Source organism: Coregonus lavaretus (assembly GCF_964263955.1).
Source record: "Coregonus lavaretus genome assembly, chromosome: 14".
Lineage (NCBI taxonomy): Eukaryota > Metazoa > Chordata > Actinopteri > Salmoniformes > Salmonidae > Coregonus > Coregonus lavaretus.
Genome location: NC_140001.1, coordinates 985,358 through 1,117,789, shown reverse-complemented (window position 1 = coordinate 1,117,789; position 132,432 = coordinate 985,358). Strand labels below are relative to the sequence as shown.

At 47.6% G+C, this 132,432-nt stretch overlaps 2 protein-coding genes across 6 annotated transcripts in view; one reads left to right on the top strand and one right to left on the bottom strand.

Annotated features, from left to right (window-relative positions):
* LOC311141312 (mitogen-activated protein kinase 1) overlaps positions 1–5,266 on the bottom strand; it is a 41,320-nt gene extending 36,054 nt beyond the window's left edge. The window contains exon 1 of the mRNA XM_084176606.1: positions 4,919–5,266. Within this exon, the coding sequence (XP_084032732.1) occupies positions 4,919–5,055 (137 nt within the window). The 5' untranslated portion in view covers positions 5,056–5,266. The remainder of the gene's footprint in view (positions 1–4,918) is intronic.
* A 19,466-nt stretch (positions 5,267–24,732) lies between these two features.
* LOC311141337 (protein RUFY3-like) lies at positions 24,733–109,013 on the top strand. Of its 5 annotated transcripts, XR_014614213.1 has the most exons (17): positions 24,733–25,282; positions 69,829–70,002; positions 71,412–71,529; positions 77,957–78,182; positions 79,045–79,106; positions 86,482–86,617; positions 88,541–88,633; positions 97,734–97,859; positions 99,237–99,404; positions 100,255–100,352; positions 105,708–105,827; positions 105,928–106,063; positions 106,250–106,326; positions 106,459–106,486; positions 106,604–106,681; positions 107,461–108,329; positions 108,403–109,013. XR_014614213.1 is itself a non-coding variant. In XM_084176631.1 (16 exons), exons 1-16 carry the CDS (start codon positions 24,949–24,951, stop codon positions 107,602–107,604), a joined length of 2,118 nt encoding a protein of 705 aa, XP_084032757.1. In that variant the 5' UTR covers positions 24,733–24,948; the 3' UTR covers positions 107,605–109,013. The 5 variants fall into 5 exon arrangements, 2 of the variants coding, with proteins under 2 accessions (XP_084032757.1, XP_084032758.1); XM_084176631.1 differs by having other exon boundaries at positions 107,461–109,013; XM_084176632.1 differs by lacking the exons at positions 105,708–105,827; positions 105,928–106,063; positions 106,250–106,326; ... (2 more) ...; positions 107,461–108,329; positions 108,403–109,013 and adding an exon at positions 102,030–104,014.
* Positions 109,014–132,432: the final 23,419 nt, after the last annotated feature.

The following is a 132,432-nucleotide window of genomic DNA, read 5'->3' as shown; positions in this document are numbered from 1 at the left end:
CCAACCCCTCTCCCTCCATCCTTCTGTTTCTACCTCTCTCTACCCTCCCCACTCTCCATTCCAACCCCTCTCCCTCCATCCTTCTGTTTCTACCTCTCTCTCTACCCTCTCCATTCCAACCCCTCTCCCTCCATCCTTCTGTTTCTACCTCTCTCTACCCTCCCCACTCTCCATTCCAACCCCTCTCCCTCCATCCTTCTGTTTCTACCTCTCTCTCTACCCTCCCCACTCTCCATTCCAACCCCTCTCCCTCCATCCTTCTGTTTCTACCTCTCTCTCTACCCTCCCCACTCTCCATTCCAACCCCTCTCCCTCATCCTTCTGTTTCTACCTCTCTCTCTACCCTCCCCACTCTCCATTCCAACCCCTCTCCCTCCATCCTTCTGTTTCTACCTCTCTCTACCCTCCCCACTCTCCATTCCAACCCCTCTCCCTCCATCCTTCTGTTTCTACCTCTCTCTCTACCCTCTCCATTCCAACCCCTCTCCCTCCATCCTTCTGTTTCTACCTCTCTCTCTACCCTCCCCACTCTCCATTCCAACCCCTCTCCCTCATCCTTCTGTTTCTACCTCTCTCTCTACCCTCCCCACTCTCCATTCCAACCCCTCTCCCTCCATCCTTCTGTTTCTACCTCTCTCTACCCTCCCCACTCTCCATTCCAACCCCTCTCCCTCCATCCTTCTGTTTCTACCTCTCTCTACCCTCCCCACTCTCCATTCCAACCCCTCTCCCTCATCCTTCTGTTTCTACCTCTCTCTCTACCCTCTCCATTCCAACCCCTCTCCCTCCATCCTGTTTATCTCTCGTGACAGAGACTAAAGGAACAGATGGGACTCCATTTGCTGACACCTCCCACTATTTCTCAATGTGCTAAAACGTACACAACCACGAAGTGTGTATATCTGTGTGTGTGTGACAGACTACAAGTGACTACATTCAACTTTGTGGGACTTGGAGTGTACGATGTGTGTACTGTTGTGAGAATCTTAATTCCATGGGACCATGTAGATTGCTATTGAGTGTGAGAGATTCTATTTACAGTAGATGACAGATGATGTGATGTTATGACGCATGTACTATATTAGCGTAACTACTGCCTTTAAAAAGTTAATGAATAACAACTTTATGACCATCTCTCTGCAGACTGGAAGCCCAGGAAGCAGATGCTCAATATGATGTATTCCTGGACTATTGGCAGTCGGATGGCAATCCTAAATGAATTGAAATTGGGGATTTGGGAAATTAGTATTGGACAGAAAAAGCTGCATTAAGACAATGGTCTGTTATCAGTTAGCACTAGCGCTACTGAAGTTTAAAACTGGAGCCTAGTGGGAGAGAGAGAGGAGGATGACAGGAAGAAAGAATTGGCCATGTCACGTGGTTTAACCTAACTATACATTTCTGTAGTTTGATTATTTATTGTGCATTCATTGCCTCAGAGCCAATTTATGCTTGATCCGATAATGTGGTGTGGAGGCACCGTATGGATGGCGTGATGCCATTGCTGAGCCTCCGGAGGAACGCAGAGGCCAACTTGAGCTCCGTATCTCATCGCCGTGCGCATCTCAAATGATGTAACAATGCGGAGGGCTCTGTATAGCTCCGCGTTGACATGATTGGTTGGCGGTAGGTGATGGCAGGAGGTCCTGCAGCAACACAAACCGCCTTCCTTGACAACAGCTCTGTGATGCTCCACGAAGCAAAATAAATAATAATGATTTCTGCAGAGTCAGTATCACCGTGAACGCTGCACGCCAACGTCGGATTGACCATGTAGAGCTTTTTAATCAGCGAGCAACAGTTTGCGTTGCACTGTTATCCGACGTCTGCATTGGCCGTGCAGCATTTAATAATAATAATAATTAGTCATTTAGCAGACGCTCTTATCCAGAGCGACTTACAGGAGCAATTAGGGTTAAGTGCCTTGCTCAAGGGCACATCGACAGATTTTTCACCTAGTCGGCTCGGGGATTAGAACCAGCGACCTTTCGGTTACTGGCACAACGCTCTTAACCACTAAGCTACCTGCCGCCCGGATATACGGCCTCAGCAGAAGTCAGGGCATTCTTACTTCTTGCGCTTCGCCGAACAGCGCAGAGCTGTTGTTAAGGAAGTGAGTTTGTGTTTATACAGGACATCCCGCCCCCCCCCCACCTACCATCAACCAATCATGTCAATGCAGAGCTATACGGAGCCCAAAAGGGGGCACACAGCGATGAGGCATGAACCAGGCAGGAAGATCGGACCGTGGAGAAGATGGAGGAAACTGAGGTTTTGTTTCAAACTGCTAGCGAGTCGGATGAAGCTAACAGTGCAGAAGGTGAGAATGAGTCTGTTACCATGGCGAAGGGAAAGAGAAACAAGAGCAGTAAAGCTGTGGTGGAAAACAGGAAACCACTAGACTCGCTTTTAGTCGGAGGCAGGGTTTTGGATCAATGCTACTTGGGAAATCCGTTTAAAGTCTCGAGGAAAATCTGGAATGTGTTGGAGGAAAGTGTGGAGTCGGTGAGAGTCACAGGAAGTGGTCTTATTTTGATTTTTTTTTTGAAAAAGCGTGTTTTATGATTCAAAAAGATATCGGAGTGGAATGTTTCCGGTATGAATTTCCGTAGCCGGGCGCCTATCAAGGGGGTTATTTCTGGGGTGGTAGAAAATAAATTAACGTCATCAATGCTACTGTTCTTTGATGAAGAGTCTCTCCCTTCTCATATAAAGGTAGGATTAATGAGATACCCTGTAAGAGCTTTTGTGCACAAGCCCCTTCAGTGTCATCAATGTAAAAGATTTGGTCGTGTGTCAAGAAGGGAAGAGTATGATATGCCAGATGAAGCACAGTGGAGGTGAACATGCGCCTGAATTCCTGGAGTGCCCTGTTAGGGTGAAGGAGAATGAGGTGGCAAGGGTAAGGAGTGCCCTGTTAGGGTGAAGGAGAATGAGGTGGCAAGGGTAAGGAGTGCCCTGTTAGGGTGAAGGAGAATGAGGTGGCAAGGGTAAGGAGTGCCCTGTTAGGGTGAAGGAGAATGAGGTGGCAAGGGTAAGGAGTGCCCTGTTAGGGTGAAGGAGAATGAGGTGGCAAGGGTAAGGAGTGCCCTGTTAGGGTGAAGGAGAATGAGGTGGCAAGGGTAAGGAGTGCCCTGTTAGGGTGAAGGAGAATGAGGTGGCAAGGGTAAGGAGTGCCCTGTTAGGGTGAAGGAGAATGAGGTGGCAAGGGTAAGGAGTGCCCTGTTAGGGTGAAGGAGAATGAGGTGGCAAGGGTAAGGAGTGCCCTGTTAGGGTGAAGGAGAATGAGGTGGCAAGGGTAAGGAGTGCCCTGTTAGGGTGAAGGAGAATGAGGTGGCAAGGGTAAGGAGTGCCCTGTTAGGGTGAAGGAGAATGAGGTGGCAAGGGTAAGGAGTGCCCTGTTAGGGTGAAGGAGAATGAGGTGGCAAGGGTAAGGAGTGCCCTGTTAGGGTGAAGGAGAATGAGGTGGCAAGGGTAAGGAGTGCCCTGTTAGGGTGAAGGAGAATGAGGTGGCAAGGGTAAGGAGTGCCCTGTTAGGGTGAAGGAGAATGAGGTGGCAAGGGTAAGGAGTGCCCTGTTAGGGTGAAGGAGAATGAGGTGGCAAGGGTAAGGAGTGTCCAGCCTGTCTCCTATCTGGAGGCGGTGAGAAGATTGGAAGGAACGAGGGGTGCGGAAGACAACGGTAGTGGAGCCACCAGGACCACTGGAGGTTTCTCATCGACCCAGGGATCGTGAAATGCGACATGTTAAAAAGCTGGACTTTGTATTATTTATTGTAATGGTCATAAACTGTACAGCACAAGCGGAGAAGAAGTCTAAGAAAATTGGAATCATTGTGAATGCCGCTGAAAGTTTTTGGGGTCTTTGTGATTTCACAGCTGAGGCTGTGCAAGAAATCCTGTCGGTGAATGTACCGCCATCGTAGGGATGTATTTTGGAGTGGACTGTGATTGGGATGGGTTTTCTTAGTTAACGTGTTTTATTTTTGTATGATTTCGTTTTCCCCCGTTCCCGCAATGGTTTTTTAGTTTATTTTTCAATACCCCGTCCAGCTGGTGGCGGTAATGGCCCATTAACATTGGATGCCAACTACCATTAAACCCCATCGAAGAAGATGAAGGTACTGAGCTCAATTTGGCTCCGCAATTGCGTCACACATTCATATGGAGCCTCCTCCACATTTTCGGATCAAGCAATACATTGGCTTTTAGACTGCCCCTACACAAACGCTCTCTCGTTTCTGCACCCTGATCTCTCCATACAGTCGATGTCAAGACAACATGCACTACAGTGAAGTCTGCAGTTGAACGTGTTACCGAAACCAGCCTACCAGTAACTCTGAAACAATGTTTAGACTTTTCTTAAGACCTAGTTTAAATTAGGCCTACTGACAGATTAGGACATTTGAATTGAGGTTTTAAAAGAAGCATGCAGCCGTTGAGTATTTTATTTTCGAAAGAGGCAGTTGGCTAGTTTCAGTTTAATCTGTGGTTATTTAGATAAATCCCTCACTGATGGATATCCCAGACATGTTGGCTTAATTAAAAGCTAAATCAAATTAAAGATGGACTATATTTATATAAATTGGATGACATAACTTAGCAAACACTGAGTTATGGGTGTTTCTGTAATATGAAATGTATCGGCGTTCGAGTTGGCAAATCCTACAGTTGACCCGAGATCAACAAGTAGCCACTATGTAGTAGGCGCCTGCTCTCACTGACCTAGAAGGCGCTATCAACACAGCAACAATGTATCAAAAACGGACATTACATGTTACAATGTAGCAGTAAAGATATGAGGGCGGCGGGTAATTCTAGGCATGAAGTCTACAAAGTAACCAAATCTGGTTTATTAACGAAAGTAGCCATGAGTGGCAAAATTCTGCCGTCATGGCACCTATGGAAATATTTCTTACCACACCATTCCATAGGCGCCCTCGCCGATATAGGAGAGATTGTGGTAGCGAGGCCCGACATCGAAGGCCTGTCCTCGGACCAACTCAGCGCCGGATCCGGGGTTGGGGCCACTGGCAGATACCGCAGCTGTCGCCATTGTGAAAACTAGCTGTCTTTTTACACGTTCTCCACAGCCAGAAAGAAAGGGAAAATCCGAAAAGTCACCGCTGTAATAACGTTGTGCAACACAGTGAGACTTTCTGAAGTCCTCAGTAACTGCGAAAGCGAGTAAGAAAAGTGATTTGTCCGCTCCTCGGCGATAGAATGTGTACAAAGGCTGGTTCCACTGACTGCGGTATGCTAGCTACAGTAAGTCCATAGGTGTATTCATTACGCCAATTCTGTTGCTAAATGTTTCGTCTGTTGCTAAACGTTTTGCAACAGAAAGCGTTTACTCCCAACGTAAAACGTTTTGCAACGAAAACGAGAGTTTCTATTGGACAAATTCAGGTAGGTCCCGCCCCGTTTCGTTCTGTTTGCTTCTTAAACGGTAAACTGTTTCCGTTGCAAGACATAATGAATACACCTCAGAGCTGAGCGGAGCCAGAGCAAGGCTACTGCAGGAAATAACGGAGTGCGTCATGTGATCAAGGAGGCAAGACAAGATTGACTGCCTAGTTGTGAGAAGATCTCAACATCACATGGATAAATCAAACTCATTATAACACAAATTACCTTTGTCTACAGATTAGGCCCATGAAGATGAAGGCTACTAGGTATAACCCTTTAGGATAATATCAGATAATCTTACACGAAGGTCCATATTTATTGCATGACTGCAAATTATAGACTGACATGATTTAACTACAACCCACTGTTCTCCATAATGAGTATGTATTATTGTGGATTATCATGATGATAATCTGAGATTATTGCATCATTATGAGTGGTTAATCTCCAATCTTCAGGTTGATTGGACATTGATCTTTTTTCTTACAGATCTCAGAGGAAAAACTATTTCCACTTTAACCCATTTTTAGTTTTTTATTTAACCTTTATTTAACCAGGGAAGCCAGTTGAGAACAAGTTCTCATTTACAACTGCGACCTGGCCAAGATAAAGCAAAGCAATGCGATAAAAACAACAACACAGAGTTACATATGGGGTAAAACAAAACATAAAGTAAAAAATACAACAGTAAATATATATACAGTGTGTGCAAATGTAGCAAGTTATGGAGGTAAGGCAATAAATAGGCCATAGTGCAAAATAATTAAAATTTAGTATTAACACGGGAATGATAGATGTGCATAAGATGATGTGCAAATAGAGATACTGGGGTGCAAATTAGCAAAATAAATAACAATATGGGGATGAGATAGTTGGGTGGGCTAATTTCAGATGGGCTGTGTACAGGTGCAGTGATCGGTAAGCTGCTCTGACAACTGATGCTTAAAGTTAGTGAGGGAGATAAGAGTCTCCAGCTTCAGAGATTTTTGCAATTCGTTCCAGTCATTGGCAGCAGAGAACTGGAAGGAATGGCGGCCAAAGGAGGTGTTGGCTTTGGGGATGACCAGTGAGATATACCTGCTGGAGCGCAGACTACGGGTGGGTGTTGCTATTGTGACCAGTGAGCTAAGATAAGATGGGGATTTGCCTAGCAGTGATTTATATATGACCTGGAGCCAGTGGGTTTGGCGACGAATATGTAGTGAGGGCCAGCCAACAAGAGCGTACAGGTCACAAAGGTGGGTAGTATATGGGGCTTTGGTGACAAAACGGATGGCACTGTGATAGACTACATCCAATTTGCTGAGTAGAGTGTTGGAGGCTATTTTGTAAATGACATCGCCAAAGTCAAGGATCGGTAGGATAGTCAGTTTTACGAGGGCATGTTTGGCAGCATGAGTGAAGGAGGCTTTGTTGTGAAATAGGAAGCCGATTCTAGATCTAACTTTTAATTGGAGAAGCTTAATGTGAGTCTGGAAGGAGAGTTTACGTTCTAACCAGAGACCTAGGTATTTGTAGTTGTCCACATACTCTAGGTCAGACCCGCTGAGAGTAGTGATTCTAGTGGGGTGGGTGGGTGCAAGCAGCGTTCGATTGAAGAGCATGCATTTAGTTTTACTAGCATTTAAGAGCAGTTGGAGGCTACGGAAGGAGTGTTGTATGGCATTGAAGCTCGTTTGGAGGTTTGTTAACACAGTGTCCAATGAAGGGCCAGATGTATACAAAATGGTGTCATCTGCGTAGAGGTGGATCTGAGAGTCACCAGCAGCAAGAGCGACATCATTGATATACATAGAGAATAGAGTCGGCCCGAGAATTGAACCCTGTGGCACCCCCATAGAGACTGCCAGAGGTCCAGACAACAGGCCCTCCGATTTGACACATTGAACTCTATCTGAGAAGTAGTTGGTGAACCAGGCGAGGCAGTCATTTGAGAAACCAAGGCTATTTAGTCTGCCAATAAGAATGCGGTGGTTGACAGAGTCGAAAGCCTTGGCCAGGTCAATGAAAACGGCTGCACAGTACTGTCTATTATCGACTGTCTATTATCGATGTGGTCCTCTGTAGCTCAGCTGGTAGAGCACGGCGCTTGTAACGCCAAGGTAGTGGGTTCGATCCCCGGGACCACCCATACACAAAAAAATGTATGCAAGCATGACTGTAAGTCGCTTTGGATAAAAGCGTCTGCTAAATGGCATATTATATTATTATTATATATTATATATTATATATTATTATATTATATATTATATCGATCGCGGTTATAATATCGTTTAGGACCTTGAGCGTGGCTGAGGTGCACCCATGACCAGCTCGGAAACCGGACTACATAGAAGAGAAGGTACGGTGGGATTCGAAATGGTCGGTGATCTGTTTGTTAACTTGGCTTTCAAATACTTTCGAAAGGCAGGGCAGGATGGATATAGGTCTGTAGCAGTTTGGATCTAGAGTGTCACCCCCTTTGAAGAGGGGGATGACCGCGGCAGCTTTCCAATCTCTGGGGATCTCAGACGTTACGAAAGAGAGGTTGAACAGGCTAGTAATAGGGTTTGCGACAATTTCGGCGGCTAATTTTAGAAATTCATCAACAGATGAATGACCCTGTCCAGAAACAGCCCCTAGGGAGGCCTACTTGTGTAGATCTGATTGGACAGGTATAAGCAACAGGGATGTAGCCCCGCCCTCAAAAATACAAGATGGAAGTTCTGCTTATTATACTCTCTGATCTACCAGCACCCAGGACCCAGGACCCAGGACCCAGGACCCAGCACCCAGGACCCAGGACCCAGCACCCAGGACCCAGGACCCAGGACCCAGGACCCAGGACCCAGGACCCAGCACCCAGGACCCAGGACCCAGTACCCAGGACCCAGGACCCAGGACCCAGGACCCAGCACCCAGGACCCAGGACCCAGGACCCAGCACCCAGGACCCAGGACCCAGGACCCAGGACCCAGGACCCAGCACCCAGGACCCAGGACCCAGGACCCAGCACCCAGGACCCAGCACCCAGGACCCAGGACCCAGGACCCAGGACCCAGGACCCAGGACCCAGCACCCAGGACCCAGGACCCAGCACCCAGGACCCAGGACCCAGCACCCAGGACCCAGCACCCAGCACCCAGCACCCAGGACCCAGGACCCAGCACCCAGGACCCAGCACCCAGGACCCAGCACCCAGGACCCAGGACCCAGCACCCAGGACCCAGGACCCAGGACCCAGCACCCAGCACCCAGGCAGGGTCTATGGTTGTCTGAACAGAATAGTGGTCACAGAGAAAATGTGGCAGTTTGTGCAGCATGCATTTTGTGCTGTGTGCGTCTATATTGGAAAACAAACATACAGGTAGAAGAATGAATGTGGTCAAAGTCACAGGTAGTGGTTGGTTTTGCTGTGTACTGAACCATACATCTCTGCACCATTAGGCCTATGGCTCTGGCTGTACCTCGAGTTGGGGTAGCAGTTTATTTACCATGTTTAAACACACACACAGTGAGACAACAGAATGATGACCCTGTGTGTCTTATAAGGCTCTCTGCTCCATCGGCAGGAAGCATGAGTCAGAGGTTGAAGGAGCATCGGCAGGAAGCATGAGTCAGAGGTTGAAGGAGCATCGGCAGGAAGCATGAGTCAGAGGTTGAAGGAGCATCGGCAGGAAGCATGAGTCAGAGGTTGAAGGAGCATCGGCAGGAAGCATGAGTCAGAGGTTGAAGGAGCATCGGCAGGAAGCATGAGTCAGAGGTTGAAGGAGCATCGGCAGGAAGCATGAGTCAGAGGTTGAAGGAGCATCGGCAGGAAGCATGAGTCAGAGGTTGAAGGAGCATCGGCAGGAAGCATGAGTCAGAGGTTGAAGGAGCATCGGCAGGAAGCATGAGTCAGAGGTTGAAGGAGCATCGGCAGGAAGCATGAGTCAGAGGTTGAAGGAGCATCGGCAGGAAGCATGAGTCAGAGGTTGAAGGAGCATCGGCAGGAAGCATGAGTCAGAGGTTAAAGGTTGACTAACACTATCTCACAGCACAGCAGCATCCTTGGTCCCCCCTACGGGAGGGCAGCTCCCGCTCAGCCCAGTCCAAGCTCTTCTCTGTCCTGGCACCCCAATGGTGGAACCAGCTTCCCCCTGAAGCTAGGACAGCAGAGTCCCTGCCCATCTTCAGAAAACATCTGAAACCCTTCCTCTTCAAACAGTATCTTAAATAATCCTACTCCTCACCTCGACCCCCCCCCCCCCCCCACCAAAAAAATATAATAATGAAAATAAATAAATAATTAAATACACTTAACCCCCCCCCACTTGCCCTTGGGGTTATGGTATGGGCAGGCATAAACTACGGACAACAAACACAATTGCATTTTATCGATGGCAATTTGAAAGCACAGAGATACCGTGATGAGATCCTGAGGCCCATTGTCGTGCCATTCATCCGCCGCCATCACCTCATGTTTCAGCATGATAATGCACGGCCCCATGTCGCTGTTTATTATTTACATTAAACATTTTAGACATTTAGCAGACGCTCTTATCCAGAGCGACTTACAGGAGCAATTAGGGTTAAGTGCCTTGCTCAAGGGCACATCGAAAGATTTTTCACCTAGTCGGCTCTGGGATTAGAACCAGCGACCTTTCAGTTACTGGCACAACGCTCTTAACCACTAAGCTACCTGCCGCCCCATTATCTATGCATAGTCACTTTACCCCTACCTACACGTACAAATTACCTTGACTAACCTGTACCCCCGCACATTGACTCGGTACCAGTACCCCCTGTATATAGCCTCGTTATTGTTATTTTATTGTGTTACTATTTAATTTATTTTTTACTTTAGTTTATTTGGTAAATATTTTCTTAACTCTATTTCTTGAACTGCATTGTTAGTTAAGGACTCGCAAGTAAGCATTTTACGGTAAGGTCTACACCTGTTGTATTCGGCGCATGTGACAAATACAATTTGATTTAATTTGATTTTTTATTTGATTTTAACTCAGAAAAATCGTTGAAATTGTTGCATGTTGCGTTTAGATTTTTGTTCAGTATATACAGTCATGGTCAAAAGTTTTGAGAATGACACAAGTATTGGTCTTCACAAAGTTCACTGCTTCAGTGTTATGAGATATTTTTGTCAGATGTTACTATGGTATACTGAAGTATAATTACAAGCATTCCATAAGTGTCAAAGGCTTTTATTGACAATTACATTACGTTTTTGCAAAGAGTCAATATTTGCAGTGTTGACCCTTCTTTTTCAAGACCTCTGCAATCCGCCCTGGCATGCTGTCAATTAACTTCTGGGCCACATCCTGACTGATGGCAGCCCATTCTTGCATAATCAATGCTTGGAGTTTGTCAGAATTTGTGTTTTTTTTTTTTGTCCACCCGCCTCTTGAGGATCGACCACAAGTTCTCAATGGGATTAAGGTCTGGGGAGTTTCCTGGCCATGGACCCAAAATGTCGATGTTTTGTTCCCCGAGCCACTTAGTTATCTCTTTTGCCTTATGGCAAGGTGCTCCATCATGCTGTAAAAGGCATTGGTCGTCACCAAACTGTTCTTGGATGGTTGGGAGAAGTTGCTCTCGGGGGATGTGTTGGTACCATTCTTTATTCATGGCTGTGTTCTTAGGCAAAATTGTGAGTGAGCCCACTCCCATTGCTGAGAAGCAACCCCACACATGAATGGTCTCAGGATACTTTACTGTTGGCATGACACAGGACTGATGGTAGCGCTCACCTTGTCTTCTCCGGACAAGCTTTTTTCCGGATGCCCCAAACATCGGAAAGGGGATTCATCAGAGAAAATGACTTTACCCCAGTCCTCAGCAGTCCAATCCCTGTACCTTTTGCAGAATATCAGTCTGTCCCTGATGTTTTTCCTGGAGAGAAGTGGCTTCTTTGCTGCCCTTCTTGACACCAGGCCATCCTCCAAAAGTCTTCGCCTCACTGTGCGTGCAGATGCACTCACATCTGCCTGCTGCCATTCCTGAGCAAGCTCTGCACTGGTGGTGCCCCGATCCCGCAGCTGAATCAACGTTAGGAGACGGTCCTGACGCTTGCTCGACTTTCTTGGGCGCCCTGGCGCTTTCTTCACAATAATTGAACCTCTCTCCTTGAAGTTCTTGATGATCCGATAAATGGTTGATTTAGGTACAATCTTACTAGCAGCAATATCCTTGCCTGTGAAGCCCTTTTTGTGCAAAGCAATGATGACGGCACGTGTTTCCTTGCAGGTAACCATGGTTAACAGAGGAAGAACAATGATTTCAAGCACCACCCTCCTTTTAAAGCTTCCAGTCTGTTATTCTAACTCAATCAGCATGACAGAGTGATCTCCAGCCTTGTCCTCGTCAACACTCTATCCTGTGTTAACGAGAGAATCACTGACATGATGGCAGCTGGTCCTTTTGTGGCAGGGCTGAAATGCAGTAGAAATGTTTTTTTGGGGGATTAAGTTCATTTTCATGGCAAAGAGGGACTTTGCAATTAATTGCAATTCATCTGATCACTCTTCATGACATTCAGGAGTATATGCAAATTGCCATCATCAAAACTGAGGCAGAAGACTTTGTGAAAATTAGTATTTGTGTCATTCTCAAAACGTTTGACCACGACTGTACAGTATGTATATAGTGGTGTGTATAGACATTATGGACAGTATATGAATAGAAAGGTGTGTTCAGCAGTAGTTATATAGGATGAGCCTCGACTAGAATACAGTATAAATATGAAGTGGGTAAAACAGTATGCAAACATTATTAAAGTATGTATGAAAAAAATAATACGAAAAAAAAAACATGTATGCACTCATTAAATGTAAATCGCTCTGGATAAGAGCGTCTGCTAAATGACTAAAATGTAAATTTATATAGGGCAGCAGTCTCTAAGGTGCAGGGTAGAGTACAGGGTGGTGACTCTATATACTGTACATAGGGCAGCAGTCTCTAAGGTGCAGGGTAGAGTACCGGGTGGTGACTCTATATACTGTACATAGGGCAGCAGTCTCTAAGGGGCAGGGTAGAGTACCGGGTGGTGACTCTATATACTGTACATAGGGCAGCAGTCTCTAAGGTGCAGGGTAGAGTACCGGGTGGTGACTCTATATACTGTACATAGGGCAGCAGTCTCTAAGGGGCAGGGTAGAGTACCGGGTGGTGACTTTATATACTGTACATAGGGCAGCAGTCTCTAAGGTGCAGGGTAGAGTACCGGGTGGTGACTCTATATACTGTACATAGGGCAGCAGTCTCTAAGGGGCAGGGTAGAGTACCGGGTGGTGACTCTATATACTGTACATAGGGCAGCAGTCTCTAAGGTGCAGGGTAGAGTACAGGGTGGTGACTCTATATACTGTACATAGGGCAGCAGTCTCTAAGGGGCAGGGTAGAGTACCGGGTGGTGACTCTATATACTGTACATAGGGCAGCAGTCTCTAAGGTGCAGGGTAGAGTACCGGGTGGTGACTCTATATACTGTACATAGGGCAGCAGTCTCTAAGGTGCAGGGTAGAGTACCGGGTGGTGACGCTATATACTGTACATAGGGCAGCAGTCTCTAAGGTGCAGGGTAGAGTACAGGGTGGTGACTCTATATACTGTACATAGGGCAGCAGTCTCTAAGGTGCAGGGTAGAGTACCGGGTGGTGACTCTATATACTGTACATAGGGCAGCGGTCTCTAAGGTGCAGGGTAGAGTACCGGGTGGTGACTCTATATACTGTACATAGGGCAGCAGTCTCTAAGGTGCAGGGTAGAGTACAGGGTGGTGACTCTATATACTGTACATAGGGCAGCAGTCTCTAAGGTGCAGGGTAGAGTACCGGGTGGTGACTCTATATACTGTACATAGGGCAGCAGCCTCTAAGGTGCAGGGTAGAGTACCGGGTGGTGACTCTATATACTGTACATAGGGCAGCAGTCTCTAAGGTGCAGGGTAGAGTACCGGGTGGTGACTCTATATACTGTACATAGGGCAGCAGTCTCTAAGGTGCAGGGTAGAGTACCGGGTGGTGACTCTATATACTGTACATAGGGCAGCAGTCTCTAAGGTGCAGGGTAGAGTACCGGGTGGTGACTCTATATACTGTACATAGGGCAGCAGTCTCTAAGGTGCAGGGTAGAGTACCGGGTGGTGACTCTATATACTGTACATAGGGCAGCAGTCTCTAAGGTGCAGGGTAGAGTACCGGGTGGTGACTCTATATACTGTACATAGGGCAGCAGTCTCTAAGGTGCAGGGTAGAGTACCGGGTGGTGACTCTATATACTGTACATAGGGCAGCAGTCTCTAAGGTGCAGGGTAGAGTACCGGGTGGTGACTCTATATACTGTACATAGGGCAGCAGTCTCTAAGGGGCAGGGTAGAGTACCGGGTGATGACTCTATATACTGTACATAGGGCAGCAGTCTCTAAGGTGCAGGGTAGAGTACCGGGTGGTGACTCTATATACTGTACATAGGGCAGCAGTCTCTAAGGTGCAGGGTAGAGTACAGGGTGGTGACTCTATATACTGTACATAGGGCAGCAGTCTCTAAGGTGCAGGGTAGAGTACCGGGTGGTGACTCTATATACTGTACATAGGGCAGCAGTCTCTAAGGTGCAGGGTAGAGTACAGGGTGGTGACTCTATATACTGTACATAGGGCAGCAGTCTCTAAGGTGCAGGGTAGAGTACAGGGTGGTGACTCTATATACTGTACATAGGGCAGCAGTCTCTAAGGTGCAGGGTAGAGTACCGGGTGGTGACTCTATATACTGTACATAGGGCAGCAGTCTCTAAGGTGCAGGGTAGAGTACCGGGTGGTGACTCTATATACTGTACATAGGGCAGCAGTCTCTAAGGTGCAGGGTAGAGTACCGGGTGGTGACTCTATATACTGTACATAGGGCAGCAGTCTCTAAGGTGCAGGGTAGAGTACCGGGTGGTGACTCTATATACTGTACATAGGGCAGCAGTCTCTAAGGGGAAGGGTAGAGTACCGGGTGGTGACTCTATATACTGTACATAGGGCAGCAGTCTCTAAGGTGCAGGGTAGAGTACCGGGTGGTGACTCTATATACTGTACATAGGGCAGCAGTCTCTAAGGTGCAGGGTAGAGTACCGGGTGGTGACTCTATATACTGTACATAGGGCAGCAGTCTCTAAGGGGCAGGGTAGAGTACAGGGTGGTGACTCTATATACTGTACATAGGGCAGCAGTCTCTAAGGTGCAGGGTAGAGTACCGGGTGGTGACTCTATATACTGTACATAGGGCAGCAGTCTCTAAGGTGCAGGGTAGAGTACCGGGTGGTGACTCTATATACTGTCCATAGGGCAGCAGTCTCTAAGGGGCAGGGTAGAGTACAGGGTGGTGACTCTATATACTGTACATAGGGCAGCAGTCTCTAAGGTGCAGGGTAGAGTACAGGGTGGTGACTCTATATACTGTACATAGGGCAGCAGTCTCTAAGGTGCAGGGTAGAGTACCGGGTGGTGACTCTATATACTGTACATAGGGCAGCAGTCTCTAAGGTGCAGCGTAGAGTACCGGGTGGTGACTCTATATACTGTACATAGGGCAGCAGTCTCTAAGGTGCAGGGTAGAGTACCGGGTGGTGACTCTATATACTGTACATAGGGCAGCAGTCTCTAAGGTGCAGGGTAGAGTACCGGGTGGTGACTCTATATACTGTACATAGGGCAGCAGTCTCTAAGGTGCAGGGTAGAGTACCGGGTGGTGACTCTATATACTGTACATAGGGCAGCAGTCTCTAAGGTGCAGGGTAGAGTATCGGGTGGTGACTCTATATACTGTACATAGGGCAGCAGTCTCTAAGGTGCAGGGTAGAGTACCGGGTGGTGACTCTATATACTGTACATAGGGCAGCAGTCTCTAAGGGGCAGGGTAGAGTACCGGGTGGTGACTCTATATACTGTACATAGGGCAGCAGTCTCTAAGGTGCAGGGTAGAGTACCGGGTGGTGACTTTATATACTGTACATAGGGCAGCAGTCTCTAAGGTGCAGGATAGAGTACCGGGTGGTGACTCTATATACTGTACATAGGGCAGCAGTCTCTAAGGTGCAGGGTAGAGTACAGGGTGGTGACTCTACATACTGTACATAGGGCAGCAGTCTCTAAGGTGCAGGGTAGAGTACCGGGTGGTGACTCTATATACTGTACATAGGGCAGCAGTCTCTAAGGTGCAGGGTAGAGTACCGGGTGGTGACTCTATATACTGTACATAGGGCAGCAGTCTCTAAGGTGCAGGGTAGAGTAGCGGGTGGTGACTCTATATACTGTACATAGGGCAGCAGTCTCTAAGGTGCAGGGTAGAGTACCGGGTGATGACTCTATGTACAGCATAGGGCAGCAGTCTCTAAGGTGCAGGGTAGAGTACCGGGTGGTGACTCTATATACTGTACATAGGGCAGCAGTCTCTAAGGTGCAGGGTAGAGTACCGGGTGGTGACTCTATATACTGTACATAGGGCAGCAGTCTCTAAGGTGCAGGGTAGAGTACCGGGTGGTGACTCTATATACTGTACATAGGGCAGCAGTCTCTAAGGTGCAGGGTAGAGTACCGGGTGGTGACTCTATATACTGTACATAGGGCAGCAGTCTCTAAGGTGCAGGGTAGAGTACAGGGTGGTGACTCTATATACTGTACATAGGGCAGCAGTCTCTAAGGTGCAGGGTAGAGTACCGGGTGGTGACTTTATATACTGTACATAGGGCAGCAGTCTCTAAGGTGCAGGGTAGAGTACCGGGTGGTGACTCTATATACTGTACATAGGGCAGCAGTCTCTAAGGTGCAGGGTAGAGTACCGGGTGGTGACTCTATATACTGTACATAGGGCAGCAGGCTCTAAGGTGCAGGGTAGAGTACCGGGTGGTGACTCTATATACTGTACATAGGGCAGCAGTCTCTAAGGGGCAGGGTAGAGTACAGGGTGGTGACTCTATATACTGTATATAGGGCAGCAGTCTCTAAGGTGCAGGGTAGAGTACCGGGTGGTGACTCTATATACTGTACATAGGGCAGCAGTCTCTAAGGGGCAGGGTAGAGTACCGGGTGGTGACTCTATATACTGTACATAGGGCAGCAGTCTCTAAGGGGCAGGGTAGAGTACAGGGTGGTGACTCTATATACTGTACATAGGGCAGCAGTCTCTAAGGGGCAGGGTAGAGTACAGGGTGGTGACTCTATATACTGTACATAGGGCAGCAGTCTCTAAGGTGCAGGGTAGAGTACCGGGTGGTGACTCTATATACTGTACATAGGGCAGCAGTCTCTAAGGGGCAGGGTAGAGTACCGGGTGGTGACTCTATATACTGTACATAGGGCAGCAGTCTCTAAGGTGCAGGGTAGAGTACCGGGTGGTGACTCTATATACTGTACATAGGGCAGCAGTCTCTAAGGTGCAGGGTAGAGTACCGGGTGGTGACTCTATATACTGTACATAGGGCAGCAGTCTCTAAGGTGCAGGGTAGAGTACCGGGTGGTGACTCTATGTACAGCATAGGGCAGCAGTCTCTAAGGTGCAGGGTAGAGTACAGGGTGGTGACTCTATATACTGTACATAGGGCAGCAGTCTCTAAGGTGCAGGGTAGAGTACCGGGTGGTGACTCTATATACTGTACATAGGGCAGCAGTCTCTAAGGTGCAGGGTAGAGTACCGGGTGGTGACTCTATATACTGTACATAGGGCAGCAGTCTCTAAGGGGCAGGGTAGAGTACCGGGTGGTGACTCTATATACTGTACATAGGGCAGCAGTCTCTAAGGTGCAGGGTAGAGTACCGGGTGGTGACTCTATATACTGTACATAGGGCAGCAGTCTCTAAGGTGCAGGGTAGAGTACCGGGTGGTGACTCTATATACTGTACATAGGGCAGCAGTCTCTAAGGTGCAGGGTAGAGTACCGGGTGGTGACTCTATATACTGTACATAGGGCAGCAGTCTCTAAGGTGCAGGGTAGAGTACAGGGTGGTGACTCTATATACTGTACATAGGGCAGCAGTCTCTAAGGGGCAGGGTAGAGTACCCTGTGGTGACTCTATATACTGTACATAGGGCAGCAGTCTCTAAGGTGCAGGGTAGAGTACCGGGTGGTGACTCTATATACTGTACATAGGGCAGCAGTCTCTAAGGGGCAGGGTAGAGTACCGGGTGGTGACTCTATATACTGTACATAGGGCAGCAGGCTCTAAGGTGCAGGGTAGAGTACAGGGTGGTGACTCTATATACTGTACATAGGGCAGCAGTCTCTAAGGTGCAGGGTAGAGTACCGGGTGGTGACTCTATATACTGTACATAGGGCAGCAGTCTCTAAGGTGCAGGGTAGAGTACCGGGTGGTGACTCTATATACTGTACATAGGGCAGCAGTCTCTAAGGGGCAGGGTAGAGTACCGGGTGGTGACTCTATATACTGTACATAGGGCAGCAGTCTCTAAGGTGCAGGGTAGAGTACCGGGTGGTGACTCTATATACTGTACATAGGGCAGCAGTCTCTAAGGTGCAGGGTAGAGTACAGGGTGGTGACTCTATATACTGTACATAGGGCAGCAGTCTCTAAGGTGCAGGGTAGAGTACCGGGTGGTGACTCTATATACTGTACATAGGGCAGCAGTCTCTAAGGTGCAGGGTAGAGTACAGGGTGGTGACTCTATATACTGTACATAGGGCAGCAGTCTCTAAGGTGCAGGGTAGAGTACAGGGTGGTGACTCTATATACTGTACATAGGGCAGCAGTCTCTAAGGTGCAGGGTAGAGTACCGGGTGGTGACTCTATATACTGTACATAGGGCAGCAGTCTCTAAGGTGCAGGGTAGAGTACCGGGTGGTGACTCTATATACTGTACATAGGGCAGCAGTCTCTAAGGTGCAGGGTAGAGTACCGGATGGTGACTCTATATACTGTACATAGGGCAGCAGTCTCTAAGGTGCAGGGTAGAGTACAGGGTGGTGACTCTATATACTGTACATAGGGCAGCAGTCTCTAAGGTGCAGGGTAGAGTACCGGGTGGTGACTTTATATACTGTACATAGGGCAGCAGTCTCTAAGGTGCAGGGTAGAGTACCGGGTGGTGACTCTATATACTGTACATAGGGCAGCAGTCTCTAAGGTGCAGGGTAGAGTACCGGGTGGTGACTCTATATACTGTACATAGGGCAGCAGGCTCTAAGGTGCAGGGTAGAGTACCGGGTGGTGACTCTATATACTGTACATAGGGCAGCAGTCTCTAAGGGGCAGGGTAGAGTACAGGGTGGTGACTCTATATACTGTATATAGGGCAGCAGTCTCTAAGGTGCAGGGTAGAGTACCGGGTGGTGACTCTATATACTGTACATAGGGCAGCAGTCTCTAAGGGGCAGGGTAGAGTACCGGGTGGTGACTCTATATACTGTACATAGGGCAGCAGTCTCTAAGGGGCAGGGTAGAGTACAGGGTGGTGACTCTATATACTGTACATAGGGCAGCAGTCTCTAAGGGGCAGGGTAGAGTACAGGGTGGTGACTCTATATACTGTACATAGGGAAGCAGTCTCTAAGGTGCAGGGTAGAGTACCGGGTGGTGACTCTATATACTGTACATAGGGCAGCAGTCTCTAAGGGGCAGGGTAGAGTACCGGGTGGTGACTCTATATACTGTACATAGGGCAGCAGTCTCTAAGGTGCAGGGTAGAGTTCTGGGTGGTGACTCTATATACTGTACATAGGGCAGCAGTCTCTAAGGTGCAGGGTAGAGTACCGGGTGGTGACTCTATATACTGTACATAGGGCAGCAGTCTCTAAGGTGCAGGGTAGAGTACCGGGTGGTGACTCTATGTACAGCATAGGGCAGCAGTCTCTAAGGTGCAGGGTAGAGTACAGGGTGGTGACTCTATATACTGTACATAGGGCAGCAGTCTCTAAGGTGCAGGGTAGAGTACCGGGTGGTGACTCTATATACTGTACATAGGGCAGCAGTCTCTAAGGTGCAGGGTAGAGTACCGGGTGGTGACTCTATATACTGTACATAGGGCAGCAGTCTCTAAGGGGCAGGGTAGAGTACCGGGTGGTGACTCTATATACTGTACATAGGGCAGCAGTCTCTAAGGTGCAGGGTAGAGTACCGGGTGGTGACTCTATATACTGTACATAGGGCAGCAGTCTCTAAGGTGCAGGGTAGAGTACCGGGTGGTGACTCTATATACTGTACATAGGGCAGCAGTCTCTAAGGTGCAGGGTAGAGTACCGGGTGGTGACTCTATATACTGTACATAGGGCAGCAGTCTCTAAGGTGCAGGGTAGAGTACAGGGTGGTGACTCTATATACTGTACATAGGGCAGCAGTCTCTAAGGGGCAGGGTAGAGTACCGGGTGGTGACTCTATATACTGTACATAGGGCAGCAGTCTCTAAGGTGCAGGGTAGAGTACCGGGTGGTGACTCTATATACTGTACATAGGGCAGCAGTCTCTAAGGGGCAGGGTAGAGTACCGGGTGGTGACTCTATATACTGTACATAGGGCAGCAGGCTCTAAGGTGCAGGGTAGAGTACAGGGTGGTGACTCTATATACTGTACATAGGGCAGCAGTCTCTAAGGTGCAGGGTAGAGTACCGGGTGGTGACTCTATATACTGTACATAGGGCAGCAGTCTCTAAGGTGCAGGGTAGAGTACCGGGTGGTGACTCTATATACTGTACATAGGGCAGCAGTCTCTAAGGGGCAGGGTAGAGTACCGGGTGGTGACTCTATATACTGTACATAGGGCAGCAGTCTCTAAGGTGCAGGGTAGAGTACCGGGTGGTGACTCTATATACTGTACATAGGGCAGCAGTCTCTAAGGTGCAGGGTAGAGTACAGGGTGGTGACTCTATATACTGTACATAGGGCAGCAGTCTCTAAGGTGCAGGGTAGAGTACCGGGTGGTGACTCTATATACTGTACATAGGGCAGCAGTCTCTAAGGTGCAGGGTAGAGTACAGGGTGGTGACTCTATATACTGTACATAGGGCAGCAGTCTCTAAGGTGCAGGGTAGAGTACAGGGTGGTGACTCTATATACTGTACATAGGGCAGCAGTCTCTAAGGTGCAGGGTAGAGTACCGGGTGGTGACTCTATATACTGTACATAGGGCAGCAGGCTCTAAGGTGCAGGGTAGAGTACAGGGTGGTGACTCTATATACTGTACATAGGGCAGCAGTCTCTAAGGTGCAGGGTAGAGTACCGGGTGGTGACTCTATATACTGTACATAGGGCAGCAGTCTCTAAGGGGCAGGGTAGAGTACCGGGTGGTGACTCTATATACTGTACATAGGGCAGCAGTCTCTAAGGTGCAGGGTAGAGTACCGCGTGGTGACTCTATATACTGTACATAGGGCAGCAGTCTCTAAGGTGCAGGGTAGAGTACCGGGTGGTGACTCTATATACTGTACATAGGGCAGCAGTCTCTAAGGTGCAGGGTAGAGTACCGGGTGGTGACTCTATATACTGTACATAGGGCAGCAGTCTCTAAGGTGCAGGGTAGAGTACCGGGTGGTGACTCTATATACTGTACATAGGGCAGCAGTCTCTAAGGTGCAGGGTAGAGTACAGGGTGGTGACTCTATATACTGTACATAGGGCAGCAGTCTCTAAGGGGCAGGGTAGAGTACCGGGTGGTGACTCTATATACTGTACATAGGGCAGCAGTCTCTAAGGTGCAGGGTAGAGTACCGGGTGGTGACTCTATATACTGTACATAGGGCAGCAGGCTCTAAGGTGCAGGGTAGAGTACAGGGTGGTGACTCTATATACTGTACATAGGGCAGCAGTCTCTAAGGTGCAGGGTAGAGTACCGGGTGGTGACTCTATATACTGTCCATAGGGCAGCAGTCTCTAAGGTGCAGGGTAGAGTACCGGGTGGTGACTCTATATACTGTACATAGGGCAGCAGTCTCTAAGGTGCAGGGTAGAGTACCGGGTGGTGACTCTATATACTGTACATAGGGCAGCAGTCTCTAAGGTGCAGGGTAGAGTACCGGGTGGTGACTCTATATACTGTACATAGGGCAGCAGTCTCTAAGGTGCAGGGTAGAGTACCGGGTGGTGACTCTATATACTGTACATAGGGCAGCAGTCTCTAAGGTGCAGGGTAGAGTACCGGGTGGTGACTCTATATACTGTACATAGGGCAGCAGTCTCTAAGGGGCAGGGTAGAGTACCGGGTGGTGACTCTATATACTGTACATAGGGCAGCAGTCTCTAAGGTGCAGGGTAGAGTACCGGGTGGTGACTCTATATACTGTACATAGGGCAGCAGTCTCTAAGGTGCAGGGTAGAGTACCGGGTGGTGACTCTATATACTGTACATAGGGCAGCAGTCTCTAAGGTGCAGGGTAGAGTACCGGGTGGTGACTCTATATACTGTACATAGGGCAGCAGTCTCTAAGGTGCAGGGTAGAGTACAGGGTGGTGACTCTATATACTGTACATAGGGCAGCAGTCTCTAAGGGGCAGGGTAGAGTACCGGGTGGTGACTCTATATACTGTACATAGGGCAGCAGTCTCTAAGGTGCAGGGTAGAGTACCGGGTGGTGACTCTATATACTGTACATAGGGCAGCAGTCTCTAAGGGGCAGGGTAGAGTACCGGGTGGTGACTCTATATACTGTACATAGGGCAGCAGGCTCTAAGGTGCAGGGTAGAGTACAGGGTGGTGACTCTATATACTGTACATAGGGCAGCAGTCTCTAAGGTGCAGGGTAGAGTACCGGGTGGTGACTCTATATACTGTACATAGGGCAGCAGTCTCTAAGGTGCAGGGTAGAGTACCGGGTGGTGACTCTATATACTGTACATAGGGCAGCAGTCTCTAAGGGGCAGGGTAGAGTACCGGGTGGTTACTCTATATACTGTACATAGGGCAGCAGTCTCTAAGGTGCAGGGTAGAGTACCGGGTGGTGACTCTATATACTGTACATAGGGCAGCAGTCTCTAAGGTGCAGGGTAGAGTACAGGGTGGTGACTCTATATACTGTACATAGGGCAGCAGTCTCTAAGGTGCAGGGTAGAGTACCGGGTGGTGACTCTATATACTGTACATAGGGCAGCAGTCTCTAAGGTGCAGGGTAGAGTACAGGGTGGTGACTCTATATACTGTACATAGGGCAGCAGTCTCTAAGGTGCAGGGTAGAGTACAGGGTGGTGACTCTATATACTGTACATAGGGCAGCAGTCTCTAAGGTGCAGGGTAGAGTACCGGGTGGTGACTCTATATACTGTACATAGGGCAGCAGGCTCTAAGGTGCAGGGTAGAGTACAGGGTGGTGACTCTATATACTGTACATAGGGCAGCAGTCTCTAAGGTGCAGGGTAGAGTACCGGGTGGTGACTCTATATACTGTACATAGGGCAGCAGTCTCTAAGGGGCAGGGTAGAGTACCGGGTGGTGACTCTATATACTGTACATAGGGCAGCAGTCTCTAAGGTGCAGGGTAGAGTACCGGGTGGTGACTCTATATACTGTACATAGGGCAGCAGTCTCTAAGGTGCAGGGTAGAGTACCGGGTGGTGACTCTATATACTGTACATAGGGCAGCAGTCTCTAAGGTGCAGGGTAGAGTACCGGGTGGTGACTCTATATACTGTACATAGGGCAGCAGTCTCTAAGGTGCAGGGTAGAGTACCGGGTGGTGACTCTATATACTGTACATAGGGCAGCAGTCTCTAAGGTGCAGGGTAGAGTACAGGGTGGTGACTCTATATACTGTACATAGGGCAGCAGTCTCTAAGGGGCAGGGTAGAGTACCGGGTGGTGACTCTATATACTGTACATAGGGCAGCAGTCTCTAAGGTGCAGGGTAGAGTACCGGGTGGTGACTCTATATACTGTACATAGGGCAGCAGGCTCTAAGGTGCAGGGTAGAATACAGGGTGGTGACTCTATATACTGTACATAGGGCAGCAGTCTCTAAGGTGCAGGGTAGAGTACCGGGTGGTGACTCTATATACTGTCCATAGGGCAGCAGTCTCTAAGGTGCAGGGTAGAGTACCGGGTGGTGACTCTATATACTGTACATAGGGCAGCAGTCTCTAAGGTGCAGGGTAGAGTACCGGGTGGTGACTCTATATACTGTACATAGGGCAGCAGTCTCTAAGGTGCAGGGTAGAGTACCGGGTGGTGACTCTATATACTGTACATAGGGCAGCAGTCTCTAAGGTGCAGGGTAGAGTACCGGGTGGTGACTCTATATACTGTACATAGGGCAGCAGTCTCTAAGGTGCAGGGTAGAGTACCGGGTGGTGACTCTATATACTGTCCATAGGGCAGCAGTCTCTAAGGTGCAGGGTAGAGTACCGGGTGGTGACTCTATATACTGTACATAGGGCAGCAGTCTCTAAGGTGCAGGGTAGAGTACCGGGTGGTAGCGGGCTAGTAACAGTGACTAAGGTTCAGCCAGGGCAGGGTACTGGATGGAGGCCGGCTAGTGGTGACTATTTAACAGTCTGATGGCCTGGATATGGAAACTATTTTTCAGTCTCTCGGTCCCAGCTTCGATGCACCTGTACTGTCTCTGCCTTCTAGATGGTAGCGGGCAGAACAGTCCGTGGCTCGGGTGGCTGAGGTCCTTGAGTCTCTTCTTGGCCTCCTGTGAGTGATGTCTTGAGTGTGTGTCTGTGTGTAGATTGTCTTATGTTAGCCCCACAAATCAGTAAAGTGGGCAAGGAGTGTCAATTCGTTAGTAGGCGAATTCCACCCGTGTAAACGTCGTTTACCTAATGAGAGAGTCTCATTTCATTCAAGCGCATTTGTTTCCACAACGGAGGAGAGGACGTGAGGAGTAGAGCATAACTGATTGAGATTCTCCCCTAGAGACTTGACCTAGGGACTCATGGCTGCATTTACACAGGCAGCCCAATTCTGATTTTTTTTCTACTAATTGGTCTTTTCACACCAGCGCTTTTTTCAAAGCTGATCTGATTGTTCAAAAGACCAATTAGTGAAACAAATATCAGAATTGGGCTGCCTGTGTAAAAGCAGCCATGCAGGCCTATAGCGTGCTTGTCAGCAGAGGGCACTAACATATCAAACTATGAAAAACAATCTCAGCTGCATCAAATGTTTTGGGATTAAAATGTTAAAATGAATAACGCCAGTTTTTAATTGAATTATATAGTATAAGTCACAATTTGACATAAATAAGTATCCTACCTACTGTGTACTCTGATCGGCTCCTATATGTAAAATATGTATGTATATATATATATATTCTCTGCACATACAATCCCTGAATAAAGTTGTGTTTTAATGCATTTCATTTGTGTAAAATGTTTCGTCAATCAGACGGTTTCTGTATGACAGTTCTGCGTCACGGTTTGCCTACGTCATAGCCTGCACTGCGATTCTCTGAAGTTCGCCGGATACGGACTTTGTGGAGAGCAGACTACAGAATTATAATAAAGAAAAACAGGACATTGCAGAAAATAGGTTTTTATCTATAAAAGAAAGAAGTGAACGAACGAAGTGCGCTTTAGTAGTTCGCTACAATGTTTCTCTCGCATTCTGCTTTTTTGGAAACGAGTCACATGAATTGGAAGTGAAGATGGCGGAGCGGAGGCTGTTTCAGGATCCACAACTTTCACCAAGTTTGGACGCCTCGGGGGACTCTGACAGAGTACATATTGAAGACAGAGCTCATATTGGAGACAGAGTACATATTGAAGACAGAGCTCATATTGGAGACAGAGTACATATTGAAGACAGAGCTCATAGTGAAGATGAAAACGGACGTGTTGCCTGCGCCCCGGAGGAGTCTTTCTCTCCGACATCTGTCATCTATTTTAAAGAGGACATCCGGTTCGCCAAGACTGGACTGTCATCTCCCACTGCTGTTCAATATGACTTCAATATCGAAAGAACGTCCAACAAAACGAAAAGTGAGTGTTTTTAAATACGTTATTTAATAATTTGGCTAACTAGTTAGCTAGTTGACAACCAACGCAAGACCATAGCAAGCTAGCTAATGTTAACTGTGTGGTCTAACTACGCTATAAGGTAACCTAACTAATCAAACGATTTGCTGCGATTTTGTCACAACTAGCTAGTCAGATATAGTCAGATTGATGAACATCAATAGCCAGCTAGCTAGTTAATTCTGTGTCACCATGTCAGTAGTTGGTGTTTTGATGTAGCTGGTTAGCTAGGCAGTCATGTTGTTAACAATTAAAACAAGCTTGTTATCTATGCTGGTTGTTTGCTTGCATACCTTATGTGTATAATGTAAAGGACAATGCATGTTTTATGGATAATATTTACATTTACAGAGTAGGTGAGTTCCATTCCTGACAGGCTGATCAGATTAAATGTCAGCCTCAGAGGCTGATAAATCAGGACGCTGCCTTGTAGGTGGTTTCATAGGTAAAGCTCCCTGCAGGCAGATTAGATCTTTTGGTCACTGTCCTCCCGATCTCTCCATAACCCATCGAAGTGTAATTATCGTAGGCCTGCATTGACAGGCAGGAGCAGTCTTCCAATCATGCAGTAGCAAGATGCGTTTTTGAGATCAAAGCGAACAACGTTTGCACGTTTGTTGCTAATAATTGCTAGTGAGTTATTTGCCCAGTTATTGCACATTTTTGGTCAGCAATGAAAGTCCTGGAAAAGTCATGGTGTGTACATCAGTGGCGTGTGTGCCAGTGGGCCGTTGCCAGAGGAGAGAGTGAGACATTTGCGCAGCAGGTAAAATAATGTATTGCAACAGATTAACTAGATAATCAGCCAAACTACACAATGTTTTGAGTTGTTAACTATTTAGCTATTAGCATGCATTAATGTCATTGTCATGTCCGATGTCCTAAAAAATAAATTCTAGCATGCTGATGTAACAGTGTTGCTTCCGTCCCTCTCCTTGCCCCAACCTGGGCTTGAACCAGGGACCCTCTGCACACATCGACAACAGTCACCCTCGAAGCACCGTTACCCGTCGCTCCACAAAAGCCGCGGCTCTTGCAGAGCAAGGGAAACAACTACTTCAACGTCTCAGAGCGAATGACGTCACCGATTGAAATGCTACTAGCGCGAACCGCTAACTAGCTAGCCATTTCACACTGGTTACACTGACTAGACCGGGCGCGCGTGCACCAACGCACATGTTGATTTTGTCGATCCACACCAGACGCGATCAGGACACGTATGTTGATTTTGTCGATCCACACCAGACGCGATCAGGACACGTATGTTGATTTTGTCGATCCACACCAGACGCGATCAGGACACGTATGTTGATTTTGTCGATCCACACCAGACGCGATCAGGACACGTATGTTGATTTTGTCGATCCACACCAGACGCGATCAGGGCACGTATGTTGATTTTGTCCATCCACACCAGACGTGATCAGGACACGCATGTTGATTTTGTCCATCCAAACCAGACGCGATCAGGACACGCATGTTGATTTTGTCCATCCAAACCAGACGTGATCAGGACACGCATGTTGATTTAGTCCATCCACACCAGACGTGATCAGGACACGCATGTTGAAATATCAAAACGAACTCTGAACCAACTATATTAATTTGGGGACAGGTCGAAACACATGAAACATTCATGGACATTTAGCTAGCTAGCTTGCTGTTGCTAGCTAATTTGTCCTGGGATATAAACTTTGGGTTGTTAATTTACCTGAAATGCACAAGGTCCTCTACTCCGACAATTAATCCACAGATAAAAGGGTAAACCTAGTTAGTTTCTAGTAATCGCTCCTCCTGTCTTCTTATTCTTTGTCTTTGGACTTTAAATGGCTCTTGGCAACCAACTTTAAGGTGCATTACCACCACCAACTGGACTGGAGTGTGGACCTCAGTTCATCTTTCAATCACCACGTGGGTATATTCTCCTAAAAACGAATGAGGAGGCGGGACTTGCAGCGCGTCAAGAATAGAACCAAGTTCTATTTTAGCGCCTGGCTACGCAGACGCTCACGAGCATTGTGGATGCAATGATTGAACAACATGTACGTGTACATTTATTTTGCAACGCGAGCGGTGTGGTCAGCATGTTAGAATAGCCTAATTGACAAGTAACTCCTATGATCTCCCCTTGAACACTGAATATTTTAAATTTACAAACAGATAACCTATACGGGATTGGCGTCCCTATACCGGGATGGTTGCTGCTCAATATGCGATATGTGACTAGAATGGCGGCGTAAACAACCGCCAACTTTCTGGGACATAGACAAGTCTTATATGGGCAGAAAGCTTAAATTCTTGTTAATTTAACTGCAGTGTCCAATTTACTGAAGCAATTGCAGCTAAAAAAAAATACCATGCTATTCCTAGATAACGATCTGGCCTTTCTCTTGCATTTCAAAGATGATAAAAAAAAAAAACAGAAAACGGATGTTTTTTTTGTTTGTATTATATTTTACCAGATCTAATGTGTTATATGCTCCTACGTTAATTTCACATTTTCACAAACTTCAAAGTGTTTCCTTTCAAATGATATCAAGAATATGCATATCCTTGCTTCAGGTCCTGAGCTACAGGCAGTTAGATTTGGGTATTTGGTCATTTTAGGCAAAATTTGAAAAAAAGGGTCCGATCCTTAAGAGGTTTTAACATCTTAGTTAGCTACCTCGCTCACCTTAGCCATTTGATGAAAACGTAATGGCGCCGGAGGAGATGGCTGCCGTTTTATGGACTCTTAACCAACTGTGCTATTTTGTGTGTTTTTTTGCATTGTTTGTAACTTATTTTGTACATAATGTTGCTGCTACCGTCTCTTATGACCAAAAATAGCTTCTGGACATCAGAACAGCGATTACTCACCTTGAACTGGATAAATAATTTCTCTTTAATGAGTCTGACGAGAGGGATTTGCTCCAGACACCCGACAGGGCCGTCATTCGCAGTAGAAAGAAAATGAGATATCGCGGAAGGAGATCGGGGTGCCTGGTAAGGAGCCGGCGACGAGTGGCTAATTTGCCTTTGCCATCGATACTATTGGCCAATGTACAATCACTTGATAATAAAGTGGACGAACTACAAGCACGTATATCCTACCAACGGGACATTAAAAACTGTAAAATCTTATGTTTCACCGAGTCATGGCTAAAAGAAGATATGAATAACATACAGCTGGCGGGTTATACACTGTATCGCCTGAGGTAGAGTACCTCATGATAAGCTGTAGACCACACTATCCACCAAGAGAGTTTTCATCTATATTCTTCATAGCCATCTATTTACCACCACAAACCAATGCTGGCACTAAGACTGCACTCAATGAGCTGTATAAGGCCATAAGCAAACAGGAAAACGCTCATCCAGAGGCGGCGCTCCTAGTGGCCGGGGACTTTAATGCAGGGAAACTTACATCTGTTTTACCTCATTTCTACCAGCATGTTAAATGTGCAACCAGAGGGAAAAAATCTCTAGACCACCTTTACTCCACACACAGAGACGCATACAAAGCTCTCCCTCGCCCTCCATTTGGCAAATCTGACCATAACTCTATCCTCCTGATTCCTGCTTATAAGCAAAAACTAAAGCAGGAAGCACCAGTGACTCGGTTAATAAGGAAGTGGTCAGGTGAAGCAGATGCTAACCTACAGGACTGTTTTGCTAGCACAGACTGGAACATGTTCCCGGGATTCTTCAGATAGCATTGAGGAGTACACCACATCAGTCACTGGCTTCATCAATAAGTGCATCGATGTCGTCATCCCCACAGTGACCGTACGTACATACCCCAACCAGAAGCCATGGATTACAGGAAACATCCGCACTGAGCTAAAGGATAGAGCTGCCGCTTTCAAGGAGCGGGACTCTAACCCGGACACTTATAAGAAATCCCACTATGCCCTCAGACAAACCATCAAACAGGCAAAGCGTCAATACAGGACTAAGATCGAATCGTACTACACCGGCTCCGACGCTCGTCGGATGTGGCAGGGCTTGCAAACTATTACAGACTACAAAGGGAAGCCCAGCCGCGGGCTGCCCAGTGACACAAGCCTTAGAGACGAGCTAAATTACTTCTACACTACCGGTCAAAAGTTTTATAACACCTACTCATTCAAGGGTTTTTCTTTATTTTTACTATATTCTACAATAGTTAAGACATCAAAACAATGAAATAACACATGGAATCATGCAGTAACCAAAAAATATATTTTATATTTGAGATTCTTCAAATAGCCACCCTTTGCCTTGATGACAGCTTTGCACACTCTTGGCATTCTCTCAACCAGCTTCACCTGGAATGCTTTTCCTACAGTCTTGAAGGAGTTCCCACATTTGCTGAGCACTTGTTGGCTGCTTTTCCTTCACTCTGCGGTCCAACTCATCCCAAACCATCTCAATTTGGTTGAGGTCGGGTGATTGTGGAGGCCAGGTCATCTGATGCAGCACTCCATCACTCTCCTTCTTGGTAAAATAGCCCTTACACAACCTGGTGGTTTGTTGGGTCATTATCCTGTTGAAAAACAAATGATAGTCCCACTAAGCCCAAAGCAGATGGGATGGCGTATCGCTGCAGAATGCTGTGGTAGCCATGCTGGTTAAGTGCCTTGAATCCTAAATAAATCACTGACAGTGTCACCTGCAAAGCACCCCCACACCATCACACCTCCTCCTCCATGCTTTACGGTGGGAACTACACATGCGGAGATCATCCGTTCACCCACACTGCGTTTCACAAAGACACAGAGGTTGGAACCAAAAATCTCAAATTTGGACATTTCCACCGGTCTAATGTCCATTGTTCGTGTTTCTTGGCCCAAGCAAGTCTCTTCTTATTATTGGCGTCCTTTAGTAGTGGTTTCTTTGCAGAAATTCGACCATGAAGGCCTGATTCACACAGTCTCCTCTGAGCAGTTGATGTTGAGATGTGTCTGTTACTTGAATTCTGTGAAGCATTTATTTGGGCTGCAATTTCTGAGGCTGGTAACTCTAATGAACTTATCCGCTGCAGCAGAGGTAACTCTGGGTCTTCCATTCCTATGGCGGTCCTCATGAGAGCCAGTTTCATCATAGCGCTTGATGGTTTTTGCGAGTGCACTGGAAGAAACTTTCAAAGTTCTTGAAATATTCCAGATTGACTGACCTTTATGTCTTATGATGGATTGTCGTTTCTCTTTACTTATTTGAGCTGTTCTTGCCATAATATTGACTTGCTCTTTTACCAAATAGGGCTATCTTCTGTATACCCCCCCGCCCCACCTTGTCACAACACAACTGATTGGCTCAAATGCATTAAGAAGCTGGTTGAAAGAATCTGGTTGAAAGAATGCCAAGAGTGTGCAAAGCTGTCATCAAGGCAAAGGGTGGCTATTTGAAGAATCTCAAATATAAAATATATTTTGATTTGTTTAACACTTTTCTTTGGTTACTGCATGATTCCATATGTGTTATTTCATAGTTTTGATGTCTTCACTATTATTCTACAATGTAAAAATAAAGAAAAACCCTTGAAGTAGTAGGTGTTCTAAAACTTTTGACCAGTAGTGTATGCTTGCTTCGAGGCAAGAAACACAGAAACATGCATGAGAGCACCAGCTGTTCCGGATGACTATGTGATCACGCTCTCCGTAGCTGATGTGAGTAAGACCTTTAAACAGGTCAACATTCACAAGGCCACAGGGCCAGACGGATTACCAGGACGTGTACTCCGAGCATGCGCCCACCAACTGGCAAGTGTCTTCACTGACATTTTCAACCTGTCCCTGACCGAGTCTGTAATACCTACATGTTTCAAGCATAGTCCCTGTACCCAAGAACACCAAGGTAACCTGCCTAAATGACTACCGACCCGTAGCACTCACGTCTGTAGCCATGAAGTGCTTTGAAAGGCTGGTCATGGCTCACATCAACACCATTAACCCAGAAACTCTAGACTCACTCCAATTTGCATACTGCCCCAACAGATCCACAGATGATGCAATCTCTATTGCGCTCCACACTGCCCTTTCACACCTGGACAAAAGGAACACCTATGTGAGAATGCTATTCATTGACTACAGCTCAGGGTTCAACACCATAGTGCCCTCAAAGCTCATCACTAAGCTAAGGACCCTGGGACTAAACACCTCCCTCTGCAACTGGATCCTGGACTTCCTGACGGGCCGCCCCCAGGTGGTAAGGGTAGGTAACAACACATCTGCCACGCTGATCCTCAACACAGGGGCCCCTCAGGGGTGCGTGCTCAGTCCCCTCCTGTACTCCCTGTTCACTCATGACTGCATGGCCAGGCACGACTCCAACACCATCATTAAGTTTGCCGATGACACAACAGTGGTAGGCCTGATCACCGACAACGACGAGACAGCCTATAGGGAGGAGGTCAGAGACCTGGCCGTATGGTGCCAGGATAACAACCTCTCCCTCAACGTGATCAAGACAAAGGAGATGATTTGTGGACTTCAGGAAAAACAAGATAACCGAGCACGCCCCCATTCACATCGACAGGGCTGTAGTGGAGCAGGTTGAGAGCTTCAAGTTCCTTGGTGTCCACATCACCAACAAACGAACATGGTCCAAACACACCAAGACAGTCCAAGCACACGACAAAACCTATTCCCCCTAAGGAGACTGAAAAGATTTGGCATGGGTCCTCAAATCCTCAAACGGTTCTACAGCTTCACCATCGAGAGCATCCTAACTGGTTGCATCACTGCCTGGTATGGCAACTGCTCGGCCTCCGACCGCAAGGCACTACAGAGGGTAGCGCGTATGGCCCAGTACATCACTGGGGCCAAGCTTTCCTACCAGGCGGTGTCAGAGGAAGGCCTTTAAAAATGGTCAGACTCCAGCCACCCTAGTCATAGACTGTTCTCTCTGCTACCGCACGGCAAGCGGTATCTTTTTGTGTTTTTTTTGTTTGTTGGGGTATTCTTTATTAAAATTGCATTGTTGGTTAAGGGCTTGTAAGTAAGCATTTCACTGTAAGGTCTACACCTGTTGTATTCGGCGCATGTGACATAAAATTTGAGTTGATCCCTGGTTCATTGAATGAGAGAATTGTTTAGGGCTGATTTAGTTGACTGGTCGGTTGTTTGGTCGATAGGCTGTTGTTCGACTGAGAATTTTATAGTCAAACAGTTGTAAAAAAAAAAAATACACATGTCTTGATTGATGCCTGTCTCAGTGGACTAATCCATTGTGGAGGAATACCAGTAGCACCAGTAGTACATTTACTGTCAATTTCCATTTATTTATCATCTATATTGTTTGTTTGTTACTGTAATTTTTGTTAATGCATTCAGTATATTATTATTTGTCTTTTACAGTTCTCATGATCGGAGTGGACACGTTGGCTACACTTGTGAGAAACAAGTTTTTGTTTATTTCATTCCATTTATGAGTTGTCAATTTATTCATTGTTTTGTTTTGAGCGCTCCTGTCAATGTTGAGTAAGGACACGTACCTGATTAAGCATAGAAGTAAGCCTATAGGCTACCTGGCCTGTATGCAAATGTAGGCTTATAAATGTGCCCATTTGGGGATCTGATAGTATTTATGATTGGCTTAACGCACCACCACTAATGACCAGTGGAGCTTCTCAAAGTCATTTTTATTAACCTCAAACAGCAAATTAAGTCTGTTTTTTCGTTCCAATAGAACGATAGAAGACTGGAATAATAATATAAATGAATGCATTAACAGAAATTACTGTATATGCTGTAAGTTACCTATATGCAGCCAAAACAGAAAGATAAATGCGGTCAGAGACCTACTAGAGCAGCACCGCCCCTCAAGATTCTGAGCCTGCCTGGCTGGGTTGGTCCTACAAAGCCAGAGCCCCCTGATGGGAGAGCATAATATACAAGGAAATTCTCAAAGCTGCTAATGAGAACCTTGACAACCTTGTACCTAGCCGGTGGGGATTCCGGTGGGGTACCCCCACCCAGGTAGTGGCAGTGCTGGCAACACTGGCTGCAGTAACCCATGGGGAGGGGGTCACACTCAGAGAGGGGGCATATTATTGTGGCCCAGGTGGCACAAAATAATCGAAGGTCTGACTGCTCGGAGATGCTTGGGAAAAATGGTTACAACGGGGGACCAGAGTGTTTGTGTCTCAGGTGAAGAGGGTGGATCTGATCTCCATCACCTAGGACTTGACATAGATTAAATAGATTAATCAAATCTCACATTGTTGTCAATTTTTGCTCAATCTTGCATGCTTTCTCAAACAGCTGTAACTGTATATGCATTCGTAAATCAGGTCCTTTCTTGAGTTGGGCTATGGGATGTAACAACCGTTGAGCATCTGAACTTATGGTTGATTGTGGAGGAAAGGGGTTGAGTGTGTGTGCGTGTATCCCATATCTGTTGCAAGCGGGTAAGGATGTTAGGGAGAATATAGGATGAACCACTAATTGTTTGCTAAAATAAGAATTGCTTGACAAAAATGTAATTTAATACAATGGCAATCCATGTTATACAGTGGGGAGAACAAGTATTTGATACACTGCCGATTTTGCAGGTTTTCCTACTTACAAAGCACGTAGAGGTCTGTAATTTTTATCATAGGTACACTTCAACTGTGAGAGACGGAATCTAAAACAAGAATCCAGAAAATCACATTGTATGATTTTTAAGTAATTAATTTGCAGTTTATTGCATGACATAAGTATTTGATACATCAGAAAAGCAGAACTTAATATTTGGTACAGAAACCTTTGTTTGCAATTACAGAGATCATACGTTTCCTGTAGGTCTTGACCAGGTTTGCACACACTGCAGCAGGGATTTTGGCCCACTCCTCCATACAGACCTTCTCCAGATCCTTCAGGTTTCGGGGCTGTCGCTGGGCATTCTAGAGAGAGACGTGCATTTTAGCTCCACTCCCCTTCTTGGACTGTGCCATCCCCACGGCCTCTGCAACAGATTAGTCTCGGCCTCTGCAATGGATTAGTTCACTGAGATGGGGTCAAATCAGACAGGTTATTTATTTGCTCAAAAAAATCTCTGTCGACCAACTTCCTGTCGACCGAACAATCGACCAGTCGGCTAATTGGGGTCAGCCCTAGTATGCAGGACATAGAAGAACTGGAACATTTTCAGCTTCCAGGAATTGTGTACAGATCCTTGTGACATGGGGCCGTGCATTATAATGCTGAAACATGAGGTGATGGGGGGCAGATTAATGGCATGACAATGGGCCTCAGGATCTCATCACGGTATCTCTGTGCATTCAAATTGCCATCGATAAAATGCAATGGTGTTTGTTGTCCATATCTTATTCCTGCCCATACCATAACCCCACCGGCACCATGGGAGATTCTGTTCCCAACGTTGACATCAGCAAACCGCTCGCCCACACGATGCCATACACGCTGTCTGCCATCTGCCCGGTACAGTTGAAACCGGGATTCATCCGTGAAGAGCACACTTCGCCAGTGTGCCAGTCGCCATTGGAGGTGAGCATTTGCCCACTGAAGTCGGTTACGACGCCGAACTGCAGTCGGGTCAAGACCCTGGTGAGGACGACGAGCATGCAGATGAGCTTCCCTGAGACAGTTTCTGACAGTGTGCAGAAATGATTTGGTTGTGCAAACCCACAGTTTCATCAGCTGTCTGGTTGGCTGTTCTCAGACTAACCCGCTGGTGAAGAAGCTGGATGTGGAGGTCCTGGGCTGGCATGGTTACACGTGGTCTGTGGTTGTGAGGCTGTTGGATGTACTGCCAAATTCTCTAAAATGACTTTGGAGGCGGCTTATGGTAGAGAAATGAACATTAAATTATCTGGCAACAGCTCTGGTGGACATTCTTGCAGTCAGCATGCCAATTGCACGCTGCCTCAAAACTTGAGACATCTGTGGCATTGTGTTGTGTGACAAAACTGCACATTTTAGAGTGGCCTTTTATTGTCCCCAGCACAAGGTGCACCTATTTAATCAGCTTCTTGATATGCCACACCTGTCAGGTAGATGGATTATCTTGGCAAAGGAGAAATGCTCACTAACAGAGATGTAACCAAATTTGTGCACAACATTTGAGAGAAATAAGCTTTTTGTGCATATGGACAATTTCTGGGATATTTTATTTCAGCTCATGAAACATTTACATTTGAGTCATTTAGCAGACACTCTTATCCAGAGCGACTTACAGTTAGTGCATTCATCTTAAGATAGCTAGGTGGGACAACCACACATCACAGGCATAGAAAGTACTTTTTCCTCAATAACGGAGCTGTCAGTAGAGACAGAGCTAGAAGGGGGGGGGTTGGGGGGGGGGTCAAGGGCAAGTGCTGGTTAAGTGTATTTAATTGTTTTATTTGGGGGGGGGGGGTCGAGGTGAGGAGGAGGATTATTTAAGATACTGTTTGAAGAGGAAGGGTTTCAGATGTTTTGGGAAGATGGGCAGGGACTCTGCTGTCCTAGCTTCAGGGAGAAGCTGGTTCCACTATTGGGGTGCCAGGACAGAGAAGAGCTTGGACTGAGCTTACATTTACATTTACATTTTAGTCATTTAGCAGACGCTCTTATCCAGAGCGACTTACAGGAGACTGAGCTGAGCGGGAGCTGCCCTCCCATTGGGGGGACCAAGGATGCTGCTGTGCTGTGAGATAGTGTTAGTCAACCTTTAACCTCTGACTCATGCTTCCTGCCGATGCTCCTTCAACCTCTGACTCATGCTTCCTGCCGATGCTCCTTCAACCTCTGACTCATGCTTCCTGCCGATGGAGCAGAGAGCCTTATAAGACACACAGGGTCATCATTCTGTTGTCTCACTGTGTGTGTGTTTAAACATGGTAAATAAACTGCTACCCCAACTCGAGGTACAGCCAGAGCCATAGGCCTGTATGGTTCAGTACACAGCAAAACCAACCACTACCTGTGACTTTGACCACATTCATTCTTCTACAGTGGGGAGAACAAGTATTTGATACACTGCCGATTTTGCAGGTATTCCTACTTACAAAAATCCAGAAAATCACATTGTATGATTTTTAAGTAATTAATTTGCATTTTATTGCATGACATAAGTATTTGATCACCTACCAACCAGTAAGAATTCCGGCTCTCACAGACCTGTTAGTTTTTCTTTAAGAAGCCCTCCTGTTCTCCACTCATTACCTGTATTAACTGCACCTGTTTGAACTCGTTACCTGTATAAAAGACACCTGTCCACACACTCAATCAAACAGACTCCAACCTCTCCACAATGGCCAAGACCAGAGAGATGTGTAAGGACATCAGGGATAAAATTGTAGACCTGCACAAGTCTGGGATGGGCTACAGGACAATAGGCAAGCAGCTTGGTGAGAAGGCAACAACTGTTGGCGCAATTATTAGAAAATGGAAGAAGTTCAAGATGACAGTCAATCACCCTCGGTCTGGGGCTCCATGCAAGATCTCACCTCGTGGGGCATCAATGATCATGAGGAAGGTGAGGGATCAGCCCAGAACTACACAGCAGGACCTGGTCAATGACCTGAAGAGAGCTGGGACCACAGTCTCAAAGAAAACCATTAGTAACACACTACGCTGTCATGGAAAAAAAATCCTGCAGCGCACGCAAGGTCCCCCTGCTCAAGCCAGCGCATGTCCAGGCCCGTCTGAAGTTTGCCAATGACCATCTGGATGATCCAGAGGAGGAATGGGAGAAGGTTATGTGGTCTGATGAGACAAAAATAGTGCTTTTTGGTCTAAACTCCACTCACCGTGTTTGGAGGAAGAAGAAGGATGAGTACAACCCCAAGAACACCATCCCAACCGTGAAGCATGGAGGTGGAAACATCATTCTTTGGGGATGCTTTTCTGCAAAGGGGACAGGACGACTGCACCGTATTGAGGGGAGGATGGATGGGGCCATGTATCGCGAGATCTTGGCCAACAACCTCCTTCCCTCAGTAAGAGCATTGAAGATGGGTCGTGGCTGGGTCTTCCAGCATGACAACGACCCGAAACACACAGCCAGGGCAACTAAGGAGTGGCTCCGTAAGAGGCATCTCAAGGTCCTGGAGTGGCCTAGCCAGTCTCCAGACCTGAACCCAATAGAAAATCTTTGGAGGGAGCTGAAAGTCCGTATTGCCCAGCGACAGCCCCGAAACCTGAAGGATCTGGAGAAGGTCTGTATGGAGGAGTGGGCCAAAATCCCTGCTGCAGTGTGTGCAAACCTGGTCAAGACCTACAGGAAACGTATGATCTCTGTAATTGCAAACAAAGGTTTCTGTACCAAATATTAAGTTCTGCTTTTCTGATGTATCAAATACTTATGTCATGCAATAAAATGCAAATTAATTACTTAAAAATCATACAATGTGATTTTCTGGGTTTTTGTTTTAGATTCTGTCTCTCACAGTTGAAGTGTACATATGATAAAAATTACAGACCTCTACATGCTTTGTAAGTAGGAAAACCTGCAAAATCTAATGCTTGTACCTGTATGTTTGTTTTCCAATATAGTCGCACACAGCACAAAATGCATGCCGCACAAACTGCCACATTTTCTCTGTGACCACTATTCTGTTCAGACAACCATAGACCCGGTCCTGGGTCCTGGGTCCTGGGTCCTGGGTGCTGGGTCCTGGGTCCTGGGTCCTGGGTCCTGGGTCCTGGGTCCTGGGTCCTGGGTGCTGGGTCCTGGGTCCTGGGTCCTGGGTCCTGGGTCCTGGGTGCTGGGTGCTGGGTCCTGGGTCCTGGGTCCTGAGACATCTGTGGCAAAGCTGCACATTTTAAAGTGGCATATTATTGTCCCCAGCACAAGGTGCACCTGTGTAATGATCATGCTGTTTTAATCAGGTGTGGCATATCAAGAAGCTATCAGGTGGATGGATTATCTTGGCAAAGGAGAAATTCGCACTAACATGTAAACAAATTTGGGCAAATAATGAGAGAAACTTGTTGTGGAACAATTCTGGGATCTTTTATTTCAGCTCATGAAACATGGGACCATGAACTTTACATGTTGCGTTTATATTTTTGTTCAGTATAGATAGAAATAGATCTCGATAGATATTTACAGTGCATTCGGAAAGTATTCAGACCCCTTTTTCCACATTTTGTTATGTTACAGCCTTATTCTAAAATGGATTAAATTGTTTTTTTCCCCTCATCATGCCCCGTATACCCCGTAATGACAAAGCGAAAACAGATTTAGAAATGTTTGCAAATTTATTACAAATAAAAAACAGATCCTATTTACATACTGTAAGTGTTCAGACCGTTTGCTATGAGACTTGAAATTGAGCTCAGGTGCATCCTGTTTCCATTGATCATCCTTGAGATGTTTCTACAACTTGATTGGAGTCCACCTGTGGTAAATTCAATTGATTGGACATGATTTGGAAAGGCGCACCCACCTGTCTGTATCAGGTCCCACAGTTGAAAGTGCATGTCAGAGCAAAAACCAAGCCATGAGGTCGAAGGAATTGTCCGTAGAGCTCCGAGACAGGATTGTATCGAGGCACAGATCTGGGGAAGGGTACCAAAACATTTCTGCAGCATTGAAGGTCCCCAAGAACACAGTGGCCTCCATCATTCTTAAATGGAAGAAGTTTGGAACCACCAAGACTCTTCCTAGAGCAGGCCGCCCGGCCAAACTGAGCAATTGGGGGAGAAGGGCCTTGGTCAGGGAGGTGACCAAGAACCCGATGGTCACTCTGACAGAGCTCCAGAGTTCCTCTGTGGAGATGGGAGAACCTTCCAGAAGTACAACCATCTCTGCAGCACTCCACCAATCAGGCCTTTATGGTAGAGTGGCCAGACGGAAGCCACTCCTCAGTAAAAGGCAAATGACAGTCCGCTTGGAGTTTGCCAAAAGGCACCTAAAGGACTTTCAGACCATGAGAAACAAGATTCTCTGGTCTGATGAAACTAAGATTGAACTATTTGGACTGAATGCCAAGTGTCACATCTGGAGGAAACCTGGCACCATCCCTACGGTGAAGCATGGGGGTGGCAGCATCATGCTGTGGGGAGGTTTTTCAGCGGCAGGGACTGGGAGACTAGTCAGGATCGAGGGAAAGCTGAACGGAGCAAAGTACTGAGAGATCCTTGATGAAAACCTGCTCAGGACCTCAGACTGGGGCGAAGGTTCACCTTCCAACAGGACAACGACGGGCACTGATATTGGGCGATTAGGCCTGGCACGCAGTTGGCGTTCCAATTCAACCCAAAGGTGTTCGATGGGGTTGAGGTCAAGGCTCTGTGCAGGCCAGTCAAGTTCTTCCACACCAATCAAATAATTTCTGTATGGACCTCACTTTGTACACGGGGGCATTGTCATGCTGAAACAGGAACGGGCTTTCACCAAACAGTTGCCACAAAGTTGGAAGCACAGAATCGTCTGGAATGTCATTGTATGCTGTAACGTTAAGATTTCCCTTCACTGGAACTATGGGGCCTAGCTCGAACCATGAAAAACAGCCCCAGACCATTATTCCTCCTCCACCAAACTTTACAGTTGGCACTATGCATTGGGGCAGGTAGCGTTCTCCTGGCATCCGCCAAACCCAGATTTGTCCGTCGGACTGCCAGATGGTGAAGCGTGATTCATCACTCCAGAGAACGTGTTTCCACTGCGCCAGAGTCCAATGGCGGCGAGCTTTACACCACTCCAGTCGACGCTTGGCGTTGCGCGTGGTGATCTTAGGCTTGTGTGCAGCTGCTCAGCCATGGAAACCCATTTCATGAAGTTCCTGACTAACAGTTATTGTGCTGACGTTGCTTCCAGAGGCAGTTTGGAACTCGGTAGTGAGAGCCGTTGTTGCTTCTAGAGGTTTCCACTAAACAACAGTTGGCATTGCAGCTCTAACAGGGCAGAAATCTGACCAACTGACTCAGGGCTGACCCCATTTAGTCAACTGGTCAATTGTTTGGTCGATAGTTTGTTGGTCGACAGATTTCTTTAGTCGAGCGTTAGCAAAAAATAAAAATAAAAATTATGCTGTACAAGACACCTTTCTGATTGGCTCCTGTTTGAGTAGACTGATCCATTGTGGAGGCCTGTCTGAGTGGACTGATCCATTGTGGAGGCCTGTCTGAGTGGACTGATCCATTGTGGAGGCCTGTCTGAGTGGACTGATCCATTGTGGAGGCCTGTCTGAGTGGACTGATCCATTGTGGAGGCCTGTCTGAGTGGACTGATGCATTGTGGAGGCCTGTCTGAGTGGACTGATCCATTGTGGAGGCCTGTCTGAGTGGACTGATCCATTGTGGAGGCCTGTCTGAGTGGACTGATCCATTGTGGAGGCCTGTCTGAGTGGACTGATCCATTGTGGAGGCCTGTCTGAGTGGACTGATCCATTGTGGAGGCCTGTCTGAGTGGGCTGATCCATTGTGGAGGCCTGTCTGAGTGGGCTGATCCATTGTGGAGGCCGTGGGGATGGCACAGACGTGCTACTGAAATTTGTATATGGTTATATTACAAAACAAGAATGGTGCAACACTAAACATTTTAATTATTTTATAACATGCGCTTTCTCCCACGTTGGATAGTGGTCGCTTCAGAAACACATCAGTGCGCTGTTGGTGCCTTTTCCTAGACCATGTTGCTATGTAGACCATGTTGCTATGTAGACCATGTTGCTATGTAGACCATGTTGCTATGTAGACCATGTTGCTATGTGCATAATAGCAAAGTTAATTAGCATATTGGTGTTGAGAACAAAGTGGCAGAATGAGGAGATGAGAAAACAGCCCTTGACTTTAATGTCTAAGAAAAGTGAGGAAACCCCAACTTAATTAGGTCTCTAATCAATAGCCCAACTGTTAAATGTACCTGACTTTATAAATCATCCATATATATCTACAAAATTGAGACAGATTCTGCTTCTGTTGCCTGTTTGAGTGTTTGTTTCATGGCCTACTGATTCCGTGGCACCAAGCCTCACGTCTTTGCTACGCTGTAATAATAATAATAATAATAATAATAATAATAATAATAATAATAATAATAATAATTATAATTATAATTATAATAAAATAATAATAATAATAATAATAATAATAATAATAATAATATAATAATAGTAATATAATAATATAATAATAATAAAATAATAATAATAATAATAACGGCTTTACACTTCTTTTCGTTGGACCAGCCTCTGGTATTTATTTATAATTTATTTATTGATTGCACTGTTCCAAATCGTCAATTATATTTATGATAAAACCCTTTTTCCTTGATCTCCTTCTTATTGTTATGATCATTATAATAATAAGTCATTAGGCCTCTTACTATAGCAGCCTTGTATAACCACCATGGAGCTGGAGGCCTAACAGCACATCCTGTTTAGTCTTAATGCCATCATTTACTTAGGCCTATATTTCAATACTTATATAGGCTACTGTATCAATCATTTATTTATTAAATGCTTGATTGCATTTTTAATTTTTAAATAAAATAACAAAGCGACCATTGAATAATAAATAAACCGTTCCATTTCAGAAATTGCATCACGAATGAATGCGACTGTTTTCAGTCTTTGCTGTAACAAAAACAAGTCACAACAGACTCCCTGGTACGCTTATTTATTTAGTGTTTACGTTGTTCCAAGCGGTCAGAAAAATCATAACAGAACCTGTTTGGCCTAATATCCACACAGCGCTCTTTACCTTCTTGTTCTTGATCTCCAGTGTGTTCCACAACTAGTCACCTTTATTCCACACGTCTGACTTCCCCTTTACCTCCTGCGCGACCAGTAAACATTCCCCTTTACCTCCTGCGCGACCAGTAAACATTCCCCTTTACCTCCTGCGCGACCAGTAAACATTCCCCTTTACCTCCTGCGCGACCAGTAAACATTCCCCTTTACCTCCTGAGCGACCAGTAAACATTCCCCTGTTTTCAAGTTTGTTTGTCACGTCCTTTGCATCCATTTTGCTATTATGTGTTATGGTGTTCAGAGTTTGTTATAACCAATGTATTGATGTGATTATGATAGGCTGTAGGTCAGGTCCTATTGGTCAGGGGCATGCGATGCGTACGTCACGTAAAGAGAGCAGGGGTTGAGGGAATAGGGAAGGTTTTTTTCCTAAACAAATTAGGGATTTCGGTAACTTTTCAGTCAGAAATGGCTGTAATTATGTTACAGCTTCAGCAATACGTACAGCGCTATAAACACTGATGTTCTGTGGTGGTCGCTGCAGCAGATAGTCACACAGTCAGCCGCTGTCTTTTAGTTTTTTAACACAGCACAGCATATCTGAGCCTGGCGGCACATTCAAATCAATTGCGGTCGGTCTCCCTCTAGTCATTTGTGTCTTAATTATTTAATCAAACGGAGTGCTTAAAGCATCAAGACAAGCTCAGTGCATATAGTTGATTTTGATTAAAACACATAGAATGTGTCTATACACTACTGGTCATCAAGGCAAAGGGTGGCTACTTTGAAGAATCTCAAATATAAAATATATTTTGATTTGTTTAACACTTTTTTGGTTACTACATGATTCCATATGTGTTATTTCATAGTTTTGATGTCTTCACTATTATTCTACAATGTAGAAAATAGTCAAAATAAAGAAAAACCCTTGAATGAGTAGGGTAGGGTATATGGAAAAAGACACCTTTTAAAAATAAAATAAAATTCGACCAATCGATATGGGCGAAAGAACAGACAACTCTTGGTCGACCAAGATTATTATTTTTTAGTCGGGGACAACCCTAAACTGACTTGTTGGAAAGGTGGCATCCTATGACGGTGCCATGTTGAAAGTCACTGAGCTCTTCAGTAAGGCCATTCTACTGCCAATGTTTGTCTATGGAGATTGCATGGCTGTGTGCTCGATTATATACACCTGTCAGCAACGTGTGTGGCTGAAATAGCCGACTCCACTAATTTGAAGGGGTGTCCACATACTGCTGTATATATAGTGTACCTTCATCAATAGGCGCTAAAGTTAGTTAGCGTTTATGAATGGTGTAAGTCAATAGAGGACTTAACATTCTACAAACACATGTCATACAATAATAAGCTGGTACGCAGTAGCTCAGCACCGGGATTAAAACTCTAGTCGGACAGCATTTACCTAGCCAAAGCCATCTACTACAGCCTTTACCTCTGCACTGTTCTGACAAAAAGTCTATTGAACGCCGTTTGGGTCTTTGCGTGTCAAAAAAGATACACGTCAAATAATAGAATTCTATTATAGAATGTCGTGTGTGCAGAATTTGCATGTGCAAGCCAAGAGCCACCACTACCATCAGTAGCTGTCAAAGCTGTCCAAAAACATGTTATTAGCAACTTCTTGGGTAGCTTGCTAGCTTTAGCTTGGTAACATTACCTAGCTAGCACCAATGCAACTAACGTTAGCCTGAAAACAATGACCAATAGAAACTGCAGTCATTTTCAATAATTTTTGCAATGATTTAGGAATCCATGTGAGTAAGTATTAGCTAGGTAGCCACTTGAACTTGAAATTGAACTTCAGTTCATGAAAATAACTAGCTAGCCAGCTACTTTAACCCTGTTGCCCAAAGCTAACGTTATAAGCAGCCAGTAAACTTCATCTGGCTGGTGAGGCTTGACCGGACCTGGTCATGTGTTGTGAAAAATAGCCACAATACGGATTAGCCACGAAAGTGGAATTTGCATTTTGCCAACAAAATAAAAGTCCCTCTTTGAAAGTGACGCAGAAGGTTACAATTGGTGGAATCATGCAATATTTAGACTAGATAAGGTTAAACTAGGTTGGAATGTGGAGCAATGAAATGGGGTATCAGTCTACTCTGTGACACCCAGAGAACACACCTGTGAAGACTTTACGCAAATATTAGCATTGCAGCTCTTATTGATGAACTGTGACCGTGTGAAATCACCTCCCCAGTCAGCCTGTTTTTTTTAACCTTTTATTTAACTCGGCAAGTCAGTTAAGAACAAATTCTTATTTACAATGACGGCCTACACCGGCCAAACCCGGACGACGCTGGGCCAATTGTGCACCGCCCTATGGAATCGAACCAGGGGGTCTGCAGTGACGCCTCAAGCACAGAGATGCAGTGCCTTAGACCACTGCGCCACTCGAGAGTATCGACATTCATATTGCGCTGTACAGCCGTACCTAAGGATTGGGGATCAATGAAATGGGGTGTCAGTCTACTCCGTACCCAGAGCTTTTCCCCCAAAGTCCTCCTCAGCGTTATCAGACTCCAAAACATTCAGGTTGTATTGTTTTTCCTCTGGAATAGTGTTCAATAGGCGTAGTAGGGTGACTGGTACAATAAATGTGGCTCAAGTCACAGTGGTTTCAGAGTCTCGCAATAAGAGCTATGACGCTAATGTTCTCTGGGTGTCACTGAATAGACTGATACTCCATGTCATTGATCCATAATCCATAGGTAAGTACAGTGAAATAAACGTGCCCCCAATGCAAGTCTTAATACATCCCGTGTGATTCCAACAGATTTTTGTCAAATTAATTTTATTTTGTTGAATTTATATAACAATCCAACCTTGTTTAGCATGATCCATGGCATAATTCCACTATTTGTATCACTGTCAATTAGGCAAATCCCCGCCTTATCTTAGCTCATTGGTCACCATAGCAGCACCCACCCGTAGTCTGCGCTCCAGCAGGTATAGTACAGTTTAGTCATTTAGCAGACGCTCTTATCCAGAGCGACTTACAGTTAGTGAGTGCATATTTTTTTTATACTGGCCCCCCGTGGAAATCGAACCCACAACCCTGGCGTTGCAAACGCCATGCTCTATCAACTGAGCTACATCCCTGCCGGCCATTCCCTCCCCTACCCTGGACGACGCTGGGCCAATTGTGCGCCGCCCATGAGTCTCCCGGTCGCGGCCGGCTGCGACAGAGCCTGGATTCGAACCAGGATCTCTAGTGGCACAGTTAGCACTGCGATGCAGTGCCTTAAACCACTGCGCCACTCAGGAGTACGTATATCTCACTGGTCATCCCCAAAGCCAACACCTCCTTTGGCCGCCATTCCTTCCAGTTCTCTGCTGCCAATGACTGGAACAAATTGCAAAAGTCTCTGAAGCTGGAGACTCTTATCTCCCTCACTAACTTTAAGCATCAGTTGTCAGAGCACCTTACCGATCACTGCACCTGTACACAGCCCATCTGAAATTAGCCCACCCAAAGGAGGTGTTGGCTTTGGGGATGACCAGTGAGATATACCTGCTGGAGCGCAGACTACGGGTGGGTGTTGCTATGGTGACCAGTGAGATATACCTGCTGGAGCGCAGACTACAGGTGGGTGTTGCTATGGTGACCAGTGAGATATACCTGCGTTCATCCACCTCTGGCCTGCTGGCTCCCCTACCTCTGCGGAAGCATAGTTCCCGCTCAGCCCAGTCAAAACTGTTCGCTGCTCTGGCACCCCAATGGTGGAACAAGCTCCCTCACGACGCCAGGACAGCGGAGTCACTCACCACCTTCCGGAGACATTTGAAACCCCACCTCTTTAAGGAATATCTGGGATAGGATAAAGTAATCCTTCTACCCCCCCCTTACTCCAACCCACCCCCCCCCCACCCCTAAAATAAAATAAAAATAAATAAATAATATAAATTAAGTAAAAAAATAAAATAAAAAATAAAAAAACTATAATACATTGTAAAGTGGTTGTCCCACTGGCTATAAGGTGAATGCACCTATTTGTAAGTCGCTCTGGATAAGAGCGTCTGCTAAATGACGTAAATGTAAATGTAAATGGAGCGCAGACTACTATTCAGGTCCTGATTGGTCAACAAGCTTATTTGACGCGTCAAATTGTGTTATTTGATGTGTATATTTTTTGACACGCAAAGACCCAAACGGCGTTACATAAAAGTCACGCTATTCCCTGCAGCTGCGTTTTGATGTAGCTGGAGGTGTTTTTATACAGGCTGGAGGTGTTTTGATACAGGCTGGAGGTGTTTTGATACAGGCTGGAGGTGTTTTGATACAGGCTGGAGGTGTTTTGATACAGGCTGGAGGTGTTTTGATACAGGCTGGAGGTGTTTTGATGTAGCTGGAGGTGTTTTGATACAGGCTGGAGGTGTTTTGATGTAGCTGGAGGTGTTTTGATACAGGGTAGATGTAGCTGGAGGTGTTTTGATGTAGCTGGAAGATTAGATTACAGTGAAATGCTTTGGTCTCCTGTGAAGCTGTGATTGAATCCAACCTGAGTTGTGTTGAGCAGTGAGCAGGGTGTGACTGAAATGGCCTTAGAGACTAATGGAATTTGAAGTTAAGTCCACAGCCAGTGTTACTGTCATGGGGGTGTTAAGTGTGACAGGTCTGGTGGTTGTATGATCTACATTTTATCAAACATTTTTTTACCTGAGAACTTATTTTAGCTGTCTAAAGGAGCCTAATGCCTAGGCTTTTGCTCAGCAGGCTAATTTTTCTGTGACTCGCAGATGATCTGGCTTCAAACACATTATTATTATTATTATTATTATTATTATTATTATTATTATTATTATTATTATTAATATTACCCATGTACTCAGTTGTTACATCAGTATGAAATTAAATTTTCTTGCAGTTGTCTACAACAGTGCACACATTATTTCTATTTAACTAGGTTGAGAAGTAATTATTTTACAAATGACCAAGAGATACAAATGAAACATTAAATGTTGAAATACTAAAATCCTAAAAACAAGTGTTTGATTAATATTCCTTCTCAACCAGGAAATCTGGCTGATGCCAGAAAGAAAGATGAAGCCCTCCCTCCTTACAACAAAGTCATTTTTTTACGCATCTGGTCACATGAGGCTAATCTGTTACCCAGCTAGCTCATTATCGGGCAGCCATCTTGGTCAACACCCAACCTGCTGTCTGTCAGAGGAGGAGCCACTCACTGCCTGCTCACATCTGAGCTAGCCGAGTGAGAGGGGAGGCAGAGCGTTGTTATCCCAGTAGCCAGGCCACGCCACGCTGCAGAGACGCACAGAGGAACGGGCAGGGCTGCAGCCTTTGTTGAGACAGACACACGGTGGCTTTTTCCCTTACTCATCCGTAAAGAAGGGAGGAGAAGGGGGAGGAATAACGAACCCAGCATCCATCCATCCATCCTCCTCTTTTCGCTCTCCCTTTGTTTTCTATCTCTTTTGAGAGAGACTGGCCCTTTTCATTCCTATCCAGGAGGACTGCTGTGGTTCAGCACTTTGCGTCGCCTGGCTCTCTGGAGAGAGCGAGAGCTGCGTTGTGTTGTTTCCATTTGTCTCTCAGCTCTCTACTCGCTGAGTCATCATGGCAGACCTGATGGCCCAGACCGACGCCCCGACTCCCACCACCGACAAGATCACGCAGGCCGCCCGGGAGACCATCTACCTGTGTAACTTCCGTGTGTCTGTGGATGGAGAATGGCTCTGTCTCAGGGAGCTCAACGACATCTCCCTCTCCTCAGACCCAGAGCCAACCCACGAAGGTACAGACAGGGCTGAGGCTGACCTAGTCTAGGAGGATGGAGGGAGAGTGGGGTGGAGGAGGGTAGGATGGAGGGGGAGGGGGATGGGGCCCTGTTCAAGAGGATGCAATGTTATGGTGTTCTGGTAATGGAGTCACATTGGCTCGCAGCGCTTGATAACTCACTGATTTTAACTCAATGATTACAAGAGTGTCATGAAGGGAGGAGGGTTGTGAATAAGGTGTCTGTCAGATATCCTCTCTGCATCTGCCTCCATACAGGAACAACACAGACCAGTGTGTTCGCTGCAGTCATTTAGCAAAAAATACGTAACATGAAAAAAAGATTTCTGCCGTGGAGATGTTAGAACAGTCCACATTTACTTTTCCTCTGCAAACAAAACAAGTAATGAATATAAAAATCTGACAACCCCATAGTAGAATAGTTGATCTATTTACTTTTACTGAATAAAAATATACACGCAACATGTAAAGTGTTGGTCCCATGTTTCATGAGCTGATATAAAAGATCTCAGAAATTTTCCAGATGCACGTAAAGCGTATTTCTCTCTAATTGTGTGCACCAATTTGTTGACATCCCTCTTAGTGAGCATTTCTCCTTTGCCAAGATAATCCATCCACCTGACAGGTGTGGCATATCAAGAAGCTGATTAAACAGCATGATCATTACACAGGTGCACCTTGTGCTGGGGCCATAAAGGCCACTCTAAAATGTGTAGTTTTTTCACACAACACAATTTCACAGATGTCTCAAGTTTTGAGGGAGCGCGCTATTGGCATGCTGACTGCAGGAATGTCCACCAGCGCTGTTGCCAGAGAATTAAATGTTAATTTGTCTACTGTAAGCTGCCTCCAACAGCGTTTTAGAGAATTTGGCTGTATGTCCAACCGGCCTCACAACCGCAGACCACGTGTAACCATGGCAGCCCAGGACCTCCCCAGACCACGTGTAACCACGGCAGCCCAGGACCTCCACATCACAACCGCAGAACACGTGTAACCACGCCAGCCCAGGACCTCCCCAGAACACGTGTAACCACACCAGCCCAGGACCTCCGCATCCAGTTTCTTTACCTGCGGGATTATCTGAGACCAGCCATCCAGCAAACTGTGGGTTTGCTCAACTGAAGGATTTCACTGAGGGCCTTCCCTCGGCTTCATTTTGTAGTGAGTTAGCATCATAGCTACGATCGGACGGGGCCTTCCCTCCCCTTCATTTTGTAGTGAGTTAGCAGCATAGCTACGATCGGACGGGGCCGTCCCTCCCCTTCATTTTGTAGTGAGTTAGCATCATAGCTACGATCGGACGGGGCCTTCCCTCCCCTTCATTTTGTAGTGAGTTAGCATCATAGCTACGATCGGACGGGGCCTTCCCTCCCCTTCATTTTGTAGTGAGTTAGCATAGCTACGATCGGACGGGGCCTTCCCTCCCCTTCATTTTGTAGTGAGTTAGCATCATAGCTACGATCGGACGGGGCCGTCCCTCCCCTTCATTTTGTAGTGAGTTAGCATCATAGCTACGATCGGACGGGGCCTTCCCTCCCCTTCATTTTGTAGTGAGTTAGCATCATAGCTACGATCGGACGGGGCCTTCCCTCCCCTTCATTTGGTAGTGAGTTAGCATAGCTACGATCGGACGGGGCCGTCCCTCCCCTTCATTTTGTAGTGAGTTAGCATCATAGCTACGATCGGACGGGGCCTTCCCTCCCCTTCATTTTGTAGTGAGTTAGCATCATAGCTACGATCGGACGGGGCCTTCCCTCCCCTTCATTTGGTAGTGAGTTAGCATAGCTACGATCGGACGGGGCCGTCCCTCCCCTTCATTTTGTAGTGAGTTAGAATAGCTACGATCGGACGGGGCCTTCCCTCCCCTTCATTTTGTAGTGAGTTAGCATCATAGCTACGATCGGACGGGGCCGTCCCTCCCCTTCATTTTGTAGTGAGTTAGCATCATAGCTACGATCGGACGGGGCCGTCCCTCCCCTTCATTTTGTAGTGAGTTAGCATCATAGCTTGACAACTTCCGTCTCGCTTCCGCATTGTCTCCGTGCTGCTGTGCTGTTTGTTGCTACTTGGCTACCTGCCAAACTATTCACGTTTTACTTTTAATAAACGTTTAATCAATCTCTGTGTTCAACAAATTTACCAACTTTTTAGTTTTGTCCTCACTCATCTTTTTTCGTTAAACTTTTTCACCCCGGACGTTTTATCCCGAGACAGAAGAGTCATTTTCCTGTGCGTTTTTGCTGCCAACTTTACTTTATTTTCCTTTTTTCCATCGCAACTTTTTTCCCTCATTCAACTTTTTCACTCCGGACGCTTTATCTGGACATGGTTCGTCAACATCTTCAACAGCCGAAGCTAAGTAGTAACATTAACATGATGTCTTCTAATTGCAGTCGCTGTACTCATAATATACAGGAGAACGATCGCCTTACGGCGAGAATAGCTGTGCTACAAGCCCAGCTTCAGACGCAATCGTTAGGCAAGGGTAATTTCAGTGTAGGAAAGGAAGAAACAGCGTCTGTGCCACCAGTAAGTACAGATAGTAACGTTAGTATAAATCCCCCCGCACAGTCCCCGCAGCCGGACAACTTTCTCATGGCTTCTGGAGGGAAATACCGTTGGAATGCTCAACCGGTGTCGCTCATTCAGCCGACAGAAACTTTCAACCGGTTTTCCCCATTATGTAGCGAGTCTGAGTCTGAGTCTTCTCTTGTCTCTACTCCTCCCGTTACGGGGTCTGAGACGCCGAAGGCTCCCACCATTAGCTCTGACAAATTGAAAACCCTAGTCATTGGCGACTCCATTACCCGCAGTATTAGACTTAAAACGAATCACCCAGCGATCATACACTGTTTACCAGGGGGCAGGGCTACCGACGTTAAGGCTAATCTAAAGATGGTGCTGGCTAAAGCTAAAACTGGCGAGTGTAGAGAGTATAGAGATATTGTTATCCACGTCGGCACCAACGATGTTAGGATGAAACAGTCAGAGGTCACCAAGTGCAACATAGCTTCAGCGTGTAAATCAGCTAGAAAGATGTGTCGGCATCGAGTAATTGTCTCTGGCCCCCTCCCAGTTAGGGGGAGTGACGAGCTCTACAGCAGAGTCTCAGCACTCAATCGCTGGTTGAAAACTGTTTTCTGCCCCTCCCAAAAGATAGAATTTGTAGATAATTGGCCCTCTTTCTGGGACTCACCCACAAACAGGACCAAGCCTGACCTGCTAAGGAGTGACGGACTCCATCCTACCTGGAGGGGTGCTCTCATCTTATCTACCAACATAGATAGGGCTCTAACTCCTCTAGCCCCACAGTGAAATAGGGTGCAGGCCAGGCAGCAGGCTGTTAGCAAACCTGCCAGCTTAGTGGAGTCTGCCAATAGCACAGTCAGTGTAGTCAGCTCAGCCATACCCATTGAGACTGTGTCTGTGCCTCGACCTAGGTTGGGCAAAACTAAACATGACGGTGTTCGCCCTAGCAATCTTATTAGGATAAAGACCTCCTCCATTCCTGCCATTATTGAAAGAGATCGTGATACCTCACATCTCAAAATAGGGTTACTTAATGTTAGATCCCTCACTTCAAAGGCAGTCATAGTCAATGAACTAATCACTGATCATAATCTTGATGTGATTGGCCTGACTGAAACATGGCTTAAGCCTGATGAATTTTCTGTGTTAAATGAGGCCTCACCTCCTGGTTACACTAGTGACCATATTCCCCGTGCATCCCGCAAAGGCGGAGGTGTTGCTAACATTTACGATAGCAAATTTCAATTTACAAAAAAAAAAATGGCGTTTTCGTCTTTTGAGCTTCTAGTCATGAAATCTATGCAGCCTACTCAATCACTTTTTATAGCTACTGTTTACAGGCCTCCTGGGCCATATACAGCATTCCTCTCTGAGTTTCCTGAATTCCTATCAGACCTTGTAGTCATAGCAGATCATATTCTAATTTTTGGTGATTTTAATATTCACATGGAGAAGTCCACAGACCCACTCCAAAAGTATTTCGGAGCCATCATCGACTCAGTGGGTTTTGTCCAACATGTCTCTGGACCTACTCACTGCCACAGTCATACTCTGGACCTAGTTTTGTCCCATGGAATAAATGTTGTAGATCTTAATGTTTTTCCACAAAATCCTGGACTATCGGACCACCATTTTATTACGTTTGCAATCGCAACAAATAATCTGCTCAGACCCCAACCAAGGAGCATCAAAAGTCGTGCTATAAATTCTCAGACAACACAAAAATTCCTTGATGCCCTTCCAGACTCCTTCTGCCTACCCAAGGACGTCAGAGGACAAAAATCAGTTAACCACTTAACTGAGGAACTCAATTTAACCTTGCACAATACCCTAGATGCAGTTGCACCCCTAAAAACGAAAAACATTTGTCATAAGAAACTAGCTCCCTGGTATACAGAAAATACCCGAGCTTTGAAGCAAGCTTCCAGGAAATTGGAACGGAAATGGCGCCACACCAAACTGGAAGTCTTCCGACTAGCTTGGAAAGACAGTTCCGTGCAGTACCGAAGAGCCCTCACTGCTGCTCGATCATCCTACTTTTCCAATTTAATCGAGGAAAATAAGAACAATCCAAAATTTCTTTTTGATACTGTTGCAAAGCTAACTAAAAAGCAGCATTCCCCAAGAGAGGATGGCTTTCACTTCAGCAGTAATAAATTCATGAAATTCTTTGAGGAAAAGATCATGACCATTAGAAAGCAAATTACGGACTCCTCTTTGAATCTGCGTATTCCTCCAGGGCTTAGCTGTCCTGGATCTGCACAGCTCTGCGAGGGCCTGGGATCGGGAGAGACACTTAAGTGTTTTAGTACTATATCTCTTGACACAATGATGAAAATAATCATGGCCTCTAAACCTTCAAGCTGCATACTGGATCCTATTCCTACTAAACTGCTGAAGGAGCTGCTTCCTGTGCTTGGCCCTCCTATGTTGAACATAATAAACAGCTCTCTATCCACCGGATGTGTACCAAACTCACTAAAAGTGGCAGTGATAAAGCCTCTCTTGAAAAAGCCAAACCTTGACCCGGAAAATATAAAAAACTATCGGCCTATATCGAATCTTCCATTCCTCTCAAAAATTTTAGAAAAAGCTGTTGCGCAGCAACTCACTGCCTTTCTGAAGACAAACAATGTATACGAAATGCTTCAGTCTGGTTTTAGACCCCATCATAGCACTGAGACTGCACTTGTGAAGGTGGTAAATGACCTTTTAATGGCGTCAGACCGAGGCTCTGCATCTGTCCTCGTGCTACTAGACCTTAGTGCTGCCTTTGACACCATCGATCACCACATTCTTTTGGAGAGACTGGAAACCCAAATTGGTCTACACGGACAAGTTCTGGCCTGGTTTAGATCTTACCTGTCGGAAAGATATCAGTTTGTCTCTGTGAATGGTCTGTCCTCCGACAAATCAACTGTACATTTCGGTGTTCCTCAAGGTTCCGTTTTAGGACCACTATTGTTTTCACTATATATTTTACCTCTTGGGGATGTTATTCGAAAACATAATGTTAACTTTCACTGCTATGCGGATGACACACAGCTGTACATTTCAATGAAACATGGTGAAGCCCCAAAATTGCCCTCGCTAGAAGCCTGTGTTTCAGACATAAGGAAGTGGATGGCTGAAAACTTTCTACTTTTAAACTCGGACAAAACAGAGATGCTTGTTCTAGGTCCCAAGAAACAAAGAGATCTTCTGTTAAATCTGACAATTCATCTTGATGGTTGTAAAGTCGTCTCAAATAAAACTGTGAAGGACCTCGGCGTTACTCTTGACCCTGATCTCTCTTTTGACGAACATATCAAGACTGTTTCAAGGACAGCTTTTTTCCATCTACGTAACATTGCAAAAATCAGAAATGTTCTGTCCAAAAATGATGCAGAAAAATTAATCCATGCATTTGTTACTTCTAGGTTAGACTACTGCAATGCTCTACTTTCCGGCTACCCGGATAAAGCACTAAATAAACTTCAGTTAGTGCTAAATACGGCTGCTAGAATCCTGACTAGAACCAAGAAATTTGATCATATTACTCCAGTGCTAGCTTCCCTACACTGGCTTCCTGTTAAGGCAAGGGCTGATTTCAAGGTTTTACTGTTAACCTATAAAGCGTTACATGGGCTTGCTCCTACCTATCTTTCCGAGTTGGTCCTGCCGTACATACCAATACGTACGCTACGGTCACAAGACGCAGGCCTCCTAATTGTCCCTAGAATTTCTAAGCAAACAGCGGGAGGCAGGGCTTTCTCCTATAGATCTCCATTTTTATGGAACAGTTTGCCTACCCATGTGAGAGACGCAGACTCGGTCTCAACCTTTAAGTCTTTACTGAAGACTTATCTCTTCAGTGGGTCTTATGATTGAGTGTAGTCTGGCCCAGGAGTGTGAAGGTGAACGGAAAGGCTCTGGAGCAACGAACAGCCCTTGCTGTCTCTGCCAGGCCGGTTCCCCTCTCTCCACTGGGGTTCTCTGCCTCTAACCCTGTTACAGGGGCTGAGTCACTGGCTTGCTGGTGCTCTTTCATGCCGTCCCTAGGAGGGGTGCGTCACTTGAGTGGGTTGAGTTACTGACGTGATCTTCCTGTCTGGGTTGGCGCCCCCCCTTGGTTTGTGCTGTGGTGGAGACCTCTGTGGGCTATACTCGGCCTTGTCTCAGGATTGTAAGTTGGTGGTTGAGGATATCCCTCTAGTGGTGCGGGGGCTGTGCTTTGGCAGAGTGGGTGGGGTTATATCCTTCCTGTTTGGCCCTGTCCGGGGGTTTCTTCGGATGGGGCCACAGTGTCTCCGGACCGCTCCTGTCTCAGCCTCCAGTATTTATGCTGCAGTAGTTTATGTGTCGGGGGGCTGGGGTTAGTTGGTTATACCTGGAGTACTTCTCCTGTCTTATCCAGTGTCCTGTGTGAATTTAAGTATGCTCTCTCTAATTCTCTCGTTCTCTCTTTCTCTCTGAGAACCTGAGCCCTAGGACCATACGTCAGGACTACCGGGCATGCTGACACCTTGCTGTCCCCAGTCCGCCTGGCCTTGCTGCTATTCCAGTTTCAACTGTTCTGCCTGCGGTTACGAAACCACTACCTGTCCCAGACCTGCTGTTTTCAACTCTTAATGATCGGCTATGAAAAGCCAACTGAGAGACCTGAGCCCTAGGACCATACGTCGGGACTACCGGCCGTGGTGACTCCTTGCTGTCCCCAGTCCGCCTGGCCTTGCTGCTATTCCAGTTTCAACTGTTCTGCCTGCGGTTATGGAACCCCTACCTGTCCCAGACCTGCTGTTTTCAACTCTTAATGATCGGCTATGAAAAGCCAACTGAGATTTATTCCTGATTATTATTTGACCATGCTTGTCACTTATGAACATTTTTGAACATCTTAGCATGGTTCTGTTATAATCTCCACCCGGCACAGCCAGAAGAGGACTGGCCACCCCTCATAGCCTGGTTCCTCTCTAGGTTTGGCCTTTCTAGGGAGTTTTTCCTAGCCACCGTGCTTCTACACCTGCATTACTAGCTGTTTGGGGTTTTAGGCTGGGTTTCTGTACAGCACTTCGAGATATTAGCTGATGTATGAAGGGCTATATAAAATAAAATTGATTGATAGCTACGATCGGACGGGGCCTTCCCTCCCCTTCATTTTGTAGTGAGTTAGCATAGCTACGATCGGACGGGGCCGTCCCTCCCCTTCATTTTGTAGTGAGTTAGCATCATAGCTACGATCGGACGGGGCCTTCCCTCCCCTTCATTTTGTAGTGAGTTAGCATCATAGCTACGATCGGACGGGGCCGTCCCTCCCCTTCATTTTGTAGTGAATTAGCATCATAGCTACGATCGGACGGGGCCGTCCCTCCCCTTCATTTTGTAGTGAGTTAGCATCATAGCTACGATCGGACGGGGCCTTCCCTCCCCTTCATTTTGTAGTGAGTTAGCATCATAGCTACGATCGGACGGGGCCTTCCCTCCCCTTCATTTTGTAGTGAGTTAGCATCATAGCTACGATCGGACGGGGCCTTCCCTCCCCTTCATTTTGTAGTGAGTTAGCATCATAGCTACGATCGGACGGGGCCTTCCCTCCCCTTCATTTTGTAGTGAGTTAGCATCATAGCTACGATCGGACGGGGCCTTCCCTCCCCTTCATTTTGTAGTGAGTTAGCATAGCTACGATCGGACGGGGCCTTCCCTCCCCTTCATTTTGTAGTGAGTTAGCATCATAGCTACGATCGGACGGGGCCGTCCCTCCCCTTCATTTTGTAGTGAGTTAGCATCATAGCTACGATCGGACGGGGCCGTCCCTCCCCTTCATTTTGTAGTGAGTTAGCATCATAGCTACGATCGGACGGGGCCGTCCCTCCCCTTCATTTTGTATTGAGTTAGCATCATAGCTACGATCGGACGGGGCCTTCCCTCCCCTTCATTTGGTAGTGAGTTAGCATAGCTACGATCGGACGGGGCCGTCCCTCCCCTTCATTTTGTATTGAGTTAGCATCATAGCTACGATCGGACGGGGCCTTCCCTCCCCTTCATTTGGTAGTGAGTTAGCATAGCTACGATCGGACGGGGCCTTCCCTCCCCTTCATTTTGTAGTGAGTTAGCATCATAGCTACGATCGGACGGGGCCGTCCCTCCCCTTCATTTTGTAGTGAGTTAGCATCATAGCTACGATCGGACGGGGCCTTCCCTCCCCTTCATTTGGTAGTGAGTTAGCATAGCTACGATCGGACGGGGCCTTCCCTCCCCTTCATTTTGTAGTGAGTTAGCATCATAGCTACGATCGGACGGGGCCGTCCCTCCCCTTCATTTTGTATTGAGTTAGCAGCATAGCTACGATCGGACGGGGCCGTCCCTCCCCTTCATTTTGTAGTGAGTTAGCATAGCTACGATCGGACGGGGCCTTCCCTCCCCTTCATTTTGTAGTGAGTTAGCATCATAGCTACGATCGGACGGGGCCTTCCCTCCCCTTCATTTTGTAGTGAGTTAGCATCATAGCTACGATCGGACGGGGCCTTCCCTCCCCGTCATTTTGTAGTGAGTTAGCATAGCTACGATCGGACGGGGCCTTCCCTCCCCTTCATTTTGTAGTGAGTTAGCATAGCTACGATCGGACGGGGCCTTCCCTCCCCTTCATTTTGTAGTGAGTTAGCATAGCTACGATCGGACGGGGCCGTCCCTCCCCTTCATTTTGTAGTGAGTTAGCATCATAGCTACGATCGGACGGGGCCTTCCCTCCCCTTCATTTTGTAGTGAGTTAGCATAGCTACGATCGGACGGGGCCTTCCCTCCCCTTCATTTTGTAGTGAGTTAGCATCATAGCTACGATCGGACGGGGCCGTCCCTCCCCTTCATTTTGTAGTGAGTTAGCATCATAGCTACGATCGGACGGGGCCTTCCCTCCCCTTCATTTTGTAGTGAGTTAGCATAGCTACGATCGGACGGGGCCTTCCCTCCCCTTCATTTTGTAGTGAGTTAGCATCATAGCTACGATCGGACGGGGCCTTCCCTCCCCTTCATTTAGTAGTGAGTTAGCATCATAGCTACGATCGGACGGGGCCGTCCCTCCCCTTCATTTTGTAGTGAGTTAGCATAGCTACGATCGGACGGGACCGTCCCTCCCCTTCATTTTGTAGTGAGTTAGCATCATAGCTACGATCGGACGGGGCCTTCCCTCCCCTTCATTTTGTAGTGAGTTAGCATAGCTACGATCGGACGGGGCCTTCCCTCCCCTTCATTTTGTAGTGAGTTAGCATCATAGCTACGATCGGACGGGGCCTTCCCTCCCCTTCATTTTGTAGTGAGTTAGCATAGCTACGATCGGACGGGGCCTTCCCTCCCCTTCATTTTGTAGTGAGTTAGCAGCATAGCTACGATCGGACGGGGCCGTCCCTCCCCTTCATTTTGTAGTGAGTTAGCATCATAGCTACGATCGGACGGGGCCTTCCCTCCCCTTCATTTTGTAGTGAGTTAGCATCATAGCTACGATCGGACGGGGCCTTCCCTCCCCTTCATTTTGTAATGAGTTAGCATCATAGCTACGATCGGACGGGGCCTTCCCTCCCCTTCATTTTGTAGTGAGTTAGCATCATAGCTACGATCGGACGGGGCCTTCCCTCCCCTTCATTTTGTAGTGAGTTAGCATCATAGCTACGATCGGACGGGGCCTTCCCTCCCCTTCATTTTGTAATGAGTTAGCATCATAGCTACGATCGGACGGGGCCTTCCCTCCCCTTCATTTTGTAGTGAGTTAGCATAGCTACGATCGGACGGGGCCTTCCCTCCCCTTCATTTTGTAGTGAGTTAGCAGCATAGCTACGATCGGACGGGGCCGTCCCTCCCCTTCATTTTGTAGTGAGTTAGCATCATAGCTACGATCGGACGGGGCCTTCCCTCCCCTTCATTTTGTAGTGAGTTAGCATCATAGCTACGATCGGACGGGGCCTTCCCTCCCCTTCATTTTGTAGTGAGTTAGCATCATAGCTACGATCGGACGGGGCCTTCCCTCCCCTTCATTTTGTAGTGAGTTAGCATAGCTACGATCGGACGGGGCCTTCCCTCCCCTTCATTTTGTAGTGAGTTAGCAGCATAGCTACGATCGGACGGGGCCTTCCCTCCCCTTCATTTGGTAGTGAGTTAGCATAGCTACGATCGGACGGGGCCTTCCCTCCCCTTCATTTAGTAGTGAGTTAGCATCATAGCTACGATCGGACGGGGCCGTCCCTCCCCTTCATTTTGTAGTGAGTTAGCATCATAGCTACGATCGGACGGGGCCTTCCCTCCCCTTCATTTGGTAGTGAGTTAGCATAGCTACGATCGGACGGGGCCTTCCCTCCCCTTCATTTTGTAGTGAGTTAGCATCATAGCTACGATCGGACGGGGCCGTCCCTCCCCTTCATTTTGTATTGAGTTAGCAGCATAGCTACGATCGGACGGGGCCGTCCCTCCCCTTCATTTTGTAGTGAGTTAGCATAGCTACGATCGGACGGGGCCTTCCCTCCCCTTCATTTTGTAGTGAGTTAGCATCATAGCTACGATCGGACGGGGCCTTCCCTCCCCTTCATTTTGTAGTGAGTTAGCATCATAGCTACGATCGGACGGGGCCTTCCCTCCCCGTCATTTTGTAGTGAGTTAGCATAGCTACGATCGGACGGGGCCTTCCCTCCCCTTCATTTTGTAGTGAGTTAGCATAGCTACGATCGGACGGGGCCTTCCCTCCCCTTCATTTTGTAGTGAGTTAGCATAGCTACGATCGGACGGGGCCGTCCCTCCCCTTCATTTTGTAGTGAGTTAGCATCATAGCTACGATCGGACGGGGCCTTCCCTCCCCTTCATTTTGTAGTGAGTTAGCATAGCTACGATCGGACGGGGCCTTCCCTCCCCTTCATTTTGTAGTGAGTTAGCATCATAGCTACGATCGGACGGGGCCGTCCCTCCCCTTCATTTTGTAGTGAGTTAGCATCATAGCTACGATCGGACGGGGCCTTCCCTCCCCTTCATTTAGTAGTGAGTTAGCATCATAGCTACGATCGGACGGGGCCGTCCCTCCCCTTCATTTTGTAGTGAGTTAGCATAGCTACGATCGGACGGGACCGTCCCTCCCCTTCATTTTGTAGTGAGTTAGCATCATAGCTACGATCGGACGGGGCCTTCCCTCCCCTTCATTTTGTAGTGAGTTAGCATAGCTACGATCGGACGGGGCCTTCCCTCCCCTTCATTTTGTAGTGAGTTAGCATCATAGCTACGATCGGACGGGGCCTTCCCTCCCCTTCATTTTGTAGTGAGTTAGCATAGCTACAATCGGACGGGGCCTTCCCTCCCCTTCATTTTGTAGTGAGTTAGCAGCATAGCTACGATCGGACGGGGCCGTCCCTCCCCTTCATTTTGTAGTGAGTTAGCATCATAGCTACGATCGGACGGGGCCTTCCCTCCCCTTCATTTTGTAGTGAGTTAGCATCATAGCTACGATCGGACGGGGCCTTCCCTCCCCTTCATTTTGTAATGAGTTAGCATCATAGCTACGATCGGACGGGGCCTTCCCTCCCCTTCATTTTGTAGTGAGTTAGCATCATAGCTACGATCGGACGGGGCCTTCCCTCCCCTTCATTTTGTAGTGAGTTAGCATCATAGCTACGATCGGACGGGGCCTTCCCTCCCCTTCATTTTGTAATGAGTTAGCATCATAGCTACGATCGGACGGGGCCTTCCCTCCCCTTCATTTTGTAGTGAGTTAGCATAGCTACGATCGGACGGGGCCTTCCCTCCCCTTCATTTTGTAGTGAGTTAGCAGCATAGCTACGATCGGACGGGGCCGTCCCTCCCCTTCATTTTGTAGTGAGTTAGCATCATAGCTACGATCGGACGGGGCCTTCCCTCCCCTTCATTTTGTAGTGAGTTAGCATCATAGCTACGATCGGACGGGGCCTTCCCTCCCCTTCATTTTGTAGTGAGTTAGCATCATAGCTACGATCGGACGGGGCCTTCCCTCCCCTTCATTTTGTAGTGAGTTAGCATAGCTACGATCGGACGGGGCCTTCCCTCCCCTTCATTTTGTAGTGAGTTAGCAGCATAGCTACGATCGGACGGGGCCGTCCCTCCCCTTCATTTTGTAGTGAGTTAGCATCATAGCTACGATCGGACGGGGCCTTCTCTCCCCTTCATTTTGTAGTGAGTTAGCATCATAGCTACGATCGGACGGGGCCTTCCCTCCCCTTCATTTTGTAATGAGTTAGCATCATAGCTATGATCGGACGGGGCCTTCCCTCCCCTTCATTTTGTATTGAGTTAGCATCATAGCTACGATCGGACGGGGCCTTCCCTCCCCTTCATTTTGTATTGAGTTAGCATAGCTACGATCGGACGGGGCCGTCCCTCCCCTTTCATTGTTTTATCATACCGTAGCCTCTCTGTAGTGTCTTTTAGGGAGTCCACGGTAGTTTTCACTGTCTTAATTTCCAATCATATTTCTTCCATCATTTGATTCCTGTTTTTAAGGCCTCAACCTCCCCCAGTAGCCCAGGCAATAGATCCAGCTTTTTTAACTACTCGCTCATGGCTGTAAACAATGCTGTATCTTCTGGATAAATGGTTATAAAAACGTCCCCCTCCAATGTTACGTTTAGAATTTTAGATGGCGGCTTCCCTTCAGTTTCTCTCCGAACTCTTCTTGTTCGCTTCGATGTATCTGATTATTTTTCGAGCAGATAAAAATGCTGATCAATAAATAGTTCCAAGGTTCTCTATATTAGTTTGTTTCACAGTTATCAGCTAATCCTCAATTGTTATGATTAATTCATGTCTACCTGCCATCTGCCACGTCATCAACGGTACACTTTGTCCACAACAATTCTTAATGCAATTGTGAGGAAAACTGCAGTTTTAATGACCTAAAAAGATGGGGATCTGCACCATTTGAATCCCGGAGTTTTTAACACGTTACCACTCCGCAATCCGCTGTGAGTGCTTAGGGGAGAGTGGGGCTAAATGTAACACGGGTCAATTGTAGGGTAACTTGTGTCACCTGCCACCCTACCTCAACATAATGTTTTAGGAGTGACTTAAAAAATTGTGATGAGACCGATTTTACATTTTTCGTTCAGCAAGAGTAGTGGCAACCAGGGAAAGTGTAGGGGAAAAGATTGTGACATGAAGTGGTTTGTGAGAAGTACAGGAAGTACAGGAAGGGGGCGTGTTACCCTGTAAGGCAGATTATCCCAAGTTACCTTAATTATATTCACTGTGTTTATGCAAGTTTCTTGGGACATAAAATTCTTCAATATGATTCTAACATTTACATTACATTTACGTCATTTAGCAGACGCTCTTATCCAGAGCGACTTACAAATAGGTGCATTCACCTTATAGCCAGTGGGATAACCACTTTACAAAGTTTTTTTTTTTTTTTTTGGGTGGGTTGGAGTAAAGGGGGGGGGGGGTAGAAGGATTACTTTATCCTATCCCAGGTATTCCTTAAAGAGGTGGGGTTTCAAATGTCTCCGGAAGGTGGTGAGTGACTCCGCTGTCCTGGCGTCGTGAGGGAGCTTGTTCCACCATTGGGGTGCCAGAGCAGCGAACAGTTTTGACTGGGCTGAGCGGGAACTATGCTTCCGCAGAGATAGGGGAGCCAGCAGGCCAGAGGTGGATGAACACAGTGCCCTCGTTTGGGTGTAGGGACTGATCAGAACCTGAAGGTACGGAGGTGCCGTTCCCCTCACAGCTCCGTAGGCAAGCACCATGGTCTTGTAGCAGATGCGAGCTTCAACTGGAAGCCAGTGGAGTGTGCGGAGGAGCGGGGTGACGTGAGAGAACTTGGGAAGGTTGAACACCAGACGGGCTGCGGCATTCTGGATGAGTTGTAGGGGTTTAATGGCACAGGCAGGGAGCCCAGCCAACAGCGAGTTGCAGTAATCCAGACGGGAGATGACAAGTGCCTGGATTAGGACCTGTGCCGCTTCCTGTGTAAGGCAGGGTCGTACTCTCCGAATGTTGTAAAGCATGAACCTACAGGATCGGGTCACCGCCTTGATGTTAGCGGAGAACGACAGGGTGTTGTCCAGGGTCACGCCAAGGCTCTTCGCACTCTGGGAGGAGGACACAACGGAGTTGTCAACCGTGATGGCGAGATCATGGAACGGGCAGTCCTTCCCCGGGAGGAAGAGCAGCTCCGTCTTGCCGAGGTTCAGCTTGAGGTGGTGATCCGTCATCCATACTGATATGTCTGCCAGACATGCAGAGATGCGATTCGCCACCTGGTTATCAGAAGGGGGAAAGGAGAAGATGAGTTGTGTGTCGTCAGCGTAGCAATGATAGGAGAGGCCATGTGAGGATATGACAGAGCCAAGTGACTTGGTGTATAGCGAGAATAGGAGAGGGCCTAGAACTGAGCCCTGGGGGACACCAGTGGTGAGAGCACGTGGTGCGGAGACAGCTTCTCGCCACGCCACTTGGTAGGAGCGACCGGTCAGGTAGGACGCAATCCAAGAGTGAGCCGCGCCGGAGATGCCCAGCTCGGAGAGGGTGGAGAGGAGGATCTGATGGTTCACAGTATCAAAGGCAGCAGACAGGTCTAGAAGGACAAGAGCAGAGGAGAGAGAGTTAGCTTTAGCAGTGCGGAGAGCCTCTGTGACACAGAGAAGAGCAGTCTCAGTTGAATGACCAGTCTTGAAACCTGACTGGTTTGGATCAAGAAGGTCATTCTGAGAGAGATAGCAAGAGAGTTGGCTAAAGACGGCACGCTCAATAGTTTTGGAGAGAAAAGAAAGAAGGGATACTGGTCTGTAGTTGTTGACATCAGAGGGATCGAGTGTTGGTTTTTTGAGAAGGGGTGCAACTCTCGCTCTCTTGAAGACGGAAGAGACATAGCCAGCGGTCAAGGATGAGTTGATCAGCGAGGTGAGGTAAGGGAGAAGGTCACCGGAGATGGTCTGGAGAAGAGAGGAGGGGATAGGGTCAAGCGGGCAGGTTGTTGGGCGGCCTGCCGTCACAAGTCGCAAGATTTTATCTGGAGAGAGAGGGGAGAAAGAAGTCAAAGCATAGGGTAGGGCAGTGTGAGCAGGACCAGCAGTGTCATTTGACTTAACAAACGAGGATCGGATGTCGTCAACCTTCTTTTCAAAATGGTTGACGAAGTCATCCACAGAGAGGGAGGAGGGGGGGGGGGGGATTCAGCAGGGAGGAGAATGTGGCAAAGAGCTTCCTAGGGTTAGAGGCGGATACTTGGAATTTAGAGTGGTAGAAAGTGGCCTTAGCAGCAGAAACAGATGAAGAAAATGTAGAGAGGAGGGAGTGAAAAGATGCCAGGTCTGCAGGGAGTCTAGTTTTCTTCCATTTCCGCTCAGCTGCCCGGAGCTCTGTTCTGTGAGCTCGCAATGAGTCATCAAGCCACGGAGCTGGAGGGGAGGACCGAGCCGGCCTAGTTAAAAGATTACATTTGGGATCTAGCTAATGATTAGCCCAATATGGTAAATGCAGATGGGCTACCCCATAGCCACTATGCTGCATCAGATGGGCTACAGGTGATAATGCTTATTGCTAAAGCATACCTGATAATATGGACCATGCATAGGATATACAGTGGGGAGAACAAGTATTTGATACACTGCCGATTTTGCAGGTTTTCCTACTTACAAAGCATGTAGAGGTCTGTAAGTTTTATCATAGGTACACTTCAACTGTGAGAGACGGAATCTAAAACAAAAATCCAGAAAATCATCATGTATTATTTTTCAAGTAATTAATTTGCATTTTATTGCATGACATAAGTATTTGATACATCATAAAAGCAGAACTTAATATTTGGTACAGAAACCTTTGTTTGCAATTACAGAGATCATACGTTTCCTGTAGGTCTTGACCAGGTTTGCACACACTGCAGCAGGGATTTTGGCCCACTCCTCCATACAGACCTTCTCCAGATCCTTCAGGTTTCGGGGCTGTCGCTGGGCAATACGGACTTTCAGCTCCCTCCAAAGATGTTCTATTGGGTTCAGGTCTGGAGACTGGCTAGGCCACTCCAGGACCTTGAGATGCCTCTTACGGAGCCACTCCTTAGTTGCCCTGGCTGTGTGTTTCGGGTCGTTGTCATGCTGGAAGACCCAGCCACGACCCATCTTCAATGCTCTTACTGAGGGAAGGAGGTTGTTGGCCAAGATCTCGCGATACATGGCCCCATCCATCCTCCCCTCAATACGGTGCAGTCGTCCTGTCCCCTTTGCAGAAAAGCATCCCCAAAGAATGATGTTTCCACCTCCATGCTTCACGGTTGGGATGGTGTTCTTGGGGTTGTACTCATCCTTCTTCTTCCTCCAAACAAGGCGAGTGGAGTTTAGACCAAAAAGCTATATTTTTGTCTCATCAGACCACATGACCTTCTCCCATTCCTCCTCTGGATCATCCAGATGGTCATTGGCAAACTTCAGACGGGCCTGGACATGCGCTGGCTTGAGCAGGGGGACCTTGCGTGCGCTGCAGGATTTTAATCCATGACGGCGTAGTGTGTTACTAATGGTTTTCTTTGAGACTGTGGTCCCAGCTCTCTTCAGGTCATTGACCAGGTCCTGCCGTGTAGTTCTGGGCTGATCCCTCACCTTCCTCATGATCATTGATGCCCCACGAGGTGAGATCTTGCATGGAGCCCCAGACCGAGGGTGATTGACCGTCATCTTGAACGTCTAATTTTCTAATAATTGCGGCAACAGTTGTTGCCTTCTCACCAAGCTGCTTGCCTATTGTCCTGTAGCCCATTCCAGCCTTGTGCAGGTCTACAATTTTATCCCTGATGTCCTTACACAGCTCTCTGGTCTTGGCCATTGTGGAGAGGTTGGAGTCTGTTTGATTGAGTGTGTGGACAGGTGTCTTTTATACAGGTAACGAGTTCAAACAGGTGCAGTTAATACAGGTAATGAGTGGAGAACAGGAGGGCTTCTTAAAGAAAAACTAACAGGTCTGTGAGAGCCGGAATTCTTACTGGTTGGTAGGTGATCAAATACTTATATCATGCAATAAAATGCAAATTAATTACTTAAAAACAATGTTATTTTCTGGATTTTTGTTTTAGATTCCGTCTCTCAGGAGTTGAAGTGTACCTATGATAAAAATGACAGACCTCTACATGCTTTGTAAGTAGGAAAACCTGCAAAATCGGCAGTGTATCAAATACTTGTTCTCCCCACTGTATGTATGGTCCAATATATGTTTTTATTTTATTAATTTTTTACAAATACCAAATATGTTATTGGGCTCATTTCTGGAGGTGGAAATTATACTTTAGATGGTGTCGACATAATTTTATTTTCATTCATTTTGGAGTAAATGTCCTTTTTAGAAAGTCATTAGAACTGAGCTTCTCAGTCCTCCGACATAGAATTTGCAAAAGCAGTTAAGATAACATTTTAATTGAATGCAATATCATGACTTAATATCATGACTGGGTCATTTTTATTGAATCATGATTACCTATTTTTTATTTTCTTACACCAAATACAAACATACATGTACAAACAACAACTTAGACGCACCCATCCAACGACTACATCTCCTCTGCCCAGACCCACATGCTCACCCATCCAACGACTACATCTCCTCTGCCCAGACCCACATGCTCACACCATCCAACGACTACATCTCCTCTGCCCAGACCCACATGCTCACACCATCCAACGACTACATCTCCTCTGCCCAGACCCCCATGCTCACACCATCCAACGACTACATCTCCTCTGCCCAGACCCCCATGCTCACACCATCCAACGACTACATCTCCTCTGCCCAGACCCACATGCTCACACCATCCAACGACTACATCTCCTCTGCCCAGACCCACATGCTCACACCATCCCTAGCGCCTGCATTATTGTTTACCACATGGCCTGAAACTGCACCATTTTGTTTCTTTCCCTAGCCTTTAATATTTCAATAATAAATCATTTGATTTTTCCATTGTGTTAATGATGGCAGATTGATTGATTTCCAGGTTTTTAATATACGTTTTTTCAAGATGAGTGATGAGAAGAGAATCGTCCAGCCCATTGGGCATCTCACTACACCCCCATATGTCATGTCTTGAAATACGCAGACAGACGGATTCAAAGTACGTTTCCATTGTAATACTTCTGACACACAACTTTCTAGCGCCGCCCACAGCTTTTGGACTTCATAGTCCTCTGTAGCTCAATTGGTAGAGCACGGCGCTTGTAACGCCAGGGTAGTGGGTTCGATCCCCGGGACCACCCATACACAAAAATGTATGCACACATGACTGTAAGTCGCTTTGGATAAAAGCGTCTGCTAAATGGCATAATATTATTTTATTAATATTATATATTAATATTATAGCATTCCCAGAAAGCACGGATTATTGAATCCTTGTTAGTTTTACACTTAAGACATGACTCTGCCGTTGTGCTGTAGAATTTGTGAATTTTGTCTCTTGTATAATAAATTCTATACATTATTTATACTGCATTAAGAAATCCTCTTTTTGTTGCTGCCTTAAAGGGTAACTCTCAAACCCAGCCTTTTCCCCTTCAATTAAAAAACTAAATGCATTCTGGTGAGAAGTTGTGGGTGGGGAGAATTGCTCATAAATATTCATTTTGGGGGGTGGGTAAACGTTGTTGTACCTGATCCCAACATTTCCTCACTAAAGCATACTGATCAGAAGTCCACTGTCACGCTCTGATAATACAATTGTGCATCGCAAGCAAATGTGTCCCTCGACAGTTAGCTCAGTGTTAAGGTGCAGAGTTCCTGTCCCTGGACAGTTAGCTCAGTGTTAAGGTGCAGAGTTCCTGTCCCTGGACAGTTAGCTCAGTGTTAAGGTGCAGAGTTCCTGTCCCTGGACAGTTAGCTCAGTGTTAAGGTGCAGAGTTCCTGTCCCTGGACAGTTAGCTCAGTGTTAAGGTGCAGAGTTCCTGTCCCTGGACAGTTAGCTCAGTGTTAAGGTGCAGAGTTCCTGTCCCTGGACAGTTAGCTCAGTGTTAAGGTGCAGAGTTCCTGTCCCTGGACAGTTAGCTCGGTGTTAAGGTGCAGAGTTCCTGTCCCTGGACAGTTAGCTCAGTGTTAAGGTGCAGAGTTCCTGTCCCTGGACAGTTAGCTCAGTGTTAAGGTGCAGAGTTCCTGTCATTGCCACTTGCGGTGTAAATTCTAATCCCACATGGGGCACCAAAAAATGATTTGAATTGTGAACTCACATTTATTGGGGTATTTTGTTTGGAAGAAAAGTGAAATCATCACCTTGAAAATTAAGATTAGGGGCTAAATTCAATCCAACCCACATTGCAGTATTTACACAGTGGCTCTTTTTCCAATGCTCAAATCAACTCACAGATTTGGTTTTGTTCAAGAAAGTCTTAACATTGAGGCCTACGTCCATGTTTACTTTCCTTGCACATCTTCATCCTCCCAAACCTGCAACTTCATCCTCCCAAACCTTGTCCTTCATCCTCCCAAACCTGGTGCCTTCATCCTCCCAAACCTGGTCTTTCATCCTCCCTAACCTTCACCTTCATCCTCCCAAACATTGTCCTTCATCCTCCCAAACCTGCAACTTCATCCTCCCAAACCTGGTCTTTCATCCTCCCAAACCTGGTCTTTCATCCTCCCAAACCTTGTCCTTCATCCTCCCAAACCTGCAACTTCATCCTCCCAAACCTGCAACTTCATCCTCCCAAACCTGCAACTTCATCCTCCCAAACCGTCTCCTTCATCCTCCCAAACCTGGTACTTCATCCTCCCTAACAAGCCTCCAGTCCTCCTGGGCTCATTTCTCACCACCTTGGCACCTGGTCCCACTTCACTCCCTTCCGCTTGACCTGAACCCTTCAATGTTTTTAGATATAAGCAGTGTAGTGGTGGAGCTCTCACCATATTGCTCCCCAATGGAAAGGGTTAGCCCCAATGGAAAGGGTTAGCCCCAAGGGGAAGGGTTAGCCCCAAGGGAAAGGGTTAGCCCCAAGGGAAAGGGTTAGCCCCAAGGGGAAGGGTTAGCCCCAAGGGGAAGGGTTAGCCCCAAGGGGAAGGGTTAGCCCCAAGGGGAAGGGTTAGCCCCAATGGAAAGGGTTAGCCCCAAGGGAAAGGGTTAGCCCCAATGGAAAGGGTTAGCCCCAATGGAAAGGGTTAGCCCCAAGGGAAAGGGTTAGCCCCAATGGAAAGGGTTAGCCCCAAGGGAAAGGGTTAGCCCCAAGGGAAAGGGTTAGCCCCAAGGGGAAGGGTTAGCCCCAAGGGGAAGGGAGCGAATTTCTAATCGGTTGTGTGTCTCCCTGCTTTGCAGTCATCTCAAAGCCTTTTGCCACCCTGGCATGGCTGTGTGTTTGGCATGGCCATCCATTCAACTTACCCACCCTGGCTGGCTGTGTGACCATCCAATCTACAGCATGTATTGGCCTGTGCCTCAACACCTCAGCATGACTGCTGCACCTACCATTTTGCCACCATCAGACTCTTTCTCTTTTGCTTCCTCTCTCTCTCTCTCTCTCTCTCTCTCTCTCTCTCTCTCTCTCTCTGTCTCTCTGTCTCTCTCTCTCTCTCTCTCTCTCTCTCTCTCTCTCTCTCTCTCTCTCTCTCTCTCTCTCTATTCTGGGTGGTTGATATTCCAGGAACCTGTTCTGTTGCTTCATTCTCTTTGCTTCCTGGTTTCCTGGCCAATACCCTGCTGCTGCTATGCCTGTTGGATAGAGCCCACTGCTCTGTGCCAGTTTCACCTCCCTGCCGCTCCACAAAGCTGTGAAACCTCTTCCATTCACTGGCTCTGGAAAAATGCACAATAACTTTTCTGTTCATAGGATTTGTAAATAGTTTACAGGTGTGCTGCTCTGCAGTTATTCTATCCTATAGCCCACTGAACAAAAATATCAACGCAACATGTTAAGTGTTGGTCCCATGTTTCATGAGCTGAAATAAGATCCCAGGAATGTTCCATACGAACAGAAATCTTAACTGCTGTTTCAGGGTCTTGTTCAGCTAGCTGCTTTCACTTGACTGCTTCCTTTATTCCACTTTGTTCCGCCTGTACCGAAAGGTCTTCACTCATATTTCAATTACGTATATTGTAGTTGCTTGATATTTGTGGTGTCATCCAGTAGGCTATCTCTCGAGGGACCATGTCACCGCCCTGAAGACCGTCTGGTTAGTGGTTATGAGGTCCGGGTGGAATGTGAAGAGGTGGATGTTTTACAGTCAGTTTAGTCGCTGACCTTCCTTGATGTCTCGCTATTATAAGACATGAATGCAAATAACAGTAATGTGACTTGCTAAAGCAAGAACCAGTCCCTCCAGGATGTCACAGATTTTTTGTAAAAATTTGCAGGCAAAAATGCTTGATTTTGGTTCTACAATTCGGACATTTTGCATGGCAATATGCAATGATTTTGTCCAATTTTGTTGCGAAAAATGCGCTGACGAGGGAAAAGGTTTGTCGCTACATCCTCTATGTCTGTTGGGAGATATCCTTCCTCTCTCGGTTCTCAGTTTTGATTTGCTGCTGCCTTCAGCTAGTGTTGCTGCCATTGTGACTGTATTGTACCAGGGTTGGTTTGTTGACGTTTCTTCTTTCTCCTTCCCTCTCTCCTTTATCTTATCCCTCTATTTCTTCCTCTTCTCTTTCCCTCTCTCCTCCATCTCCAGATCCGAAGGACCCTATAGCCATCGAGCGGTTGAACCTGATGAACATGGCTAAGCTGAGCATCAAGGGCCTGATTGAGTCGGCCCTGAACCTGGGCCGAACCCTGGACTCCGACTACGCTCCGCTGCAGCAGTTCTTCGTGGTCATGGAGCACTGCCTCAAACACGGACTCAAAAGTACGGAGACGTGTGACATCCCCTACCTACCTATGTTATTGTTTGTTCTTGCCTGGTCCCAGATCTGTTTGTGCGGTCTTGCCAACGCCTATGGTCATTGTTTCACCAAACGTGACATTGACCATAGGAGTTGGTTGGCAAAACAGATCTGGGACATGTCTGTACTAGATGTAGGCTTGTTTCTCTGGTGTAACAAGAATCACTAGTCACATCCCTTCTAATAATGATTTGAGAACCGTGCTCCCAAATTATTACAAACACATCGACTGTCGTAACTCGCAGAAATTCTACTCTTTACCACTTCTACACGCCTTTTGGACACGGGGTATAAGGCCCTCTCCCGCCTCCTTTCGGCATATCCGACCATGACTCCATCTTGCTTCTCCCCGCCTACAAACAAAGACTCAAGAGGGAAGTGCCGGTGGTCAGGTCTGTACAGCGTTGGTCCGTACAGCGTTGGTCCAACCAATCACAATTCAGGCTCCAAGACTGTTTTGATCACGTGGACTGAAATATGTTCCGGGTTGTCTCTGGAGATAACATCAATGAAGACGCCGACTCAGTCACCAGATTCATAAAACAATGCATAGATGACGTGATTTACTCCAGTAGTAGTAGTTGGCCTGATTACCAACAGCAACGAGACGGCCTACAGAGAGGAGGGAGGCACACTGACAGGTAAACAACCTCTCCCTCAACGTTAGCAAAACAAAGGAGCTGATTGTGGACTTCAGGAGGAATCAGGCTGGACACGAACCCCATCCTCATCAACGGGGCCTCCGTAGAGATGGTCTTCTAATTCCTCAGAGTAAACATCTCAGAGCAGCTGAACTGGTCTAACCACACGGACACCGTGGTGAAGAAGGCACGACAGAGACTCTTCAACCTCAGGAGGCTGATGAAATGTGGCCTGTCCCCGAGGGCCTCACAGTGTTCTACAGGAGCACCATCGAGAGCATACTGTCGTGCTGCATCACAGCCTGGTAGGCAGCTCCACCGCCGCGGACCGCATGGTGCTTCAGAGGGTGATGCGGCCAGCCGAATGCACCATTGGGTGCACACTGCCTGGCCTCCAGGACACCTACAGCACCCGGTGTCACAGGAAGGCCAAGAAGATCATCAAGGACCCCAGCCACCCAAACAATGCCCTGCTCTCCCCGCTTCCATCCCTCAGACGCGGGCAGTACAGGAGCATCATGGGAAAAACTGGAAGGACTGGCCAATAGCTTCTACCCCCAGTCCATCAGGCTGCTGAATAGCCACCACTAGTCAGCTACCCACAACCCCCTCCTACATTCAGGATGCTTAGAAGCAAAGTGCCCTGTTTAGCCCAGAGTTTTTCAGGATGATCTTAGCATTGGTGTTCTGTAGTATTCTTGGCCTAACGTTCCCTCTACCAAACCCCTCAGCCAAGAAGACGTTCCTGGGGCAGAACAAGTCTTTCTGGGGGGCCCTGGAGCTGGTGGAGAAGCTCACCCCGGAGGCTGGAGAGATCACGGCCAGCGTCAAAGACCTGCCAGGACTCAAGTAAGACCTTAGCCTGACTAACGTCATCCCTAATGTCCTCTTCCCATCCCTAATGTCCTCTTCCCATCTGAATAACACCATCTCTAATGTCCTCTTCCTGTCTGAATAACACCATCTCTAATGTCCTCTTCCCATCTGAATAACACCATCCCTAATGTCCTCTTCCCATCTGAATAACACCATCCCTAATGTCCTCTTCCCGTCTGAATAACACCATCTCTAATGTCCTCTTCCTGTCTGAATAACACCATCTCTAATGTCCTCTTCCCATCTGAATAACACCATCCCTAATGTCCTCTTCCCATCTGAATAACACCATCCCTAATGTCCTCTTCCCGTCTGAATAACACCATCTCTAATGTCCTCTTCACATCTGAATAACACCATCTCTAATGTCCTCTTCCCATCTGAATAACACCATCTCTAATGTCCTCTTCCCATCTGAATAACATCATCTATAATGTCCTCTTCCCATCTGAATAACACCATCTCTAATGTCCTCTTCCCGTCTGAATAACACCATCTCTAATGTCCTCTTCCCATCTGAATAACACCATCTCTAATGTCCTCTTCCCATCTGAATAACATCATCCCTAATGTCCTCTTCCCATCTGAATAACACCATTAATGTCCTCTTCCCATCTGAATAACATCATCCCTAATGTCCTCTTCCCATCTGAATAACACCATCCCTAATGTCCTCTTCCCGTCTGAATAACACCATTAATGTCCTCTTCCCATCTGAATAACACCATCCCTAATGTCCTCTTCCCATCTGAATAACGCCATTAATGTCCTCTTCCCATCTGAATAACACCATTAATGTCCTCTTCCCATCTGAATAACACCATCCCTAATGTCATCTTCCCATCTGAATAACACCATTAATGTCCTCTTCCCATCTGAATAACACCATCTCTAATGTCCTCTTCCCATCTGAATAACACCATCCCTAATGTCCTCTTCCCATCCCTAATGTCCTCTTCCCATCTGAATAACATCATCCCTAATGTCATCTTCCCATCTGAATAACATCATCCCTAATGTCATCTTCCCATCTGAATAACACCATTAATGTCCTCTTCCCATCTGAATAACACCATCTCTAATGTCCTCTTCCCATCTGAATAACACCATCCCTAATGTCCTCTTCCAATCTGAATAACACCATCTCTAATGTCCTCTTCCCATCCCTAATGTCCTCTTCCCATCCCTAATGTCCTCTTCCCATTAAATCAAAATATTGAAGATCTACAGGTAACTGCCAAAATAAAGGAAACCCCAACATAAAGCGTCTTAACAGGGCGTTGGTTGGGCCACCACGAGCCAGAACAGCTTCAATGCTCCTTGGCATAGATTCTACAAGAGTCTGGAACTCTATTGGAGGGATGAGACACCATTCTTCCACCAGAAATTCCATCATTAGGTGTTTTGTTGATGGTGGTGGAAAATGCTGTCTCAGGTGTTCAATAGGGTTAAGATCTGGTGACACACACACGTTTGTTTTACTATCCTTGTGGGGACCAAATTTTCCCATTTTAAAATCCTATTTTACCTAACCCTAATTCTAACCCCTAAGCCTAAGATAGATGTTTTCCTTGGCAAAATGTCCCCAATTTTCCTTGTTTTACTATCCATGTGAGGACTTCTGGTTGTAAGCTAACATATAGAATTGTTTTAAGATGGTCATACCAAGGATCATTTAGCTATTTGATTTGGATGAAGCATTGAATTTGGCATTACTGCTATTAGCCAATAGAAATGCAATGAGTAACAAATTAATCTACATGGAACAACAGAAAGTCCCCCAAAATCTCAAGGAACGTTGTTCTGAAGTGTCTGTCCTATATCTGAGAGATATAAGATCAGGGAAACTTTTTAAATGTTTTATTTTAGGCACTAAACTATCTCCATATATACTTCCATTCATTTTTAAAAACTAGTACCGGGACCTTCAGATGAGTCCTGTGACGCATGTGGGGGTCGTAGAGCCAAACGGAGAGTCTCATCTTTCAAGAGGCCAAACCGTTCAAACGCTACAGACGTTTTTTGTGAGAAGACCAATTTTCGGGACGTCTCATGGTCTGACAAACACCTCTGTAGCTCTGTCACCTTTCACAGCAGATGCGGAAGGGCGATATCGGCGGATTGAGACAGAATATATCTGTAGCTTAAACTGACAGATTCTGATGGGGATTCTATTATTCTGTTTATTGGGGGTTGCGGAAGTTGTAAGGTCATTAAACCCCCTGTGCTCCTTTGAGACCCCTCTCTGAAACCCCCTGTGCTCCTTTGAGACCCCTCTCTGAAACCCCCTGTGCTCCTTTGAGACCCCTCTCTGAAACCCCCTGTGCTCCTTTGAGACCCCTCTCTGAAACCCCCTGTGCTCCTTTGAGACCCCTCTCTGAAACCCCCTGTGCTCCTTTGAGACCCCTCTCTGAAACCCCCTGTGCTCCTTTGAGACCCCTCTCTGAAACCCCCTGTGCTCCTTTGAGACCCCTCTCTGAAACCCCCTGTGCTCCTTTGAGACCCCTCTCTGAAACCCCCTGTGCTCCTTTGAGACCCCTCTCTGAAACCCCCTGTGCTCCTTTGAGACCCCTCTCTGAAACCCCCTGTGCTCCTTTGAGACCCCTCTCTGAAACCCCCTGTGCTCCTTTGAGACCCCTCTCTGAAACCCCCTGTGCTCCTTTGAGACCCCTCTCTGAAACCCCCTGTGCTCCTTTGAGACCCCTCTCTGAAACCCCCTGTGCTCCTTTGAGACCCCTCTCTGAAACCCCCTGTGCTCCTTTGAGACCCCTCTCTGAAACCCCCTGTGCTCCTTTGAGACCCCTCTCTGAAACCCCCTGTGCTCCTTTGAGACCCCTCTCTGAAACCCCCTGTGCTCCTTTGAGACCCCTCTCTGAAACCCCCTGTGCTCCTTTGAGACCCCTCTCTGAAACCCCCTGTGCTCCTTTGAGACCCCTCTCTGAAACCCCCTGTGCTCCTTTGAGACCCCTCTCTGAAACCCCCTGTGCTCCTTTGAGACCCCTCTCTGAAACCCCCTGTGCTCCTTTGAGACCCCTCTCTGAAACCCCCTGTGCTCCTTTGAGACCCCTCTCTGAAACCCCCTGTGCTCCTTTGAGACCCCTCTCTGAAACCCCCTGTGCTCCTTTGAGACCCCTCTCTGAAACCCCCTGTGCTCCTTTGAGACCACTCTCTGAAACCCCCTGTGCTCCTTTGAGACCCCTCTCTGAAACCCCCTGTGCTCCTTTGAGACCCCTCTCTGAAACCCCCTATGCTCCTTTGAGACCCCTCTCTGAAAGTCACTGAGATCTCTTCTTCTAGCCATGGTAGCCAAAATAATGGGCAAGCCTCCCAAAGCATGATGGGATGTTTTTTAAATGCTTAATTATCTCAGGAACCACACCTGTGTGGAAGCACCTGCTTTCAATATACTCTGTATCCCTCATTTACTCAAGTGTTTCCTTTATTTTGGCAGTTACCTGTATGTCTCTAAGTCTATTCATTGGATTGTTTGGCAGTTACCTGGATGTCTCTAAGTCTATTCATTGGATTGTTTGGCAGTTCCCTGGATGTCTCTAAGTCTATTCATTGGATTGTTTGGCAGTTACCTGGATGTCTCTAAGTCTATTCATTGGATTGTTTGGCAGTTCCCTGTATATCTCTAAGTCTATTCATTGGATTGTTTGGCAGTTCCCTGGATGTCTCTAAGTCTATTCATTGGATTGTTTGGCAGTTCCCTGTATATCTCTAAGTCTATTCATTGGATTGTTTGGCAGTTCCCTGTATATCTCTAAGTCTATTCATTGGATTGTTTGGCAGTTACCTGTATATCTCTAAGTCTATTCATTGGATTGTTTGGCAGTTACCTGGATGTCTCTAAGTCTATTCATTGGATTGTTTGGCAGTTCCCTGTATATCTCTAAGTCTATTCATTGGATTGTTTGGCAGTTCCCTGTATATCTCTAAGTCTATTCATTGGATTGTTTGGCAGTTCCCTGTATATCTCTAAGTCTATTCATTGGATTGTTTGGCAGTTACCTGTATATCTCTAAGTCTATTCATTGGATTGTTTGGCAGTTACCTGGATGTCTCTAAGTCTATTCATTGGATTGTTTGGCAGTTCCCTGTATATCTCTAAGTCTATTCATTGGATTGTTTGGCAGTTCCCTGTATATCTCTAAGTCTATTCATTGGATTGTTTGGCAGTTACCTGGATGTCTCTAAGTCTATTCATTGGATTGTTTGGCAGTTACCTGGATGTCTCTAAGTCTATTCATTGGATTGTTTGGCAGTTACCTGTATATCTCTAAGTCTATTCATTGGATTGTTTGGCAGTTACCTGGATGTCTCTAAGTCTATTCATTGGATTGTTTGGCAGTTACCTGGATGTCTCTAAGTCTATTCATTGGATTATTTGGCAGTTACCTGGATGTCTCTAAGTCTATTCATTGGATTGTTTGGCAGTTCCCTGTATATCTCTAAGTCTATTCATTGGATTGTTTGGCAGTTCCCTGTATATCTCTAAGTCTATTCATTGGATTGTTTGGCAGTTACCTGTATATCTCTAAGTCTATTCATTGGATTGTTTGGCAGTTACCTGGATGTCTCTAAGTCTATTCATTGGATTGTTTGGCAGTTACCTGGATGTCTCTAAGTCTATTCATTGGATTGTTTGGCAGTTACCTGGATGTCTCTAAGTCTATTCATTGGATTGTTTGGCAGTTACCTGGATGTCTCTAAGTCTATTCATTGGATTGTTTGGCAGTTACCTGGATGTCTCTAAGTCTATTCATTGGATTGTTTGGCAGTTACCTGGATGTCTCTAAGTCTATTCATTGGATTGTTTGGCAGTTACCTGGATGTCTCTAAGTCTATTCATTGGATTGTTTGGCAGTTACCTGGATGTCTCTAAGTCTATTCATTGGATTGTTTGGCAGTTCCCTGTATATCTCTAAGTCTATTCATTGGATTGTTTGGCAGTTCCCTGTATATCTCTAAGTCTATTCATTGGATTGTTTGGCAGTTCCCTGTATATCTCTAAGTCTATTCATTGGATTGTTTGGCAGTTCCCTGTATATCTCTAAGTCTATTCATTGGATTGTTTGGCAGTTCCCTGTATATCTCTAAGTCTATTCATTGGATTGTTTGGCAGTTCCCTGTATATCTCTAAGTCTATTCATTGGATTGTTTGGCAGTTCCCTGTATATCTCTAAGTCTATTCATTGGATTGTTTGGCAGTTCCCTGTATATCTCTAAGTCTATTCATTGGATTGTTTGGCAGTTACCTGGATGTCTCTAAGTCTATTCATTGGATTGTTTGGCAGTTCCCTGTATATCTCTAAGTCTATTCATTGGATTGTTTGGCAGTTCCCTGTATATCTCTAAGTCTATTCATTGGATTGTTTGGCAGTTACCTGTATATCTCTAAGTCTATTCATTGGATTGTTTGGCAGTTACCTGGATGTCTCTAAGTCTATTCATTGGATTGTTTGGCAGTTACCTGGATGTCTCTAAGTCTATTCATTGGATTGTTTGGCAGTTACCTGGATGTCTCTAAGTCTATTCATTGGATTGTTTGGCAGTTCCCTGTATATCTCTAAGTCTATTCATTGGATTGTTTGAGCCCAGCATTAGGTGGAGTTACAATGGTAGACAGACTCACACTGTTCACTTGGTATCTGATTGGTGTAAACATGTCACACATTGTGTAGTTGATACATCATTGGCCTAACCCCCTGTTCATCAGTTGAGTTATGTGATTGGCCTAACCCCCTGTTCATCAGTTGAGTTATGTGATTGGTGTAACCCCCTGTTCATCAGTTGAGTTATGTGATTGGTGTAACCCCCTGTTCATCAGTTGTTTATATGTGATTGGTGTAACCCCCTGTTCATCAGTTGAGTTATGTGATTGGCCTAACCCCCTGTTCATCAGTTGTTGATATGTAATTGGTGTAACCCCCTGTTCATCAGTTGTTGATATGTGATTGGTGTAACCCCCTGTTCATCAGTTGAGTTGATATGTGATTGGTGTAACCCCCTGTTCATCAGTTGAGTTATGTGATTGGTGTAACCCCCTGTTCATCAGTTGAGTTATGTGATTGGTGTAACCCCCTGTTCATCAGTTGAGTTATGTGATTGGTGTAACCCCCTGTTCATCAGTTGAGTTATGTGATTGGTGTAACCCCCTGTTCATCAGTTGAGTTATGTGATTGGTGTAACCCCCTGTTCATCAGTTGTTTATATGTGATTGGTGTAACCCCCTGTTCATCAGTTGAGTTATGTGATTGGTGTAACCCCCTGTTCATCAGTTGAGTTATGTGATTGGTGTAACCCCCTGTTCATCAGTTGAGTTATGTGATTGGTGTAACCCCCTGTTCATCAGTTGAGTTGATATGTGATTGGTGTAACCCCCGTCCGTCACCAGAACTCCGTTAGGAAGAGGGCGGGCCTGGCTGCGATTGGCCCTGATGCAGAAGAAGCTGTCGGACTACATGAAGACCATCATCAACAGAAAGGATCTGCTCAGTGAGTTCTATGAGGCCAACGCTCTCATGATGGAGGAGGAAGGAGCCGTGATCGCCGGACTGCTGGTTGGGTTGAACGTCATCGATGCTAATCTCTGTATGAAGGGAGAAGACCTGGACTCACAGGTTAGTACCATAGAATATATATTTACAGTAGCCCCCAGAATGCATTTACAGTAGCCCCCAGTACGTATTTACAGTAGCCCCCAGTACGTATTTACAGTAGCCCCCAGAATGCATTTACAGTAGCCCCCAGTACGTATTTACAGTAGCCCCCAGTACGGGCCCCCAGTACGTATTTACAGTAGCCCCCAGAATGCATTTACAGTAGCCCCCAGTACGTATTTACAGTAGCCCCCAGTACGTATTTACAGTATCCCCCAGTACGCATTTACAGTAGCCTCCAGTACATATTCAATATTATACAGTACCCATATACAGTACAGTTGAGCGTTTAACCAGCTGGTATTTAAATAAAGTCTGTTTTCTGTCTGACACAATGTTTTCATTAGTGTAGCTCAGTGATTCTGTTATGTTCTTCAGATCAAGTCTCTGTCTGTTGTGATTCTGTTATGTTCTTCAGATCAAGTCTCTGTCTGTTGTGATTCTGTTATGTTCTTCAGATCAAGTCTCTGTCTGTTGTGATTCTGTTATGTTCTTCAGATCAAGTCTCTGTCTGTTGGGATTCTGTTATGTTCTTCAGATCAAGTCTCTGTCTGTTGTGATTCTGTTATGTTCTTCAGATCAAGTCTCTGTCTGTTGTGATTCTGTTATGTTCTTCAGATCAAGTCTCTGTCTGTTGTGATTCTGTTATGTTCTTCAGATCAAGTCTCTGTCTGTTGTGATTCTGTTATGTTCTTCAGATCAAGTCTCTGTCTGTTGTGATTCTGTTATGCTCTTCAGATCAAGTCTCTGTCTGTTGTGATTCTGTAATGCTCTTCAGACCGGGAGTGGTCATACAAGTCTGTGTGTTGTATTTCCTGTGCAGGTCGGGGTGATAGATTTCTCCATGTATCTTAAGGATGGTCACAGCAGCAAGACAGCAGAAGGGTGCGTTCCTCCTTAATAACAATAGCCCTCCACCTTAATAACACTAGCCCCTTAATAACACTAGCCCCTCACCTTAATAACACTAGCCCTCACCTTAATAACACTAGCCCTCCACCTTAATAACACTAGCCCTCCACCTTAATAACACTAGCCCCTCACCTTAATAACACTAGCCCTCCACCTTAATAACACTAGCCCCTCACCTTAATAACACTAGCCCTCACCTTAATAACACTAGCCCTCCACCTTAATAACACTAGCCCCTCACCTTAATAACACTAGCCCCCCACCTTAATAACACTAGCCCCTCACCTTAATAACACTAGCCCTCACCTTAATAACACTAGCCCTCCACCTTAATAACACTAGCCCCTCACCTTAATAACACTAGCCCCTCACCTTAATAACACTAGCCCTCACCTTAATAACACTAGCCCTCACCTTAATAACACTAGCCCTCCACCTTAATAACACTAGCCCTCACCTTAATAACACTAGCCCTCCACCTTAATAACACTAGCCCTCCACCTTAATAACACTAGCCCCTTAATAACACTAGCCCCTCACCTTAATAACACTAGCCCTCACCTTAATAACACTAGCCCTCCACCTTAATAACACTAGCCCTCCACCTTAATAACACTAGCCCCTCACCTTAATAACACTAGCCCTCCACCTTAATAACACTAGCCCCTCACCTTAATAACACTAGCCCTCACCTTAATAACACTAGCCCTCCACCTTAATAACACTAGCCCCTCACCTTAATAACACTAGCCCCCCACCTTAATAACACTAGCCCCTCACCTTAATAACACTAGCCCTCACCTTAATAACACTAGCCTCTCACCTTAATAACACTAGCCCTCCACCTTAATAACACTAGCCCCTTAATAACACTAGCCCTCCACCTTAATAACACTAGACCCTCACCTTAATAACACTAGCCCCTCACCTTAATAACACTAGCCCCTCACCTTAATAACACTAGCCCCTCACCTTAATAACACTAGCCCTCCACCTTAATAACACTAGCCCCTCACCTTAATAACACTAGCCCCTCACCTTAATAACACTAGCCTCTCACCTTAATAACACTAGCCCTCCACCTTAATAACACTAGCCCTCCACCTTAATAACACTAGCCCCTCACCTTAATAACACTAGCCCCTCACCTTAATAACACTAGCCCTCCACCTTAATAACACTAGTCCCTCCACCTTAATAACACTAGCCCCTCACCTTAATAACGCTAGCCCTCCACCTTAATAACACTAGCCCCTCACCTTAATAACGCTAGCCCTCCACCTTAATAACACTAGCCCCTCACCTTAATAACACTAGCCCCTTAATAACACTAGTCCCTCCACCTTAATAACACTAGCCCTCCACCTTAATAACACTAGTCCCTCCACCTTAATAACACTAGCCCCTCACCTTAATAACGCTAGCCCTCCACCTTAATAACACTAGCCCCTCACGTTAATAACACTAGCCCCTCACCTTAATAACACTAGCCCTCGCCTTAATAACACTAGCCCCTCACCTTAATAACACTAGCCCTACACCTTAATAACACTAGCCCCTCACCTTAATAACACTAGCCCCTTAATAACACTAGCCCCTTAACACTAGTCCCTCCACCTTAATAACACTAGCCCCTCACCTTAATAACACTAGCCCTCACCTTAATAACACTAGCCCCCACCTTAATAACACTAGCCCCTTAATAACACTAGCCCCTCACCTTAATAACACTAGCCCTCCACCTTAATAACACTAGTCCCTCACCTTAATAACACTAGCCCCTTAATAACACTAGTCCCTCCACCTTAATAACACTAGCCCTCCACCTTAATAACACTAGTCCCTCCACCTTAATAACACTAGCCCCTCACCTTAATAACGCTAGCCCTCCACCTTAATAACACTAGCCCCTCACCTTAATAACGCTAGCCCTCCACCTTAATAACACTAGTCCCTCACCTTAATAACACTAGCCCCTTAATAACACTAATCCCTCCACCTTAATAACACTAGCCCTCCACCTTAATAACACTAGTCCCTCCACCTTAATAACACTAGCCCCTCACCTTAATAACGCTAGCCCTCCACCTTAATAACACTAGCCCCTCACCTTAATAACACTAGCCCCTCACCTTAATAACACTAGCCCTCACCTTAATAACACTAGCCCCTCACCTTAATAACACTAGCCCTCCACCTTAATAACACTAGCCCCTCACCTTAATAACACTAGCCCTCACCTTAATAACACTAGCCCCTTAATAACACTAGCCCCTTAATAACACTAGTCCCTCCACCTTAATAACACTAGCCCCTCACCTTAATAACACTAGCCCTCACCTTAATAACACTAGCCCCTTAATAACACTAGCCCCTCACCTTAATAACACTAGCCCTCACCTTAATAACACTAGCCCCTTAATAACACTAGCCCTCCACCTTAATAACACTAGTCCCTCCACCTTAATAACACTAGCCCTCCACCTTAATAACACTAGCCCTCCACCTTAATAACACTAGCCCTCCACCTTAATAACACTAGCCCCTCACCTTAATAACACTAGTCCCTCACCTTAATAACACTAGCCCTCCACCTTAATAACACTAGCCGCTTAATAACACTAGCCCTCCACCTTAATAACACTAGTCCCTCCACCTTAATAACACTAGTCCCTCCACCTTAATAACGCTAGCCCCTCACCTTAATAACACTAGCCCCTCACCTTAATAACACTAGCCCCTCACCTTAATAACACTAGCCCTCCACCTTAATAACACTAGCCCTCCACCTTAATAACACTAGCCCCTCACCTTAATAACACTAGCCCCTCACCTTAATAACACTAGCCTCTCACCTTAATAACACTAGCCCCTCACCTTAATAACACTAGCCCCTCACCTTAATAACACTAGCCTCTCACCTTAATAACACTAGCCCCTCACCTTAATAACACTAGCCCTCCACCTTAATAACACTAGCCCTCCACCTTAATAACACTAGCCCTCCACCTTAATAACACTAGCCCTCCATCTTAATAACACTAGCCCTCCACCTTAATAACACTAGCCTCTCACCTTAATAACACTAGCCCTCCACCTTAATAACACTAGCCCCTCACCTTAATAACACTAGCCCCTCACCTTAATAACACTAGCCCCTCACCTTAATAACACTAGCCCTCCACCTTAATAACACTAGCCCCTCACCTTAATAACACTAGCCCCTCACCTTAATAACACTAGCCCTCCACCTTAATAACACTAGCCCTCCACCTTAATAACACTAGTCCCTCCACCTTAATAACACTAGCCCCTCACCTTAATAACACTAGCCCCTCACCTTAATAACACTAGCCCCTCACCTTAATAACACTAGCCCCTCACCTTAATAACACTAGCCCCTCACCTTAATAACACTAGCCCTCCACCTTAATAACACTAGCCCCTTAATAACACTAGTCCCTCCACCTTAATAACACTAGCCCCTCACCTTAATAACACTAGCCCTCCTCCTTAATAACACTAGCCCTCCACCTTAATAACACTAGCCGCTTAATAACACTAGCCCCTCACCTTAATAACACTAGCCCCTCACCTTAATAACACTAGCCCTCCACCTTAATAACACTAGCCCCTCACCTTAATAACACTAGCCCCTCACCTTAATAACACTAGCCCCTTAATAACACTAGCCCTCCACCTTAATAACACTAGCCCCTCACCTTAATAATACTAGCCCCTCACCTTAATAACACTAGCCCTCCACCTTAATAACACTAGCCCTCCACCTTAATAACACTAGCCCTCCACCTTAATAACACTAGCCCCTCACCTTAATAACACTAGCCCCTCACCTTAATAACACTAGCCGCTTAATAACACTAGTCCTCACCTTAATAACACTAGCCCCTTAATAACACTAGCCCCTCACCTTAATAACACTAGCCGCTTAATAACACTAGCCCTCCACCTTAATAACACTAGCCCTCCACCTTAATAACACTAGCCCCTCCACCTTAATAACACTAGCCCCTCACCTTAATAACACTAGCCCCTCCACCTTAATAACACTAGCCCTCCACCTTAATAACACTAGCCCCTCACCTTAATAACACTAGCCCCTCCACCTTAATAACACTAGCCCTCCACCTTAATAACACTAGTCCCTCACCTTAATAACACTAGCCCCTTAATAACACTAGTCCCTCCACCTTAATAACACTAGCCCTCCACCTTAATAACACTAGTCCCTCCACCTTAATAACACTAGCCCCTCACCTTAATAACGCTAGCCCTCCACCTTAATAACACTAGCCCCTCACGTTAATAACACTAGCCCCTCACCTTAATAACACTAGCCCTCACCTTAATAACACTAGCCCCTCACCTTAATAACACTAGCCCTCCACCTTAATAACACTAGCCCCTCACCTTAATAACACTAGCCCTCACCTTAATAACACTAGCCCCTTAATAACACTAGCCCCTTAATAACACTAGTCCCTCCACCTTAATAACACTAGCCCCTCACCTTAATAACACTAGCCCTCACCTTAATAACACTAGCCCCTTAATAACACTAGCCCCTCACCTTAATAACACTAGCCCTCCACCTTAATAACACTATTCCCTCACCTTAATAACACTAGCCCCTTAATAACACTAGTCCCTCCACCTTAATAACACTAGCCCTCCACCTTAATAACACTAGTCCCTCCACCTTAATAACACTAGTCCCTCACCTTAATAACGCTAGCCCTCCACCTTAATAACACTAGCCCCTCACCTTAATAACGCTAGCCCTCCACCTTAATAACACTAGTCCCTCACCTTAATAACACTAGCCCCTTAATAACAATAGCCCCTCCACCTTAATAACACTAGCCCTCCACCTTAATAACACTAGCCCCTCACCTTAATAACACTAGCCCCTCACCTTAATAACGCTAGCCCTCCACCTTAATAACACTAGCCCCTCACCTTAATAACACTAGCCCCTCACCTTAATAACACTAGCCCTCACCTTAATAACACTAGCCCCTCACCTTAATAACACTAGCCCTCCACCTTAATAACACTAGCCCCTCACCTTAATAACACTAGCCCTCACCTTAACAACACTAGCCCCTTAATAACACTAGCCCCTTAATAACACTAGTCCCTCCACCTTAATAACACTAGCCCCTCACCTTAATAACACTAGCCCTCACCTTAATAACACTAGCCCCTTAATAACACTAGCCCCTCACCTTAATAACACTAGCCCCTTAATAACACTAGTCCCTCCACCTTAATAACACTAGTCCCTCCACCTTAATAACACTAGCCCTCCACCTTAATAACACTAGCCCTCCACCTTAATAACACTAGCCCTCCACCTTAATAACACTAGCCCCTCACCTTAATAACACTAGCCCTCCACCTTAATAACACTAGCCCCTCACCTTAATAACACTAGTCCCTCACCTTAATAACACTAGCCCTCCACCTTAATAACACTAGCCGCTTAATAACACTAGCCCTCCACCTTAATAACACTAGCCCTCCACCTTAATAACACTAGCCCTCCACCTTAATAACACTTGCCCTCCACCTTAATAACACTAGCCCCTCACCTTAATAACACTAGCCCTCCACCTTAATAACACTAGCCCCTCACCTTAATAACACTAGTCCCTCACCTTAATAACACTAGCCCTCCACCTTAATAACACTAGCCGCTTAATAACACTAGCCCTCCACCTTAATAACACTAGCCCCTCACCTTAATAACACTAGCCCCTCACCTTAATAACACTAGCCCTCCACCTTAATAACACTAGCCCCTCACCTTAATAACACTAGCCCCTCACCTTAATAACACTAGCCCCTTAATAACACTAGCCCTCCACCTTAATAACACTAGCCCCTCACCTTAATAACACTAGCCCCTCACCTTAATAACACTAGCCCTCCACCTTAATAACACTAGCCCTCCACCTTAATAACACTAGCCCTCCACCTTAATAACACTAGCCCCTCACCTTAATAACACTAGCCCCTCACCTTAATAACACTAGCCCCTCACCTTAATAACACTAGCCGCTTAATAACACTAGTCCTCACCTTAATAACACTAGCCCCTTAATAACACTAGCCCCTCACCTTAATAACACTAGCCGCTTAATAACACTAGCCCTCCACCTTAATAACACTAGCCCCTCCACCTTAATAACACTAGCCCTCCACCTTAATAACACTAGCCCCTCACCTTAATAACACTAGCCCCTCACCTTAATAACACTAGCCCCTCACCTTAATAACACTAGCCCCTCCACCTTAATAACACTAGTCCCTCCACCTTAATAACACTAGCCCTCCACCTTAATAACACTAGCCCCTCACCTTAATAACACTAGCCCCTCACCTTAATAACACTAGCCGCTTAATAACACTAGTCCTCACCTTAATAACACTAGCCCCTCACCTTAATAACACTAGCCGCTTAATAACACTAGCCCTCCACCTTAATAACACTAGCCCTCCACCTTAATAACACTAGCCCCTCCACCTTAATAACACTAGCCGCTTAATAACACTAGCCCTCCACCTTAATAACACTAGCCCCTCACCTTAATAACACTAGCCGCTTAATAACACTAGCCCTCCACCTTAATAACACTAGCCCTCCACCTTAATAACACTAGCCCTCCGCCTTAATAACACTAGCCCCTCACCTTAATAACACTAGCCCCTCACCTTAATAACACTAGCCCCTCCACCTTAATAACACTAGTCCCTCCACCTTAATAACACTAGCCCTCCACCTTAATAACACTAGCCCCTTAATAACACTAGCCCCTCACCTTAATAACACTAGCCCTCCACCTTAATAACACTAGCCCCTCACCTTAATAACACTAGCCCCTCACCTTAATAACACTAGCCCTCCACCTTAATAACACTAGCCCCTCACCTTAATAACACTAGCCCTCCACCTTAATAACACTAGCCCCTCACCTTAATAACACTAGCCCCTTAATAACACTAGCCCCTCACCTTAATAACACTAGCCCCTTAATAACACTAGCCCTCCACCTTAATAACACTAGCCCTCCACCTTAGGGCGGCAGGTAGCTTAGTGGTTAAGAGCGTTGTGCCATTAACCGAAAGGTCGCTGGTTCTAATCCCCGAGCCGACTAGGTGAAAAATCTGTCGATGTGCCCTTGAGCAAGGCACTTAACCCTAATTGCTCCTGTAAGTCGCTCTGGATAAGAGCGTCTGCTAAATGACCAATTATTTATTTATTTATTATTATTTTAATAACACTAGCCCTCCACCTTAATAACACTTCTCCCCCCCCCCCCAGGGATGGCCAGATAACAGCCATCCTGGACCAGAAGAACTATGTTGAGGAGCTGAACAGACACCTGAGTGCTTCAGTCACCAACCTGCAGGCCAGAGTAGACGCTATGGAGAAGTCCAACACCAAGCTCACTGAAGAGGTATGTTATTTTACCACAGTTTGATTTAACATGCGTTCTACAACTGGGTTGTGTTTTCTAGAAGTTAATAGAACATGTTCTGGATTGGTGTGTGTTGTCTGTAATGTTTTAATGTCAAGTGAAGTGCCTTTCTTACAAGCTCTAAACCCAACAATGCATTAATCAGTAGCTTAGGTTGTCTGAAAGTACAGTGGGGAAAAAAAGTATTTAGTCAGCCACCAATTGTGCAAGTTCTCCCACTTAAAAAGATGAGAGAGGTCTGTAATTTTCATCATAGGTACACGTCAACTATGACTGACAAAATGAGAGAAAAAAATTACAGAAAATCACATTGTAGGATTTTTTATGAATTTATTTGCAAATTATGGTGGAAAATAAGTATTTGGTCAATAACAAAAGTTTCTCAATACTTTGTTATATACCCTTTGTTGGCAATGACACAGGTCAAACGTTTTCTGTAAGTCTTCACAAGGTTTCACACACTGTTGCTGGTATTTTGGCCCATTCCTCCATGCAGATCTCCTCTAGAGCAGTGATGTTTTGGGGCTGTCGCTGGGCAACACAGACTTTCAACTCCCTCCAAAGATTTTCTATGGGGTTGAGATCTGGAGACTGGCTAGGCCACTCCAGGACCTTGAAATGCTTCTTACGAAGCCACTCCTTCGTTGCCCGGGCGGTGTGTTTGGGATCATTGTCATGCTGAAAGACCCAGCCACGTTTCATCTTCAATGCCCTTGCTGATGGAAGGAGGTTTTCACTCAAAATCTCACGATACATGGCCCCATTCATTCTTTCCTTTACACGGATCAGTCGTCCTGGTCCCTTTGCAGAAAAACAGCCCCAAAGCATGATGTTTCCACCCCCATGCTTCACAGTAGGTATGGTGTTCTTTGGATGCAACTCAGCATTCTTTGTCCTCCAAACACGACGAGTTGAGTTTTTACCAAAAAGTTCTATTTTGGTTTCATCTGACCATATGACATTCTCCCAATCCTCTTCTGGATCATCCAAATGCACTCTAGCAAACTTCAGACGGGCCTGGACATATACTGGCTTAAGCAGGGGGACACGTCTTGGACTGCAGGATTTGAGTCCCTGGCGGCGTAGTGTGTTACTGATGGTAGGCTTTGTTACTTTGGTCCCAGCTCTCTGCAGGTCATTCACTAGGTCCCCGCGTGTGGTTCTGGGATTTTTGCTCACCGTTCTTGTGATCATTTTGACCCCACGGGGTGAGATCTTGCGTGGAGCTCCAGATCGAGGGAGATTATCAGTGGTCTTGTATGTCTTCCATTTCCTAATAATTGCTCCCACAGTTGATTTCTTCAAACCAAGCTGCTTACCTATTGCAGATTCAGTCTTCCCAGCCTGGTGCAGGTCTACAATTTTGTTTCTGGTGTCTTTTGACAGCTCTTTGGTCTTGGCCATAGTGGAGTTTGGAGTGTGACCGTTTGAGGTTGTGGACAGGTGTCTTTTATACTGATAACAAGTTCAAACAGGTGCCATTAATACAGGTAACGAGTGGAGGACAGAGGAGCCTCTTAAAGAATAAGTTACAAGTCTGTGAGAGCCAGAAATCTTGCTTGTTTGTAGGTGACCAAATACTTATTTTCCACCATAATTTGCTAATAAATTCATTACAAATCCTACAATGTGATTTTCTGGATTTTTTTTCCTCAATTTGTCTGTCATAGTTGACGTGTACCTATGATGAAAATTACAGGCCTCTCTCATCTTTTTAAGTGGGAGAACTTGCACAGTTGGTGGCTGACTAAATACTTTTTTTCTCCACTGTACATCTGATATTTCTCCACTGGTGTGGAACATATTACAGGTTTCTCTTGCGAATTAGATTTTTATCTCAATGAGTCAAACCAGTGTAAATAAAGGTTGATTACACTCTGCCCTGGTGTGTTGTCTGTCTAGCTTGCAGTCGCCAACAACAGGATCATCACCCTGCAAGAGGATGTAGAACGAGTCAAAGAGGAGAGCTCCTACCAGATAGAGTCAAGTCGCAAGGTAAAACAGACTAACACTGTTCATCTGAAGTAATGATGATGTGCTACTTCTTTATAAAGCTTCATTACTGTGATATGTAGGGTGTAATAAGACGACAGCTCTGAGGCCGTGTCTAGACTTCACAGTTAATGCAGAGTTCTGATCATGGAGTTCTGATCATGAAGTTCTGATCATGGAGTTCTGATCATGGAGTTCCAAACACATCATACGTCTACACCTACGTCCACATTTTGTCCAGATTTCCATTTCAGTCCCTTTCTGCAGGCAAAATCTGAACACGTTAGTTAACACAAGTTAACGGCAGTAGCGAACTACTGTAGCTAGCCAGCGAACTACAGCAGCTAGCCAGCGAACTACAGCAGCTAGCCAGCGAACTACTGCAGCTAGCCAGCGAACTACAGCAGCTAGCCAGCTAACTACAGCAGCTAGCCAGCTAACTACAGCAGCTAGCCAGCTAACTACAGCAGCTAGCCAGCGAACTACAGCAGCCAGCCAGCGAACTACAGCAGCCAGCCAGCGAACTACAGCAGCCAGCCAGCGAACTACAGCAGCCAGCCAGCGAACTACAGCAGCCAGCCAGCGAACTACAGCAACTAGCCAGCGAACTACAGCAGCTAGCCAGCTAACTACAGCAGCTAGCCAGCTAACTACAGCAGCTAGCCAGCGAACTACAGCAGCTAGCCAGCGAACTACAGCAGCTAGCCAGCGAACTACAGCAGCTAGCCAGCGAACTACAGCAGCCAGCCAGCTAACTACAGCAGCCAGCCAGCTAACTACAGCAGCTAGCCAGCGAACTACAGCAGCTAGCCAGCGAACTACAGCAGCTAGCCAGCGAACTACAGCAGCTAGCCAGCGAACTACAGCAGCTAGCCAGCGAACTACAGCAGCTAGCCAGCGAACTACAACAGCCAGCCAGCGAACTACAGCAGCCAGCCAGCGAACTACAGCAGCCAGCCAGCGAACTACAGCAGCTAGCCTGCGAACTACAGCTGGTGCACGATATCTAAGGAAGTCTCGAGGTTTTGCTCGCCTGAGGTAGAGTATCTCAGGATAAGCTGTAGGCCACACTATCTACCAAGAGAGTTTTCATCTAAACTCAGCAAAAAAAGAAACGTCCCTTTTTCAGGACCCTGTCTTTCAAAGATAATTTGCGTGAACGTGCCTTAGGCATGCTGCAAGGAGGCTTGAGAACTGCAGATGTGGCCAGGGCAATAAATTGCATTGTCCGTACTGTGAGACACCTAAGACAGCGCTACAGGGAGACAGGACGGACAGCTGATCGTCCTCGCAATGGCAGACCACGTGTAACAACACCTGCACAGCATCGGTACATCCGAACATCACACCTGCGGGACAGGTACAGGATGGCAACAACAACTGCCCGAGTTACACCAGGAACGCACAATCCCTCCATCAGTGCTCAAACTGTCCGCAATAGGCTGAGAGAGGCTGGACTGAGGGATTGTAGGCCTGTTGTAAGGCAGGTCCTCTTGATAAAGAAGGAGAGTCTCACTATCGCCACTAATGACAAACACTGCGGGTCACTAGTTTATATAGTGTCAAAGGACACACGCAGGTGTCTGTAATCAGCTTCTACCCCCAAGCCATAAGACTCCTGAACATCTAATCAAATGGCTACCCAGACTATTTGCATTGCCCCCCCCTCCCCCCCCCCCACCCCTCTTTTACGCTGCTGCTACTCTGTTTATTATCTATGCATAGTCACTTTAACTCTACCTACATGTACATATCACCTCAATTACCTCGACTAGCCGGTGCCCCCGCACATTGACTCTGTACCGGTACCCCCTGTATATAGCCTCCCTACTGTTATTACACATTGACTCTGTACCGGTACCCCCTGTATATAGCCTCCCTACTGTTATTTCCCATTGACTCTGTACCGGTACCCCCTGGATATAGCCTCCCTACTGTTATTTCCCATTGACTCTGTACCGGTACCCCCTGTATATAGCCTCCCTACTGTTATTTCACATTGACTCTGTACCGGTACCCCCTGTATATAGCCTCCCTACTGTTATTTCACATAGCCTCTGTACCGGTACCCCCTGTATATAGCCTCCCTACTGTTATTACACATTGACTCTGTACCGGTACCCCCTGTATATAGCCTCCCTACTGTTATTACACATTGACTCTGTACCGGTACCCCGTGTATATAGCCTCTGTACCGGTACCCCCTGTATATAGACTCTGTACCGGTACCCCCTGTATATAGCCTCTGTACCGGTACCCCCTGTATATAGCCTCTGTACCGGTACCCCCTGTATATAGCCTCTGTACCGGTACCCCCTGTATATAGGCTCTGTACCGGTACCCCTGTATATAGACTCTGTACCGGTACCCCCTGTATATAGCCTCTGTACCGGTACCCCCTGTATATAGCCTCTGTACCGGTACCCCCTGTATATAGCCTCTGTACCGGTACCCCCTGTATATAGCCTCTGTACCGGTACCCCCTGTATATAGCCTCTGTACCGGTACCCACTGTATATAGCCTCCCTACTGTTATTACACATTGACTCTGTACCGGTACCCCCTGTATATAGCCTCTGTACCGGTACCCCCTGTATATAGCCTCTGTACCGGTACCCCCTGTATATTGACTCTGTACCGGTACCCCCTGTATATAGCCTCTGTACCGGTACCCACTGTATATAGCCTCTGTACCGGTACCCCCTGTATATAGCCTCTGTACTGGTACCCCCTGTATATAGCCTCTGTACTGGTACCCCCTGTATATAGCCTCCCTACTGTTATTACACATTGACTCTGTACCGGTACCCCCTGTATATAGCCTCCCTACTGTTATTACACATTGACTCTGTACCAGTACCCCCTGTATATAGCCTCCCTACTGTTATTACACATTGACTCTGTACCGGTACCCCCTGTATATAGCCTCTGTACCGGTACCCCCTGTATATTGACTCTGTACCGGTACCCCCTGTATATAGCCTCTGTACCGGTACCCACTGTATATAGCCTCTGTACCGGTACCCCCTGTATATAGCCTCCCTACTGTTATTACACATTGACTCTGTACCGGTACCCCCTGTATATAGCCTCCCTACTGTTATTTCCCATTGACTCTGTACCGGTACCCCCTGTATATAGCCTCCCTACTGTTATTACACATTGACTCTGTACCGGTACCCCCTGTATATAGCCTCCCTACTGTTATTTCCCATTGACTCTGTACTGGTACCCCCTGTATATAGCCTCCCTACTGTTATTTCCCATTGACTCTGTACCGGTACCCCCTGTATATAGCCTCTGTACCGGTACCCACTGTATATAGCCTCTGTACCGGTACCCCCTGTATATAGCCTCTGTACTGGTACCCCCTGTATATAGCCTCTGTACTGGTACCCCCTGTATATAGCCTCCCTACTGTTATTACACATTGACTCTGTACCGGTACCCCCTGTATATAGCCTCCCTACTGTTATTACACATTGACTCTGTACCAGTACCCCCTGTATATAGCCTCCCTACTGTTATTACACATTGACTCTGTACCGGTACCCCCTGTATATAGCCTCTGTACCGGTACCCCCTGTATATTGACTCTGTACCGGTACCCCCTGTATATAGCCTCTGTACCGGTACCCACTGTATATAGCCTCTGTACCGGTACCCCCTGTATATAGCCTCCCTACTGTTATTACACATTGACTCTGTACCGGTACCCCCTGTATATAGCCTCCCTACTGTTATTTCCCATTGACTCTGTACCGGTACCCCCTGTATATAGCCTCCCTACTGTTATTACACATTTACTCTGTACCGGTACCCCCTGTATATAGCCTCCCTACTGTTATTTCCCATTGACTCTGTACTGGTACCCCCTGTATATAGCCTCCCTACTGTTATTACACATTGACTCTGTACCAGTACCCCCTGTATATAGCCTCCCTACTGTTATTACACATTGACTCTGTACCGGTACCCCCTGTATATAGCCTCTGTACCGGTACCCCCTGTATATTGACTCTGTACCGGTACCCCCTGTATATAGCCTCTGTACCGGTACCCACTGTATATAGCCTCTGTACCGGTACCCCCTGTATATAGCCTCCCTACTGTTATTTCCCATTGACTCTGTACCGGTACCCCCTGTATATAGCCTCCCTACTGTTATTACACATTTACTCTGTACCGGTACCCCCTGTATATAGCCTCCCTACTGTTATTTCCCATTGACTCTGTACTGGTACCCCCTGTATATAGCCTCCCTACTGTTATTTCCCATTGACTCTGTACCGGTACCCCCTGTATATAGCCTCCCTACTGTTATTTCCCATTGACTCTGTACCGGTACCCCCTGTATATAGCCTCCCTACTGTTATTTCCCATTGACTCTGTACCGGTACCCCCTGTATATAGCCTCTGTACCGGTACCCCCTGTATATAGCCTCTGTACCGGTACCCCCTGTATATAGCCTCTGTACCGGTACCCCCTGTATATAGCCTCTGTACCGGTACCCCCTGTATATAGCCTCTGTACCGGTACCCCCTGTATATAGACTCTGTACCGGTACCCCCTGTATATAGCCTCTGTACCGGTACCCCCTGTATATAGCCTCTGTACCGGTACCCCCTGTATATAGACTCTGTACCGGTACCCCCTGTATATAGCCTCTGTACCGGTACCCCCTGTATATAGACTCTGTACCGGTACCCCCTGTATATAGCCTCTGTACCGGTACCCCCTGTATATAGCCTCTGTACCGGTACCCCCTGTATATAGCCTCTGTACCGGTACCCCCTGTATATAGCCTCTGTACCGGTACCCCCTGTATATAGCCTCTGTACCGGTACCCCCTGTATATAGCCTCTGTACCGGTACCCCCTGTATATAGCCTCTGTACCGGTACCCCCTGTATATAGCCTCTGTACCGGTACCCCCTGTATATAGCCTCTGTACCGGTACCCCCTGTATATAGCCTCTGTACCGGTACCCCCTGTATATAGCCTCTGTACCGGTACCCCCTGTATATAGCCTCTGTACCGGTACCCCCTGTATATAGCCTCTGTACCGGTACCCCCTGTATATAGCCTCTGTACCGGTACCCACTGTATATAGCCTCTGTACCGGTACCCACTGTATATAGCCTCTGTACCGGTACCCCCTGTATATAGCCTCTGTACCGGTACCCCCTGTATATAGCCTCTGTACCGGTACCCACTGTATATAGCCTCTGTACCGGTACCCCCTGTATATAGCCTCTGTACCGGTACCCCCTGTATATAGCCTCTGTACCGGTACCCCCTGTATATAGCCTCTGTACCGGTACCCCCTGTATATAGCCTCTGTACCGGTACCCACTGTATATAGCCTCTGTACCGGTACCCCCTGTATATAGCCTCTGTACCGGTACCCCCTGTATATAGCCTCTGTACCGGTACCCACTGTATATAGCCTCTGTACCGGTACCCCCTGTATATAGCCTCTGTACCGGTACCCCCTGTATATAGCCTCTGTACCGGTACCCCCTGTATATAGCCTCTGTACCGGTAACCCCTGTATATAGCCTCTGTACCGGTACCCCCTGTATATAGCCTCTGTACCGGTACCCCCTGTATATAGCCTCTGTACCGGTAACCACTGTATATAGCCTCTGTACCGGTACCCACTGTATATAGCCTCTGTACCGGTACCCCCTGTATATACCCGGTACCCCCTGTATATAGCCTCTGTACCGGTACCCCCTGTATATACCCGGTACCCCCTGTATATAGCCTCTGTACCGGTACCCCCTGTATATACCCGGTACCCCCTGTATATACCCGGTACCCCCTGTATATACCCGGTACCCCCTGTATATAGCCTCTGTACCGGTACCCCCTGTATATACCCGGTACCCCCTGTATATAGCCTCTGTACCGGTACCCCCTGTATATACCCGGTACCCCCTGTATATACCCGGTACCCCCTGTATATACCCGGTACCCCCTGTATATACCCGGTACCCCCTGTATATAGCCTCTGTACCGGTACCCCCTGTATATACCCGGTACCCCCTGTATATACCCGGTACCCCCTGTATATACCCGGTACCCCCTGTATATAGCCTCTGTACCGGTACCCCCTGTATATACCCGGTACCCCCTGTATATACCCGGTACCCCCTGTATATACCCGGTACCCCCTGTATATACCCGGTACCCCCTGTATATACCCGGTACCCCCTGTATATACCCGGTACCCCCTGTATATACCCGGTACCCCCTGTATATACCCGGTACCCCCTGTATATACCCGGTACCCCCTGTATATACCCGGTACCCCCTGTATATAGCCGGTACCCCCTGTATATAGCCGGTACCCCCTGTATATAGCCGGTACCCCCTGTATATACCCGGTACCCCCTGTATATACCCGGTACCCCCTGTATATAGCCGGTACCCCCTGTATATAGACTCCCTACTGTTATTTTACTGCAGCTCTTTAATTATTTGTTACTTTTATTTCTTCTTTTATTTAAAGTGTTTTTTTTGTTTGTTGTTGTTGGTAAAAATTGCATTGTTGGTTAAGGGCTTGTCAGTAAGCATTTCACTGTAAGGTCTACACCTGTTGTATTCGGAGCATGTGACAAATACAATTTGATTTGATATACAACATCTGTAGCTAGTAGTTCTGGGTGCTATATACCGTATTTTATGATGTACTTGTATTGATGCCATCGACCGGTTTGGGGTTTTACTTTACCTTCTATAACGGTATTTTAATGTTTTGTTTGTGAAATGTGATACGCTGTGTGTAACGTCCATTTTTATAGTTTGATTCATTTACATTACATTTACATTTACGTCATTTATTCGCTACTTGAGTCCTCTCTTTCCACACAGACCTAGCAATGCTAAAGGGATTGCAAAGGGGTTAGCAGAACTCTAGCCAAAGAAAAGTACATATACACTGCTCAAAAAAATAAAGGGAACACTTAAACAACACAATGTAACTCCAAGTCAATCACACTTCTGTGAAATCAAACTGTCCACTTAGGAAGCAACACTGATTGACAATACATTTCACATGCTGTTGTGCAAATGGAATAGACAACAGGTGGAAATTATAGGCAATTAGCAAGACACCCCCCAATAAAGGACTGATTTTGCAGGTGGTGACCACAGACCACTTCTCAGTTCCTATGCTTCCTGGCTGATGTTTTGGTCACTTTTGAATGCTGGCGGTGCTTTCACTCTAGTGGTAGCATGAGACGGAGTCTACAACCCACACAAGTGGCTCAGGTAGTGCAGCTCATCCAGGATGGCACATCAATGCGAGCTGTGGCAAGAAGGTTTGCTGTGTCTGTCAGCGTAGTGTCCAGAGCATGGAGGCGCTACCAGGAGACAGGCCAGTACATCAGGAGACGTGGAGGAGGCTGTAGGAGGGCAACAACCCAGCAGCAGGACCGCTACCTCCGCCTTTGTGCAAGAAGGAGCAGGAGGAGCACTGCCAGAGCCCTGCAAAATGACCTCCAGCAGGCCACAAATGTGCATGTCTCTGCTCAAATGGTCAGAAACAGACTCCATGAGGGTGGTATGAGGGCCCGTAAGCCCAACACCGTGCAGGACGTTTGGCATTTGCCAGAGAACACCAATATTGGCAAATTCGCCACTGGCGCCCTGTGCTCTTCACAGATGAAAGCAGGTTCACACTGAGCACGTGACAGAGTCTGGAGACGCCGTGGAGAACGTTCTGCTGCCTGCAACATCCTCCAGCATGACCGGTTTGGCGGTGGGTCAGTCATGGTGTGGGGTGGCATTTCTTTGGGGGGCCGCACAGCCCTCCATGTGCTCGCCAGAGGTAGCCTGACTGCCATTAGGTACCGAGGTGAGACCATATGCTGGTGCGGTTGGCCCTGGGTTCCTCCTAATGCAAGACAATGCTAGACCTCATGTGGCTGGAGTGTGTCAGCAGTTCCTGCAAGAGGAAGGCATTGATGCTATGGACTTGCCCGCCCGTTCCCCAGACCTGAATCCAATTGAGCACATCTGGGCCATCATGTCTCGCTCCATCCACCAACGCCACGTTGCACCACAGAATGCTTTAGTCCAGGTCTGGGAGGAGATCCCTCAGGAGACCATCCGCCACCTCATCAGGAGCATGCCCAGGCGTTGTAGGGAGGTCATACAGGCACGTGGAGGCCACACACACTACTGAGCCTCATTTTGACTTGTTTTAAGGACATTACATCAAAGTTGGATCAGCCTGTAGTGTGGTTTTCCACTTTAATTTTGAGGGTGACTCCAAATCCAGCCCTCCATGGGTTGATAAATTTTATTTCCATTGATAATTTTTGTGTGATTTTGTTGTCAGCACATTCAACTATGTAAAGAAAAAAGTATTTAATAAGATTATTTCATTCATTCAGATCTAGGATGTGTTATTTTAGTGTTCCCTTTATTTTTTTGAGCAGTGTATATTAGCTAGCTGACTAGCATTTGAGGCAAACAAACACGTTCCTCACACGCTAGGAACGTATTTCATCCAACGTCATAATGAAAAGGTGCCTCTCGCTCCCAAAACACAAGTTTTCTGGAGACTTGAGGGCGGAGTGCTGATGATGTCACCCACTGAATGTGTATTCGGTAGCCTGATTTGCATCCATACCGAGGAGAAATCCACACACAATGCGACCATGACCACGTCCTGAACAGTCAGACCACAAGGCGACCATGACCACGTCCTGAACAGTCAGACCACAAGGCGACCACGTCCTGAACACAGTCAGACCACAAGGCGACCATGACCACGTCCTGAACAGTCAGACCACAAGGCGACCACGTCCTGAACAGTCAGACCACAAGGCGACCATGACCACGTCCTGAACAGTCAGACCACAAGGCGACCATGACCACGTCCTGAACAGTCAGACCACAATGCGACCATGACCACGTCCTGAACAGTCAGACCACAATGCGACCATGACCACGTCCTGAACAGTCAGACCACAAGGCGACCATGACCACGTCTAGACCCGTCTTTTCAATGTGATCTTCATATTCTGATAGCAGAAATCACATGTGGATGTCAAGTGTAGGGTGTAATAATGATGACGTCCCCCCCCAGGAGTCGTGGGCAGGGAACGGCTCGGCAGGTCCCCCCCAGGCGCCGTGGGCAGGGAACGGCTCGGCAGATGGACAGGTGTTGGGGAAGGCACGCAAACAGCTCAAGGAAGAAACTCAGCTACGATTGGTCAGTTTCTCTCTCCCTTGATCTCTGAATAATATAATATTCCCTCCATCCTGGATTAACCCCTCCCTCTATTAACCCCTCCCTCCCTCCCTCCCTCATCTCTCCATCCCTCCCTCCCTCCATCCCTCCTGTATCCTCTCTCCCTCCCTCCCCCCTCCATCCTGTATTAACCCATCCATCCATCCATCCATCCTGTATTAACCCATCCATCCATCCATCCATCCTGTATTAACCCATCCATCCATCCATCCTGTATTAACCCATCCATCCATCCATCCTGTATTAACCCATCCATCCATCCTGTATTAACCCATCCATCCATCCATCCTGTATTAACCCATCCATCCATCCATCCTGTATTAACCCATCCATCCATCCATCCTGTATTAACCCATCCATCCATCCATCCATCCTGTATTAACCCATCCATCCATCCTGTATTAACCCATCCATCCTGTATTAACCCATCCATCCATCCTGTATTAACCCATCCATCCATCCTGTATTAACCCATCCATCCTGTATTAACCCATCCATCCTGTATTAACCCATCCATCCTGTATTAACCCATCCATCCTGTATTAACCCATCCATCCATCCTGTATTAACCCATCCATCCATCCTGTATTAACCCATCCATCCTGTATTAACCCATCCATCCATCCTGTATTAACCCATCCATCCATCCATCCTGTATTAACCCATCCATCCATCCATCCTGTATTAACCCATCCATCCATCCATCCTGTATTAACCCATCCATCCATCCATCCTGTATTAACCCATCCATCCATCCTGTATTAACCCATCCATCCATCCATCCATCCTGTATTAACCCATCCATCCATCCATCCATCCTGTATTAACCCATCCATCCATCCTGTATTAACCCATCCATCCATCCATCCTGTATTAACCCATCCATCCATCCATCCATCCTGTATTAACCCATCCATCCATCCATCCTGTATTAACCCATCCATCCATCCATCCTGTATTAACCCATCCATCCATCCATCCTGTATTAACCCATCCATCCATCCATCCTGTATTAACCCATCCATCCATCCATCCTGTATTAACCCATCCATCCATCCGTCCATCCATCCTGTATTAACCCATCCATCCATCCTGTATTAACCCATCCATCCATCCTGTATTAACCCATCCATCCATCCTGTATTAACCCATCCATCCATCCTGTATTAACCCATCCATCCTGTATTAACCCATCCATCCTGTATTAACCCATCCATCCTGTATTAACCCATCCATCCTGTATTAACCCATCCATCCTGTATTAACCCATCCATCCATCCTGTATTAACCCATCCATCCTGTATTAACCCATCCCTGTTTCTCTCTCTCCCCCTCCAGGATGTAGAGAAGGAGTTGGAGGTTCAGATTGGGATGAAGCAGGAGATGGAGCTGTCTATGAAGATGTTAGAGAAGGACATGTGTGAGAAACAGGATGCTCTGGTGGAGCTGCGACAACAGCTGGAAGACCTCAAGGCCCTTAACCAGCAGCTAGCACACAAGTCGCAGGTAGATACTGACCCAGGAACTGTCCCTGTATATAGCTACTGACCCTGGAACTGTCCCTGTATATAGCTACTGACCCTGGAACTGTATATAGCTACTGACCCTGGAACTGACCCTGTATATAGCTACTGACCCTGGAACTGTCCCTGTATATAGCTACTGACCCTGTATATAGCTACTGACCCTGGAACTGTCCCTGTATATAGCTACTGACCCTGGAACTGACCCTGTATATAGCTACTGACCCTGTAACTGTCCCTGTATATAGCTACTGACCCTGGAACTGTCCCTGTATATAGCTACTGACCCTGGAACTGTCCCTGTATATAGCTACTGACCCTGGAACTGACCCTGTATATAGCTACTGACCCTGGAACTGTCCCTGTATATAGCTACTGACCCTGTATATAGCTACTGACCCTGTATATAACTGACTTACTTTCTCCTGTTTCTGGTGTGTTTTTTTGTTCTACTTGACTTTAGTGTATAGTACTACTGATATTAGTACTACTGATATTAGTACTACTGATATTAGTACTACTGATATTAGTACTATGATATTAGTACTACTGATATTAGTACTACTGATATTAGTACTACTGATATTAGTACTACTGATATTAGTACTACTGATATTAGTACTACTGATATTAGTACTACTGATATTAGTACTACTGATTACTGCATTGTTTGAAAAGAGCGAGCAAGAAAGGCATTTCACTCTACTAGTGCACATGACAATAAAAACTTCAACTTGAAACACACGTGCGCACCCACACACACACACACACACACACACACACACACACACACACACACAGCTAAAGAGCCTTGGTTTGATATGTGTCGACAGAGCTTGGAGGCCGGCGCCAAGCAGAAGAGTGAGGTCATCAGTCGCCTGGAGGAGAAGATGAATCAGATGGCTGGAACTATAAAACACCTGGAGAGCAGGTAGGAACTATAACACCTGGAGAGCAGGTAGGAACTATAAAACACCTGGAGAGCAGGTAGGAACTATAAAACACCTGGAGAGCAGGTAGGAACTATAACACCTGGAGAGCAGGTAGGAACTATAACACCTGGAGAGCAGGTAGGAACTATAAACCACCTGGAGAGCAGGTAGGAACTATAAAACACCTGGAGAGCAGGTAGGAACTATAAAACACCTGGAGAGCAGGTAGGAACTATAACACCTGGAGAGCAGGTAGGAACTATAAAACACCTGGAGAGCAGGTAGGAACTATAAAACACCTGGAGAGCAGGTAGGAACTATAACACCTGGAGAGCAGGTAGGAACTATAACACCTGGAGAGCAGGTAGGAACTATAAACCACCTGGAGAGCAGGTAGGAACTATAAAACACCTGGAGAGCAGGTAGGAACTATAAAACACCTGGAGAGCAGGTAGGAACTATAAAACACCTGGAGAGCAGGTAGGAACTATAAAACACCTGGAGAGCAGGTAGGAACTATAACACCTGGAGAGCAGGTAGGAACTATAAAACACCTGGAGAGCAGGTAGGAACTATAAAACACCTGGAGAGCAGGTAGGAACTATAACACCTGGAGAGCAGGTAGGAACTATAAAACACCTGGAGAGCAGGTAGGAACTATAAAACACCTGGAGAGCAGGTAGGAACTAGAACACCTGGAGAGCAGGTAGGAACTATAAAACACCTGGAGAGCAGGTAGGAACTATAAAACACCTGGAGAGCAGGTAGGAACTATAAAACACCTGGAGAGCAGGTAGGAACTATAAAACACCTGGAGAGCAGGTAGGAACTATAAAACACCTGGAGAGCAGGTAGGAACTATAACACCTGGAGAGCAGGTAGGAACTACAAAACACCTGGAGAGCAGGTAGGAACTATAAACCACCTGGAGAGCAGGTCTGAGGCAACTTCTGGTCATTGTGGCTAGCGATCTGGTCATTCAGAATCACAAGCCACAGACCAATGTGTTTAACTATCAGATCAATATGTTTAACTATCAGATCAATATGTTTAACTATCAGATCAATGTGTTTAACTATCAGATCAATGTGTTTAACTATCAGATCAATGTGTTTAACTATCAGATCAATAGCAGATCAATATGTTTAACTATCAGATCAATATCAGATCAATATGTTTAACTATCAGACCAATGTGTTTAACTATCAGATCAATATCAGATCAATGTGTTTAACTATCAGATCAATATCAGATCAATGTGTTTAACTATCAGATCAATATCAGATCAATATGTTTTAACTATCAGATCAATATCAGATCAATATGTTTTAACTATCAGATCAATATCAGATCAATATGTTTAACTATCAGATCAATATGTTTAACTATCAGATCAATATGTTTAACTATCAGATCAATATCAGATCAATATGTTTAACTATCAGATCAATATCAGATCAATATGTTTAACTATCAGATCAATATCAGATCAATATGTTTAACTATCAGATCAATATCAGATCAATATGTTTAACTATCAGATCAATATCAGATCAATATGTTTAACTATCAGATCAATATGTTTAACTATCTGTCTTCCTCTTTTATCTCTCCATTTTTTCATTCCTTTCATTCCTTGGTTCTCTTCCTCCTCTTCCTCCTCTTCCTCCACTCAGTGAGGAAGACTGTGTGAAGCAGGCCAGAAGCTTGAGTTCCAACGCAGAGCAGCTGTTTCAGAAGCAGCTATAGGACTCTCCTGTATTCCCCTTTGCTCTTCCACGTCATAGTTTCAGAAATCTGATTCCCAATCCAATCAGAAAACCAACCTTTGCATAATATAGAAATGACTAAACTAGGGTGTTTATTTTCTGGTATGATATATGTTGCGGTTAAAACTTTCATTTCTGACTGTTAAACAATCTTTTGTTTCCTAAACCTGATCTCTTCTGAAACAGCTTTCCCAACCGCATTACTTTGATTAGCAGCATGGACTGAGACAGTCTCTCTCTGGCGCCCTCTAGCCGATCTGTCTGTTGCTCTGCTTGTCTCTCTCTGGCGCCCTCTAGCCGATCTGTCTGTTGCTCTGCTTGTACTGCAGGGTGTCTCCACTCTAAATAATATTAATAAAGATATCAGACCCCCAGATGTAATGAATGTTCACTGATAAGAGGTTTGGGGTTTGAGACAGTGACCGTAGAGCAGCCCAAAGCTACGTACAGCCTATGTCCTTAGACCTGCCCTACAGAGACAGGTGCTTAACCAGCCACTGAGCAGCCCTTTCTCTCACCCCATGGTTAATAAAGCTCTGGGCTCCTGCAACATTAAGTGATAATGCCCTCGAAGCTGGTGTTTGGAGGACATATTGGCATGGGTGTTGTTAGGACCGAGGCGAGAAGGCAAAACATGCCAATATATCCTCCAAACACCGTCTTTGTGGGAATTATCACTTTCATACAACGGGTTACAAACATATTCAAATAATGATTGACATTTTCATTAGGTTTATTTTGATTAATTTATTCATACTATTTCATCATTCCACAAGAATTTCTGACACAAATCTAGGGTTGCTACCCAAGCCGGCTGGTCGTTCGTTCTATCAGTTCGGTTGCCAGAGACGCGACCCAGTCGTTCAGTCTTTTTGTTCTGTATCTATGGATGCGACCCAGTCGTTCAGTCTTTTTGTTCTGTATCTATGGACGCGACCCAGTCGTTCGTTCTAAATGTTACATTGCCATACTGGTTGGCAACGTTCTTATCCCTTGCTTGCTAGCTAGCCAACTACGGATAACTCACAGTCACATCAAACAGTGCAGCCAGAATAACTGAAGCTGGAAAGACTACAAACTAGCTGCATTTTATTTGACCTGTTTTCTATTGACATTTCTTTATATATATCCATAAAAATGATGCTGATTCATGATTTCGACTGGCTGAGAAAAGCTGCCTGCCTGTCGGTCTCGTCCCGACTCCCGACCCCGACACGTTCATTACTGTGGGACAGCTGGAGACTGAATTTAAATATTTAAACAATGTTGCAAATGTCAGAGAGACAGACCGCAAGGTTTATTAACATCTCTGCAGTTGAAAACCAATTGCTAGATTAAAAGAAATGGGAGATAATGTCAAGATGCTTTTTAAAGTGGAGATCAAGTTTATAAATTGCCTGGCTGGGCTGATGAGACAGTGGATTGGGCAGTCAGATGGAACAGAGTAAATAGGCATTTTAACATCATAGATTTAGCTGGTGGTAACTTGTGGAATAGACACCGGCTGGAATGCGGATTTAACCAATCAGCATTCAGGATTAGACCCACCCGTTGTATAAAGTACCGTACCATGACATCTGGACCATACAGCATACACAGTTGGTAGCTCTGCTTCCTTCTCTAATCTGACTCCATACAGCTTTCTGTTGTTCACTCACTGCTGTATGGAGCAGTAGCCTGATCCCAGATCAATCTGTGCTGTATGGCGGAGTAGCCTGATCCCAGATCAGTCTGTGCTGTATGGAGCAGTAGCCTGATCCCAGATCAGTCTGTGCTGTATGGAGCAGTAGCCTGATCCCAGATCAGTCTGTGCTGTATGGAGCAGTAGCCTGATCCCAGATCTGTCTGTGCTGTATGGAGCAGTAGCCTGATCCCAGATCTGTCTGTGCTGTATGGAGCAGTAGCCTGATCCCAGATCAGTCTGTGCTGTATGGCGGAGTAGCCTGATCCCAGATCAGTCTGTGCTGTATGGAGCAGTAGCCTGATCCCAGATCAGTCTGTGCTGTATGGAGCAGTAGCCTGATCCCAGATCAGTCTGTGCTGTATGGAGCAGTAGCCTGATCCCAGATCAGTCTGTGCTGTATGGAGCAGTAGCCTGATCCCAGATCAGTCTGTGCTGTATGGAGCAGTAGCCTGATCCCAGATCAGTCTGTGCTGTATGGAGCAGTAGCCTGATCCCAGATCAGTCTGTGCTGTATGGAGCAGTAGCCTGATCCCAGATCAGTCTGTGCTGTATGGAGCAGTAGCCTGATCCCAGATCAGTCTGTGCTGTATGGAGCAGTAGCCTGATCCCAGATCTGTCTGTGCTGTATGGAGCAGTAGCCTGATCCCAGATCTGTCTGTGCTGTATGGAGCAGTAGCCTGATCCCAGATCAGTCTGTGCTGTATGGCGGAGTAGCCTGATCCCAGATCAGTCTGTGCTGTATGGAGCAGTAGCCTGATCCCAGATCAGTCTGTGCTGTATGGAGCAGTAGCCTGATCCCAGATCAGTCTGTGCTGTATGGAGCAGTAGCCTGATCCCAGATCAGTCTGTGCTGTATGGAGCAGTAGCCTGATCCCAGATCAGTCTGTGCTGTATGGAGCAGTAGCCTGATCCCAGATCAGTCTGTGCTGTATGGAGCAGTAGCCTGATCCCAGATCAGTCTGTGCTGTATGGAGCAGTAGCCTGATCCCAGATCAGTCTGTGCTGTATGGAGCAGTAGCCTGATCCCAGATCAGTCTGTGCTGTATGGAGCAGTAGCCTGATCCCAGATCAGTCTGTGCTGTATGGAGCAGTAGCCTGATCCCAGATCAGTCTGTGCTGTATGGAGCAGTAGCCTGATCCCAGATCAGTTTGTGCTGTAAAGCCAGCTCCTATGACATGTTTGGCATGACAATGACCATATGTGTTGGCTAGACAGCACAAACTGATCTGGGACCAGGCTATTGGCTAGACAGCACAAACTGATCTGGGACCATTTTTGTTAACCTTTATTTAACTAGGCAAGTCAGTTAAGAACAAATTCTTATTTACAATGACGGCCTACCCCGGCCAAACCCGGACGACGCTGGGCCAATTGTGCGCCGCCCTATGGGACTCCCAATCACGGCCGGTTGTGATACAGCCTGGAGTCGAACCAGGGGGTCTGTAGTGACGCCTCAAGCACTGAGATGGAGTGCCTTAGACCGCTGCGCCACTCGGGATCTGGGACCAGGTTATTGGCTAGACAGCACAAACTGATCTGGGACCAGGCTAAAAGAACAAGTCTGAGCGCTGAGCAAACTAAACCACATCTATCATGTCAGGGTCTGTAATATCTCCTGGACCAACTCTTACTGATGATGTGAAAGGTCAGTCCAGGTCAGCAGAGCAAGGCAAGGCTAAAGGCTTATCACCTTAGATGTCAATACTAGCATCATAAAAACAATGAAATCCAACTTCTTCTCCTGGATGATTGGAGGAGGAGTGTCTGTCTGTCTTCCTGTTTGTGTCCCTGTTTATTTACAAGGTCTCTCCTTGGCATCCCTTTCTTCATATGTCCTTTTCATTTGGTCTTTAGTTCATGAAGTCTTCTGTAGTTTTCATTCCCCCCCCCCACGGTGCAGATCCCGTCAGGCGGAGAGGGAGCGGGACCAAGCAGGGGAGGATAACAGACTGTTTAAACAGGAGTTTGGAGACAAGATAGACTCTCTACAGCTGGAGGTGGAACAGCTCAGGAAACACAGGTAACTAGGGTGGGGGGGTTGTGGCCCACTGTCCTCTGCTGTTCTGTATCCTCCAGCCTATCGCTATAGCAACTCTCTTATTCTGTGTGTGTGGTGTCAGGTCATGTTTGGAGCTGGAGCTGAGGAGGAGGAGGGGTGGAGGAGGAAGAGGTAGTCAGCACATAGACCTTGTTTCTGGGGAGAAGAAGACCTCTACCCCCCAGAGAGACCCCAAACAAGAGGGCGACATCAGGAAGGTACAAAACCCTGCTCCTAGCTCCTTCACAGGGAATTACATTTTCAGAGTTTCTTAAACTGTAAAAAAAAAAAAAAAAAAAAAAAAAAAAAAAACATCTAGAACAATCATGTTTTCAAGCTCATCTGAACTGTAATACTGAAAACCTGTTGAAATTCACCCCCACTAATAATGATGTTTGTTATAGGAACTGGAGGCAGTGAAGAAGGAGAATCATCAGCCGTGTACTGGGGTAGATGACAAGAGCAGTCTAGGGTCGAACATGTAAGTAATAGTTTAGTTAGGTTTAACTTGTACAATGTATTAGTGTACGGTTGAGTAAGTTTAGTCCTGTTAATCGGTGTAATTGCATCGCCTTGCTAAACAAAAGATGAACAAATCTCTCTCGTCTTGAAGGTCACTGTCACAAAATGAGGATGAGCAGGTAAGTTAAAACTACTTCAAACTGGTTCATACTTTGGTTCTAGTATATACTCAGATGTTAGACATGGAGCTGGCATTGTTGCTGTTTACCAACTATCAGATATTTCCTTCTCTCCAGGAGGAGTCTTTACTTGAGATCAGCCAGGCGTCCATCTGCTCTCTATGTGAACAGGAGGAGTCCATGACGAAGACCAAGGTACACCGCCTAACCACCTCCTCTTCTTCAGACATAATGACTTCCTCAAACTGAAGGGTTACACTGACGTGTCTCCGTATAGGATCCTCCCCCTGAGCTCCCCTAGACGAATCAATGTCTTTGTCTCAACTGGTTACTCAAAATAAGTTCTGCATTAAATCCTCCTGTTTTAAAATGTCTTGGTCTGTTGAAATCTATGGTGAATCTATGGGCGGCAGGTAGCTTAGTGGGTAAGAGCGTTGTGCCAGTAACCGAAAGGTCGCTGGTTCTAATCCCCGAGCCGACTAGGTGAAAAATCTGTCGATGTGCCCTTGAGCAAGGCACTTAACCCTAATTGCTCGTGTAAGTCGCTCTGGATAAGTGCGTCTGCTAAATTACCAAAAAAAAAAAAAAAAAGAAAAAAAAAAAGAACAGGTGGTTCTTGAGTTGGGCAATATTCTGTAGAGCAGATTATCTGAAATGAAGTCTGCTCTGTAACTTTCTATTGCTCTCTGTTAAAGGTTTTAACCCTTTCATTCTATAGAGCCAGTGTGTGCTAACTGTTTTAACCCTTTCATTCTATAGAGCCAGTGTGTGCTAACTGTTTTAACCCTTTCATTCTATAGAGCCAGTGTGTGCTAACTGTTTTAACCCTTACACACAAAAAAAAAATGTATGCACGCATGACTGTAAGTCGCTTTGGATAAAAGCGTCTGCTAAATGGCATATTATTATATTATTATTACTTTCATTCTATAGAGCCAGTGTGTGCTAACTGTTTTAACCCTTTCATTCTATAGAGCCAGTGTGCTAACTGCCATGGGGTGTTCTGTGACCGCTGTCTGGCCAATGAGCTGCCCCTCCCCTCCTCCATCAACCCTGAACATATCTGTGACTCCTGCTCCTCTCAGCTGCTGCAGCGGTACGCCTCCAGCCCACCCTGAGACACACCAGCTCTGCCTGGAATACAGTGTCATTCACTGTTAAAATATCTAAAGGAACGGGCGACTTGATGACTACATGAAAAACTAACTTGGGAATAGTTCAACTGGAGCATCTATCTAAAATAGTCTCCGCATACTGTTAGCAGGGTTGGAGGGTGTTGGCAGAAAGGTAGACGTTCAGAGCCTGGTCCCAGATCTGTTTGGAGGGGTTGGTAAAAAGGTATATTTTCATAGCCTGGTCCCAGATCTGAAAGGAGGGGTTGGTAAAAAGGTATATTATTTTCATAGCCTGGTCCCAGATCTGAAAGGAGGGGTTGGTAAAAAGGTATATTATTTTCATAGCCTGGTCCCAGATCTGAAAGGAGGGGTTGGTAAAAGGTATATTATTTTCATAGCCTGGTCCCAGATCACTAAGGACGGGTTTGGTGGGGGTTGGTAAAAAGGTATATTTTCACAGCCTGGTCCCAGATCTGTAAGGAGGGGGTTGGTAAAAAGGTATATTTTCACAGCCTGGTCCCAGATCTGTAAGGAGGGGGTTGGTAAAAAGGTATATTTTCACAGCCTGGTCCCAGATCTGTAAGGAGGGGGTTGGTAAAAAGGTATATTTTTATATGGTGTCCTGGCAAAATAAAACCAGTAAACTATGAGCCAATCACAATCATTTAAAAAAAGAAAGAAAAAATGTAGGCTATTACATCATTATTAGTCATTACCGCATGTCAGAGGCATTGGAAACATTATTAGTCATTACCGCATGTCAGAGGCATGGGAAACATTAGTCATTACCGCATGTCAGAGGCATGGGGAGGAAACGGGTGGTATAGCCTACATGTAATAATAATTATATTGGCTCCAATCGAGAAAACTGACGTGTTGCCAAGCAGAGCTGAGTGGCCGTCTCCGAGACGCGTGCGGACAGCAGTGGATGCATACATTCTGGCCTAATGACAATCGGCAAATGTCATTTTACATTTTTGGGTGTTTTGTGTAACATATCTCTTTCCATTCACTACTGTTTGGATGCTGGAAATATGTTGCTAGTGCATGAACGTGTGCAGGGGCCCGTTGAAGAGATCGTTTGACAATTGGGTGAAAACATCATGACTGGTTATGTTTATGCCACAATAAAAGTTAAATGACAAATCTTTACAACTAGACCCACAGATATCCTATAGAGAGTAATAATACCCATAAAACCGAGCTGTCAAACAAAACGCAACATTGTATATGCATTTTTATTTAGTCATTTTAAGATGTCTAATTTCTTAATGAAGGGATTGTATTGATCTGGCAGCTTCTGTACATGTAGACCAGACAGGCTGTGTTCTCTGGAAGATCAAGACAACCCAAATATTCTTTAAAGAAACCAGATGAAAAATGTTTACTTGCTCAACAATAAACTGTTATCAAGTTTACTAAACCTGTCCTGGTTTTATTTATGGTGAAATGGGATCTACTGTTGGTGTGAGGTCCTGTTCTGTACCCTTTACGACGTACTTCTAAATCCAACTATTAGGAGCCTTTTTCAACTCATTGACAGAATTACAACACTTCACTGCATGTTCCAAATATATAAACCTGTTCCATAGAGACATAGCTCCTTATTATAAACCTCTGGCCCGAACTCTACCTGAATCCTAGACAGCGCTAGAGGAGAGAACTGACAGAACACTGAATCCTAGACAGCGCTAGAGGAGAGAACTGACAGAACACTGAATCCTAGACAGCGCTAGAGGAGAGAACTGACAGAACACTGAATCCTAGACAGCGCTAGAGGAGAGAACTGACAGAACGCTGAATCCCAGACAGCGCCAGAGGAGAGAACTGACAGAACGCTGAATCCCAGACAGCGCTAGAGGAGAGAACTGACAGAACGCTGAATCCCAGACAGCGCTAGAGGAGAGAACTGACAGAACGCTGAATCCCAGACAGCGCTAGAGGAGAGAACTGACAGAACGCTGAATCCCAGACAGCGCTAGAGGAGAGAACTGACAGAACGCTGAATCCCAGACAGCGCTAGAGGAGAGAACTGACAGAACGCTGAATCCCAGACAGCGCTAGAGGAGAGAACTGACAGAACACTGAATCCCAGACAGCGCTAGAGGAGAGAACTGACAGAACACTGAATCCCAGACAGCGCTAGAGGAGAGAACTGACAGAACACTGAATCCCAGACAGCGCTAGAGGAGAGAACTGACAGAACACTGAATCCCAGACAGCGCTAGAGGAGAGAACTGACAGAACACTGAATCCCAGACAGCGCCAGAGGAGAGAACTGACAGAACACTGAATCCCAGACAGCGCCAGAGGAGAGAACTGACAGAACACTGAATCCCAGACAGCGCCAGAGGAGAGAACTGACAGAACACTGAATCCCAGACAGCGCCAGAGGAGAGAACTGACAGAACACTGAATCCCAGACAGCGCCAGAGGAGAGAACTGACAGAACACTGAATTCTAGACAGCGCTAGAGGAGAGAACTGACAGAACACTGAATTCTAGACAGCGCTAGAGGAGAGAACCAACAGAACACTGAATCCCAGACAGCGCTAGAGGAGAGAACTGACAGAACACTGAATCCCAGACAGCGCTAGAGGAGAGAACTGACAGAACACTGAATCCCAGACAGCGCCAGAGGAGAGAACTGACAGAACACTGAATCCCAGACAGCGCCAGAGGAGAGAACTGACAGAACACTGAATCCCAGACAGCGCTAGAGGAGAGAACTGACAGAACACTGAATCCCAGACAGCGCTAGAGGAGAGAACTGACAGAACACTGAATCCCAGACAGCGCTAGAGGAGAGAACTGACAGAACACTGAATCCCAGACAGCGCTAGAGGAGAGAACTGACAGAACACTGAATCCCAGACAGCGCCAGAGGAGAGAACTGACAGAACACTGAATCCCAGACAGCGCTAGAGGAGAGAACTGACAGAACACTGAATCCCAGACAGCGCTAGAGGAGAGAACTGACAGAACACTGAATCCCAGACAGCGCTAGAGGAGAGAACTGACAGAACACTGAATCCCAGACAGCGCTAGAGGAGAGAACTGACAGAACACTGAATCCCAGACAGCGCTAGAGGAGAGAACTGACAGAACACTGAATCCCAGACAGCGCTAGAGGAGAGAACTGACAGAACACTGAATCCCAGACAGCGCTAGAGGAGAGAACTGACAGAACACTGAATCCCAGACAGCGCTAGAGGAGAGAACTGACAGAACACTGAATCCCAGACAGCGCCAGAGGAGAGAACTGCCAGAACACTGAATCCCAGACAGCGCCAGAGGAGAGAACTGACAGAACACTGAATCCCAGACAGCGCTAGAGGAGAGAACTGACAGAACACTGAATCCCAGACAGCGCTAGAGGAGAGAACTGACAGAACACTGAATCCCAGACAGCGCTAGAGGAGAGAACTGACAGAACACTGAATCCCAGACAGCGCTAGAGGAGAGAACTGACAGAACACTGAATCCCAGACAGCGCTAGAGGAGAGAACTGACAGAACACTGAATCCTAGACAGCGCTAGAGGAGAGAACTGACAGAACACTGAATCCCAGACAGCGCCAGAGGAGAGAACTGCCAGAACACTGAATCCCAGACAGCGCCAGAGGAGATAACTGCCAGAACACTGAATCCCAGACAGCGCCAGAGGAGAGAACTGCCAGAACACTGAATCCCAGACAGCGCCAGAGGAGAGAACTGCCAGAACACTGAATCCCAGACAGCGCTAGAGGAGAGAACTGACAGAACACTGAATCCCAGACAGCGCCAGAGGAGAGAACTGCCAGAACGCTGAATCCCAGACAGCGCTAGAGGAGAGAACTGCCAGAACACTGAATCCCAGACAGCGCCAGAGGAGATAACTGCCAGAACTCTGAATCCCAGACAGCGCCAGAGGAGAGAACTGCCAGAACACTGAATCCCAGACAGCGCCAGAGGAGAGAACTGCCAGAACACTGAATCCCAGACAGCGCCAGAGGAGAGAACTGCCAGAACGCTGAATCCCAGACAGCGCTAGAGGAGAGAACTGACAGAACACTGAATCCCAGACAGCGCTAGAGGAGAGAACTGACAGAACACTGAATCCCAGACAGCGCTAGAGGAGAGAACTGACAGAACACTGAATCCCAGACAGCGCTAGAGGAGAGAACTGACAGAACACTGAATCCCAGACAGCGCTAGAGGAGAGAACTGACAGAACACTGAATCCTAGACAGCGCTAGAGGAGAGAACTGACAGAACACTGAATCCCAGACAGCGCCAGAGGAGAGAACTGCCAGAACACTGAATCCCAGACAGCGCCAGAGGAGATAACTGCCAGAACACTGAATCCCAGACAGCGCCAGAGGAGAGAACTGCCAGAACACTGAATCCCAGACAGCGCCAGAGGAGAGAACTGCCAGAACACTGAATCCCAGACAGCGCTAGAGGAGAGAACTGACAGAACACTGAATCCCAGACAGCGCCAGAGGAGAGAACTGCCAGAACGCTGAATCCCAGACAGCGCCAGAGGAGAGAACTGCCAGAACACTGAATCCCAGACAGCGCCAGAGGAGATAACTGCCAGAACACTGAATCCCAGACAGCGCCAGAGGAGAGAACTGCCAGAACACTGAATCCCAGACAGCGCCAGAGGAGAGAACTGCCAGAACACTGAATCCCAGACAGCGCCAGAGGAGAGAACTGCCAGAACGCTGAATCCCAGACAGCGCTAGAGGAGAGAACTGCCAGAACACTGAATCCCAGACAGCGCCAGAGGAGATAACTGCCAGAACACTGAATCCCAGACAGCGCCAGAGGAGAGAACTGCCAGAACACTGAATCCCAGACAGCGCCAGAGGAGAGAACTGACAGAACGCTGAATCCCAGACAGCGCCAGAGGAGAGAACTGCCAGAACACTGAATCCCAGACAGCGCCAGAGGAGAGAACTACCAGAACACTGAATCCCAGACAGCGCCAGAGGAGAGAACTGACAGAACACTGAATCCCAGACAGCGCCAGAGGAGAGAACTGACAGAACACTGAATCCCAGACAGCGCCAGAGGAGAGAACTGACAGAACACTGAATCCCAGACAGCGCCAGAGGAGAGAACTGACAGAACACTGAATCCCAGACAGCGCCAGAGGAGAGAACTGACAGAACACTGAATCCCAGACAGCGCCAGAGGAGAGAACTGACAGAACACTGAATCCCAGACAGCGCTAGAGGAGAGAACTGACAGAACACTGAATCCCAGACAGCGCCAGAGGAGAGAACTGACAGAACACTGATTCCCAGACAGCGCTAGACGAGAGAACTGACAGAACGCTGAATCCCAGACAGCGCTAGAGGAGAGAACTGACAGAACGCTGAATCCCAGACAGCGCTAGAGGAGAGAACTGACAGAACGCTGAATCCCAGACAGCGCTAGAGGAGAGAACTGACAGAACGCTGAATCCCAGACAGCGCTAGAGGAGAGAACTGACAGAACGCTGAATCCCAGACAGCGCCAGAGGAGAGAACTGCCAGAACGCTGAATCCCAGACAGCGCCAGAGGAGAGAACTGCCAGAACGCTGAATCCCAGACAGCGCCAGAGGAGAGAACTGCCAGAACGCTGAATCCCAGACAGCGCCAGAGGAGAGAACTGCCAGAACGCTGAATCCCAGACAGCGCCAGAGGAGAGAACTGCCAGAACGCTGAATCCCAGACAGCGCCAGAGGAGAGAACTGCCAGAACGCTGAATCCCAGACAGCGCCAGAGGAGAGAACTGCCAGAACGCTGAATCCCAGACAGCGCCAGAGGAGAGAACTGCCAGAACGCTGAATCCCAGACAGCGCCAGAGGAGAGAACTGCCAGAACGCTGAATCCCAGACAGCGCCAGAGGAGAGAACTGCCAGAACGCTGAATCCCAGACAGCGCCAGAGGAGAGAACTGCCAGAACGCTGAATCCCAGACAGCGCCAGAGGAGAGAACTGACAGAACGCTGAATCCCAGACAGCGCCAGAGGAGAGAACTGCCAGAACGCTGAATCCCAGACAGCGCCAGAGGAGAGAACTGCCAGAACGCTGAATCCCAGACAGCGCCAGAGGAGAGAACTGACAGAACGCTGAATCCCAGACAGCGCCAGAGGAGAGAACTGACAGAACGCTGAATCCCAGACAGCGCCAGAGGAGAGAACTGACAGAACGCTGAATCCCAGACATCGCCAGAGGAGAGAACTGACAGAACGCTGAATCCCAGACAGCGCCAGAGGAGAGAACTGACAGAACGCTGAATCCCAGACAGCGCCAGAGGAGAGAACTGACAGAACGCTGAATCCCAGACAGCGCCAGAGGAGAGAACTGACAGAACGCTGAATCCCAGACAGCGCCAGAGGAGAGAACTGACAGAACGCTGAATCCCAGACAGCGCCAGAGGAGAGAACTGACAGAACGCTGAATCCCAGACAGCGCCAGAGGAGAGAACTGACAGAACACTGAATCCCAGACAGCGCCAGAGGAGAGAACTGACAGAACGTTGAATCCCAGACAGCGCCAGAGGAGAGAACTGACAGAACGCTGAATCCCAGACAGCGCCAGAGGAGAGAACTGACAGAACGCTGAATCCCAGACAGCGCCAGAGGAGAGAACTGACAGAACGCTGAATCCCAGACAGCGCCAGAGGAGAGAACTGACAGAACGCTGAATCCCAGACAGCGCCAGAGGAGAGAACTGACAGAACGCTGAATCCCAGACAGCGCCAGAGGAGAGAACTGACAGAACGCTGAATCCCAGACAGCGCCAGAGGAGAGAACTGACAGAACGCTGAATCCCAGACAGCACCAGAGGAGAGAACTGACAGAACGCTGAATCCCAGACAGCGCCAGAGGAGAGAACTGACAGAACGCTGAATCCCAGACAGCGCCAGAGGAGAGAACTGACAGAACGCTGAATCCCAGACAGCGCCAGAGGAGAGAACTGACAGAACGCTGAATCCCAGACAGCGCCAGAGGAGAGAACTGACAGAACGCTGAATCCCAGACAGCGCCAGAGGAGAGAACTGACAGAACGCTGAATCCCAGACAGCGCCAGAGGAGAGAACTGACAGAACGCTGAATCCCAGACAGCGCCAGAGGAGAGAACTGACAGAACGCTGAATCCCAGACAGCGCCAGAGGAGAGAACTGACAGAACGCTGAATCCCAGACAGCGCCAGAGGAGAGAACTGACAGAACGCTGAATCCCAGACAGCGCCAGAGGAGAGAACTGACAGAACGCTGAATCCCAGACAGCGCCAGAGGAGAGAACTGACAGAACGCTGAATCCCAGACAGCGCCAGAGGAGAGAACTGACAGAACGCTGAATCCCAGACAGCGCCAGAGGAGAGAACTGACAGAACGCTGAATCCCAGACAGCGCCAGAGGAGAGAACTGACAGAACGCTGAATCCCAGACAGCGCCAGAGGAGAGAACTGACAGAACGCTGAATCCCAGACAGCGCCAGAGGAGAGAACTGACAGAACGCTGAATCCCAGACAGCGCCAGAGGAGAGAACTGACAGAACGCTGAATCCCAGACAGCGCCAGAGGAGAGAACTGACAGAACGCTGAATCCCAGACAGCGCCAGAGGAGAGAACTGACAGAACGCTGAATCCCAGACAGCGCCAGAGGAGAGAACTGACAGAACGCTGAATCCCAGACAGCGCCAGAGGAGAGAACTGACAGAACGCTGAATCCCAGACAGCGCCAGAGGAGAGAACTGACAGAACGCTGAATCCCAGACAGCGCCAGAGGAGAGAACTGACAGAACGCTGAATCCCAGACAGCGCCAGAGGAGAGAACTGACAGAACGCTGAATCCCAGACAGCGCCAGAGGAGAGAACTGACAGAACGCTGAATCCCAGACAGCGCCAGAGGAGAGAACTGACAGAACGCTGAATCCCAGACAGCGCCAGAGGAGAGAACTGACAGAACGCTGAATCCCAGACAGCGCCAGAGGAGAGAACTGACAGAACGCTGAATCCCAGACAGCGCCAGAGGAGAGAACTGACAGAACGCTGAATCCCAGACAGCGCCAGAGGAGAGAACTGACAGAACGCTGAATCCCAGACAGCGCCAGAGGAGAGAACTGACAGAACGCTGAATCCCAGACAGCGCCAGAGGAGAGAACTGACAGAACGCTGAATCCCAGACAGCGCCAGAGGAGAGAACTGACAGAACGCTGAATCCCAGACAGCGCCAGAGGAGAGAACTGACAGAACGCTGAATCCCAGACAGCGCCAGAGGAGAGAACTGACAGAACGCTGAATCCCAGACAGCGCCAGAGGAGAGAACTGACAGAACGCTGAATCCCAGACAGCGCCAGAGGAGAGAACTGACAGAACGCTGAATCCCACTGACAGAACGCTGAATCCCAGACAGCGCCAGAGGAGAGAACTGACAGAACGCTGAATCCCAGACAGCGCCAGAGGAGAGAACTGACAGAACGCTGAATCCCAGACAGCGCCAGAGGAGAGAACTGACAGAACGCTGAATCCCAGACAGCGCCAGAGGAGAGAACTGACAGAACGGTGAATCCCAGACAGCGCCAGAGGAGAGAACTGACAGAACGCTGAATCCCAGACAGCGCCAGAGGAGAGAACTGACAGAACGCTGAATCCCAGACAGCGCCAGAGGAGAGAACTGACAGAACGCTGAATCCCAGACAGCGCCAGAGGAGAGAACTGACAGAACGCTGAATCCCGACAGCGCCAGAGGAGAGAACTGACAGAACGCTGAATCCCAGACAGCACAGAGGAGAGAACTGACAGAACGCTGAATCCCAGACAGCGCCAGAGGAGAGAACTGACAGAACGCTGAATCCCACTGACAGAACGCTGAATCCCAGACAGCGCCAGAGGAGAGAACTGACAGAACGCTGAATCCCAGACAGCGCCAGAGGAGAGAACTGACAGAACGCTGAATCCCAGACAGCGCCAGAGGAGAGAACTGACAGAACGCTGAATCCCACTGACAGAACGCTGAATCCCAGACAGCGCCAGAGGAGAGAACTGACAGAACGCTGAATCCCAGACAGCGCCAGAGGAGAGAACTGACAGAACGCTGAATCCCACTGACAGAACGCTGAATCCCAGACAGCGCCAGAGGAGAGAACTGACAGAACGCTGAATCCCAGACAGCGCCAGAGGAGAGAACTGACAGAACGCTGAATCCCACTGACAGAACGCTGAATCCCAGACAGCGCCAGAGGAGAGAACTGACAGAACGCTGAATCCCAGACAGCGCCAGAGGAGAGAACTGACAGAACGCTGAATCCCAGACAGCGCCAGAGGAGAGAACTGACAGAACGCTGAATCCCAGACAGCGCCAGAGGAGAGAACTGACAGAACGCTGAATCCCAGACAGCGCCAGAGGAGAGAACTGACAGAACGCTGAATCCCAGACAGCGCCAGAGGAGAGAACTGACAGAACGCTGAATCCCAGACAGCGCCAGAGGAGAGAACTGACAGAACGCTGAATCCCAGACAGCGCCAGAGGAGAGAACTGACAGAACGCTGAATCCCAGACAGCGCCAGAGGAGAGAACTGACAGAACGCTGAATCCCAGACAGCGCCAGAGGAGAGAACTGACAGAACGCTGAATCCCAGACAGCGCCAGAGGAGAGAACTGACAGAACGCTGAATCCCAGACAGCGCCAGAGGAGAGAACTGACAGAACGCTGAATCCCAGACAGCGCCAGAGGAGAGAACTGACAGAACGCTGAATCCCAGACAGCGCCAGAGGAGAGAACTGACAGAACGCTGAATCCCAGACAGCGCCAGAGGAGAGAACTGACAGAACGCTGAATCCCAGACAGCGCCAGAGGAGAGAACTGACAGAACGCTGAATCCCAGACAGCGCCAGAGGAGAGAACTGACAGAACGCTGAATCCCAGACAGCGCCAGAGGAGAGAACTGACAGAACGCTGAATCCCACTGACAGAACGCTGAATCCCAGACAGCGCCAGAGGAGAGAACTGACAGAACGCTGAATCCCAGACAGCGCCAGAGGAGAGAACTGACAGAACGCTGAATCCCAGACAGCGCCAGAGGAGAGAACTGACAGAACGCTGAATCCCAGACAGCGCCAGAGGAGAGAACTGACAGAACGCTGAATCCCAGACAGCGCCAGAGGAGAGAACTGACAGAACGCTGAATCCCAGACAGCGCCAGAGGAGAGAACTGACAGAACGCTGAATCCCAGACAGCGCCAGAGGAGAGAACTGACAGAACGCTGAATCCCAGACAGCGCCAGAGGAGAGAACTGACAGAACGCTGAATCCCAGACAGCGCCAGAGGAGAGAACTGACAGAACGCTGAATCCCAGACAGCGCCAGAGGAGAGAACTGACAGAACGCTGAATCCCACTGACAGAACGCTGAATCCCAGACAGCGCCAGAGGAGAGAACTGACAGAACGCTGAATCCCAGACAGCGCCAGAGGAGAGAACTGACAGAACGCTGAATCCCAGACAGCGCCAGAGGAGAGAACTGACAGAACGCTGAATCCCAGACAGCGCCAGAGGAGAGAACTGACAGAACGGTGAATCCCAGACAGCGCCAGAGGAGAGAACTGACAGAACGCTGAATCCCAGACAGCGCCAGAGGAGAGAACTGACAGAACGCTGAATCCCAGACAGCGCCAGAGGAGAGAACTGACAGAACGCTGAATCCCAGACAGCGCCAGAGGAGAGAACTGACAGAACGCTGAATCCCGACAGCGCCAGAGGAGAGAACTGACAGAACGCTGAATCCCAGACAGCACAGAGGAGAGAACTGACAGAACGCTGAATCCCAGACAGCGCCAGAGGAGAGAACTGACAGAACGCTGAATCCCACTGACAGAACGCTGAATCCCAGACAGCGCCAGAGGAGAGAACTGACAGAACGCTGAATCCCAGACAGCGCCAGAGGAGAGAACTGACAGAACGCTGAATCCCAGACAGCGCCAGAGGAGAGAACTGACAGAACGCTGAATCCCACTGACAGAACGCTGAATCCCAGACAGCGCCAGAGGAGAGAACTGACAGAACGCTGAATCCCAGACAGCGCCAGAGGAGAGAACTGACAGAACGCTGAATCCCACTGACAGAACGCTGAATCCCAGACAGCGCCAGAGGAGAGAACTGACAGAACGCTGAATCCCAGACAGCGCCAGAGGAGAGAACTGACAGAACGCTGAATCCCACTGACAGAACGCTGAATCCCAGACAGCGCCAGAGGAGAGAACTGACAGAACGCTGAATCCCAGACAGCGCCAGAGGAGAGAACTGACAGAACGCTGAATCCCAGACAGCGCCAGAGGAGAGAACTGACAGAACGCTGAATCCCAGACAGCGCCAGAGGAGAGAACTGACAGAACGCTGAATCCCAGACAGCGCCAGAGGAGAGAACTGACAGAACGCTGAATCCCAGACAGCGCCAGAGGAGAGAACTGACAGAACGCTGAATCCCAGACAGCGCCAGAGGAGAGAACTGACAGAACGCTGAATCCCAGACAGCGCCAGAGGAGAGAACTGACAGAACGCTGAATCCCAGACAGCGCCAGAGGAGAGAACTGACAGAACGCTGAATCCCAGACAGCGCCAGAGGAGAGAACTGACAGAACGCTGAATCCCAGACAGCGCCAGAGGAGAGAACTGACAGAACGCTGAATCCCAGACAGCGCCAGAGGAGAGAACTGACAGAACGCTGAATCCCAGACAGCGCCAGAGGAGAGAACTGACAGAACGCTGAATCCCAGACAGCGCCAGAGGAGAGAACTGACAGAACGCTGAATCCCAGACAGCGCCAGAGGAGAGAACTGACAGAACGCTGAATCCCAGACAGCGCCAGAGGAGAGAACTGACAGAACGCTGAATCCCAGACAGCGCCAGAGGAGAGAACTGACAGAACGCTGAATCCCAGACAGCGCCAGAGGAGAGAACTGACAGAACGCTGAATCCCAGACAGCGCCAGAGGAGAGAACTGACAGAACGCTGAATCCCAGACAGCGCCAGAGGAGAGAACTGACAGAACGCTGAATCCCACTGACAGAACGCTGAATCCCAGACAGCGCCAGAGGAGAGAACTGACAGAACGCTGAATCCCAGACAGCGCCAGAGGAGAGAACTGACAGAACGCTGAATCCCAGACAGCGCCAGAGGAGAGAACTGACAGAACGCTGAATCCCAGACAGCGCCAGAGGAGAGAACTGACAGAACGCTGAATCCCAGACAGCGCCAGAGGAGAGAACTGACAGAACGCTGAATCCCAGACAGCGCCAGAGGAGAGAACTGACAGAACGCTGAATCCCAGACAGCGCCAGAGGAGAGAACTGACAGAACGCTGAATCCCAGACAGCGCCAGAGGAGAGAACTGACAGAACGCTGAATCCCAGACAGCGCCAGAGGAGAGAACTGACAGAACGCTGAATCCCAGACAGCGCCAGAGGAGAGAACTGACAGAACGCTGAATCCCAGACAGCGCCAGAGGAGAGAACTGACAGAACGCTGAATCCCAGACAGCGCCAGAGGAGAGAACTGACAGAACGCTGAATCCCAGACAGCGCCAGAGGAGAGAACTGACAGAACGCTGAATCCCAGACAGCGCCAGAGGAGAGAACTGACAGAACGCTGAATCCCAGACAGCGCCAGAGGAGAGAACTGACAGAACGCTGAATCCCAGACAGCGCCAGAGGAGAGAACTGACAGAACGCTGAATCCCAGACAGCGCCAGAGGAGAGAACTGACAGAACGCTGAATCCCAGACAGCGCCAGAGGAGAGAACTGACAGAACGCTGAATCCCAGACAGCGCCAGAGGAGAGAACTGACAGAACGCTGAATCCCAGACAGCGCCAGAGGAGAGAACTGACAGAACGCTGAATCCCAGACAGCGCCAGAGGAGAGAACTGACAGAACGCTGAATCCCAGACAGCGCCAGAGGAGAGAACTGACAGAACGCTGAATCCCAGACAGCGCCAGAGGAGAGAACTGACAGAACGCTGAATCCCAGACAGCGCCAGAGGAGAGAACTGACAGAACGCTGAATCCCAGACAGCGCCAGAGGAGAGGACTGACAGAACGCTGAATCCCAGACAGCGCCAGAGGAGAGAACTGACAGAACGCTGAATCCCAGACAGCGCCAGAGGAGAGAACTGACAGAACGCTGAATCCCAGACAGCGCCAGAGGAGAGAACTGACAGAACGCTGAATCCCAGACAGCGCCAGAGGAGAGAACTGACAGAACGCTGAATCCCAGACAGCGCCAGAGGAGAGAACTGACAGAACGCTGAATCCCAGACAGCGCCAGAGGAGAGAACTGACAGAACGCTGAATCCCAGACAGCGCCAGAGGAGAGAACTGACAGAACGCTGAATCCCACTGACAGAACGCTGAATCCCAGACAGCGCCAGAGGAGAGAACTGACAGAACGCTGAATCCCAGACAGCGCCAGAGGAGAGAACTGACAGAACGCTGAATCCCAGACAGCGCCAGAGGAGAGAACTGACAGAACGCTGAATCCCAGACAGCGCCAGAGGAGAGAACTGACAGAACGCTGAATCCCAGACAGCGCCAGAGGAGAGAACTGACAGAACGCTGAATCCCAGACAGCGCCAGAGGAGAGAACTGACAGAACGCTGAATCCCAGACAGCGCCAGAGGAGAGAACTGACAGAACGCTAAATCCCAGACAGCGCCAGAGGAGAGAACTGACAGAACGCTGAATCCCAGACAGCGCCAGAGGAGAGAACTGACAGAACGCTGAATCCCAGACAGCGCCAGAGGAGAGAACTGACAGAACGCTGAATCCCAGACAGCGCCAGAGGAGAGAACTGACAGAACGCTGAATCCCAGACAGCGCCAGAGGAGAGAACTGACAGAACGCTGAATCCCAGACAGCGCCAGAGGAGAGAACTGACAGAACGCTGAATCCCAGACAGCGCCAGAGGAGAGAACTGACAGAACGCTGAATCCCAGACAGCGCCAGAGGAGAGAACTGACAGAACGCTGAATCCCAGACAGCGCCAGAGGAGAGAACTGACAGAACGCTGAATCCCAGACAGCGCCAGAGGAGAGAACTGACAGAACGCTGAATCCCAGACAGCGCCAGAGGAGAGAACTGACAGAACGCTGAATCCCAGACAGCGCCAGAGGAGAGAACTGACAGAACGCTGAATCCCAGACAGCGCCAGAGGAGAGAACTGACAGAACGCTGAATCCCAGACAGCGCCTGAGGAGAGAACTGACAGAACGCTGAATCCTAGACAGCGCTAGAGGAGAGAACTGACAGAACACTGAATCCTAGACAGCGCTAGAGGAGAGAACTGACAGAACACTGAATCCCAGACAGCGCTAGAGGAGAGAACTGACAGAACACTGAATCCCAGACAGCGCTAGAGGAGAGAACTGACAGAACACTGAATCCCAGACAGCGCTAGAGGAGAGAACTGACAGAACACTGAATCCCAGACAGCGCTAGAGGAGAGAACTGACAGAACACTGAATCCCAGACAGCGCTAGAGGAGAGAACTGACAGAACACTGAATCCCAGACAGCGCTAGAGGAGAGAACTGACAGAACACTGAATCCCAGACAGCGCTAGAGGAGAGAACTGACAGAACACTGAATCCCAGACAGCGCTAGAGGAGAGAACTGACAGAACACTGAATCCTAGACAGCGCTAGAGGAGAGAACTGACAGAACACTGAATCCCAGACAGTGCTAGAGGAGAGAACTGACAGAACACTGAATCCCAGACAGCGCCAGAGAAGAGAACTGACAGAACACTGAATCCCAGACAGCGCTAGAGGAGAGAACTGACAGAACACTGAATCCCAGACAGCGCCAGAGAAGAGAACTGACAGAACACTGAATCCCAGACAGCGCTAGAGGAGAGAACTGACAGAACACTGAATCCCAGACAGCGCTAGAGGAGAGAACTGACAGAACACTGAATCCCAGACAGCGCTAGAGGAGAGAACTGACAGAACACTGAATCCTAGACAGCGCTAGAGGAGAGAACTGACAGAACACTGAATCCTAGACAGCGCTAGAGGAGAGAACTGACAGAACACTGAATCCCAGACAGCGCTAGAGGAGAGAACTGACAGAACACTGAATCTAGACAGCGCTAGAGGAGAGAACTGACAGAACACTGAATCATAGACAGCGCTAGAGGAGAGAACTGACAGAACACTGAATCCCAGACAGCGCTAGAGGAGAGAACTGACAGAACGCTGAATCCCAGACAGCGCCAGAGGAGAGAACTGACAGAACACTGAATCCCAGACAGCGCCAGAGGAGAGAACTGACAGAACACTGAATCCCAGACAGCGCTAGAGGAGAGAACTGACAGAACACTGAATCCCAGACAGCGCTAGAGGAGAGAACTGACAGAACACTGAATCCCAGACAGCGCTAGAGGAGAGAACTGACAGAACACTGAATCCCAGACAGCGCTAGAGGAGAGAACTGACAGAACACTGAATCCCAGACAGCGCTAGAGGAGAGAACTGACAGAACACTGAATCCCAGACAGCGCTAGAGGAGAGAACTGACAGAACACTGAATCCCAGACAGCGCTAGAGGAGAGAACTGACAGAACACTGAATCCCAGACAGCGCTAGAGGAGAGAACTGACAGAACACTGAATCCCAGACAGCGCTAGAGGAGAGAACTGACAGAACACTGAATCCCAGACAGCGCTAGAGGAGAGAACTGACAGAACACTGAATCCCAGACAGCGCTAGAGGAGAGAACTGACAGAACACTGAATCCCAGACAGCGCTAGAGGAGAGAACTGACAGAACACTGAATCCCAGACAGCGCTAGAGGAGAGAACTGACAGAACACTGAATCCCAGACAGCGCTAGAGGAGAGAACTGACAGAACACTGAATCCTAGACAGCGCTAGAGGAGAGAACTGACAGAACGCTGAATCCCAGACAGCGCCAGAGGAGAGAACTGACAGAACGCTGAATCCCAGACAGCGCCAGAGGAGAGAACTGACAGAACGCTGAATCCCAGACAGCGCCAGAGGAGAGAACTGACAGAACGCTGAATCCCAGACAGCGCCTGAGGAGAGAACTGACAGAACGCTGAATCCTAGACAGCGCTAGAGGAGAGAACTGACAGAACACTGAATCCTAGACAGCGCTAGAGGAGAGAACTGACAGAACACTGAATCCCAGACAGCGCTAGAGGAGAGAACTGACAGAACACTGAATCCCAGACAGCGCTAGAGGAGAGAACTGACAGAACACTGAATCCCAGACAGCGCTAGAGGAGAGAACTGACAGAACACTGAATCCCAGACAGCGCTAGAGGAGAGAACTGACAGAACACTGAATCCTAGACAGCGCTAGAGGAGAGAACTGACAGAACACTGAATCCTAGACAGCGCTAGAGGAGAGAACTGACAGAACACTGAATCCCAGACAGCGCTAGAGATAACTGACAGAACACTGAATCCCAGACAGCGCTAGAGATAACTGACAGAACACTGAATCCTAGACAGCGCTAGAGGAGAGAACTGACAGAACACTGAATCCTGGACAGCGCTAGAGGAGAGAACTGACAGAACACTGAATCCCAGACAGCGCTAGAGGAGAGAACTGACAGAACACTGAATCCCAGACAGCGCTAGAGGAGAGAACTGACAGAACACTGAATCCCAGACAGCGCTAGAGGAGAGAACTGACAGAACACTGAATCCTAGACAGCGCTAGAGGAGAGAACTGACAGAACACTGAATCCTAGACAGCGCTAGAGGAGAGAACTGACAGAACACTGAATCCTAGACAGCGCTAGAGGAGAGAACTGACAGAACACTGAATCCTAGACAGCGCTAGAGGAGAGAACTGACAGAACACTGAATCCCAGACAGCGCTAGAGGAGAGAACTGACAGAACACTGAATCCCAGACAGCGCTAGAGGAGAGAACTGACAGAACACTGAATCCCAGACAGCGCTAGAGGAGAGAACTGACAGAACACTGAATCCCAGACAGCGCCAGAGGAGAGAACTGACAGAACACTGAATCCCAGACAGCGCTAGAGGAGAGAACTGACAGAACACTGAATCCTAGACAGCGCTAGAGGAGAGAACTGACAGAACACTGAATCCCAGACAGCGCTAGAGATAACTGACAGAACACTGAATCCCAGACAGCGCTAAAGATAACTGACAGAACACTGAATCCTAGACAGCGCTAGAGGAGAGAACTGACAGAACACTGAATCCCGGACAGCGCTAGAGGAGAGAACTGACAGAACACTGAATCCCAGACAGCGCTAGAGGAGAGAACTGACAGAACACTGAATCCCAGACAGCGCCAGAGGAGAGAACTGACAGAACACTGAATCCCAGACAGCGCTAGAGGAGAGAACTGACAGAACACTGAATCCCAGACAGCGCTAGAGGAGAGAACTGACAGAACACTGAATCCCAGACAGCGCTAGAGGAGAGAACTGACAGAACACTGAATCCCAGACAGCGCTAGAGGAGAGAACTGACAGAACACTGAATCCCAGACAGCGCCAGAGGAGAGAACTGACAGAACACTGAATCCCAGACAGCACTAGAGGAGAGAACTGACAGAACACTGAATCCCAGACAGCGCTAGAGGAGAGAACTGACAGAACGCTGAATCCCAGACAGCGCCAGAGGAGAGAACTGACAGAACGCTGAATCCCAGACAGCGCCAGAGGAGAGAACTGACAGAACGCTGAATCCCAGACAGCGCCAGAGGAGAGAACTGACAGAACGCTGAATCCCAGACAGCGCCAGAGGAGAGAACTGACAGAACGCTGAATCCTAGACAGCGCTAGAGGAGAGAACTGACAGAACACTGAATCCTAGACAGCGCTAGAGGAGAGAACTGACAGAACACTGAATCCCAGACAGCGCTAGAGGAGAGAACTGACAGAACACTGAATCCCAGACAGCGCTAGAGGAGAGAACTGACAGAACACTGAATCCTAGACAGCGCTAGAGGAGAGAACTGACAGAACACTGAATCCTAGACAGCGCTAGAGGAGAGAACTGACAGAACACTGAATCCCAGACAGCGCTAGAGATAACTGACAGAACACTGAATCCCAGACAGCGCTAGAGATAACTGACAGAACACTGAATCCTAGACAGCGCTAGAGGAGAGAACTGACAGAACACTGAATCCTGGACAGCGCTAGAGGAGAGAACTGACAGAACACTGAATCCCAGACAGCGCTAGAGGAGAGAACTGACAGAACACTGAATCCCAGACAGCGCTAGAGGAGAGAACTGACAGAACACTGAATCCCAGACAGCGCTAGAGGAGAGAACTGACAGAACACTGAATCCTAGACAGCGCTAGAGGAGAGAACTGACAGAACACTGAATCCTAGACAGCGCTAGAGGAGAGAACTGACAGAACACTGAATCCTAGACAGTGCTAGAGGAGAGAACTGACAGAACACTGAATCCTAGACAGCGCTAGAGGAGAGAACTGACAGAACACTGAATCCCAGACAGCGCTAGAGGAGAGAACTGACAGAACACTGAATCCCAGACAGCGCTAGAGGAGAGAACTGACAGAACACTGAATCCCAGACAGCGCTAGAGGAGAGAACTGACAGAACACTGAATCCCAGACAGCGCCAGAGGAGAGAACTGACAGAACACTGAATCCCAGACAGCGCTAGAGGAGAGAACTGACAGAACACTGAATCCTAGACAGCGCTAGAGGAGAGAACTGACAGAACACTGAATCCCAGACAGCGCTAGAGATAACTGACAGAACACTGAATCCCAGACAGCGCTAAAGATAACTGACAGAACACTGAATCCTAGACAGCGCTAGAGGAGAGAACTGACAGAACACTGAATCCCGGACAGCGCTAGAGGAGAGAACTGACAGAACACTGAATCCCAGACAGCGCTAGAGGAGAGAACTGACAGAACACTGAATCCCAGACAGCGCCAGAGGAGAGAACTGACAGAACACTGAATCCCAGACAGCGCTAGAGGAGAGAACTGACAGAACACTGAATCCCAGACAGCGCTAGAGGAGAGAACTGACAGAACACTGAATCCCAGACAGCGCTAGAGGAGAGAACTGACAGAACACTGAATCCCAGACAGCGCTAGAGGAGAGAACTGACAGAACACTGAATCCCAGACAGCGCCAGAGGAGAGAACTGACAGAACACTGAATCCCAGACAGCACTAGAGGAGAGAACTGACAGAACACTGAATCCCAGACAGCGCTAGAGGAGAGAACTGACAGAACGCTGAATCCCAGACAGCGCCAGAGGAGAGAACTGACAGAACGCTGAATCCCAGACAGCGCCAGAGGAGAGAACTGACAGAACGCTGAATCCCAGACAGCGCCAGAGGAGAGAACTGACAGAACGCTGAATCCCAGACAGCGCCAGAGGAGAGAACTGACAGAACGCTGAATCCCAGACAGCGCCTGAGGAGAGAACTGACAGAACGCTGAATCCTAGACAGCGCTAGAGGAGAGAACTGACAGAACACTGAATCCTAGACAGCGCTAGAGGAGAGAACTGACAGAACACTGAATCCCAGACAGCGCTAGAGGAGAGAACTGACAGAACACTGAATCCCAGACAGCGCTAGAGGAGAGAACTGACAGAACACTGAATCCCAGACAGCGCTAGAGGAGAGAACTGACAGAACACTGAATCCCAGACAGCGCTAGAGGAGAGAACTGACAGAACACTGAATCCCAGACAGCGCTTGAGGAGAGAACTGACAGAACACTGAATCCCAGACAGCGCTAGAGGAGAGAACTGACAGAACACTGAATCCCAGACAGCGCTAGAGGAGAGAACTGACAGAACACTGAATCCTAGACAGCGCTAGAGGAGAGAACTGACAGAACACTGAATCCCAGACAGTGCTAGAGGAGAGAACTGACAGAACACTGAATCCCAGACAGCGCTAGAGGAGAGAACTGACAGAACACTGAATCCCAGACAGCGCTAGAGGAGAGAACTGACAGAACACTGAATCCCAGACAGCGCCAGAGAAGAGAACTGACAGAACACTGAATCCCAGACAGCGCTAGAGGAGAGAACTGACAGAACACTGAATCCCAGACAGCGCTAGAGGAGAGAACTGACAGAACACTGAATCCCAGACAGCGCTAGAGGAGAGAACTGACAGAACACTGAATCCTAGACAGCGCTAGAGGAGAGAACTGACAGAACACTGAATCCTAGACAGCGCTAGAGGAGAGAACTGACAGAACACTGAATCCCAGACAGCGCTAGAGGAGAGAGCTGACAGAACACTGAATCTAGACAGCGCTAGAGGAGAGAACTGACAGAACACTGAATCATAGACAGCGCTAGAGGAGAGAACTGACAGAACACTGAATCCCAGACAGCGCTAGAGGAGAGAACTGACAGAACGCTGAATCCCAGACAGCGCCAGAGGAGAGAACTGACAGAACACTGAATCCCAGACAGCGCCAGAGGAGAGAACTGACAGAACACTGAATCCCAGACAGCGCCAGAGGAGAGAACTGACAGAACACTGAATCCCAGACAGCGCTAGAGGAGAGAACTGACAGAACACTGAATCCCAGACAGCGCTAGAGGAGAGAACTGACAGAACACTGAATCCCAGACAGCGCTAGAGGAGAGAACTGACAGAACACTGAATCCCAGACAGCGCTAGAGGAGAGAACTGACAGAACACTGAATCCCAGACAGCGCTAGAGGAGAGAACTGACAGAACACTGAATCCCAGACAGCGCTAGAGGAGAGAACTGACAGAACACTGAATCCCAGACAGCGCTAGAGGAGAGAACTGACAGAACACTGAATCCCAGACAGCGCTAGAGGAGAGAACTGACAGAACACTGAATCCCAGACAGCGCTAGAGGAGAGAACTGACAGAACACTGAATCCCAGACAGCGCTAGAGGAGAGAACTGACAGAACACTGAATCCCAGACAGCGCTAGAGGAGAGAACTGACAGAACACTGAATCCCAGACAGCGCTAGAGGAGAGAACTGACAGAACACTGAATCCCAGACAGCGCTAGAGGAGAGAACTGACAGAACACTGAATCCCAGACAGCGCTAGAGGAGAGAACTGACAGAACACTGAATCCCAGACAGCGCTAGAGGAGAGAACTGACAGAACACTGAATCCCAGACAGCGCTAGAGGAGAGAACTGACAGAACACTGAATCCCAGACAGCGCTAGAGGAGAGAACTGACAGAACACTGAATCCCAGACAGCGCTAGAGGAGAGAACTGACAGAACACTGAATCCCAGACAGCGCTAGAGGAGAGAACTGACAGAACACTGAATCCCAGACAGCGCTAGAGGAGAGAACTGACAGAACACTGAATCCCAGACAGCGCTAGAGGAGAGAACTGACAGAACACTGAATCCCAGACAGCGCTAGAGGAGAGAACTGACAGAACACTGAATCCCAGACAGCGCTAGAGGAGAGAACTGACAGAACACTGAATCCCAGACAGCGCTAGAGGAGAGAACTGACAGAACACTGAATCCCAGACAGCGCTAGAGGAGAGAACTGACAGAACACTGAATCCTAGACAGCGCTAGAGGAGAGAACTGACAGAACGCTGAATCCCAGACAGCGCCAGAGGAGAGAACTGACAGAACGCTGAATCCCAGACAGCGCCAGAGGAGAGAACTGACAGAACGCTGAATCCCAGACAGCGCCAGAGGAGAGAACTGACAGAACGCTGAATCCCAGACAGCGCCTGAGGAGAGAACTGACAGAACGCTGAATCCTAGACAGCGCTAGAGGAGAGAACTGACAGAACACTGAATCCTAGACAGCGCTAGAGGAGAGAACTGACAGAACACTGAATCCCAGACAGCGCTAGAGGAGAGAACTGACAGAACACTGAATCCCAGACAGCGCTAGAGGAGAGAACTGACAGAACACTGAATCCCAGACAGCGCTAGAGGAGAGAACTGACAGAACACTGAATCCCAGACAGCGCTAGAGGAGAGAACTGACAGAACACTGAATCCCAGACAGCGCTAGAGGAGAGAACTGACAGAACACTGAATCCCAGACAGCGCTAGAGGAGAGAACTGACAGAACACTGAATCCCAGACAGCGCTAGAGGAGAGAACTGACAGAACACTGAATCCCAGACAGCGCTAGAGGAGAGAACTGACAGAACACTGAATCCTAGACAGCGCTAGAGGAGAGAACTGACAGAACACTGAATCCCAGACAGTGCTAGAGGAGAGAACTGACAGAACACTGAATCCCAGACAGCGCTAGAGGAGAGAACTGACAGAACACTGAATCCCAGACAGCGCTAGAGGAGAGAACTGACAGAACACTGAATCCCAGACAGCGCCAGAGAAGAGAACTGACAGAACACTGAATCCCAGACAGCGCTAGAGGAGAGAACTGACAGAACACTGAATCCCAGACAGCGCTAGAGGAGAGAACTGACAGAACACTGAATCCCAGACAGCGCTAGAGGAGAGAACTGACAGAACACTGAATCCTAGACAGCGCTAGAGGAGAGAACTGACAGAACACTGAATCCTAGACAGCGCTAGAGGAGAGAACTGACAGAACACTGAATCCCAGACAGCGCTAGAGGAGAGAACTGACAGAACACTGAATCCCAGACAGCGCTAGAGGAGAGAACTGACAGAACACTGAATCCTAGACAGCGCTAGAGGAGAGAACTGACAGAACACTGAATCCTAGACAGCGCTAGAGGAGAGAACTGACAGAACACTGAATCCTAGACAGCGCTAGAGGAGAGAACTGACAGAACACTGAATCCCAGACAGCGCTAGAGGAGAGAACTGACAGAACACTGAATCCCAGACAGCGCTAGAGGAGAGAACTGACAGAACACTGAATCCTAGACAGCGCTAGAGGAGAGAACTGACAGAACACTGAATCCTAGACAGCGCTAGAGGAGAGAACTGACAGAACACTGAATCCCAGACAGCGCTAGAGATAACTGACAGAACACTGAATCCCAGACAGCGCTAGAGATAACTGACAGAACACTGAATCCTAGACAGCGCTAGAGGAGAGAACTGACAGAACACTGAATCCTGGACAGCGCTAGAGGAGAGAACTGACAGAACACTGAATCCCAGACAGCGCTAGAGGAGAGAACTGACAGAACACTGAATCCCAGACAGCGCTAGAGGAGAGAACTGACAGAACACTGAATCCCAGACAGCGCTAGAGGAGAGAACTGACAGAACACTGAATCCTAGACAGCGCTAGAGGAGAGAACTGACAGAACACTGAATCCTGGACAGCGCTAGAGGAGAGAACTGACAGAACACTGAATCCCAGACAGCGCCAGAGGAGAGAACTGACAGAACACTGAATCCCAGACAGCGCTAGAGGAGAGAACTGACAGAACACTGAATCCCAGACAGCGCTAGAGGAGAGAACTGACAGAACACTGAATCCCAGACAGCGCTAGAGGAGAGAACTGACAGAACACTGAATCCCAGACAGCGCTAGAGGAGAGAACTGACAGAACACTGAATCCCAGACAGCGCCAGAGGAGAGAACTGACAGAACACTGAATCCCAGACAGCACTAGAGGAGAGAACTGACAGAACACTGAATCCCAGACAGCGCTAGAGGAGAGAACTGACAGAACACTGAATCCCAGACAGCGCTAGAGGAGAGAACTGACAGAACACTGAATCCCAGACAGCGCTAGAGGAGAGAACTGACAGAACGCTGAATCCCAGACAGCGCTAGAGGAGAGAACTGACAGAACACTGAATCCCAGACAGCGCTAGAGGAGAGAACTGACAGAACACTGAATCCCAGACAGCGCTAGAGGAGAGAACTGACAGAACGCTGAATCCCAGACAGCGCTAGAGGAGAGAACTGACAGAACACTGAATCCCAGACAGCGCTAGAGGAGAGAACTGACAGAACACTGAATCCTAGACAGCGCTAGAGGAGAGAAGAAGTGAGAGAACACTGAATCCTAGACAGCGCTAGAGGAGAGAACTGACAGAACACTGAATCCCAGACAGCGCTAGAGGAGAGAACTGACAGAACACTGAATCCCAGACAGCGCCAGAGAAGAGAACTGACAGAACACTGAATCCCAGACAGCGCTAGAGGAGAGAACTGACAGAACACTGAATCCCAGACAGCGCTAGAGGAGAGAACTGACAGAACACTGAATCCCAGACAGCGCTAGAGGAGAGAACTGACAGAACACTGAATCCTAGACAGCGCTAGAGGAGAGAACTGACAGAACACTGAATCCTAGACAGCGCTAGAGGAGAGAACTGACAGAACACTGAATCCCAGACAGCGCTAGAGGAGAGAACTGACAGAACACTGAATCCCAGACAGCGCTAGAGGAGAGAACTGACAGAACACTGAATCCTAGACAGCGCTAGAGGAGAGAACTGACAGAACACTGAATCCTAGACAGCGCTAGAGGAGAGAACTGACAGAACACTGAATCCTAGACAGCGCTAGAGGAGAGAACTGACAGAACACTGAATCCCAGACAGCGCTAGAGGAGAGAACTGACAGAACACTGAATCCCAGACAGCGCTAGAGGAGAGAACTGACAGAACACTGAATCCTAGACAGCGCTAGAGGAGAGAACTGACAGAACACTGAATCCTAGACAGCGCTAGAGGAGAGAACTGACAGAACACTGAATCCCAGACAGCGCTAGAGATAACTGACAGAACACTGAATCCCAGACAGCGCTAGAGATAACTGACAGAACACTGAATCCTAGACAGCGCTAGAGGAGAGAACTGACAGAACACTGAATCCTGGACAGCGCTAGAGGAGAGAACTGACAGAACACTGA

Excerpts from the sequence above, each read along its gene's own strand:
- LOC311141337 (XM_084176631.1), top strand. The coding sequence starts at position 24,949 with ATGGCGGAGCGGAGGCTGTTTCAGGATCCACAACTTTCACCAAGTTTG. Across the intron at positions 79,107-86,481 it reads AGCAGCAAGACAGCAGAAGG|GGATGGCCAGATAACAGCCA; the intron begins GTGCGTTCCTCC and ends CCCCCCCCCCAG. Across the intron at positions 97,860-99,236 it reads AAGAAACTCAGCTACGATTG|GATGTAGAGAAGGAGTTGGA; the intron begins GTCAGTTTCTCT and ends CTCCCCCTCCAG.